At 45.4% G+C, this 114,920-nt stretch overlaps 7 protein-coding genes, 2 long non-coding RNA genes, 4 other non-coding genes and 1 pseudogene across 16 annotated transcripts; 10 read left to right on the top strand and 4 right to left on the bottom strand.

Annotated features, from left to right (window-relative positions):
• The first annotated feature begins 1,882 nt into the window (after nt 1-1,882).
• On the top strand, nt 1,883-1,955 carry TRNAA-AGC (transfer RNA alanine (anticodon AGC)). Its single transcript has one exon. It is a non-coding gene; the product is annotated as a tRNA-Ala (tRNA).
• A 15,643-nt stretch (nt 1,956-17,598) lies between these two features.
• Nucleotides 17,599-20,055, top strand: LOC136537932 (reticulon-like protein B8). The gene is made up of 6 exons (XM_066529910.1): nt 17,599-17,813; nt 18,652-18,853; nt 18,939-19,119; nt 19,192-19,333; nt 19,479-19,548; nt 19,700-20,055. The coding sequence occupies exons 2-6, from the start codon at nt 18,673-18,675 to the stop codon at nt 19,867-19,869; spliced, it is 744 nt and encodes a 247-aa protein (XP_066386007.1). The 5' UTR covers nt 17,599-17,813; nt 18,652-18,672; the 3' UTR covers nt 19,870-20,055.
• Nucleotides 20,056-21,937: 1,882 nt separating this feature from the next.
• Nucleotides 21,938-23,217, top strand: LOC136537931 (uncharacterized). The gene is made up of 2 exons (XR_010779160.1): nt 21,938-22,093; nt 22,939-23,217. It is a non-coding gene; the product is annotated as an uncharacterized lncRNA (long non-coding RNA).
• On the top strand, nt 22,251-22,338 carry LOC136541131 (small nucleolar RNA SNOR75). Its single transcript, XR_010780227.1, has one exon. It is a non-coding gene; the product is annotated as a small nucleolar RNA SNOR75 (small nucleolar RNA).
• Nucleotides 22,421-22,492, top strand: LOC136541038 (small nucleolar RNA Z105). Its single transcript, XR_010780145.1, has one exon. It is a non-coding gene; the product is annotated as a small nucleolar RNA Z105 (small nucleolar RNA).
• On the top strand, nt 22,732-22,804 carry LOC136541142 (small nucleolar RNA SNORD18). Its single transcript, XR_010780237.1, has one exon. It is a non-coding gene; the product is annotated as a small nucleolar RNA SNORD18 (small nucleolar RNA).
• Nucleotides 23,218-40,276: 17,059 nt separating the features above from the next.
• LOC136516969 (probable ribose-5-phosphate isomerase 4, chloroplastic) lies at nt 40,277-42,407 on the top strand (annotated as a pseudogene).
• Nucleotides 42,408-59,996: 17,589 nt separating this feature from the next.
• Nucleotides 59,997-64,133, bottom strand: LOC136516958 (pentatricopeptide repeat-containing protein At4g21300). Of its 2 annotated transcripts, XM_066510476.1 has the most exons (4): nt 61,518-64,133; nt 60,664-60,813; nt 60,390-60,570; nt 59,997-60,119 (listed from the first exon to the last, which is right to left on the bottom strand). In XM_066510476.1, exons 1-2 carry the CDS (start codon nt 64,038-64,040, stop codon nt 60,799-60,801), a joined length of 2,538 nt encoding a protein of 845 aa, XP_066366573.1. In that variant the 5' UTR covers nt 64,041-64,133; the 3' UTR covers nt 59,997-60,119; nt 60,390-60,570; nt 60,664-60,798. The 2 variants fall into 2 exon arrangements, with proteins under 2 accessions (XP_066366573.1, XP_066366565.1); XM_066510468.1 differs by lacking the exon at nt 59,997-60,119 and having other exon boundaries at nt 60,146-60,570.
• A 1,419-nt stretch (nt 64,134-65,552) lies between these two features.
• Nucleotides 65,553-67,928, bottom strand: LOC136537930 (probable transcription factor At4g00390). 2 transcript variants are annotated; one of them, XR_010779159.1, is made up of 2 exons: nt 67,052-67,928; nt 65,553-66,025 (listed from the first exon to the last, which is right to left on the bottom strand). XR_010779159.1 is itself a non-coding variant. In XM_066529909.1 (2 exons), the coding sequence occupies exon 1, from the start codon at nt 67,873-67,875 to the stop codon at nt 67,108-67,110; it is 768 nt and encodes a 255-aa protein (XP_066386006.1). In that variant the 5' UTR covers nt 67,876-67,928; the 3' UTR covers nt 65,555-66,025; nt 67,105-67,107. The 2 variants fall into 2 exon arrangements, 1 of the variants encoding a protein (XP_066386006.1); XM_066529909.1 differs by having other exon boundaries at nt 65,555-66,025; nt 67,105-67,928.
• A 4,766-nt stretch (nt 67,929-72,694) lies between these two features.
• LOC136537929 (uncharacterized) lies at nt 72,695-76,035 on the top strand. The gene is made up of 11 exons (XM_066529908.1): nt 72,695-73,050; nt 73,449-73,637; nt 73,759-73,812; nt 74,200-74,310; nt 74,414-74,476; nt 74,547-74,801; nt 74,938-75,084; nt 75,165-75,192; nt 75,279-75,349; nt 75,532-75,591; nt 75,696-76,035. Exons 1-11 carry the CDS (start codon nt 72,799-72,801, stop codon nt 75,762-75,764), a joined length of 1,299 nt encoding a protein of 432 aa, XP_066386005.1. The 5' UTR covers nt 72,695-72,798; the 3' UTR covers nt 75,765-76,035.
• A 1,502-nt stretch (nt 76,036-77,537) lies between these two features.
• On the top strand, nt 77,538-83,443 carry LOC136537928 (alpha N-terminal protein methyltransferase 1-like). Its single transcript, XM_066529907.1, has 8 exons — nt 77,538-77,854; nt 77,969-78,107; nt 78,286-78,344; nt 78,580-78,699; nt 78,792-78,893; nt 82,631-82,685; nt 82,853-82,950; nt 83,032-83,443. The coding sequence occupies exons 1-8, from the start codon at nt 77,642-77,644 to the stop codon at nt 83,158-83,160; spliced, it is 915 nt and encodes a 304-aa protein (XP_066386004.1). The 5' UTR covers nt 77,538-77,641; the 3' UTR covers nt 83,161-83,443.
• Nucleotides 83,444-84,211: 768 nt separating this feature from the next.
• On the bottom strand, nt 84,212-86,882 carry LOC136537927 (dihydroceramide fatty acyl 2-hydroxylase FAH1-like). Of its 2 annotated transcripts, none has more exons than XM_066529905.1 (7): nt 86,604-86,882; nt 85,814-85,885; nt 85,357-85,449; nt 85,089-85,285; nt 84,898-85,003; nt 84,614-84,760; nt 84,212-84,511 (listed from the first exon to the last, which is right to left on the bottom strand). In XM_066529905.1, the coding sequence occupies exons 2-7, from the start codon at nt 85,862-85,864 to the stop codon at nt 84,395-84,397; spliced, it is 711 nt and encodes a 236-aa protein (XP_066386002.1). In that variant the 5' UTR covers nt 85,865-85,885; nt 86,604-86,882; the 3' UTR covers nt 84,212-84,394. The 2 variants fall into 2 exon arrangements, with proteins under 2 accessions (XP_066386002.1, XP_066386003.1); XM_066529906.1 differs by lacking the exon at nt 86,604-86,882 and adding an exon at nt 85,961-86,076.
• An 846-nt stretch (nt 86,883-87,728) lies between these two features.
• On the bottom strand, nt 87,729-90,938 carry LOC136516949 (tubulin beta-7 chain-like). Its single transcript, XM_066510457.1, has 3 exons — nt 90,429-90,938; nt 88,837-89,106; nt 87,729-88,739 (listed from the first exon to the last, which is right to left on the bottom strand). Exons 1-3 carry the CDS (start codon nt 90,820-90,822, stop codon nt 88,066-88,068), a joined length of 1,338 nt encoding a protein of 445 aa, XP_066366554.1. The 5' UTR covers nt 90,823-90,938; the 3' UTR covers nt 87,729-88,065.
• A 2,512-nt stretch (nt 90,939-93,450) lies between these two features.
• Nucleotides 93,451-98,146, top strand: LOC136537926 (uncharacterized). Its single transcript, XR_010779157.1, has 3 exons — nt 93,451-93,597; nt 95,774-95,819; nt 97,881-98,146. It is a non-coding gene; the product is annotated as an uncharacterized lncRNA (long non-coding RNA).
• The last annotated feature ends 16,774 nt before the right edge of the window (nt 98,147-114,920 follow it).

Below are 114,920 nucleotides of genomic sequence, written 5' to 3'. Positions count from 1 at the left end.
CGGCTACGGCCAGAGAGGGTATAGCCGCGCGCAGGGCACAGCGCGCGTCCATGTCCATCCGTCTGGGACGACGGGGTGGTATGTACGTGGCGCCGGGGCTGTCAGTGCCCTCTGTGGCTCTGTCTCTGTGAGGCCGGGTGGTCGTGCCCGTGGATGGAGATCGAATTCGAATGGCCATTGCCCATTGCATTGGGGACTCCAGCCTTGTCCTGTGCGGCCTCCGTGAAGATTTCCTTGGGCCACGTCACAGTGTGTTGGGTTGCCTTTGCATGCTGGTCCGGAATGAGTACCGAGCGTGTGTTTGGTTGGGTGGCCAGCCTTCTATCCAGGATTTAGTTTAGGAATTGGTCTTTTTGTTGTTTGTCCTTATCGTAACCAGATCTAACTAATGCAACGATCACGTCTTGATCTGGCTTTCTGAAAACACTAGCTAGGCGAGCTTATTCTTCGCAAGCCTGGTTTGACTAGAGAGCATGGTACACACTCCTGTCACCTCTAGGTGCTCTTGTCGGTGGCCCGACGCTTTGGAGTAGTAGACGGGGGACGGTCCTTGGGCGGCTCGGCAATGTCGGTCATCCACCCCACCGGTCTTGAGGAACTTATTTGACCACCGTCGGACGCACAACACGAGGAATCGATCACGCTTCAAGCCACCGTTGGATCGGTGCGAATCCGATCGGAAACATGTCATTGCATCTCTAGGTAGTAGTGTGGTGGCGAAGGCGGGTGCTCGGTCCTCAGCGCCTTGCTCCCCCCTCTTCCCACGACGTTGTCACCGCCATGCTTGTCGTGCCGTTGTTGCACCCATGCTACACCATCCCCGTGCTCAAATGATTCCTCTAGCTTTGGTGTGGATGTAGACGTGGCGGAGGTGCGCGCCAACAAGGAGACAGAGGAGCATGTTGGTTCGACAGAATCAGCCAGTTCGCTGGTTGATTTCTGGGCTGATAAGCTCGGCTGGTGCTGATTTATTGTGAGAGAAAAATACTGTATCATGACTGATAAGCTCTGGCTGAAACCAACAAGCGAACAGGCCGAATGTCTCAAAAGGCAAACTTATCATATAAAGATGAGGTGATTCTATATTATCAAGACAAAGTAGGTAAACAAACATGCCATATCCACTGGCGGAGCCAAGGGGGGCCTGGCAGGGGCCATGCCCCCCCCCCCCCCCCCCAATATTTCACAATAAAAAAATTTAGTAGTATGACTTAATATTTTTTATTTATATTAAGAGAGAGATTATATAAAATTCTTGTCATATATACCTATTAATATCTTCTAGATAATATAATCATACAAAACACAACTAGATAATAAAATTATCGCAATAAAAAAGACCGAGTCGGTACTTAAGATTTACAAAGTCATCCTATACGTCTTGCTGTTAACGGGCATATCACTTACCACTGAAAAAATAACGTCTTAGATCCTAGAATACATATAAGAAATTGCGAGCACCCGTTCAAGTCAGTGAATTAATTCCGATAGTCATCACAAGGAAGCTAACGAGTTGAGTTACACTTAGTTTTTACATGTTGGCTCTTTTGGCCGGCCCTCCCTAAGTATAATTCCTGGCGGCCGGCCCCCCTAAGGATAATTCCTGGCTCCGCCACTGGCCATATCTAACATAGGTTACAAATAAGTGCATATTGCATTACACAAGTCAGACATTAGCTACACGGTTTTGTTGGCTAGTGAAGTCCGATCATTCAAACCGCAAACTAAACACACCCTATATGGCGCTTCGAGCGCATCGACTCGTGCCAATCCTTCGGCTGCGTGGGTGCACTCGTGCAGGTTGCAGCGCTTTGAAAGTGCCGCATTTGTACAACTTTAATGTATATATCAAATATAGTAAAAAGGAATAAATTAAAATAAAGGGGATGTAGCTCAGATGGTAGAGCGCTCGCTTAGCATGCGAGAGGTACGGGGATCGATACCCCGCATCTCCAGTTAGTTTTGTTAATTTATTTTGCAAGTTGTTTTGTTTGTCTGCTAATCTGTGCTAGCCCTGTGCATTCAAGCGCGTTAGTTTTTGCATATTTTTTTTACTGCTAGGCAGTGCTAGCTGTGTGCATTCATGCGCTGAATCTTTGAGTATTTTTCGCTAGCCACTAACATGGTTTGTTTTTCTAGCTCAAATAACTCGGTTTGCGGTTAAGAAAACCTTTTTGACACTTTATTACGTTTAGGTAGTAGTATATCTTTGCACAAGATTAACGGCTTTAAAAAAAACATTTGCAACACTTTATATATGTTGGAGTAACCACGACATTTATTTTCTGAGTGTCATTACAGCCACCGAGTATGAATTAAAGTATCATTAGGATCATGGCTATGCGTTGTAACAGAACAAAATAATACTTGTCCACGTCGGCACGGCTCAAGCGGCGGCCATGGCCAAGGTCAACGGACATGCGCAACTTTAATACCACCTCATTGCCATAACTAAGAAAACACAACTTAGAAATGAATCCTACTGTGCCTTCAAATTTCTTAGAGTGACTCAAAAAGACGAATACTACAACTTAAAACCTGGGCTTGTTTGATTTTGACTAAGCCTAGTCAAGCCCCCTCTTGATTGAGCCTAACCGGGCTTCCTGCCCTATTCGGCCAAAATTTTGTATTCTTATAATTAGCATTTTTGTCTGATGTATCCTCATATTCATTATTACTGGATTAATGATTTATTTTTTTTCTTAACTTATCCTTTCCTATGTAATGTTCTAAACTCACTTTAGAACCAAAACAATTAAAGATATATGAGAACACGATCACACTACAAATAAACATCTAGTCTTAGTTAGTACAATAAAATTATATTACATATAACCATTGGTCCAAGGCAAAATAGTTATTTTGATAGTTCAAGAATAAAACTAAGATCAAAATACAACGTTTGAGGACTAAAACAGTCGTTTTGATAGTCTAAAATGAAACCAAGCGCCTCACCACAAAATAAAAATTAAGAACTGAAACAACTATTTTAAAAGTTTATCAACGAAACTTAGGGATGCAAGCGGGCTTGTATAGGCACACAATGCCAATAGACATAATTTAAAACTCACAAACCTTAAGTCTATTTGTGGGCTCACAACTTGGCCCTTGCATACCTAGCAAAACTGGGCAACAGACCATAGTTAAGGGATCGGAATGACTATTTTGACTTTAACCATAATAGACTAGCCTAACCCATAAATGAAAGGATTATTTGAATTTCGAGTATTTTTAGATAAAGGATATATATTCCAACCTTTCACTTGAGATATATACAACCAACAGTTACCGTGAGCTCTTAGGCTCTAGGCCTCAAAACTGAGGCATTGTTTTGTTCTTGAGGCACTCCTAAAATTTCTATCACATCGAATGTTTGACGCATACCTATAGTATTAAATATAGACTAATTACGGAACTAATTGCACAACTTACCACTAATTTGCTAGACGAATCTTTTAAGCCTAATTAGTCCATGATTTGACAACGTGGCGCTACAATAAATATGTACTAATAATAGATTAATTAGGCTTAAAAAATCGTCTCGCAAAATAGCCTTCATCTATGTAATTGGTTTTGTAATTAATCTATATTTAATGCTCCATATTAGTATCTAATTATTCGATGTGACATAAATTTTAGGAGCGACTAAAGAACCAAACACCCCCTAACAAAAAAAAGAAAGAAAGAAAGCTTAAGGACTAAAAAAAAGCTAAAAGACTACGCTTCATAACTTATTCTTTGTCCTTACTTTCAACCTGTCTTGACCTTGTGTAGGAGCAACTCTCCACCTCATGCCTCTTCAAACGCCTACATTCTAATGAAGATAACACGCCTCTTGCTCCAACTCAGTTGCTCAACGAGGAAAAGCTGCGGCATGCACCTCAACAGACCTCCTGCCCATCTAGCGGGTAGGGATACGGAAGAGTACATCATGCCAAGTATCGCCGGCGCGTACGGGTTACCCACATGCCAGCGAACTACTACCGAGCAAAACACCAGTATCCCTCTCTCAACACGACGCCTCCAAGAAGGTATGCCACATCCTACGATGTTGTCGTCGCATGACCGAATGAATCGGCACGCAGCAAGCCGACGAAAAAGTTGAAGAACCACATAGAGCATGATCTTTTCTGAAAAATGGTAAGGCAGCTTTCAAACAAGTTCACAGTTCATGCTTCTTATAATACAGTAGTCCGTATGAACTTTTTTATATGCAGTTTGCGAATCAACTTTGAGAGCAAGGCTAAGGCTAATAGTTACAGCCGGCTGCTGACTATAATGTTTTTGCTTTCTCTCAGCCCATCTATATAATAGTAAGGTCTTAACTATTAATATATAGCTCACATGTCTCTCTTACAAAGTTTATTATTAATTCGTGTGCCTAAGCCAGATGTTAGCTTATAACTCGCTTTTCTTCTCTCCTTCGCCTCAACATTTAGCCAACCTACCTTCTTCTCCTTATTATTATTGCTCTGAGGCGCGCAAATAACTTGGCTTGGCTGATCTGCAAATCACGAGACGCTGACAAGTGATAAAGATGGGAAATATTTCTGGTGGACCACGCTTCCCTCGTGCTTTATACGCACACTATTCTGTTCTCTCCGGATGACGTAGATACTCCATTACCAGCAGGCCCGCCACGATCATACTTCCCTGTGGACCCACCCGCAAGGAACTAGTACGCAACAACGAGCGGGTACGCATAGCAGTTCCCTTGTCCGGGGGCCCATAGTGGCAGCGGCACACCTACGGCGGCGCAACGGCCACATTGGTGGTGGCTGTAGATGTCCAACGGCCGGCCCGGCACGGCAAGCCTGGGCCCGGGTCAGGCACGGACCGATGGGAGTCGGGCTGGCACGGCACGCCGTGCCTCCCAGGTCGTGCCGAAGCGGGCTTTGTGCTTGGCCATCGGCCCAGGTACGGTCTTATGGGCCGATTTTCGTGCCGGTCCGGTCCATTGAGCACGGCGCATCCAACGTGCCGCAGCCCGTGGCCCGCCACAGAGCTAGAGAGCATAGAGAGAGGCGGGACTGCGGGAGGCGATGGCGGCGCTCGACGTTGGATCCCACGAGAAGAGAAGGAGATGGAGGGGATTCGGCGAGCCGCGGGGAAGCAGGAGCTCGAGGCGTCGGCGGCCAACGAGGCGGAGCTTGAGCACGCCGCGCTCGCACCCAAGGCGTGGCCTCGTGGAGGGACGGGAGGAGAGGAGCCCGAGTGAAAGTGCATCTAGCCCTTTTGTGGGTTTTGGATGATTGAATGACAACGTGATTAAAGAACTAACCCGTTTGCTAAGTGTGAACAGGTAATAGGTTATCTCACAGGTACTTAATGAAAGCCAAAATGATGTGTTGTTGTATAAACAATCTAGTTCAAGCACAAGACAACAATGCAAATGGAATTCATGTGAAGGCTTATTTCTTGTGGGATTTCCATGTACTATGAGAAAGCAAGTTCATGATTATTAGTTAATGAGACATGAGGGATTGCATATGGAATGGTCTCATATTTGAAGCTTGCTAAATTAAAATGAAAAAGATAACAATACATATGAATGGATGATTCAACACAAGATGTGACTTGATGGCTTGAGATGGTGAAGATAGCAAGGAAAGGCTTCGAGGTACTAAGCAAGGGTGAAGGGCAAGCGACGGCTTGGCGGCCGAAGAACCTAGCTAGGGTGAAGAAAAAAGTACTTGCATTTAGTTGAGGTACTAATCAAGCTAAGATGGTCATATTGATGTGAAGGATCAAATCTATAATGAAGTATTTGATGGAAGTGACTTGATACATTTGGGATTATTCAAACTTGATGAATGGAATCAAGTCACATGCTCAAGATGGCTATGCTCAAGTGAAAAGATCAACATCAACATTTTAGCACCCTTACTTGATGAAGATTGGAAGTGACGGCATCAATTCAAAAAGAATAACTCAAGTGGTACAAATTCATATTTCCGTTTATCTTGAGTTTAATAGGTATGCCGTACTATTAAGAGGGATGCATCATGTTGATAGATAATGTCTCATAAGTGCTCAAGCCAACCCATGTGAGTTTTGAGAATTTGAGCGACAAAAAGGGCTAACTGATTTGCTGCTGGTCTGGCAATACCGGACGTGTCCGGTATTCATACCGGACGTGTCCGGTATTTGTCCAGCAGCTGTAAAATTATTGTTCTCGGGTTGGTTAGTCGGGAGTTCCGACGTAGGTCGGGAGTTCCGACGGTCGGGAGTCCCGGCATGGGTCGGGAGTTCCGACGTGGTGCACTTCGACCGACTTGGAGGGTTCACTGTCCTGGTCATACCGGACGTGTCCGGTATTCATACCGGACGTGTCCGGTATGGATGACCAGAAGCCAGCGGCTAGTTTTCAAAAGCCGTGAGGGTCGGGAGTTCCGACGTAAGTCGGGAGTTCCGACACCTCACTAACTTTAACTCAGTTACATGTTTTTCAAAATTACTGAGGGTCGGGGGTTCCGACTTGAGTCGGGAGTTCCGACGGTCGGAAGTCCCGGCATTCTTCGGGAGTTCCGACGCCTCACAACATCACTGTAACTTAGTTACCGTTGGCGCAGTGTGAGTCATACCGGACGTGTCCGGTATGCATACCGGACGTGTCCGGTATTGCAACGGCTATAAAACGGCTAGTTTTTCAAGGGGGCTATAAATACCCCCAAGCCTCCACCTTTGGAGGCTGCTGATTCTGCTGAGATAGACACACGTTTTTGAGCCTTGCCAACTCTCCTAAACCCTCTCTTAGTGAGTGTGTGATTCAAATTACAAAATCAATTTGTGGGTTAAGAGAGAATTTGAAAAAGAGAGCAAGCCACCACTTGAGCACTTGTGCATATTGTCAATCTCGTGATTCGCATTTGTTACTCTTGGACTCTTCGGTCCTAGACGGCTAGGCGTCGCCGGAGAGCAACCAAGAGATTGTGGTTGCTTCGGAAAGTTTGTAACGGTCGATTCCGCCGCCTCGGAATCAAATTAGTGGAAGGAGGAAAAGGAGTTGGAAAAGACTCCGGCTAGAGTGACCTTCGTGGTACCCTCTAGGGCTGACCTTCGCTGGGTCGCCCGCAGCCCCCTCAACGGAGAGTAGGACTCGAACGAGTCCGAACTTCGGTAAAACAAATATCGTGTCTTAATTCGCATTTCATTTGATATTTGTGTTGCTCTAGCTGTGCTGCAGGTTCTCTGTGTATATTGTCATCTCCATTAGGTGCCTGCAGTTTGGTTTGAAGATAGAAATCGAAAGGAGCAAGTTCGGGGCTGATCTGCAGAAATCGTGTATACCGGACACGTCCGGTATTTCCTGCCTGCACTAAAAATATTTATTCTCTGTTCTAACTTGGTGTTGCAGGGTTGTAGCTTCTAGATATATTCTTTATACCTTGTTTACTTTGTGGCTAACTTGTGAGGGGTGGTAGTACTCTTGATTTGGAGTTTCCATTTTGGAAACTCCCCTTTCTAATTGTTTCCGCATTTAAAGGTGTTAATTTTCAGAAATGCCTATTCACCCCCCTCTAGGCGGCATCCTAGGTCCTTTCAATTGGTATCAGAGCGAGGTTCTCACCTAAAGCTTCACCGCCGTGAGAAAAGGATGTCGACGCCTATCAAGTCGGAGCCGGTGCTTCTCCAAAATGATGGTTCAAACTTTCTAACTTGGTCAATACATGTACTCAATGGTTTTAGAGATATTAGTCCTCTTGTTGAGCATATTGTGGATGCAAGCATACCTCTTTCTATAGTTGATTGGAGCAACTACAAAAATTTGTCAAAAGAGGAAGAGATATGCGTGCAACTCAATGCTCAAGCTATTAATATTATTTTGAGTACATTGAGTGTAGAGGTTCAAGATGAGGCAATCTTCAACGGACAACCACCTCCGGAGAGTGCTCATCTCATTTGGACTAGACTTTTTGATTTATATGGAAAATCCAAATGTGATGATGCACTTGAGGTCAAGTCAATGGAAAGTATGTCCATTGTGTCTTCATGCAGCAAAGAAGCCTCACAAGACCTCAAGAGCACCGAGCCGGAGCAAGAAGTGCAAGCAGCACATGACGTGCTGTCTGCCTGCACATACCGGACGTGTCCGGTATGCCTACCGGACGTGTCCGGTATGGCCAAGGCAGTAGACCAGCAAGCAGCTGTTTGCAGCAATGCTCAAGCCCGATGGCGACCAAGTGATGAGTCAACCTCAGTATCTCATGATACTCATCACTTGTGTCTCATGGCCAAGAAAAGCAAGAAGAAGAATAACAAGAAAGGTCAAGAAAAGGAGAAAGCACAAGTAGATGATCAAGATAAGAGTGATGTTGAAGTTGAAGACAACTACAACCTTGATCATCTCAACCATAAAGACAAGTTCATCATCATGAAGATAGTTGAAAAGAATGATGAGCTTGAAGAAGAGATTGAGAAGCAAGAGCAATCACTTCAAAATCAAGAAAAGTTTCTCATCTCCAAATTGCAAGAGCTAAAGGCAATAAATGAGAGGTATGAAAAATTATCAATTGAGCATGCTTTAGTTACTAACTCCTCTTCTAGTGTTTCACAACTAGAGAAGGAAAACTTTGAGCTCAAGGCAAGGCTAGATGAACTATCAAGCAAGTATAATGAGCTACAAGCAAATTATGTTCATCTAAAGTGCTCTCATGAGGAAGTAGTAGAATCAAGCATCATGCTTGAGGTGGCTCATGAGGTTGTGATTACATCGGTAAAATTCTCTCAACCTCTCATACATCCGCTCACTAGTACACCATCTCAATTAAATATTTCTTGTACTAATGAATGTGCTACTCAAGCAAGCCAATCTTCGATTGAGCTAAATCTTATAGAAAACATAGAGCTCAAAGAAGAAGTGCAAAGATTAAAGAAAGATGTGATTCGGTTGAAGGGTAAGGAGAAAGCACAACCTTCTCAAGATAACCGTGATAACATAGTGAAGAAGCTTGAGAAGGGTTCAAACCTTGCTTCCTCCAAAGCCCAACAAAAGAATCACATCTCAAGCAAGGCCAACACAACCAAGAGCAAGAAACATGGAAAAAGGATGTGCTATGGTTGTGGATTGTATGGACATGAGTGGGCTATGTGTCCACACAAGAGTTGGGCCGACAAAGTTGAAGCCGTCAATCAAAAGGCTTCTACCAAGAAATGCCCAATGTACAAAGAAGCAAGAAAGGAAGCCCAAGTTGCAACTAGAAGATGCTATGGGTGCAATGAGATGGGCCACAAGGTTGATGGATGTCTATACAAACAAATCAAGCATAGAGCACACAAAGGCCGCATATGCTATGCTTGTAGAAGAAAGGGGCATCTAAGCTATGAATGCCCAAATGGTAAAACTCCTAAGCCAAACACATTTGTTTATAATGATATGCTTAGGAAGACCACAAATGGAGTTAGCACTAGTAAGGTGATGTGTTCACCACAAACTAATGCTAAAGCCATTTGGGTGCCTAAGCACTTATTGACTAACTCAAAAGGACCCAACAAGAGTTGGGTACCAAAGTGTGCTTAGGTTAATGATGTAGGTACTTGGTGATGAGATGAAGGTTTCGGGGTGGTTGAGCAAGCAAATTGACAATATTCACTCAATCTATCGACCAATTCTCATCATAATCTCTTATATGGTTGACCCGAAGATAATTCAATGAACATATCATAGATTTCATCCTCACCATTGGTAACAAGTACCTAAACCTTGTAGGATAGCCACTTTGTTTGTTTCGTGTTCTATAGTTCACAAATAGGTACATTTGTGAAATAATGAAAGTGGCTAATTAATTTCACTTGAGGTTTATCATATTTGCCATATGATGCTTTTATTAGCTCTCTAGTAGAGTAATTTATTTGTTGAAGATGCAAGTATACAATAAATAAATATTACAGTTAAAACGAAGAATCATAAGCAGCAAATTAATTGGTTCTGTCTTGCACCTATTGGACGTGTCCGGTATTACTATCGGACGTGTCCGGTATGGCCAGGGACAGAAAGTCAGCGTTTCTGTTCTGTGTATTCCGGACGTGTCCGGTATACTACCGGACATGTCCGGTATTGCATGGACCAGAACACTAATTGTGTTGCAACTGAGTATTCGATCCATACATTTTTCATATATCCCTAACATACTCAGAAGCTTGTGTTTTATCAAATCTAAGTGGATTGTGAGCATCTCTTAAACTCACTTTTAAATATGGCAATCTTATTTGGTTCATGGTCAAAATGAAAATTGGCTCTCAATTTCTTATCAGAATAAAAGTGCTCGTTGAAAGTCATTCAAAATACTTGAAGCACTTATTTAGGGGGAGCTAAATTTCTATTTTGTACCATTGTGGACTAACAAATTTATCTAGCACTCTTTGTAGTCCTTTGGATGAAAAAAATTGAATTTGTATCAAGCATGATTACTTGGCAATCAAGGTCAACATAAAGATTATCATGCCATGTGTCTTCTTAGTGGTATTCTTGTGGGCTCAAGGCAAAGGTATGTTTTTACATACATGTATTGTAAGTGCATCTAAGGCCCTTTACATGTTAGAATGTGCATTTGTGTGACATAGGAGAGATGTTTTTCAAAACCCACAACTAGCATGTGTAGGTGGTGTGAATTTAAAAAACTATTTGAATCTTGGTCTTTGTGACCTAGCCTTGCCATGTGATGATTATAGCTCTCCTTGATTGTTTGATTGGCTAATCACACATGACATGGCTTTCTTAAGTCCACAATCTACTTTGTCTCACTTTATCTCTCTCAAGCAAGCAAATTATTGATTATGCCATTTATTTGGAAAAGAGAAAATAAATTGATGGCATTCGATAAGAAAAGTGATAGTACTCGGTTTGGATCAAGATCATACATCTTTTTGGACTGAGCAACAACAGAGAAAGGGTTTGGAAGAGTGAGAACACATTTTGGAATTATTTGGGCCAGCCCGCGTATACCGGACGTGTCCGGTATGAGCGGGACTATAAAAACAGAGCGTACCCCTTCGGCCCAAACAGACTTGCCTCCTCCAAACCAACCAGCCAACGCCCTTCTTCTCCCCTAGGGCGATCAAGGATTTCACCAAGGAAAAGAGAGAGAGGGAGATTGCATTGGAGAAGGCTTGGATCAAGGATTGAAAGCCCGTGGATTTGGATTTCACATCGCTCTCTCTTCTCTTCTCTTAAGGTACCCTAATCACGGACCTCGTCCGATCTACATGGTCAATGCATGATTTTAAAATTCCTTCGGTGATTATGCTACATTGGTGATGGAGAAGCAATGCCTAAAATTTGGTATTAATCCGTGTTGGTTTGAATCAAGGAACCCTGGTTAGGGTTGCTGGTCGCCCATACCGGACGTGTCCGGTATGCTACCGGACATGTCCGGTATGACACAGTAGAGCAGGCTCTCTGCTTCCTTTGATTCAATGCTATCCTAGAATTGTTTATTAGGCACAGTTTCTTCTGTATCTATGTTTTGCAAACCTTGTGACAATGGTGTGTCGAGGTGATTGTAAAACACTTGGATAAAAGAATCTATGTCTAATTACAATTCGAGAATAAGCTATGGGCAAGTATCTAAAATTCTTTGGAAATCTTTGGATATAGGACAGCAGCCATGAGTGGACGACAGGAGCCGAGGTCCAAGCACAGGCATGATCCAGCACTTGAGAAGTACAAGAAGGCGAGACAGGATATGCATCCTGGATTTCAGCCGACCAGCAGGAGGTCCACCAGGGCTGCCACTAGTGCAGCAGCTCAGTATGCAGAGGGGTCCGGGAGCTCTTCTTCTGACACAGACACTGATGAGTTCAGAGTGGAGTCTAGAGATGAAAGAAAGAGGAAGAGCACTGACAGAGGATCAGATGGTGACAGCTCAGATGAGGAGCAGGAGATTGAGGAGGAGGAGTCAGTTCCTCCAGTTCAGCACCAGCCTGGTCAGGGGATGCATTATGGTCTTCTTGAGACACGTCTGCCCAATGTGCCCTCCTATGTTCCCAGAGTTGACTACAGGGGAAAGGGTATGACCAGGAAGGCTAGAGATGAGCGAAGGGTTGATCCGAGGAGCTTACCTAAGGTTCAGTACGATCACCGCTTCTAGACAGCCTTTCACTTGGACTTCTACTCCAGTGTGATTCTTACCAGGAACCCAGTAATTGCCAGGTCTCAGTGGATTGACTGGCAATATATTAGAGAGTTGCAGAAGGCCTCAGTTGATCATGCTATTGCCATCTGCCAGAGCATCGGAGTTTATGAGATCATGGAGTTCCAGCATGACTGGAACACAGAGGTAGTAGCTCAGTTCTATGCTACTCTATTTGTTGAGGAGGATGAGCGGCGGATGCACTGGATGCTTGAGGGCCAGTGGTACAGTGTTGACTATGATGTATTTGCCGCCCACCTTGGCTTCTCTGAGGATGATCTCCAGAGGGACAGGATCCACACCGAGCAGGTGTTACCTCCTGAGCAGCTCGCCTACATGTATCCTCCTGGTGGTGAGAGAGGAGCTGTGGGAAAGGTTCTAGGTCTTCACCCTACCTACAGGTACCTAGATAGGATGTTCAGGAAGACTATTGACTGCAAGGGTGGAGACAAGGGCACCATTGCTGATTACTCCAGGAACCTACTCCACAGGATGGCACCTGATGCTCGGCCCTTCAGCGTGTTTGACTTTATTTGGTCCGAGATCAGGAGTGTTGGAGAGAGGCCCCTCAAGGGCTGTGGTTTTGCTCCTTATATCATGCATATGATTGAGCAGGTGACAGGGCACACATTTGAGTATGATAAGATTCACAAGGCCCTGAAGATTATTGTAGATTTGCCTGAGACAGGGTTACCTCCAGCAGGACCAGGAGGAGCAACAGCAGCACCAAAGGCAGATGCACCTGGGAGTGATGCACCAGCAGGAGCTTCACCTTCACCACGTGCTCCTTCACGTTCTACTTCACGCCGTGGCAGTCCTCCTTCGCCTATCCGCAGGCTTTTCAGCTCCATATTTGGGATGTGCCGTGACATCCAGACTAGGCAGCAGAAGGAGAGGGAGGCTAGGAGGAAGGACACTCGGACTTTGAAGCAAATTGCTTCTAATCTTGAGCTTGATCCTCCTAGGTCTCCTCTATCAGATGAGGCAGCTAGTGAGCCTGAGACTGAGGAGCAGCAGCAGGCTAGATATGATAGAGAGTATGTTGAGTTCATACAGCGATAGCAGCAGCAGCAGGCTCCTGAGCACCCTGACACTCTACCACTTCAGGCTCGTGTGCCTACTCACTCTCAGCCACGTCCCAGCACTGCAGACGACTATGCTATAGATTGGTGGAGTGACCTGACAGGTGGTGGTGGCTTCTACGGGTCTGGTGGCTATGATGCGTCTGGTGCGGGTGGTTCTCGTCCAGCCGGTGTTGCACGCTTAGATGATGAGGTTGCTGGTCGAGATGATGATGATGATGAGTGATCTCAGCTTTCCATGACAGCTTGTAGCCCCTTTGTCCTTAGTATGTCATTGTTGGACCTTTGTGGTGATAGATGACAAAGGGGGAGAGAGTCTGATTAAAGCTTCAGGATAGTTTCATTTGCTTATCTTTGTACCTGAAGATATGTACTGCAGGCTGTAGTTTGTTTTTGAGCTTTATTGATGTATCTTGGATTTGAGATAGATTGTATCATGTGAGAGATGAGACTTACTTATGCTTTATCTATGTATCTCTTGAGACATGATCCTTATCTATATATATCAGTGGTTTCTGGACTTGAGAAAATTTGTAATGAGTGCTATGTGTGAATTACATGTGTCATATTTATTTTCATAAGGACTATGCATGCTAGAATGAAAATATTTGATGTGATGCCTTTATATTTATTCTTGTATGATATATCATGTCATATGCATCACGGTTTCTCTTTGTCACATACACATGCACCCCACGGATGCAATGATTTAGGGGGAGTCTCCTATTTGTTTTAGTATGTGCAAATGACATTTGAGGTCATTTTGTGGATTCTAATCATAAGCACATATTAAGGGGGAGCCTCTCATAAATCATTGGACCCAAAAGTTTAAATGTTTATATCATTTTGTAAGCTTTAATCAAGTTGTCATCAATCACCAAAAAGGGGGAGATTGAAAGTGCATCTAGCCCTTTTGTGGGTTTTGGATGATTGAATGACAACGTGATTAAAGAACTAACCCGTTTGCTAAGTGTGAACAGGTAATAGGTTATCTCACAGGTACTTAATGAAAGCCAAAATGATGTGTTGTTGTATAAACAATCTAGTTCAAGCACAAGACAACAATGCAAATGGAATTCATGTGAAGGCTTATTTCTTGTGGGATTTCCATGTACTATGAGAAAGCAAGTTCATGATTATTAGTTAATGAGACATGAGGGATTGCATATGGAATGGTCTCATATTTGAAGCTTGCTAAATTAAAATAAAAAAGATAACAATACATATGAATGGATGATTCAACACAAGATGTGACTTGATGGCTTGAGATGGTGAAGATACCAAGGAAAGGCTTCGAGGTACTAAGCAAGGGTGAAGGGCAAGCGACGGCTTGGCGGCCGAAGAACCTAGCTAGGGTGAAGAAGAAAGTACTTGCATTTAGTTGAGGTACTAATCAAGCTAAGATGGTCATATTGATGTGAAGGATCAAATCTATAATGAAGTATTTGATGGAAGTGACTTGATACATTTGGGATTATTCAAACTTGATGAATGGAATCAAGTCACATGCTCAAGATGGCTATGCTCAAGTGAAAAGATCAACATCAACATTTTAGCACCCTTACTTGATGAAGATTGGAAGTGACGGCATCAATTCAAAAAGAATAACTCAAGTGGTACAAATTCATATTTCCGTTTATCTTGAGTTTAATACGTATGCCGTACTATTAAGAGGGATGCATCATGTTGATAGATAATGTCTCATAAGTGCTCAAGCCAACCCATGTGAGTTTTGAGAATTTGAGCGACAAAAAGGGCTAACTGATTTGCTGCTGGTCTGGCAATACCGGACGTGTCCGGTATTCATACCGGACGTGTCCGGTATTTGTCCAGCAGATGTAAAATTGTTGTTCTCGGGTTGGTTAGTCGGGAGTTCCGACGTAGGTCGGGAGTTCCGACGGTCGGGAGTCCCGGCATGGGTCGGGAGTTCCGACGTGGTGCACTTCGACCGACTTGGAGGGTTCACTGTCCTGGTCATACCGGACGTGTCCGGTATTCATACCGGACGTGTCCGGTATGGATGACCAGAAGCCAGCGGCTAGTTTTCAAAAGCCGTGAGGGTCGGGAGTTCCGACGTAAGTCGGGAGTTCCGACACCTCACTAACTTTAACTCAGTTACATGTTTTTCAAAATTACTGAGGGTCGGGGGTTCCGACTTGAGTCGGGAGTTCCGACGGTCGGAAGTCCCGGCATTCTTCGGGAGTTCCGACGCCTCACAACATCACTGTAACTTAGTTACCGTTGGCGCAGTGTGAGTCATACCGGACGTGTCCGGTATGCATACCGGACGTGTCCGGTATTGCAACGGCTATAAAACGGCTAGTTTTTCAAGGGGGCTATAAATACCCCCAAGCCTCCACCTTTGGAGGCTGCTGATTCTGCTGAGATAGACACACGTTTTTGAGCCTTGCCAACTCTCCTAAACCCTCTCTTAGTGAGTGTGTGATTCAAATTGCAAAATCAATTTGTGGGTTAAGAGAGAATTTGAAAAAGAGAGCAAGCCACCACTTGAGCACTTGTGCATATTGTCAATCTCGTGATTCGCATTTGTTACTCTTGGACTCTTCGGTCCTAGACGGCTAGGCGTCGCCGGAGAGCAACCAAGAGATTGTGGTTGCTTCGGAAAGTTTGTAACGGTCGATTCCGCCGCCTCGGAATCAAATTAGTGGAAGGAGGAAAAGGAGTTGGAAAAGACTCCGGCTAGAGTGACCTTCGTGGTACCCTCTAGGGCTGACCTTCGCTGGGTCGCCCGCAGCCCCCTCAACGGAGAGTAGGACTCGAACGAGTCCGAACTTCGGTAAAACAAATATCGTGTCTTAATTCGCATTTCATTTGATATTTGTGTTGCTTTAGCTGTGCTGCAGGTTCTCTGTGTATATTGTCATCTCCATTAGGTGCCTGCAGTTTGGTTTGAAGATAGAAATCGAAAGGAGCAAGTTCGGGGCTGATCTGCAGAAATCGTGTATACCGGACACGTCCGGTATTCATACCGGACACGTCCGGTATTTCCTGCCTGCACTGAAAATATTTATTCTCTGTTCTAACTTGGTGTTGCAGGGTTGTAGCTTCTAGATATATTCTTTATACCTTGTTTACTTTGTGGCTAACTTGTGAGGGGTGGTAGTACTCTTGATTTGGAGTTTCCATTTTGGAAACTCCCATTTCTAATTGTTTCCGCATTTAAAGGTGTTAATTTTCAGAAACGCCTATTCACCCCCCTCTAGGCGGCATCCTAGGTCCTTTCACCGAGGCAGGTCGCGGATGGCCGCCGTGGCGTTCTGCAGCTTGTGCGCGAGGAGGAGGTGGGTAGCTATAGGGCGGAGAAGCAGGTGAACAACGGGGAAGAAGAAGGCCGCGTCCACGCCGCGCGTGTGCATAGTCGCGTTGCGTCCGCGCGTGTGCGAGGAACAGGAGGTGGCGGCGGCTGCGTCTTTTGGATGGGAATGGGAAGGGAGTTAGGGTTATGAGGATAAGAGTATATATTTGATTGGAGAGTTAGGGTGCGGGCTGGGCTCTTAGCAGGCCGGCTGGACGGGCCGCGCTCTATGGACCAGGTCGTGCCGTGCCAGCCCACGTGCCTGAGTAGCGGCCTAGGCACGGCCTGCTCCACTAAGCCAGGCTAGCCTGGGCCCGCTGACCATCGGGCCGTGCCGTGCTTGGGTCAGGTCAAAATTATATGTTTCGTGCGGGGCCGTCGTGCCTCGGGCTACACGGACATTTACAGTGGTGGCCTGGTGGAATTGGGAACTTCAAGTAGGCATGGCAACGGGGCGGATTCGGATCGGGTGGAGTCTTTGTGCACCCGAATCCGAAACCCAAAATCGAAACCCAAAACAGCACTGAACGCCGATTCGGGTGATAATACGTCCCCAAAACCGAACACGCGGATACCCGAAACCGAATGGATACCCGAAACCCGCTTTGTATGGCAACGTAGTATAAGAAATAAGGACTTTCTATAAACATATGCATGATATATATACATATATTCAAATGTATAAACAAAAGACAACAAATAATAAATATTTTCATGAGTCAACTTAGAATAAATTTAATAATATAAGTAAATAAGTTATTATTAGCATATTATAAAACATGAGTTTTAATTCCAAATGATTTATTTCGGATATCCACGGGTGAAAAACCAAACCCGAAACCAAATCCAATTGGTTTTGGGGCCCCGAACCCGAAAACCGTGGGTGAGAAATCATCCCTGAACCTGAACCCACAAGACCCGAAATCCGCGGATATCCGACCTGAAACCGCCCCGTTGCCATCCTTGACTTCAAGGGTCGGGTCGCAGGATGGGCCCGCATGCCAGTGACGCACCAGTCGAACCGCATTCACACGACCCGCCCCGCCGCTCCGGCCCCGTCCTTCCTCCTCCCGGAGTTGTCGAGTTGAGAATCAATTGCTACTTGCTAGTACGATTTCTTCTCTCCCCAAGCGGCCAAAGCCACCAACCACAACCAGCCCCTTTTTCATTTCATCCACGCTGCTCGTGCTCGGCTGCTCGCTGCCTGCTTCTCGCGATCGTCTCGGGACTCCAGAGTGCTGGCTGGCTCTCCGCCTGTTCGTGTCGTCGCTGCTCCTTTCCCCGGTACAGTCTGTGTCTTGGTAGTTCAAGCGGCGATGTGGAATCTGAAGGGATTTTCTCTTTACATGCTTCTTTTTCCAGTGAAAGATGGAGTTGGGGGTTGGGGCCCTGACTTTGGGTTAGTTTCCTTCTGTGGAATTTTTGCATCTCCTTGTTTTTCTTTGGGAGGCATTTAGGTGGTTTTGGGCATGGTGCGATGAATCTTGGGGTTTTATTTATGAAGCAAAGAGATGGAGAGCTCACCGAGGAGTTCTCGGCCTGATTCTCTCCTGGCTGGAGAAATACATTATCTTGCCTGTTTTCTTTGGTGAGGAACCGCCAAATCGGTCAGTGTTGGTCTTTAAGTGCTCTGATGATTGAAGGGCGCTGTTTCGGTTAATGCTTATCTACTGGAAATGTTACTGTCGTCCTGTCCAAGATTCTTTTTTTTTCCTTGTTGGAGATTGGATTTGAAACTGTAACTGGCTTGTAGCATATTTTAAACGTATATTGCAGCAACTGAATTCAACAGAAAGTTTTGCTAAATTATGTGCTTCACAGCTTCACTAGATAATCCAGGTGTATTATGTTATTGTCAAGATTCAGGAAGGTGTACAACTATTTCAGTCAATCGATTTTAGGAACTGGGGCTACTAGTAGAAAATGTCTGAATATCTAGTTCCATTTAATTCTTTCTGTTGGTCTAGCATTTTCTTAAATTCATATGTTTGATCCTGTTCCACTGGCCTTTCTTCTCATGTGCCCCTAAACTCCTTATGGCTGTATTCTGTTTGTTCTCTCTGTTTTTCCATGTTTTGGATATGATGGACCATATTGTCTGACTTACCTTCATACTTTCCAGTGAGCTTAAAATATACACAGGATGTCGGAACGTTCTGAGAGTGCAACTGAAAAGATTATGAGCAGCATCATGGATACCATTGCTGACAACCTTCCTAAGCAGAAGTCTGGGCATTTTGATCCAGGTTCAGTCTCTGACAAAGTGAAGAACAAGCTGTTTGGTCGTCAGAAGACCTTGCATGGAGTTCTGGGTGGTGGAAAACGTATGTGGTCTGCTTATTGGTATATAAGGAGTATGTTGAAATTTGCTTGGTGGGCATTACTGATGTGTTCTATCTGTGATTGTAGCTGCTGATGTGCTGTTATGGAGGAACAAGAAGATATCATCGAGTGTTCTGGCTCTTGCAACAGCTATTTGGGTTTTCTTTGAGTGGCTTGACTACCACTTTCTGACAATTGTTTCGTTTGCCCTTGTTCTTGGAATGGTTGTCCAGTTTGTCTGGTCCAACTTCTCAAACATGCTAAGCGGGTATGGAATATGTAAAGCATTTGAGCAGTATCTCCGCTGACACAATAATTTGAAATCTTTTTCTACGTCTAGATCTCCTTCTCAGGTGCCCCGAGTTGAATTGCCTGATGAGTTATTTGTGAACATTGCCGTTGCAATCGGTGCCCAAGTAAACAAGTTCCTGTGCTTCCTTCAGGATGTGTCTTGTGAAAGAAACTTGAAGCATTTTGCAGTGGTAAGTGAAACTTTTCTATGTTAATCTATTTAAATAGATATGATTGACACATTTCTGATTTTGTTGAATGTCATTTATAAGCATTCCTATTCTATCTGTCTGTCTTAGACAGACATTTTAATTGTGGTGCTATGTTTTCTTTCAGGCGATTGTCGGACTGTGGGCTGCTGCAGTGATTGGAAGTTGGTGCAATTTCCTGACAGTCATATATATCGGTAAGAGGCCTGTAATTTCCATTCTTGTCAGCCACGATTTCACATTTTCGGCAATTGCCACAGAGAAACAATACCCTATTCCTATTTAATGAAAGCACACATTTCAGCATATGCGGTAGTACTGACAAAGTTGTTGGATTACTTGGAACAGGGTTTGTTTGTGTTCACACACTTCCTGTGCTCTATGAGAAGTACGAAGACCAAGTCGATGATTTCCTCTACAGCCTTCTTGGTCTGTTGCGAGATCAGTATCAGAAGCTTGACCAAGGCGTCTTGAGCAAGATTCCCAAGGGGAACATGAAGGCTAAGAAGAACGAGTAATTTAGCAGCTGGTTTCTCATGAATGAATTGAATGGGTTGGTGAACTGATGTTGTGCCCTCTTGTGCATCGCAGACTTGCGTCAATTGTTACTTAAGCTGTGTGCCATTCTGAACATGGGTGCTAGTTCATTGCCCACCGGGTTTAAAGCTATTAAGCTGCAATGCATGTTGTCCACTATTCAAGTTCTTCGACTCTTAAATTTCTGATCCTATCACTTGTGGCCTTGTGGGATATTGACACCGCACTGCTCAAGTAATGAAGTGTGCCCATAATTCATTTCTGAAAACTGAAAGTTTCGGAGAGCCTACTTTTCCTCTGTTTCTAAAGAGTCTGCCATTTCAAGCTCAATCTGCAAGGATAAGTTCTGGCATATGTATTATATGACTCATATTCATTGTTTTGCAATTCAATAAATTTACACTTTCACAGAGTTAAAACCTTGCTGCTGTGACCTTCAACAACTACATGATGACTGTACAAACTGAACTGCCACGTTGTCTGAAAAATGGAAATACCCAGTAGAGGAAATTGTGAATTAAGATGCATTGACAGGTTGGGATGACAGAAGACATTAAACATGAGCGAATTTTAATCTCCGGACTCCACAGAGTTGATCTGCGTTGATTATGAATTCTAAGTGCTAAACCAAGTAGTTTAAACTTAGGTGATATAGATGTTGCACGCGTCCGGCGTGCAGGAGCAGTCAAAACTACGAGATCATTCAGTAAATCGGAATGCAGGTCACCACGATCCAACCAAACTGCTCTCCAGCCATGCTATAAAAACTCGCATTGCTCGCTCATGCGTCTCATCACCAGCCATTTCACCGGCGCAAGCAAAGAAAGCCATCAAGAAGCAGCCATGGAGCAGAAGCCGTCGTCCCTCCGACTCGTCGGCCTCCTCGCCATCGCCACGCTCTGCGCCAGCCCGGGCCACGGCATGCGCCTTCTGAACGACGCCAACGGGGGCCTGGAGTTCTCCTTCGGCTCCAAGGCGGCCGCGGCGGGGGCCGAGACCGAGCCGCTGGACCCATCCCTGGGCGATGACTACGAGAGCGAGAACGAGATCAACCACGTGGAGTTCGAGCCGGAGCTCGGCAGCGCGGCGCCGTACCCGTACGCCGCGGCCGCGGCGCCAGACCCCGCCGCCGCCGCTGCGGGGCCCGCCACGGAGCCTGTGACTGTGAGGGCCCGGAACGCCGCGACCGCCGCCGGCAGCCGCAGCATGAAGTGGTGGCTGCCGCCGTCGACCATGCCGTCGTTCCCGCTGTTCCCGAACCCCGGCGGCATGCCCGCCATCCCGGGGCTCCCGCTGCCCGGCATGCCGTTCCACCCCATCGGCAGCTGGGCCGCGCCCGCGCCTCCCGCCCCGTCGCAGCCGGCGCCTCCTGCCGCAGAGGGCGCGAGCACGAACGCCAACAACGACCCCAACGCGAGCGGAGGTGGCGTCAACTGACCAAGGCTTGCTGCTTGCTTACGCTGCGACGCTGCTACTAGAGCTCACCATTCCGTCTTCAGTTTTTATTACTACTACTCGTAATCGTGATTGATATCATGTACGTAGTTTGAAGCATGAACTCGTAATCGTATGTGTTTGTTGCTCAAACACATGGGAAATGCGCACAAGCTTTTACGTTTGGTATATTGTTTTGTTTGAATTGAATTGAAGAGAACCGCACCTGCCATGCTTCTCTACCGCTACAAATAGTTACTGTGCTGTTACAGTCAACATACATATACGGATCTTGTATGTTCCAAGATGGTACATAAGTTAATCACTGATCAATGAAATTTGCGAAGCTCTCAGTCTCAGCAGTGTTCTTTCTCTTCTGTTTTTTGAAACTTCAGCAGTGGATTTTGTGGCTGGGAAACAAATAAAAAAAGAAAGGCAAACGGCACGTATTGCATCATATTGAGCCCTGACTCAGATAAGGCCCATTTGGCCCGATACTCCGGCCTATTCGGATACGGAGCCCACGAACGAAGCCCTAATCCTCCGTTCCAAACTCCACGCACCGGCAGATCTCAGCCGTCCACGAGGGCATCAAGGCTAGGGTTTTCGCTTCCACCCAGGACCCCTGTCTCTATAAATCGGAAGCGAGAGGAGCCGCCGCCACCGATCCTGGTCCGTCCCCAACTCGCCAGTTCCCCAGCCCGCCGCAAGCAGAGACAGAGGGAGCTCGTGCGCGCGCTCCGCCCCCCTGCCGACGCGATGAGGGCCAAGGTTTGTCTTCACTTCACTCTCCTTCGTTGCGATGTTCATTCCATACTGATGAGATGAAATCCGTGTCCTAGGTAGTTTTGCAGAGCTAGTAATGTTTAGGGTTTGGCTGTGTGCTGTGGCATTCGTGCTTGCTAGAGTCTTGGTGACGCTATGATGTTCTCTATGATGACCAAACACAGATGACGAGTCCGATCTAATCCATTCCATCAAACCATGGGGACAGTCGAGGCATTTGTCTGAGAGAACACTAGTCTGTTGAAAATTTTCGTTTTCGCTGCTGCTCTGTTACAGGTTTTAGATTATTTTTTAGCGGTTCTTTCTGCAGTACTGGCATAATGAGGAAAAACTAACTAGATTTGTCTGATCTAATTGATGAGAAATACCTCCTACTCATTCTGAATGCCATTTCACTGCATGTTACTAATATTATCCTACTGTTTATTTGCTGGTTACACAAAGTCTTGGTTGTATAAGACAGACTGAGATTTCCCTAAAAAAGGACTGAGATTATGTGCTGATTACATACTATTTCTGGTTGAATGGTTCTTGCAAATTCATTCGTTCAAGAGGCATAGACTAGTTCATGTGATGATTAACACTCTATTGCTGCAAGTTAACTGTTTGGTCTTTACGATGTTGGGATGTGATGAAGAACCATTGGTCCGTGTTTCTGATCATCAGTGATGAGTAACACTCCATAATTCTGATCCCTGACAAATTGCATAGTCTTTAGTCTGGTCTTGTTCAGTTTAATATTTTTATTTCAGATGAGACTGTTTCATGTTAAAATATAAGCATTTTACAATGTGGGTGAACTGATTCATCGTGTCCCATTTGATGTGCAGTGGAAGAAGAAGAGAATGAGGAGGCTCAAGAGGAAGCGCCGAAAGATGAGGCAGAGATCAAAGTAGGCGCATCTTGGGGCTGAGGAAGGGGAGCTTCACCTGCGCCATGGTTGTTTTGCTGTAGATGTAGGCGATGTAAACCATCCTTGGTCTTGGTTAGCTCGTTTAAGAGTCTGTCCTTGGTCTGAGACTGGGTTTATTGTAATGTGAGGATAATCATATGTTGCTCTGTGACTGATGTTAATGCAGTTAATGAAATCCCTGGCACTCGAATATTGAGATTCCTGGCACTCATATATTAGCGTAGCCCTGTTGCTCAAGTCTTGTGGATTGAAAGCTTTTCACATGTGCAGAGATCTTTCCTCCTGTGCATTGCTCTTTTGCCGGTTATTGAATAGTGTAGTGTTGTAGTGTTTGGTAAAATTTATTAGTGTTGTAGTGTTTGGTAAAATTTATTTATTTGGATGCTGTTCTGCTGATGGTTTTTTGTGACTGATAAGCTGGCTGATGCTGTTTTGTTGTGAGAGAAAAACACTATACCATGGCTGACAAGTAAGCGCACAGGACGCAACGTCTTTGTAGTAAACGAACTTGTGATGTTTTCTTTTTGTGTTGTCAGCATTTGTGATTTTTGAAATTGCCATTTGTGTCTTTGAAGCGATTGAAACGGAGAAATTGACAGTTTAGTGGCGGTGGCTCTTGAAATCATTGAAGCCTTCAGTGAACCTGTAGCGGTGACTTGTGAGTTACAAAACGGTGCCTGCCAACAGACACCAATTCATCGATGATCTCATCCAATTAGATGTGCAATTAGGATTAGGATTAGCATAGCAGTTAATCTTATCACCAAGGGGCCTGTCCTTTGATGAACGGTTGTCTCTTGGAGACACCCCCTCAAATGTATATAATCCCCTTTACATATCAATGAAAAAGCAATTGTTCCTAAATCATTGTTCATTTTCATTCACTTTTAACACGTTATCAACACTTTTGCTCTTCTGGACAAGCGAAAGAGAACGATGATGACACCCGTGAACGCCCATCGGTAAGCATGGCAAGGATCGACTTACTGTCACATGTTGTTCGTCAACTGTTCTTCGCCCTTCGCCACATCGGTAGAGTTCGCCGTGGCCCGATCCGCCACCACAGCCACCATGGACAACGCCGCAGCGTCTTCGAGCGCCTTGGGCCTCGTGTTCGTCGCAACATTGCCCATGGTCATGGCCATGGTCCTTTCGGCTGCCTCTTCGACTCCGCTGTTCGTGGCTTCCGTTCCAATGCAGTTCCTCGCCGCCGATGGACTCCTGTTCGTGGCCACCATGCTTCTCCGTGCGATCTTCGTCTGCAGAGCCAGCCACCATCTCCTTGCCTTGGCTTGGACGGTGCTGGCCCCAGCAACGCTGCGCCTCTAGCGGTTGAAGCCCCGGTGCCACCAGTCATGGAAGCCCTGGCGCCGCCCGTTGATGAAGTGGTTGCCGAGCCCGTCGCTATACCCGCGTATGTCCCCATGGAGCCGATGTTGCCGGCACCGTCACCGCCTCGCTTCTGGTGAGACTTCTGCAAGGAGTTCACCTCGACCCCGCACACGCTCGAGTACTCATACTCGCTGCCGACGCCCACACCAGCCTCTCTGACTCCAGTGGCGACAGGCAACGGCGTCCCCCCGCTCGATCCATGGTTTCTGAACACGTGGGCTGCTCCCACGCTTGACGCCGTGAAGATTGAGGAAGAGGAGGATGTGGTGACCGGCCTCGACATCGGCAACATCTTCAACAGCGCGCGCGAGGTCTGGTGTCTCGCCATACTTCTTCCTCGACAGGGCCAGACCCTCGGCTCCTCCTCCAGCGGCGACCCCGCCAACGGCACCTCCTCCGCCCGCGACACACACGAAGGCTGCGGCCCGCATGAAGGAGAAGGCCCTCCCGGCGATGACTCCATCTCAGGCAGAGGGCACCGCGACCACCCCACCAACGCTCCGACGCCTCTTCGGCCGTAGGGTGGCGGCGGTTGACCGGCGCCCCGGCATCCGCACAGGCTCCTGGAACCCGGCGGCCCTTGGTCTCCCGAGCGCGGAGGTCCTCAATATGGTGCTGGGTGGCGGCGGCTTCTACTCCCCCGATGAGGGGGAGTTCTCCTCGAACTAAAGACCAACAGCAACGGTGGCATAGTGGAGTGCGATGGCAAGGTGGTTTGCGGCGGCGGCTGCTTTTTACAAGGCAGCGGCGGCGAGCAATTAGGGTTGAAAACCCTAACTGCCACCCGACCCCCCCCTTTTTATGGGCTACGCGCGCGTCAATGGACCGGCCCAAGGCCAGTGCCCTGCCCTCCTCCACTCCCTACGCCTGCCCGAATGGGCCAAGCTGGGCCCAAAATCGAAAATGGGTTCAATCCCATTTCAATGGCCTGGCTGGCTCCTTATCTTATTTTTATTTAATTTCAGCATTAATTCGTCAATGACTATGTTAGTCTCTTATAATTATGTGTTGTAAAATTAAGTACTCTTATGTTTAGTCGCTGACTTTAAATATAGTTGTACTTGTGATATTTTATCATTGTAAAATATCCATTTATGATATTATTCAAAGTATTTGTCCCTGTATGTATGGCAAATCCAATAAAATAATATCCTTGTTATTACGACCATGATCTTGCAAATTATTTATTCATTAATCATTTTTGCAATCAATCATTTTATTTAAGCCCCTTTTATGCTTTTTGACTTTAAAGCACTACGCGCTTAAATAATGGATGCGACATTTTATGTATATTTTCTCATCAATTGTATAACGCGCATGTTCCCTATTTGTTTGTTGGCCATACACAAGGTAGCACCATTGTTGCTACTGCGGGATCTACACTAAGTAAACACTTAGTGACTATCCTCAACGTGCGTACCCAACATCACAAATGAGAACATTTGGTCTACATTTTTTCACAAAGATGACTACCGTTAATTCACATTCCTATTGGCCATACACAAGGTAGCACCATAGTTGCTATTGTGGGATCTACACTAAGTCTACAACTTAGTGACTATCCTCAACGTACGTACCCAATTCGTTTACGAATTGACTAAGGTCTACATCATTCTTGATGACTACCTTAAGACGTGTTTATACAACTTGCATAATTACTTAGCATCTACTGTTAATACAGACTATGCCCAATTTGAGGTCTACACTTTTATGGTGACTACCTCCATTATTTCATTATGCACATGAGATCTTTACAACATTAATAATACAAGATTTATCTTGTCTCTATTTTGCATCCCATAATTACAACACACCACAACATTTTAATAACTTAAAATGTTTTGATGGTTTACCTCATGTAGGATCAATGACCGTCAAAGAGTTTGATTTGCTTGCTCTAGACGGCCACAATTATCCCACATGGGCTGTGGACGTAAAGGTTAGTCTTGCGTCCCGTAGACTTCATCGAGCTGTGTTACCACCCGAAGAGGGTGTTGCACCACTTGAAGATCAACATGTATACACGGCCCTATATCTCATTAGGAGCCATATTCATCCTGACCTGAAGGCTGAATACTTGTTGAAAGAGAACCCACAAAATCTATGGAATTCTCTTAAGCAACGCTATGAACAACAAAAGGCACTTGTCCTACCTGCGGCCAACTATAAGTGGACGCAACTTCGCTTACAGGATTTCAAAACTGTGAGTGATTACAACCATGCTGTTCATAGGATTTGCTCAAAGTTGCAATTCTGCGAGAAAGAACCTACAGATGCGGATAAAATAGAAAAGACTCTGTCTACTATGCTTCCCTCTGAAAGGATTCTTCAACAACAATACCGTGAAAGGCGTTTCTAGGTTTATTCTGAGCTTATACGAATTTTACTTGAGGCCGAAAAACATTATGAACTTATGGTTTGGAATAATCAGCAACGCCCTGTAGGGTCTGCTCCATTGCGTGAAGTACATGCCTACACTCAGAATAAACCCAAATTTGATGGTGGATTTTCTAAGACCCATCCTCTGGGAAATTCTAAGAAAGGTAAAAAACAACGCAGAGCGCAATAAGAAATCCCAAACTCGTGTTTCCAACAAGGATAAGAACATTCCCAAACATAGGAATGACAAACCTATATGTCAGAAGTGTGGTTGTTATAACCATATTACAAAGAAATATCGTACCCCAAGTCATCTTGTTGATCTCTACTTAAAGTCTGTGGGTCGCGGACGTGCTGCACCAGGACAGAAGTATGGAGCCCACTTCAACATTCGACCTGACACCACCAGGAATGAGGCTGATTGTTCACAGCAAGTTCCAATGGAACCAAGCAGCAACAACATACGAGGCGGCGATGATCTTGCTGATACGGGGAATATGATCGTGGAATATGCATCCAACGACATATTTGGAGACTTTGAATAGACTCTCAATCCCTTAGATTCCTATGTCTTTATGTCCTAGTGATTATAATAGTTAAAATAATTTATGTCCTATATGTTGTAAATATTTAATAATGTCATCACTATTTAGTTTGAATATCCAATAAATGTATTGTACACATTTGATATTCAATAAATAAAGTATGTATTCTATATATCATCAAAGAGATTTATATCAAATTCTTTATTTATATATAGTCTCTACGGGGGTCAATCTGATGGAGGAGGAATTATGCCTAGTGGACAGTGGTACCACTAATTCTATACTTAGAGAAACAAAATATTTCCAAACTCTTACAAAAAGACAAGGAAATGTTTTGACAATCGCCGGGCGCGATGCTACAATAGTTGACTCTGGTTGTGCTACTATTGTACTCCCCATGGGTACCCAAATTACAATTGAGGATGCATTATTGTATCCCGATTCAAAGCGCACCTTGTTAAGTTAGAGAGATATCCGTCAAAATGGTTTCCATATAGAAACCCGTGATGACAACAATGAGGAAATTCTCCTTGTTACTAAAAATAGCAGATATGGCAAACGAATTATTGAGAAAATTCCCTCTTTTCCGTCCGGGTTGTACTACACATACATCAAACCCGTACCGCATATTGCGTACAAGGTAATTTTTTAGAATGTTGACACATTCAAAATTTGGCATGAACGCCTTGGCCATCCTGGTATAGGGATGATGCGAAAAATTATCAGCAATTCTAAAGGCCATAAGTTAAATACTGCTAAATTACCAAAATCTTTAGATTTTATGTGCACTTCATGCGCTACAGGGAAATTGATCGTACGACCATAGCCCGTTAAGATCCAAAATGAGCCACTAAAATTTTTTGAACGCATTCAAGGAGATATTTGTGGCCCCATACAACCAACATCTGGACCATTTAGGTACTTCATGGTTCTAATAGATGCATCTACCGGATGGTCTCATGTGTGTCTTTTGTCCACACGTAACCATACATTTGCAAAAATTATTGCTCAAGTTATTAGACTTAGAGCACATCATCCTGAACATCAAATTCAATCAATTCGAATGGACAATGCTACTGAATTTTCCTCAAAGGCTTTCAATGATTATTGTATGGCTTTGGGAATTCAAGTTCAGCACTCTGTCCCATATGTTCATACACAAAATGGTTTAGCAGAATCTCTTATTAAGAGAATTAAACTCATTGCAAGACCATTATTACAAAATTGCAACCTCCCAACTTTATGTTGGGGTCATGCAGTCTTACACGCTGCTGACTTAATTCAATTGCGACCAACTGCATATCATGTTGTCTCCCCATTGCAATTAGTACGTGGGAATATGCCAAATATTTCCCATCTGCGAAAATTCGGTTGCGCTGTATACGTACCGATCTCACTGCCTAAGCGTACTTCTATGGGCCCACATAGGAAACTTGGTATCTATGTGGGATATCAATCTCCATCAATTATCAACTACCTCGAGCCTCTTACAGGGGACTTATTCATGGCCTGATACGCTGACTGCATATTTAATGGGGACCATTTCCAGCATTAGGGGGAGATTTCAAGTACCAAAACAAATGCTAGGAAATCATCTGGAATGCCCAAGGCATTCCCCCCTCAGATCCACGTACTCTAGAGACTGAACAACAAGTTTAGAAAATCATAAACTTGCAACATATTGCAAATAATCTGCCAGAAACATTTACTGATTATAAGGGTGTTACTAAATCCTCTTATCATGCTCGCAATACGCCTAAAAGAGTGAAGGTACCAATAAAAACCATTCAACTCCCACTTCCAAAGAAGAGGGGAGAAGTACGGCCGCTCCTAAGGATAATGCTACAAGTAAGCGTCTGAAGATATCAAGGGCTAAATCCTCCAAATCAGTAAATCCAAGCCAACCTCAAGTTGGTAGACACCCAATAGTGGACAAAAATCCAACATCAGGACTAAATCCACAACCCGGATCAACGGTGCATCCAAATTCTGATCCTGGGATATCAGAACACCCTGACTCCATAATTTTGGGAAATGTTGAGTCAAATAATGGGGTGAAAGAAATTTCCATCAATTACATAGATTCTGGAGAATCATATGATCATAAGACTACTATTGTCGACATATACTTCTCCACAACAATTGCAAAAATATTTCTCAATGATCCAGATCCCAAGACCATGGCAGAGTGCAAAAAGCGCTCGAACTGGGCTCAATGGAAAGAAGCAATTTAAGCTGAGATAGCTTCGCTCACTAGAAGAGGGGTATTCACATCTGCAATACCTACACCTTCTAAAGTCTTTCCTGTAGGCTTTAAATGGGTTTTCATCTGGAAACAGAATGAGAACAATGAGGTGGTGAGATATAAAGCGAGGCTAGTAGCACAAGGGTTCACGCAGAGACCCGACATTGATTACAATAAAACCTATTCTCTAGTAATGAGTGGAATTACTTTCCAATACTTAATATCATTGGCAGTTCAAAATCATCTATCTATGTAGTTGATGGATGTGGTGACAGCATATCTATATGTGTCACTTGATTCGGACATATACATGAAGGTTCCCGATAGAATCCAAATTCTGAATCCAAACGCAAATCGCAACATGTATTGTGTAAAACTACAAAGTCATTATATGGCTTGAAGTAGTCGGGACGAATGTGGTACAACCGACTGATGGAATTCCTTCTAAAGAAAGGATACACTAACAATGATGATTGCCCATGTGTTTTCATTAAGAAATCTCGAACGAGATTTTGTATTATATCCGTGTATGTTGATGATTTAAATACCATTGGTAGCCCAAAGGATATAGAAGAAGCACGCAAACATCTAAAGACGGAATTCGAGATGAAGGATTTGAGTAAGACCAAGTATTGCCTAGGCTTACAACTTAAGCACCGTTGAAGGGGAACGTGACGCCTAAGAGGGGGGTGAATTAGGCAACTTAAAATTCTAACTCTAAACTATGACATCTTTTTTCTAACCTTAGCAAAACCTATACAAAAGACAAACTATCTAAGTGTGTAACTACGGTTTTACTAATGTGTTGCTATCTCTACCACAAAAGGAGTAATGCAATCAATGTAAATACAGAAGCTAAAGAGCAAGGTAGAGATATGCAAACTCCCGTCGATGACTTTGGTATTTTTATTGAGGTATCAAAAAGCGTGCAAGCTTTCTCCTAGTCCTCATTAGAGCCCCTCGTAAGGAATCCCTCACAAGGGCCAAGCTCCTAGTCGAGTAACTCCGTGGATAGCCTTGGGCCTTCCCCACACGCAAGTGGGTCTCTGACGTGCCTTCAGGCAAGCCTCTCCCAGGATGCTCCCCGCCATCTTCACTATCAAGCTTCTGGCCGAAATGCCGCGGGCCTTGTTCCCTCCGGTACACTGGTGGCGGCCACACCATAAACGCGATTGGTGTGATCTCGCAAGACTACAATCCCCTCCAATATACAACAATGGTGCGCGCAAGCACCGAGTGGTAAGAGATATGCAAACCTCACTAAATACTAGGCCTAAACCTAGAGCAAGCGCATAAGCAGTGGTCTAATCAACCTAAGCACTTCACAAAGCACCTATGCTAATCACCTAATAAAACACTAAGCACTATACAAGTGGAGATCACTAAAATGGTGTATCAACACCCTTGGTATGTTTCTTCAGCTCCACACACCTCATTTGGCTGATTGGGGGTTGTATTTATAAGCCCCACTGAGAAAGTAGTCCGTTGGAGACGAAGTCCCGCTTTTCTGCTACTGACCGGACGCCAAAGTCGTCTTGATCGGACGCGTCCGGTCATCCCGACCATTGGAGCCGTGATCAACTGATCGGACGCTGCCAGCGTCCGGTCACTTGCCACCAAACAAGTTCGGTCGTAGTTTCATCGCTCTGGAACCTCTCTGTACTCGATCGGACTCTGCTATCCTATGTCCGGTCGATTTGCCGCCAGCGTCCGGTCCAGTGTACGGTCGCTGCTGATGATGCCTGTTGCCGAGCCTCTTGATCGGAGGATCCGGTTGCTTTCCTCCAGCGACCGGTCCAGCGTCCGGTCACTTCTGTGAGCTCGTTTCTTTTCGATCTTGCGTATGGCTTGGTTCCTATCTTGGTGCTTAGACTTTGCTTGATATCTTAGGTCTTCTCTTGTGCTCCTAGGGTCTTGCTTATGGTGTTGATCATCGGATCATCATGTTGCCTTCGTCCAAGTCACGTCTTGCACCCTATTGAACTACAAAACAAACACTTGCGAATTCTTTAGTCCAATTTGGTTGTGTTGGTCATCAAACACCAAAATCCAAAGTAAATGAGACTAGGGTCCATTTTCCTTACAATCTCCCCATTTTTTGTGATTGATGACAACACGACCAAAGCAAGCAAATAATAGAATTTTGAAAATTGAAAACTACCTACTTGCTAGGATGCAATGCAAGGGGATGATGCTAAAAGATACTACTTGTAAGATTTAAAAGATACTACATAAAAACTTATCTTGCCCTAGCAAAATGTCCCCATGTGGCATTATGAATTTAAGCCTTGCTTCCTACAAACTCTCCCCATTACATAGGCAATCCATAATCCACTATCGTCCCTTTCTTAGACCATTAGCACTTGTAAATTATTAATGCTTACTTTTGGTCCTCTAAATTCTCTCCCTTTAGAATTAAACACAAAAAAGGAAGACATTAGTAGCATAAGGAAGGGTCAAACTTTGTGATCCTTTGTAAGTAGAGTGGAATAGGTCACAAAATTTGACTCTCACATTATATAGATTAAGCTCCCCCTAAATATATGCACATTGTTCGCCTAAACGGTCGTTTCGCCCATTTAAACACTGTGTAAACGCTACATAGTGGTGCGCCGTTTCCGTTTAATCACCCGTTTACCCTGTTTAATTGGTCGTTTAGCCCGTTTAATGGGATGTTTTGCCCGAATAATGGCTAAACGGTAGGTGACCGACTGTTTACCGTTTAGCGTTTAGGAAAACACTGTATATGCATACATATGATAGAAAGCAAGGCATATGCATATTTGGCAAATTATTGCTCAAGGGAATTTAGTCTATATAATGCATAGAGAAATCATATAAATATCAAAATAAAATCAACATGAGGATATCGGTTTAGAAATACCACATGTGGAAATCAATTTGATTTCTACCACTTGCAATAGGTGGTGGATGTTTGAAGTATGATGCTTAACTCCGGGGACTCCATTTTCCTTGCAATGAGACTACTACACATATGATAAGTTTGAAAATGTGTTAGTCTCAAAACATCAAACTCGTAGATTAACCTCTCCCTAAATTTATGCACACAAGTGTGGGATACTTGTAGAAGTCATGCACATTGATTTGAGAATCAATAGTACTAATTGAAAGATGACTTCTCATGAATGTGAGAGTCATTTTCGAAGGCGATATTCGGGAGAAATTATCTACAATTTGGACTTTGGCACATATTAGATGAACAATTGAAGGACAAGCTATGTGCCGTGCTCCTAAATAATTTTAAACCATATAGGATTGCTCCAAGGAATAAGAATGAAACCGAGCAAGCCTACCATATGAAATACCTAGTGTATGCATGACAAAATATATAAGAATGCAAATGCAAACCTAGGCATGAAGAGTAACTAGATGCTAAAAGATACCAAATGTAGGAAAATTCAAATCTAATATCAGTTGAAATAAATTGAATCTAGTTACCTAACATGGGAAGGGGAATTTGGGTTCATAGTATTCACTAACCCACTTAGCAATGTCTTTGCCCATCATGATGCACCCCATGAAATGCATCCACACTTAGCTAAGTCTCCAAATTCCCGAAGTCCATAGGACATCTTACTTTCCTTTCAGGATCTAAACCTTCTTGGTGCTTTTCATATTGGAAATGATTTCCTTTGGCACCCAAAAGCGTTTGGCCCCATTGTTGGCTTGCTTATTCACCTTGATGGCCACCACCTTGTCATTTTTCTTCTTCTTCAAGAGATAAGGTGTGGAAGCCTTCTTGTCCACCTTGTTGGTGTAGGTGTTGGAGAGCTTGCTTGTTTGCTTCTTCTCTTTCTTCTTTGCTCCTCCCCCATTCTTCACCTTGCACTCATAGGACTTGTGACCTTTCTTGTGGCATACTGAAAGGATCTAACAATGCCTAGAGGGGGGGTGAATAGGCGTATCTTAAAAATTTACTACAAATGCTAAGTTCAAATCTGTCAGCCACTGCCGGAAGTCCCGACGTTTGGGTCGGAACTCCCGACGTTGTCAGAAGTTCTGACGCAAACGTCAGCAGTTCCGACGCCTACGTGAACTAGAAAAGCAGTGCCAAATTTAACTTTGCGGATAAATAATCTTACAACCTCACTTCCTTGTGGTTTGGTGAAGATGTTGGGTCACTCCCTTGACGCCATAAAGCCTCCAAACAGTAGATCGAGACCAAACCCTGAAATGGGGATTTTGGAGACAAAGAGACAAACACATACAAGTAATCTCAAGTAATCACAACAATAACAACAACAAGCACGTGGGACACAAGGATTTATCTCGAGGTTCGGCAACCCCACAAAGGAGCTCCTACGTCCTCGTTGTTGAGGTGACCACTAAGGTCGGAGTCTTTTCCACCTCCTTGCCTCTCTCAAAGCGACCACAAAGGTCACTTGAGCTTTCCACTAAGAAATCAAAGGGTGATACAAACTTCCCAAGGCTCTTCCATAAGATGGAAGCTCTAGGGCAATGCCTAGCCAGCTAGGGGCAAAGCCCCAAGAGTAATAGACGCAAAATCAACCGGCTTGATGAAGAAATCAAGTGCTCAAGCTTTCCAAAGTGATGCTCTCACTTAATCCACTCTCCTTTCACTCAAAACCTAAGGGAATCGAAGATTAGAGCAGGGAAGGAAGGAGAGGGGTGCTTTTGTTGCTTGGGAGTTGTTCAGCACGAAGTGAGTCAACTGTGAAATGAGTCTGTAATGGTTAGAAGTGAAGAGAGGAGTATTTATACTCCAAGTGAAAATCCAACCGTTCAGATCTACGTCGGAAGTCCCGACGCAGATCCCGGGAGTTCCGACTACAACAGAAAACACTGTTCACAACGAGTCAGAAGTCCACGGGTGAAAGTCAGTGTCGGAACTCCCGGCAAACGTCGGGACTTCCGACGGTCGGAACTCCCGACGTTCGTCGGGACTTCCGACGTGCTCAGTTAAACAAACAAACAGCCAACACCACTGATGCCGGGACTCCCGGCTAGGGTCAGGTCAGTGTCGGAACTCCCGGCGAACGTCGGGACTTCCGACGGTCGGAACTCCCGATGTTCGTCGGGACTTCCGACGAGCATAGACAGCGAGCAGTCAGAAGCACAGGTGTCGGGACTCCTGGCTTAGGTCGGGAGTTCCGACTTACGTCGGGACTTTTGACACCAAAAGTCACAGAAAATTATTCTAAGTGCGCGTGAAGTGCTAGAGTGACTCTCTTTTGATTTTATTTAAATGCTTGAGCACTCTATCTTCCTCAGACCAACTAAACTTGCATCCCTCTTTATAGTGCGATGGATCCTAAACTCAAAAACAAAATTAAAACCTTTGGAGATAGTTTTGAGTTCGTCCGCCTTTACAACTTCAAGAATTGAGGGATACCATTTCATCTTTATCAACTCTTTGAATCTTTCATGGGACTAATAGCTGCAACATATCTCATTAAGATCACATTAGTCCCTAATTTGGATGTCATCAATACACCAAAACCCACATAGGGGGCAAATGCACTTTCACATACATAGCAAACCATGGTTTGTCCTTCATCAAGCTTCACTCCCTTGATGGTGTTATCTTGATGAAGTTGGGCTTGCTTCACCTTGCCTTTCACTTGAGTCAAGTCCTTGGTGAGGCGAGCTACTTCTTGCTTGAGTTGCTCATTCTCCTTTACAACCTCTTGTGTGCATGTATCTACAACAACTTTCTCAACACAAACTTGGTTGCACAAAGGTGAGTCTAAACATAAATCATTACCAGAAGTAGAGGCATCCTTTTTAGACATGTTAGAACTTTTCCTTTTAGATGCCTTAGTGGGAGTTGTACTAATGGCTTCAAGATTAGCAACTTTATTAGTTAGCTCATCACAATGTTTGCACATGGTTTCCATTTTAGCAAGCAAACTTTTATATGCATCTTGTGAGCTAGCTAACTTTTCTTTTCATTTTTCATTTTTCTTTACAAGTTGCTCATCATTGATTGTGCATGTATTTGTTGTTGCACTAGCCTCAAGTTGCTCAATTTTAGTAGATAGTTGAACATTAAGATTAGCAAAATTCTCATATTGTTCAAGCAAAATTTTGTATGCTTCTTATGAACTATCTAGCTTTTCTTTTATTTTTCCGAGCTTCTTTTGTTGACTAGTGCAAACTTTAGCATAATTAAGGTTTTGTTGCACAATTTCTTCATAAGAAGGCATACCATCATCACTATCACTCTTACTAGAGAATGAGCTTTCGTTACCTCGTGCCATAAGGCACACACGAGAAGAGCTTGATGATGAGTGCTTGCGCCCTCGCCTCTTGTGATGGTGTTTTTCTTCACTTGAAGAATCATCCCATGTCCTTATTGATGTGAGGGCTTGTTTCTTGCATGCTTTCTTCTTTTTCTTGGGTGTGGGCTTATTTGGACAAGCTTCCACAAAGTGCCCCAACTCGTCGTATCCATAGCATCCTCTCTTTCTTTGCTCATTTCTTTGATTTGTGAAAATGAGATCTTGGATTTGGATGGGCACACCCTTGACATTGAGCTTTTGGATCATCTTCTCCACCTTGTTGATTAGTTTGATTGATTCTTCATTAAGGTCGGAGGTGGAGGAGGAAGATTGATCATCATCACTTGAGTCATCATCATCATCATCATCCTTATCTTCTTCTTCATCTTCACTTGAGGAGCTTGAGCTTGAGCTTGTCTCAACTTGCTTTCCCTTCATCTTCTTTTTCTCGCCACATGTGAGAGATTTGCCTTTGCTTGATGAAGAGGCTTCTTCTTGACCCATCTTACGTGACATTTCAAATGTCATTATCTTGCCAATGACTATGGCCGAGGTCATGGTGCTCAAGTTCTCCATATTGTGAAGGATGGTGATGATGCTTACATATTTCTTTTATGGTAGCACAGGAGATGATCTTCCTTACAATGTCTGCATCATCTAGCTTTGTTAGTCCTATTGAATGGAGCTCATTGATAATTAGATTCAAATGAGAATACATATCACGAACAAGCTCATCATCATTTATTGTAAAGGAATCATAATTTTGTTTAGCTAGACAATGTTTTTCCTCACGAACATTAGATGTGCCGTCATGGAGCTCTTGAAGTTTTAACCAAATTTCATGTGCTGTATTTAAAGTGAACACTTGGTTAAACACATCCATACTAAAAGATTCAAACAAGCAATTTTCAGCTCTAGCATTGAAGTGTATTTCTTTTTCATCACTCTTTGTGGGTTTTTCGGGATTCTTAATGGGTTTCATCCCGTCACGAGTGACTCTCCAAACACCTAAATCAACCGCCTCAAGGTAGCAAGCCATTCTAGCTTTATAATAGGGAAAGTTAGTGCCATCAAAGTGCGGAGGCCTAGAGGTATCCATCCCAACCACTCTAAATAGCGTCGGCTTAACGACGGTTAAGCCAAAGGTCAAAATTGAGCCAACCGGCTCTGATACTAATTGAAGGGGACCGTGACGTCTAAGAGGGGGGGGGGGGGTGAATTAGGCAACTTAAAATTCTAACTCTAAACTATGGCATCTTTTTCTAACCTTAGCAAAACCTATACAAAAGACAAACTATCTAAGTGTGCAACTACGGTTTTGCTAATGTGTTGCTATCTCTACCGCAAAAGGAGTAATGCAATCAATGTAAATACGGAAGCTAAAGAGCAAGGTAGATATATGCAAACTCTCGTCGATGACTTCGGTATTTTTATCGAGGTATCGAGAAGCGCGCAAGCTTCTCTTTAGTCCTCGTTGGAGCCCCTCGCAAGGAATCCCTCGCAAGGGCCAAGCTCCCGGTTGGGTAACTCCATGGATAGCCTCGGGCCTTTCCCACACGTAAGTGGGTCTCCGACATGCCTTCCGACAAGCCTCTCCTAGATGCTCCCCGCCGTCTTCACTATCAAGCTTCTGCCCAAAACGTCGCGGGCCTTGTTCCCTCCGGTACACGGTGGCGGCCACACCACAAACGCGGTTGGTGTGATCTCACAAGACTACAAGCCCCTTCAATGTACAACAATGGTGCGCGCAAGCACCGACTGGTAAGGGGTATGCAAACCTCACTAAACACTAGGCCTAAACCTAGAGCAAGCGCATAAGCGGTGGTCTAATCAACCTAAGCACTTCGCAAAAGCACCTACGCTAATCACCTAATAAAACACTAAGCACTATGCAAGTGGAGATCACTAAAATGGTGTATCAACACTCTTGGTATGTTTCTTCAGCTTCACACACCTCATTTGGCCGGTTGGGGTTGTATTTATAAGCCCCACTGAGAAAGTAGCCGTTGGAGATGAAGTCTCGCTTTTCTGCTACTGACCAGACGCTGAAGTCGTCCTGATCGGACGTGTCCGGTCGTCTCGACCGTTGGAGCCGTGATCAACTGATCGGACGCTGCCAGCGTCCGGTCACCTACCACCGGACGCGTCCGGTCGCAGTTTCGCCGCTCTGGAACCTCTCTGTACTCGACCGGACTTTGCTGTCCTGCATCCGGTCGATTTGCCGCTAGCGTCCGGTCCAGTGTTCGGTCGCTGCTGCTGACGCCTGTTGCCGAGCCTCTTGATCGGAGCGTCCGATTGCTTTCCTCCAACGTCCGGTCCAGCGTCCGGTCACTTCTGTGAGCTCGTTTCTTTACGATCTTGCGTATGGCTTGGTTCCTATCTTCGTGCTTGGACTTTGCTTGATATCTTGGGTCTTCTCTCGTGCTCCTAGGGTCTTGCTTATGGTGTTGATCATCGGATCATCACGTCGCCTTCGTCCAAGTCACGTCTTGCGTCCTATTGAACTATAAAACAAACACTTACAAATTCTTTAGTCCAATTTGGTTGTGTTGGTCATCAAACACCAAAATCCAAAGTAAATGAGACTAGGGTCCATTTTCCTTACAACCGTCCTTCAGGGATTTTAGTGCATCAATCAGCCTATATCCAGAAAATATTGGAGAAATTTAATATAGATAAATCATACCCTAATAAACTCCGATGGTTGTTCGTTCCTTAGAAATAGGGAAAATCCATTTAGACCACGGGATATTGAGGAATAGATGTTGGGACCAGAGATCCCATATCTTAGTGTCATTGGCGCACTTATGTATCTTGCAAATTGCACCAGGCCTGATATCGCATTTGTAGTGAACTTACTAGCTAGGCATAGTGCGGACCCAACTCGCCGTCATTGGACGGGAGCGAAATGTATCCTCAGATACCTTAATGGCACAAAGGATCTTGGTTTATTCTTTAAGAAAAATGATGGTCCCAGTATGATTGGTTATACTGATGCAAGTTACTTATCTGATCCTCATAACGGAAAATCTCAAACGGGATTTGTATTCCTACATGGAGGTACAACTATTTCATGGAAGTCTTCTAAGCAGACTTTGACAGTGACCTCTATTAATCATTCTGAAATTATTGCTCTATATGAGGCATCACGAGAATGTGTATGACTTCACAGAATGATTAACCACATACAACAGTCATGTGGTATTGGTTCAATTGAATCACCTATAATTATCTATGAAGATAATTCTGCTTGTGTTACACAGATGTAATCAGGTTACATAAAGAGCAATATCACTAAGCATATTGTTCCTAAACTATTTTATCCCCATGAATTACAAGAAAACGGGGAAATAAACATCTTGCAAATCAAGTCATGTGATAATCTCGCTGACCTATTTACTAAGTCCTTATCAACTTCTGTGTTTCAAAAATTGGTACATGGAATTGGTATGCGGCGACTTCGAGATTTGCCAGAATCAGAGAGAGACATCTCCTAAATGTTGACCTGTACCAGCATCATATTATACTCTTTTCTTTCACAAGTTTTACTTACAAGGTTTCTTGTTAAAGTTTTTAATGAGGTAATATTAACATAAGTATGTGTCATATTTCCAATTTTCTCCACCGGGGTTTTTGTGGGAAATATCAAAGACACATATTGTCCTCACAACTCATCCATGGGTTTTCCCTAAAAAAGGTTTTTTTTCATGTGAGTTATCTAAGAGGCAATACCAATAATATGTCGTCATATTTTTTCCTAATTTTTCAACTGGGTTTTTACAGGAGTTTTAGCGACATATCACTTTATATTGCTCCTCATATTTTTCCTGAAATGGTTTTTGGGGGAGTAATCTATATGTCGTATCTCCTATATTTTTTCCCCACTGGGGTTTTTAATGGGATACCAATGACATAATGATTTATTTAAATCACACTTATATATACTATTTTCTCCTTATTTTCCTATAAGGTTTAAAGGGGTTTTATAGTATATCTATACATACATATTTCTCAGATTTTTTCCACTGGATTTTTCGAGGAATTTAAGCATATAGCTACATTGATCTCAAAGAAGATTCGATCAGGGGCAGTGTTACGAAACGGTGCCTGCCAACAACGCCAATTCATCGATGATCTCATCCAATTAGATGTGCAGTTAGGATTAGAATTAACATAGCAGTTAATCTCATCACCAAGGGGCCTGTCCTTTGGTGAACGGTTGTCCCTTGGAGACACCCCTCAAACTGTATATAATCTCCTTTACAGATCAATGAAAAAGCAGTTGTTCCTAAATCATTGTTCATTTTCATTCACTTTTAACATTGTGAAGTTAAGCACCTTCAGTGAACCAGTGGCGGTGACTGGTAAAGTGAAGCAGATGAGGTGCAACCTCTGGAGGCAGGGCTAGCCTTCACCTGCACCACTCCCTTATCCCCGCTGGGGCCCTACCATGTCTTTGTTCCTAGCCGTGCCGATGACCGCCCTGCAGGACAGCCGAACTTCTCGATTCCTTCATCCATGGAGGCCATGGCCAGGCCAAGTGTAGCTCCCTCGTTGCAGCTCCGCCCGTGCCCGAGGCAGCGCCGCAACCGCTGCCCACCGTCCGTCCGACGGCGAGTTGCTTGCTCGTCCTCGGCGGCCGACGCCGACGTGGTCGACCTCTTCGACGCCGCTAAGCTCACGGTAAGCGGGACCCCACCGCACCGCACCGCTCGTTAGTAGCCGTAGCCGCCGTGCCTGTGTATGTTTCCTAACGAGTTTCTTCTTCTCTCCAGGTGGACAAGTTCGTGGCGAGCGGCATGGTGGTCGGGCTAGGCTCCGGCCCGGCGTCCGCCCTGGCCATCCATTACCTCGGCACGCGCCTTCGCCGGGGATCTCTCACCGGCATCACCGCAGTCACCTCGTGAGTCCTGGTTGCTCGTGAGGCCTCGTTGCTACACCTACGGCATCGAATCAGTGCAGTGAGTGTAATCTGTTCTAATCATCTTCCTGGATTGACCAGCCAGGTCCGTGCTCAGTGAGAGCGAGGCAGAAAAGGCAGGAATACGGGCTAACAGCTACCAAGAAGGCACCCAGGTTAGTAGTATGTATGCGCGGTGCTGACACTGTAACCGTCAATTATGAACAAACATCCTGTTAGTTCTTGCTACTCAAGAAGAACAACCTCTGAAACGGTGCTCACTGACCTATATTAGATTGATTTTGCTTTCACTGATGCTGAAGCAATCGAAGAGGGCACCCTGGCTGCAGTCATTGGACGGCTAAAGACCTGAGAGCGGAGAGCCCTCTTTCATGTTGGAGAAGGTAAGCAGATCAGAACAGATCCCTTTAATGACAGACACAAGTAAGCACATGAGTGAATCTTACGCACTTAGCCAGCCGCAATGACTGGGCACTTTCTTTCTCATTAAGCATGATATACATACATACATACTCTGTGCAATCATCTCTGAACTACCTTGATGCAATCCTGTTTTCCTCGCCTATGTAATATATACAGGCAATGGCTAAGTCAGCTGACAAGCTTGCCTTCATCACTGGAAATGACAAATATGTGACGAGCGTCGAGGGTTCCATCCCGGTTCCTGGTTAAAAGTGTAAGCAGTCATCCGTTGCTTCAGCACATGTTGTTTCATTCAATGTTCTGTTCATAAAGAGAGGAGCAGGTCATTTCAGGGAAACTGGATAGACACCGCCGAAGAGATCGACGATTTGTTTCTAGGAGATGCAGAGGTGTGCGGCCCATCGAAGCTAATACTATACACCCTGTTGGAAATTTCAGAAGTGGAGAAGTTGCTGGATTTATGAACCTGAATTATGCATCTGTTCTGATCACAAGTGCAATGTGTTTTTCTTATGATGAAGGTTTGGAGGAGGCCGTCGTTTGGAACTGCCGGTCCACTAGGGGGTGACCACCCATTGGTTACCAAGGAGGGCCATCACGTACTCGATGTTATCTTCACAACTCCAATCCCAGATCTTGGTATGCTGTATGTGGATGGAAGATCTTCCATCCTCGCAACTGCAGATCTAAACTCAGCTTCAATCCGTTAACCACGGTTACTCTGCCATCTTGCTTACAGGTCAGGTAGCAGAGAAGTTGGACAAAATTGATGGTGTTGTGGATCATGGGATCATTTGCAGCAACCAGTAAATCTCTGACTCTGAGCACACATAACCTCTAGGAAAAAAGTTTCAGTTGTTTTTACACTGCAACCTGCTGCCCTGCAGATCATATGCCGTCATTGCATCGAAGGGGGAAGTGCAGGTCCTGGACGTGAAATCTTCCGTGATACAGTAGCGGCGAAACCTTTTGAGTTGCTCTGCAGATTGATGTGCTTTCCTCCATGCTTCGGAACAAGAGTCTACTACCAGTTGGCTGCAAAATGCCATGAGTTAATCATGTACAATTAGTATTTTTGTTCACCACCTGACAATTCTGTCGACAACAGTTGAAGTCCATATCTCGGCATAATCTTTTGCACTAGTATTCAGTTCACCAGACTCGATGAATGTGAGGCAGAACTACAGCTACAACTGCTCTACTAGGGTTTCAGGAGTTCATCTCTTTGAGAACATATTACATACCAAGCCACTGGCTTAAATACATGGCACTGAAGGTATTTATGTTTTTCCTTTGGATTTCCATTGTACTTTTGTGTCTAAATGTTTTCTTGACCTTACAAAATGACAAATTTTCTTTCTACTCTCTGCAACAATTTTTTTATATTTATCCGTTTTTGTATTATTGTCAGTGGCACGAGATACAACACCAATACATTTCTTTTCATATATTGCCAATTTATGTTTGGTTGCTTGGCCAAGAAACTGAACATAAACAATATGAGTTTCTAAACAAAAAGTGATGAGAACTATTTTGTTATTCTTTATTTCCACAATTCTCACCTCAGTACATGTGCATAGTAAATGAATTTAGTGGTTATGCTTGTAGCCTGCCATAAGCAACTCTAAAAAAGCAGTAATCATCATAAGTCCAACTTCAAGCACAAAGCAAAATGTTTTTTATCAACTATTATTGGTACTGGATCTGGGGTCTAAGGAGATACAATAGAAAGAATCAAGCAACTACGAAATATTGTCTTCTCAAGAAAATGAAGTGTACATAATCCACGAATCTGACTAACTGAGATACCTACAACAACCTTTTGTATCAGGCATTTCACCAGCTTGACCTGACATGAAGACTTGTCATTGGGAAAAGAACAGTAACTGCCTTGCTTTTTCACAAACTAACTATATGTAAAGGAAAACATCCATCATTTGATAGCAACAAACAAGTTGGTCCCCAATTTATAAGTGAAGCACCTTCATAGTTCTCAAGTATCATGTTGCTGAACACATACAATGCTACTTTTTCAGTTGTACACAATCTAGTTGTATAAGTACCTAGCTCAACCACATCTTGATATAAGAAAACAATTGTATATGGCTAAGTAGTATCATACTGTCATTTCTTTTCTGGACGATCATGCTCTGCAACACTGCTAATAGTAGAATCTTGGGCAGAGCAGAGCTGATTGTAAAAGCTAGATACTTGCATACAATTGATTTTTATTCCCAATTTGTCGTTGAGCTAGGTGCTTCTACTATTGGATTCTATACAACTAAAAATGCTATACAACTAAAAATGTAGCATTGTCTATGCTCAACAGTATGATACTTGAGAACTTTGAAGGTGCTTCACTTGAAAATCGTGAACCAACTTATTTGTTGCTATACCTGGTAAAAAAAACTTGTTTGTTGCTATGAGATCCAAACGATAAATGTTTTCCTTTAGATATAATTAGTTTGTACTATAACCTTATTAGGCAATTGGGATACCAAAAAAAATGGAATGCTGGGTAGTTACAATTGTTTTCCCAATAATAAATCTTCCCAATGGCAGGTCAAGCTGGGAAATGTTTGGTGAAACATTGTTGTAGATATCTCTGTAGCTCAGATTGGTAAACTCTATGCACTTTGTTTTCTTGAGAAAATATTTCAAAATTGCTTGGTTCTTTATGTTGTCTTTCGTTAAACCTCAGATCTCGTACTCGTAATAGTTAAGAACATGAAAGCATTACCTTTTATTCCTTCATTAAGGTTGAACTTACCAGGATTACTGACTTTTGGGGGTTGCTCATGGTAGGTTGTAGTGTTAAGCATTACCACTAAATTATTTACTATGCACATGTGATGTGGGAATTATGGAAATGAAGTATAGTAAAATAGTTCACATCGATTTTTGTTTAGAAACTCTTTTTGTTTATAGTCAATTCCTCAGCCAAGCGACCAGACATAAATTGGCAATATATGACAAGAAATGTACTGGTATCGTAGAGCTAATAAGAAAAAAACAATGCTAAGTATTGAATCGATAGTCTCTGCTAATGATATATCTAGGAGTTTCCATGAACAAAAGCAATGCCATTGTATCTCCTACCAATAGATTTGTCATTTTGTAAGGTCAAGAAAATAAATTTGTTATTTTGTAAGGTCAAGAAAATATTTGTGCACAAAACTACAATGAAAATGTAGCCCACCCTAAATAAGAAATGATCCTGCCAGCGGAAAAAAACATAAATACGTTTAACAAGTTCAACAAGGGGTAGCCCATTTCTTATGGCCCCACAAACCTAGTACCAAATCAACAACAGCTACCACATTTTGAGTGCTAGAATGCACATGGGTACCATCAATTGAACCCACACAGTCCTTCATGATGCCCATATGATGAACATTAACATTTTATGGCCCATAGCATGCACACAAATCTATCTATTTGACTTAAGTACAGCTGATCTACACCTTAATGAATACCATCTAGATCTGGTATTGATCTTAAATGATGTCTCATTTGATGGTGCTTTTACCATCTCCTGTCTAAGTTCACCAATAGCAAACAATACCTCCTTGAAGTATCTACTCATTGTCTCTATGGATCTCACAAAGGATTGGTTGATCACCCTAAACCACTAGGTATGCCCCACCACATGTAGAAACATATATTGCAAAATTATTGCCCCTCAACAAAGCTATGTATGCTACAAGTTCCCGCCCCTTAACAAATTGCATAGCTCAAAAAAGGGCTCTCCTCATACGTAACATATTGACACACATTCTACATCATTGTAGTTGTAGATTTTGTCCATGTATGTTTGGTGTTCTACATCCCTGCTCATAGGGGCACAGGTGGTACAAGGACATTTGTTATTAACCAATCTAATTTTACTAAAGAAGAATGCATACATAGCCACGACCATAGTAGTTGCATGCAAAGTAAGTGCACTCCTACTGTTTCCTGAAACCATCTAAACACATCAAGAAAAAAAATACATGAACTACTTAGAGACTAGATTATTAGCAAATATTTGGCAAAAGTATATGCTCAAACAATGTAATGACATTACAGGCAGTGGCATGCGCTCAGCTGTTACCATCACAGGCGGTGGAAAGTGCTCAACTATAAACGTAATGACATAAATAAAGGCAGAGGTACTTGTCCAGTTATAATGAATAATAACATAATCATCAGCAGAGACACTTTGCAATCCACATAGAACTAACTATTGTGGATGAGAGCGTAAACCGTATTGTCAATCACCATACGAAGAAGAATCACACAAAGAAAAAGACCAGACAAGAGGACCACATAACGAGAGGGAGGTTATTTGGGGTTACCGTAGCAGCATAGCAATAAGCACGAAGAGGAACAACTAGAGGAGATCTTGGATGTAAGCCTAAAATGGAACAAGTAACTAATCCAAGTTACAAATTGGTACATCCACCATGGATCTGAAGACACTACACGAAAATGGACATCAAGGATTGGATTAGAGTTTACAAGGAGTGAATAGAAGGAAAGGGGAACAGTGGGAAATACTTGCCTTTTGCAAAACACAACACGAATCAAAGAACCCTACAAGGTGTGAACCAAACTCATTAGATTTACATCCCTATCTACCAAAACCAAAGAAAGGGATGGGGATTGGAGATGGACAACTTGCATTTGTTGCGCATGACACCAATTGTACTTCAACGGCAAGAACACCGCAAAGGTGAGGCATGAGAGGGATGCACCATGGATGAGAGTTGAGATGCTAGAGAAGGGAGAGGAGAGGCAAGAAGCAAATAGGAGAGGGTTTGATTTACCTCGGGGCAAGACACGAGCGAATGAGACTGGGAGGGGAAGTAGGAGCTTGTGAAAGGGTGGTAACCCTAGTGGTTTTTGGCGTGTGGATATGGAGGGCCACAAGTAGGTGGGTGGGGATGCTTTTGTATGACTAGAGCCTAGCTCAACCCTTAGCCCCGCCAACCAAACACCCACAAGGTACATCCATGGAACTAAGTTAGGCCACCCTAATTGGTGTTGCTATAGATGATAGATCTAAATAGAAACGCGGGCGTGGCTTTGCCGCGCCTTCCCTTTCGATTAGACCAGTGGCAATAAGAATATAGGTGTAGTGATGAGAAACTCAGCAATTTTTTGTCCATTTTATGAATTTTATGTATTTTCGAGACTATCATCATGAAGGTATAATTTTATTTGCCCCTTAAAAGCATAGGTAAAAGTTTATATGAAAAAATCCTTACTAAAACATGTGATATTATGGATGCACTGCATAGTTCTACTCGTTAGGATTTCAGATCAACTTGATTTTCTAATTTACAATTTTTCTGTGATTTACTATGCAATTTTAAAGTTTCAGCTAATTTATTTTTTGAAAAAAAAAGATATAATCAAAGGTGGCTTGTATTTTGATTTGAGAAAAATCTGAGGAGGTTTTCGTAAAAATTGCTGAGAGTGTCTCTGGAGCGCGGGTTGATTTTCGATAAAGTGAAGGTCTTTTTTGCAAAAAACCCGGAGCCCATCCGTTCTGGACTGCGGATTGATTTGGAAATAATCTGAGGTGTTTTGTGCAAAATATTCTGAGAGGGCCTCTGGAGCGTGGGTTGATTTCTGAAAAATAGAAGGGTTTTTTTCGTAAAATGACCGCGGATCACCCGATCTGGGCCGTCCGCGCGCCCGATCGAATGGCCGCGAAAAGCCCGTGACGTGGCACGCTGGCTGACCGTGGTTTGGATGCAGGTTTCATATGTAAAAGATGTCACTATGTTCTCCTTGCACATCCTCTCCATCTGTGGGCCCCTTCACCTCCACCTTTTCCCCTGTTGCTGCTCTATTGCGTCCCTCAAAGCCCCAACTGTCCAGCCACCTTCCACTCAAATCATCATGCTTAATTCCATCAATCGCTCGGCTTCAGCCTGCCACTCATCGACTTGTTTTGTCTTTTTTCTTTTTTCACTAACAAAAGTATACTTTCTTCATTGATGACATGTTAGCACTGAAGTTTAGAGATACAGTTAGTACTCCTTCGAAAGTTGCTTTGCTTCTCTCGGTTTTTTTCTCCTATTTTTTATGCCATATTTGTTTCCCATATTTTTCGATTTTTATTTTCAAAATAGGAAGTTTGAGACCCTCTATTCTAAAACGAGTAAGTCAATCCATTTATAATTTGAGCAATTTTTCACAATAAATAATCATACGGATCGCTAGCTACGAGTCGACCAAACGTCAGCGAGTCATTCCTCCACGCAAAGGGACACGTACGTTCAGGCAGAAAAAAGAAACCTTCTAGAATACAAGTCTCTGTACGGTGCGTGCTGCGGTCGATTCAAATGTCAAATTCAACTCTGTACGACGAGGCCGGTCCAGTCCAATTGTCCAAACGGCCGAAAGCCGGGAGACGAGGTCGCCGATGCTTCCCATGACCGACTCGGCTTCGTGCCGTCCGCGCCTACGCGATGCTTCGCGTACTCCCTCAGCATATCTGCTGCTGCTGCAGGCAGCTGAGCAGCCTCTGAGCAGTGTTTCTTGCTCGGGAGGATGCAGTCTGCCGGCCGTCTTTCCGGCGCCCACCGTGGCCCGCGGCTGCTCCGATGTCCTCTTCCACCGGCGGGGGATCGATCGGTCTGCAGCAACGCGTACGGGCGGGAAATCAAGACAGACACCAGGATCACGGTTCGTTCCCTTTCCTGCCGTTTCAAGTTCAGTTCTAGAACCATAGAGTTAAATACCTTTGAAGAATAAATGAGTCCAGATAATTCATGCTTGGTTTCTGCTAATAAAGCTTCTCTGATGCCCACTGCTTGCAAAGAACGTGCAGGAACATGAGCCGCATCTCTACAGATTTTCAGACCCCCAGGTTGCTCATGAGCACCAACAGTTCGGTCAGTTCCTCGACAGGATGCTGGACGCGATAAGGATGTTGAGCAACAGTGTACCTCTTAAACAGAGATCAGGGGGTAAACATCTTACTTAGATGTAGAAATTGGTTCCTCTACTTTGTCCTGACGCAGTTGTGCCGCAGCCGCGTGGACGCTGGCGAAGTCAGTGGGTCTTCCCGTCACTGGCAGCACTCTCTTTAGATCGGGTTAGGTTTAGCTGTAGGTGCGTCACGGCGGCTCCGGTCAACCTCGTAGTTAGAGCCCTGACCCTCACCTCTCACCTCTCTTTATAGTGCTGTGCGACAGGGGCCCACCAACCATATTAGGGTTGGACGCCCCGATCAGGGCACGGATCTAAGGGTCTATGGGCCTATTGGTGGAGATCAACTAATATTCTCCCCTTTAATCTCACTACCATCTTTCAATTTCGTATCATTTACTTTTGTTCATTCCATTACAAATTAGCGCATAGAGCATGTTTCATCGTCACGGTCAATTGTCGATAGATTTAACAGCTACAATACACCACTCTGTTCTGAAATAGATACTTAACTTTGAGCCTTCTTTTGTTCAGGAATTTTAGACTTTCCCTTAAATCCATGCTAGCTACATGTTCTTTGAACATGTTGGGTGGTAGCCTTTTGTAAGCGGATCTGCGAGTATCTTTTCGGTACTTATATGCTCAAGACTTATGACATGATCTCGGACTTTATCTTTCACAACATAATACTTTATGTCAGTGTGTTTGACAGCACCACTTGACTTATTGTTGTGAGCATACTGTACTGCCGGATTATTATCGCAGTATAACTTAAGTGGTCTATAGATGTTGTCAACCACCTTCAAACCGGGTATGAACTCCTTTAGCCAGTTCACCTACCCCGTTGCCTCATAACATGCTACAAACTCGGCATGCATTGTGGACGATGTAATGACGGTTTGCTTTGAGCTTTTCCATGAAATAGCTTCCCCTGCGAGAGTGAATACATATCCAGACATGGGTTTTCTATCATCTCCCGCATAGTCAGAATAAGAATATTCCACTATATGGAGTGAATCTGATCTTCTATACGTCATCATGAGGCTTTTCGTTTCTTGTAAATAGCGCTACACTTTCTTTATCAATTTCCAGCGTTTTGTTCCAGGATTGCTCTGAAATCTGTCAAGTAACCTGGTAACAAATGTCAAGTCAGGGCATGTACATACTTGAGCATATTGCAAGCTTTCGACAGCTGAAGCATATGGAACCGTTTTCATTTGATCGATCTCATACTGGTTCTTGAGGCATTGAAAATCTCCATATCTATCGCCCTTAACTATAGGAGCAGGTGAGGAACTATATTTGTGCATACTGAATTTCTTTAAGATATTTTCTATGTATGTCTTTTGTGACAGTCCTAATACCCCTTTACTTCTATCTCGGTGAATCTTGATCCCTACAACGAACGAAGCTTCACCAAGATCTTTCATATCAAATTTTAAGGACAAAAACTTCTTTGTCTCCAGTAGTAGACTGACATCACTATTAGCAAGTAAGATATCATCCACATACAGGACAAGGAAGATAAATTCTCCATTCTTAAACTTTGCATAGACACAATTGTCCTCTACATTCTCTTTAAACTCAAAATTCCTTATTCTCTGATCAAACTTCAAGTACCACTGTCTTGAAGCTTGTTTTAATCCATAAATGGATTTTTTAGGCGGCATCCCATTTGTTCTTTTCCTTTCATGATAAAACCTTTTGGTTGTGCTATGTAAACATTTTTCTCTAAGTCCCCGTTGACAAATACCGTCTTTACATCCATCTGATGTAATTCTAAATCGTAATGTGCCACTAATGCTATTATGATTCTGAAGGAATCATTACCTGAGACTGGAGAAAAGGTCTCATTGTAATCAATGCCTTCTCTTTGCGTAAAGCCTTTTATCACAAGTCACGCTTTATATCTCTCTATATTTCTTTGAGAGTCAAGTTTTGTTTTGTAGACCCATTTACAGCCTACTGTTTTGACTCCTTTAGGAATTATTTCCAAGTCTCAAACTCTATTAGCATTTATAGATTTCATTTCATCTTCTATGGCCTCAAGCCACTTTGATAAATGATCACTTCTCATGGCCTCTTCAAATGAGGTGGGATCATCCTTCATTTGAAATTTCTTAGTATTGTATACTTCATAGTCAGCAGGAATAACTGATTTTCTAACTCTTTGAGACTTTCTAGGGGCCTCCACATTTGGCACATCTTCTGTTTGAGGCTGTTGTTGCTCCCCCTCATGTGTGGCAATAGGTTCTATAGGATCCTGAAGAAAAGGTTCCTCATCGTCATTCATTGTTGCCACAGGCGGAATAACAACAGCTGTTGGCACCACAGTATCTTGCACTGTCGGTGCAGCGACAGCAGGTAGTGAGAAAAATGACTCATGAATCATCAGAGTGGGCGCATACACCCGCTTCTCTTTAAGATCAATTTCTCGAGCTACCATGCTCCCCCTCATCATTTTATCCTCTAGGAAGACATCGTGTCTCGTTTCCACAAACTTTGTATGTCTCTCTAGACAGTAGAATCGAAAACATTTTGACTTTTCTGGGTAGCCAATGAAATGGCAACTTACTGTTTTGGGATCTAGCTTCCCAAAGTTTGGGTTAAACACTTTAGCCTCAGCAGGACTCCCCCCCACACGTAAGTGATTTAGTAAGGGTACTCTTACTGTCCATAACTCATACGGTGTTTTGGGCACCGACTTACTTGGTACTCTATTGAGAATATGAATGACGGTTTTTAACGTCTCCATCCACAGGCTCAACGATAAGGTGAAGTAACTTATCATACTGCGCACCATATCCATCAGGGTACGATTGCGTCTTTCAGCTACTCCATTCTGCTGAGGTTTGCCCGGTGTAGAATACTGGGCTACTATGCCATTCTCCTGTAAGAACCTTGCAAAAGGTCCATGAACTTGGCCATATGGGGTATGCCGATCGTAGTACTCCCCCCCACGGTCGGACCTGACTATCTTAATCTTTAAATTGTGTTGGTTTTCAACTTCTGCCTTAAATATCTTAAATTTATCCAATGCTTCTGTTCTTTCTTTGATTGGATAAATGTAGCCACAACAGGAGTAATCATCTGTGAATGTTATGAACGAATCATAACCATCCACACTCTTTACAGGAAACGGACCACAGATGTCTGTGTGAATAATATATAAAATTCCTGCGTTTCGTTTGACATCTTTCTTAATTTTCTTTACATACTTTCCTTTTATGCATTCTCTGCATTGTTCTAAATCTGAGAACTCTAATAGAGGAAGAATATCATTATTAACTAGTCTTTCTATTCCCCCCTCGAAATATGGCCTAAACGACAGTGCCATAATTTCAACGACGCATCGTGAGCTCTCTTTTATTTTCTATTTACATCCACAGACGATGATATATTTTCATTGTCGCACGCAACATTCTCATCATCGCATACAACATTCACATCATCACGTAGCAATAACAAATAGTATGTGCTCTCTTATGCCACTATTTTCAGAGTACCTCTCTGTCACCAGCTGCTTTATCGGCTGGATAACATATGTCTTTAAAGAGCCAGTGAACTAACTCTTTATTCTATCAAGGTACTCGATAACCGTGTCACACTCTGGAATTGAGCCCACAATTGCAGGCTCAATCGTTTTCTTTATCACAGCCAAACATTTCTTGTTGGCAGTGACCCACTTTCTATGCTCAAGGTCATAGGACATCTTTTGGGATTCAAAATCCCTCTCTTTAGTTGCCCAAGCGGCATCAGCCTCGTTTGTCTCCCTCACCGGTGCCACAGGCTCAGTGAAACATGGTGAGGTGATTACACAGTCCACCTCAGCCAAGATGAAGGCCAGGTCAATATTTTTCTTAACATAAAAAATAACAACAATTGCGTGCCTTGATTTCAACGTTGGTCAAAATTAAAACATACAACTGTTCTTATACACTAATCCTACATCACCATTGGGCAGAAATAGAATTAATGCATAAAATCATTAAAATTACGATATTGTTATTAACGTTGGTCAGAAAATAACAATATCATAATCATGTCAAAATATCTTTTTCTCCAATTAAATATCACGTTGGTTCAAAATAACTGAAGAATATACAATTTCTTTAGCAGCGGAAAACGTATACTCAATTTCTTGAATTTTACCCATAGGGAAAAATTACTTTTCCTATTTTCTTTGAGCTATTTTTTCATTTTCCAGAAATAAGCACTTACTGGAAAATAAACAAAATAAAAAACTGATCTTGGGCCGGAACTCGCACAGTGGCCCAGCCCAGCTCTGCCCTTTCAATCGCGCGCACGTGCATTGCGCTAACCCAGGCCGCAACCTGGGCCAGAGTGATGGATAAGTCTCATGTGTGGCTGGTCTTTGTGGGGCTATGATGCTCACATGGTCATGGTCCTTGTGGCTGTTTTTCTGTTTTTAGGACAGCATCTTAGACTAGAGGACAGCATCTTAGAGGACAGCATCTTAGACTAGAGGACAGCATCTTAGCATCTTAGACTAGCATCTTAGACTAGCATCTTGGCATATGCTTGGCTGGCTAGCAGCCTATAAATATGTAACCCCAACCCCTTGGGTTGGTATGGCATTTGTGTGAGCTTGTGTGAGAAATAGACAAGAAAATTGCCCCAACTCCTAGTGTCATCCTCTCTCGATGAGAGTAAGAATTCTCCTACTACCAAGAGTGAGAATTCAGCGACTAACAACTGGTATCAAAGCCGTATTATCCTGTAGCCTGAGCATCTCTTGCTCATCTTCTCTCCCAGCCCCACAACAGCCCCAGCTGTTGGCAGCAGCAGCTCCTCCGGCCGCTCCTGTTCACTCCTCTCCCAGCTCGTCTGAAGCAGCCCTCTCCCCACGCAGCAGCCCCCCGGTAGCGCATCATGTCCGCAGGGCAGTCTCAGCGCTCGGTCGCCTCGAGCACGCGGCGTCGGCAGGAGGCCGAACTTGCCGCGGCAGAGGAACGCGAGCGAGCGGCGGCAGAGACCGCTGCGGCGGCGGCAAGGGCGTCGAGGCTAGCAGCGGCGGAGCTGGCAGCAGCCAGAGCGGAGGCGGAAGCAGCGGCGGCGGCGAATGCAGCGCGTGCGGCGGCGGCGGAGGTCGAGGCTCTGCGCGGCAGCATCGGCAGCTCCATTTCCGCTGACGACACCGCCGACGCGGACCTCGAGCTGCTAGAGAGGGAGGCAGCGCGAGCGCGGGCGGCGCAGTGGACAGCGGCGCACGTCCACGAGCGTGGCGGCAGTCCAGATAGGCGCGGACGCGCTGGCGGCGCTCCTGAAGGAGGTGCGCACGGCGGTGGCGCTCCTGGGGCAGCCGCGCACGCCCACGAGCGCGGCGGCAGCCCAGACAGGCGCGGACGCGCTGGTGGCGCTCCTGGAGGAGGCGTGCACGGCGGCGGCGCTCCTGGAGGAGGCGCGCACGGCAACGGTGGCGGACGGGTCGATGGAGAGCGCGGCCTTCACAGGCAGCGTGGCTCTCTCTCCCCGGATCGGTACCGACGGGTCGATGGAGAGCGCGGCCTTCACAGGCAGCGTGGCTCTCTCTCCCCGGATCGGTACCGTGGTTACCACGGGCTCCAGGCTGTTGTCAGGGACGTCGGTCCCGGCGGTGGGTGGCCTACCCTCACCAAGACCAACTACGTCGAGTGGGCTGCGGTGATGAGGGTAAAGCTCCAAGTGCGGCACATGTGGGAGGCAGTCCGGTATGGCGACGTCGACTACGACCTAGATCGACGGGCGCTGGATGCTCTCATCGCTGCAGTCCCGCCCGAGATGCAGTTCTCGCTTACCAGCAAGCGGACTGCCAAGGAGGCTTAGGACGCCATCGCTGCGGCACGCATCGGCAGCGACCGCGCCCGCAAGTCCACACTGCAGGCACTTCGCAAGGAGTGGGAGAACCTGGCCTTCAAGCCAGGTGAGGACGTTGATGACTTTGCTCTCCGTCTCAACACTCTGTTGCAGAAGATGGTGCAGTTCGGCGACGACACCTACGGCGAGGAGAGAGCTGTCGAAAAGCTCTTCCGCTGCGTCCTCGAGAAGTACAAGCAGATGGCTCGCTCGATCGAGTCCCTGCTGGATCTCTCCACGATGTCGATCGAGGAGGCGATAGGTCGGCTCAAGGTCGTCGACAGCGATGAGCCACAGTCTCTCTCGGGGCCCATCACCACTGGCGGGAAGCTCCTCCTCACTCGGGAGCAGTGGCTTGCCAGCCAAGGTGACCGGAGGAAGGGGGAGCCTTCTTCCGCGACAGGCGGCCGCAAGCGTGGCAAGCCACGCAAGGCGAGCAGAGACGCCCAGGCCGGGGCGCGAGGACGTGCCGAGGGTGATGCCCGCGGAGGCGCCCAGGGCGGCGCCGCCGGCAGGCACAAGCCGGCACGAGACGACGCCTGCCGCAACTGCGGCCAGCTTGGCCATTGGGCCAAGGACTGTCGACAGCCACGACGCGGCCAGGCCCACGTCGCACAGGCGGAGGAGGAGCCGGCTCTGTTCATGGCACATGCCAGCATCGAGCTACCTCCAGCAGCACCGGCCGCAGCGGCTCTCCTCCACCTTGATGAGCCAAAAGCACACGCCCTCCTCGGCGACAGCTCCGGCAACGACAAGACTGACGGGTGGTGCCTCGACACCGGCGCCACCCATCACATGACCGGTCGACGGGAGTTCTTCACCGAGCTTGACTCTAGCGTCCGAGGCTCCGTCAAGTTTGGGGATGCCTCCGGCGTGGAGATCAAGGGCGTCGGCTCCATCATCTTCACCGCCGTGTCTGGTGAGCACAGGCTGCTCACCGGAGTCTACTACATCCCCGCGTTGAGGAACTCCATCATCAGCTTGGGACAGCTGGATGAGAACGGTTCGCGCGTGGTGGTTGAGGACGGAGTCATGAGGATTTGGGATCGTCGTCGTCGCCTTCTTGCCAAGGTATCCAGAAGCGCAAATCGACTCTACGTCCTTAACGTGCAGGTGGCACAACCCCTCTGTCTCGCTGCTCGTCGGGACGACGAGGCGTGGCAGTGGCACGAGCGTTTCGGGCACCTTCACTTTGAGGCCCTGAAGCGGCTCAGTGCCACGGAGATGGTGCGAGGCCTGCCGTGCCTCGACCATGTGGAGCAGCTCTGCGACGTCTGCGTGTTGACGAAGCAGAGGCGACTCCCTTTTCCCCAGCGGGCGAGCTTTCGAGCCAAGGAGAGGCTCGAGCTCGTGCACGGGGACTTGTGTGGCCCGGTGACACCGGCCACACCAGGAGGACGACGCTACTTCCTGCTGCTCGTCGACGACCTCTCCCGCTACATGTGGGTGATGGTCCTCGGCAGCAAGGGAGAGGCTGCGGACGCCATCAGACGCGCGCAGGCTGCTGCGGAGGCGGAGTGCGGCCGCAAGCTGCGCGTGCTGCGCACCGACAACGGCGGCGAATTCACGGCGGCTGAATTCGCGTCGTACTGCGCTGACGAGGGCATTCAGCGCCACTACTCCGCGCCGTACAGCCCGCAGCAGAACGGCGTCGTCGAGCGGCGCAACCAGACGGTTGTGGGGATGGCTCGGGCCCTCCTCAAGCAGAGGGGGATGCCGGCTGTCTTCTGGGGAGAGGCGGTGGTGACGGCCGTCTACATCCTCAACCGCTCACCTACCAAGGCGCTCGACGGCAGGACGCCGTACGAGGCTTGGCATGGGCGCAAGCCGGCGGTCTCCCACTTGCGGGTCTTCGGCTGCCTCGCGTTCGCCAAGGAGCTTGGCCACATCAGCAAGCTCGACGACAGGAGCACTCCGGGAGTGTTCATCGGCTACGCGGAGGGCTCGAAGGCCTACCGCATCCTCGACCCGAAGACACAGCGTGTGCGCACGGCGCGCGACGTTGTGTTCGACGAAGGGCGAGGATGGGCGTGGGACAAGGCGGTGGACGATGGCTCGGCTCCGACGTACGACGACTTCACTGTCGAGTACGTCCACTTCGAGGGAGCTGGGGGAGTAGGCAGCTCTTCTTCGGCGAGCGCGTCTACCCCAGTCTCCGAGCCTCCACCGACCCCGGCACCTGCTACTCCGACAGCACCACGCTCTCCAGCCAGGACCTCGGCTGCGATGAGCTCTTCGCCGGCTCCACCACAGCCGGCAACGCCACGCACTCCAGCACCGACAGGCACCACTCCGGGCACGTCTACTCCACCACCAGCTCGTGTCGAGCACGGCCCGGTTGAGCTCACTACTCCGCTCTCTCACGACGAGGAGCGCGTCGACGCGTACCACGACGGCGAGCCGTTGCGGTACCGTACGGTGGAGAACCTTCTCGGCGACCAGCCGGTGCCGGGACCGGTGCCTCACGACCTGGAGGCGCAGTTGCACCTTGCGTGTGACGACGGCGAGCCTCGGTCGTTTGCAGAGGCCGAGAGACACGCGGCATGGCGCGCCGCGATGCAGTTGGAGATGGATGCGGTTGAGAAGAACCGCACCTGGGAGCTTGCTGACCTTCCTCGTGGTCACCGCGCGATCACCCTTAAGTGGGTGTACAAGTTGAAGAGGGATGAAGCCGGCGCCATCGTCAAGCACAAGGCTCGCTTGGTGGCACGAGGTTTCGTGCAGCAGGAGGGGGTCGACTTCGACGACGCCTTTGCTCCCGTGGCACGGATGGAGTCCGTGCGACTCCTCCTTGCGCTAGCTGCCCAGGAGGGCTGGCGTGTTCATCACATGGACGTCAAGTCGGCGTTCCTTAACGGCGACTTGAAGGAGGAGGTCTACGTGCACCAGCCGCCGGGATTTGCGATCCCCGGCAAGGAGGGCAAGGTGCTCCGCCTGCGCAAGGCCCTCTATGGCTTGCGGCAGGCACCGAGGGCGTGGAATGCCAAGCTGGATTCCACGCTAAAGGGGATGGGCTTCGAGCAAAGCCCGCACGAGGCGGCCATCTACCGACGGGGCAATGGAGGTAATGCCCTGCTGGTGGGTGTCTACGTCGACGACTTGGTGATCACCGGCACCAAGGATGCGGAGGTGGCGGCATTCAAGGAAGAGATGAAGGCCACCTTCCAGATGAGTGACCTGGGGCCTCTCTCCTTCTACCTGGGAATCGAGGTACACCAGGATGACTCTGGGATCACGCTTCGACAGACCGCCTACGCCAAGCGCGTCGTTGAGCTAGCTGGGCTCACCGACTGCAACCCAGCTCTCACTCCGATGGAGGAGAGGCTGAAGCTGAGCCGCGACAGCACGACGGAGGAGGTGGACGCTACGCAGTACCGGCGTCTTGTGGGGAGCCTTCGCTACCTCGCCCACACACGGCCGGACTTGGCATTCTCCGTCGGCTACGTTAGTCGGTTCATGCAGCGACCGACGACAGAGCACCAGCAGGCTGTGAAGAGGATCATCCGCTACGTTGCGGGGACTCTCGACCACGGCCTCTACTACCCGAGGTGCCCTGGGGCGGCACACTTCGTCGGGTACAGCGACAGCGACCACGCCGGCGACATCGACACCAGCAAGAGCACGAGCGGGATCCTCTTCTTCCTCGGCAAGTGCCTCGTTAGCTGGCAGTCGGTCAAGCAGCAGGTGGTGGCCCTGTCCAGCTGCGAGGCCGAGTACATAGCGGCCTCCACCGCTTCGACTCAGGCGCTCTGGCTCGCTCGACTGCTTGGTGATCTCCTCGGCAGAGACACTAGAGCGGTGGAGCTCAAGGTGGACAGCAAGTCCGCTCTGGCCCTGGCAAAGAACCCCGTGTTCCACGAACGCAGCAAGCACATCCGGGTGAGGTACCACTTCATCCGAGGCTGTTTGGAGGAAGGGAGCATCAAGGCGAGCTACATCAACACCAAGGACCAGCTTGCGGACCTGCTCACCAAGCCTCTTGGGAGGATCAAGTTCCTTGAGCTCTGCTCCAGGACCGGGATGGTTCAACTCTCCCACAAGACGACGCACAAGACTTAGGGGGAGAATGATGGATAAGTCTCATGTGTGGCTGGTCTTTGTGGGGCTATGATGCTCACATGGTCATGGTCCTTGTGGCTGTTTTTCTGTTTTTAGGACAGCATCTTAGACTAGAGGACAGCATCTTAGAGGACAGCATCTTAGACTAGAGGACAGCATCTTAGCTAGGACAGCATATTAGCATCTTAGACTAGCATCTTAGACTAGCATCTTGGCATATGCTTGGCTGGCTAGCAGCCTATAAATATGTAACCCCAACCCCTTGGGTTGGTATGGCATTTGTGTGAGCTTGTGTGAGAAATAGACAAGAAAATTGCCCCAACTCCTAGTGTCATCCTCTCTCGATGAGAGTAAGAATTCTCCTACTACCAAGAGTGAGAATTCAGCGACTAACACAGAGCCGACAAAGTAGCCCGGCGCGCTCGCCTGCCTAGGCCGAGAGCGGCCCGTTGAAACCTTGAGCGCAGGCTTCGTAGGATCAAAACCCGCTCGGCCGCGTCGGGCGAAAACCCTAGCCCCATTCCTTTCTTTCTCCTCTGCCTTTCTCTCTCAACCGCGTGGCGCACCGAGCGAGCAAAGCGGTGGAGCGGGCAACCATGCCCCCCTCGCTGGCGTGCGCGCTCCCCAGCGGATGAGCGCGCCGCCGTCGAGCGGCCTGGCCGCGGCGCCCCCTTGGACGAGTCCGGGCGAAACAGCTCCCCCGACTCGGCCTTCTTCTCCCGCGCCGACGAAGGGTCAGCCCGGCGCACGGCGAGGTAGGTCCCTTTCCTCTTCTTCCACATCCCCTTCTTCTTTTGGATTTGGATTCTACTTCTCTTATCCGAACCGGTGTTGGGGATTAGGGTTTAGATCTAGGGTTAGGGTTCGAAATCCGACCCACTGTTCTTCTTCCCCAGAGGGTCTTCACGGGTTTAGGGTTCGGCTTTGATTCTCTTCTAGGCCGAATCCCTCTTCTTTTGTTTTTTCCTTCACCCAGTTAGGGTTAGGGTTAGGGAATCGTTAAGGTTAGGATTAACCCGATTTGGTTTTTCTTTCGGTTTTGATTCGAGATCGGTGAGATAAGCCCCTTCCCCTCTTCCCCTTCTTCTCTTTTGGATCTTCTTTCTTTTCTTTTCAGAGTTGAACCGATTTGGGGTTGGGGTTGGGGTTAGGGTTAGGGTTACTGTTCTTCTTCCCCAACGGGTTAGGGTTCGGTTGAACTATGTGCATCTCGATTTCTTTCCCGATTAGGGTTAGGGTTTGACTCACTGGAGTCACTATTCATCTTCCCCAGCGAGTGCTTCATGGGTTAGGGTTCGGCTTCGCGTGCTGAGACCCCTTTTTCTTCTCTCCTCAGATCCGAACGGGCTCTGTTCTTTTCTTGCCGCGCACCGACAAAGACGACGGTGCGACACCTTTCCCTGCACGGTGACGGTGGTGACCGGCAGTTGAGTGATGCCCACCACCCTCCCGGTCTCTTTTTTATTTTCTTTTACCCGGTTAGGGTTAGGGTTTGAATCCGAAACGGGTCAAACCCTTGTTCTTTCTTTGATTTCTTTTCAATTCTCTACCCCATACTAGATCTACACACTCTTACCCTGGCTCTGGTACGATTGTTGAGCAACAGTGTACCTCTTAAACGTAGATCAAAGGATAAACATCTTACTTAGATGTAGAAATTGGTTCTTCTACTTCGCCCTGGCGCAGTTGCGCCGCAGCCGCGTGGACGCCGGTGTCGTGAGAGCTCGGCGCGGTGGAGTCCAGCGTAGCGGTGGCGATGCAGAGGTGACGACGGCGAAATCAGTGGGTCTTCCCGTCGTTGGCAGCACTCTCTTTAGATCGGGTTAGGTTTAGCTGTAGGTGGGTCACGACAGCTCTGGTCAACCTCGTAGTTAGAGCCTTGATCCCTACCTCTCTTTATAGTGCTGTGCGACAGGGGCCCACCAACCATCTTAGGGTTGGGTGCCCCCGATCAGGGCGCAGATACAAGGGCCCAATAGGCTGGTGGAGATCAACTAACAAAGGAATCCCCAAAGTCTTGCACAGATGCAACACCGGAGGCTTGCCAGTGGGCTGAAAGTTTTGGATGATGACATATGAGTCAAATTCTCTCTGTGGAAATACAAGAGTTAGAAGAAACGTCAACAGTTTGTGTTGTATAAAGTGACCCTGCTGTGTCTTGTAAATAACAATGCGCAACTTCAGTGTGTGAGACTGCTATTGTTCAGGTTCATTCAGATTATGGATCAGAACATCGGCTTAAATATTGGATATATATGTACTCGAAGCAATTTCATTTCGTTGTAGTGGATTTGCGTACCAAAACCAATCATCTAACACAGTATTACAAATTCAATAATAATGTGCATGCTTACAGCTTACCTTTGTTTCGACGTTACCAGTTCATTCTTGTAACTTTCCAACTGAAGCAGCAACACCATAATTGCAGCCTCACAGGAAGACATCTGAATATGTCAAGCTTCTCCCTAAAAATGTCGATATCTTTACACAGATTTTCCCTTGGTCTTCCGTGTGTTTCTCATGCTTGAGAATAGGCATATCCCTACAGGACGCAGTATACATGTTGCTTAATCAGATAACATAAATGAGTTGGGGAAAAAAGTGTGATTACGAAGTTGCAAACAAGTATACTCACCACTTTTTTTCTCATGTAAATGTCGAACTGCATACACAATTACACATACTGCTTTTCAACAGGCAGTGGTCTGTATAACAATGTGTTCTTCCTCGAATTTCCATCAGAAGGGCATATCAGTGCCACTGGGACAAATCATATTGCCATAACCTTCAACAAGATAATTATACAAGGATTAAACGTAATGTCACAATGGAGACGACAGCTGCAGTTATACATAGATATGTCTTACAAATATATCTAACCTACAGAGTAGTATTCTAGAGTCTAGACTACACAAAAGCATAACAAAGTAGACTAACTAAAATGGCTTTGCTGTTCCACGACAGAAAACACATACTACAAGTGGAGACGTGCCATATCTACTAGAATGACACTCCCCTTTAGCTAGTTTTTATACTACTTGAAGGGAAAACATAAGATGCTTCCACTCTGATCATTTGCTATAACAAATTACTTGAAGGGAAAGCATATGCTGCCATTTTGTATATTTACTATAACAGCTACCTACAGTCAGTAGCTCAGTGGCATGTATGATTCCTATGTTGAAGGGAAAACATAAGATGCTTCCACTCTGATCATTTGCTATAACAAATTACTTGAAGGGAAAACATATGCTGCCATTTTGTATATTTACTATAACAACTACCTACAGTCAGTGGCTCAATGGCATGTATGATTCCCATGTCTGATTAAATTTAAGTTTGCGCATGGATCAGCAGCAAGGCAGGAACAGGATCTTTTAGATTAGTAAAATAGTATCACTTCATTCAAAGAAGTTTATATCATTAGGTTCAACAAATAATTAAGGTGCATAGAACATCAAACAATCTTTTGTACTTTTTAAATCCCACCTGTGTGTTGTTATCTGGGTGCATGGGGTGACATAGATCTGGTCTGGGAACATAGCCTTCCTCTCTTAGTTCTTGAAGCAGGGCCTTCAAGGACGTGTAGATATCTTCAGACTCAGGGTGGCTTTTATCTGATGCAACAAATAAATGGCTGCTGTTATTAACATCTACCCAGCTGTACCCAGGTATCTTCAGGATCTTATTATCCTTCATCAATCTTCTAACTTTTGATACACCATCCCATCGCCCAGCAACTGCATTGATATTGGACATGAGGACATAATAACCAGAATTACCAGGGTCCAACTTGAACAGTTCTTGGGAAGCGACGTCCGCAAGTTCAACATTGCGATGCACACGGCAAGCATGGAGAAGAGCACCCCAAATGCCAGCATCTGGCTTGAAAGGCATATCAGCAATAAATTGTATAGCTTTATCTAACCTCCCAGAACGACTGTATAGGTCGACCATGCAAGCAAAATGCTCCATTTGTGGTGCAATCAGATATTCCTTAGTCATGCATTGAAAAAGTTTGAGTCCTTCTTCAACCAGCCCTGCATGAGCACAAGCAGATATCAAAGCAAGGAATGTTACATGATCTGGCTTGTATCCTTCCTCCTGCATACGATGTAAGAAGCTCAGTGACTCTTTAACAAGACCATGAGCCCCATAGGCAGAAATTATACTATTCCATGATACTTCATTCTTATCAGGCATGAATTCAAAAACACGAAGAGCCAACTCCATGTTCCCACATTTCGCATACATGTCTATCAGAGCACTCTCAGCAAATATGTCAGCCTTTATAGGACCCTTTATGATAACACCATGAATCTCCTTCCCATAATATATAGCTGGCAAACTTGCACATGCTGATAGGGCAGAAGATATGGTTACATTATTGTACTTTATTCCTTCCATACACATCTGACGGAAAAGGTCTAGAGCTTCTTGTGGTTCTCCATTCTGTGAAAAGCTTGAAATCATTGAGTTCCATGTCACCTCATCCTTCAAAGACATTTTGGAGAAGATATAATGGCTCAGGTCAAGTCTGCCACACTTTGCGTACATGTCCATCAGTGCACTCTCCACATAACATTTTCCTTCATATGCATTTCTTAGAACATAACCATGGATCTCCTGACCAAGAGGCAAAGCAGCCATACCAGCACACGCTGGCAAGACGCTAGCTACAGTAACAGCATTTGGTTCAATGCACTGTTCTAACAAGTACCGGAACATTTGCAGTGCCTCTTCACTCATCCCATTCAGAACATAACCTGATATCATCGTACTGCCAATAACCACATCGATAGCCCTAGCCGCATCATACACATTCTGTGCCATCCTCACATCCTTGCACTTGAAATAGATGTCCACCAAAGCACTGACCAAAAAGGCATCCATGTGCACACAATTCTTGATAATATAACCATGTACCTCCTTACCCTGCTTGAGACCATTCAAGTCGGTCAAAGCCGGTAGCAAACTCACTAGCGTAACTGAATCTGGTCGAGCAGCACTCCTCTGCATATCGCAGAACAATCCCAATGCTTCATCAAGAAGCCCATTTTGAACACATCCTGAGATCATTCCGTTCCAGGTTACCAAGTCATCCCGTGGCAACAGTTCAAACAATCTCCATGCATCATCCAAGCACCGGCATTTGGCATACATCGATAGCAATGTGTTAGCCACTGCGACCTCCTGCTCTAAACCACATTTCACCGCCAGAGAGTGAAGCTGCACCCCAGACAGCAAGTCAGCCTCAGCAGCACACACAGAGAGAAAGCACGCCAGAGTCGCAAAATTGGGCTCGCAACCGGACGCCCTCATGTTCCGGAATAAATGCACAGACCCACCCACGTCTCCAGCCTTTATGTACCCGTCCATCATCACGTTCCACAGGACGCAATCCCGCCATGGCATTCCGTCGAACGCGTCGCGGGCGTCCCTGAGGAGGCCAGCGTCAGAGTACATCTTGATGAGCGCGCTCCCAACGTAGACATCGCTGGCGATCCCGATCGCCCGCGCTGTGCGGTGGACCAGGCGGCCGAGGGACACCGCTCCGAGCGCGGCACAGGACTTGACGACGTAAGGGAGGGTGTGCGCATCGGGGCGCGGCGCGGCGGGGTGGGTCCACATCTTGACGTAGAAGAGGACGGCGAAGCGGTGGTGCCCCGCCGCGGTGAACCCACGGATGAGCCAGTTCCACGGCAGCGACGATGCGATGGCGGCGCGCGGGAGCGCGGAGAACACCGATACGGCGTCGCGGAACCGGCGCGCGAGGACGTACATGCCGAGGAGCCGGGTGTGGAGCGCCGGGTGGCTGGAGAGAGCGCCGGACACGACGGCGCGAGCGTGGATTTGGAGGCCCAGCGAGAGGTGCGGCGCGGAGACGCAGCCGCGCAGGAGCGCCAGCAAGCGGTCCGCGGAGGAGACATCCGTGACAGCTTCCGTAGCGGAGAATGTGGTAGAGCAGCATGGCCGCGGCGGCAGCTTGAGGACGGGGTGAGCGAGGCGCATGGCGAATTGGCGACCGACGGCGACGAGGCCGTCGAGGACTGAGAGAAGCCGAGGCGGCCGACTGCCCAAGCGTGGCTGCTACGTGCGATGGTGGTCGGGGACGGGGATGGATTTTCCGTCCCCCGCGTCATCAAAGGACATGAAAAAAAACACACATGGCCTCCTCAACTTTTACGACTTTTCCCAACCTAAACTTTAAAATCAGCTAAACCACCTCCCTGAATTTTTAAAACAGTTCGTTTTACCTCCTATCCGGTTATAAGCGGTTTTCAAAGATGATTTTGTATTTTTCTTTTTTATTTATTTCGGCTGATTTTTAAAAAAATCATAGTAAACCATAGAATAAAAAATTCAATTTTGTTAGACTCCATATAAGCAGGTCTACACAGTGAACATATAATATGATATGCTTCAGTACATATTTTTTTGCTGTAGCTTTAAATCTATGCTTTTCTATAATTAATTTATAGTTGTAGTTTCTATGGTTCAATTATGGTAAAAATTTTATAGTGGGCTAATTGTTGTATGCTTGAATTGTAGTAAAAATTTTATACTCATTAGATCATGTACAACTTAGTTATAGATTTATCCCACCATAAAAAATTCACCACAATTAGACCATAGAAACTACAACTATGAATTAATTACAGAAAAACATATATCTAAAGCTATAGCAAAAAAATTATACTAAAACATACCATATTATATATTCACTATGTAGACATGTGGAGTCCAACAAAATTAGATTTTCTATTTTATGATTTTTCTGTGATTTACTATGATTTTTTAAATATTCAGTCAAAATAAATAAATAAACAAAATTGTCTTTGAAAACCGCTTATTACCACGAGGTAAAACGGGTTAGACCTTTTCCCAGGACCTGGACGTGGAACAAATCTCGTGGCCCGTGAGGAACAATGCAGCCCAACAGCGCAGTAGCCCGCTGAAAGGGGCTTGTCCAGGAGTTCACAGTTCATCTCAACAAGCCTCTTGTTTTCCAGATATGATTCACTCTTTGCAATGATTGGTGTGATCGTTTGTCTTGTGTCTTTTCTCAGGTAACTTGTTGAATTGTCTTGGCAACAATTCTGAAAGACAAGGGCTGCAGCATCACCTCATCGCTTGGGGCGCAGGACGCTGTCTTTGGGACATTGCCAATTTGCCATGGGTTCATATGTGCATTCAGTTCAAAGTTCATGTGGTATACTGATGTCTGTTGATCCTCAAACAATCTCTCAAAATCAGAGCATCAGAAAATTGCAGATGCAAAGATTCTCTCTAAATCTGACAGCAAAGAGCATTACAGTTTGAAGAATTGGTATACCTGATGCATATTCTGTGTTTAGGGTTAACAGAATCTGGAGAGCGCCGCAAACTTTTTTTGCGTTTCAGAAAGGTATGAGCAGCAATGGCAAAAGCTAAACGCCATGTTTCTGTTAACTCAATTACATTCGACAAGTGTTTCCGCACTGTCACGTAAAGATCAAGTTCGAATGCTCATTAACTAGCACATTTGCAATCAACCACTATTTTCTTTAGAAAAAAAAAGGTTTTCACTGATTTTATAGAAGGCCATAAAATGAGCTCTTACAACTATATTGCTGGGATTCCAACTTAGGGCTTGTTTGGATAAACTCAATCCCTCCCTATCCATATAGATTAGTGTGGAAAATGAACTTATTTTCCACCACGACCCCTTCCAGTGTGTATGGATTGAAGGGGATTGCTATGTTTCCAAACAAGCCCTTAAAGGGAAGCACAACACAGGCAAGACAGCTAGAGGCAAACATCCAAACAGCAAACGAAAGGAACAGTCACTAGCAGAACTGCAATTCTAAGAACTAAGCAACCAGAACATCAGAGCAAGTCCTCCATGTTATGTAGCTTACACTCCTTGACAAAATATTAAAGCCACTTTCACTTGGGGCGTGTAATAATCCTCCAGACATCCATGGATCAGCTTCCTTCAACAAAATCCACCACTTCTGCAAGCCAAAAGTAGTTTTGTGGAGAACTTCAGTACGGAATTTGGGGAATTATTGCTCAATAAACATTTTATTATGAGTTGTCCACAACACCCAGGCTAAAATTGCAAAGAGTTTGAAATCGTATAACTGCAACCCTGGAGGTAACCAAGTTTCATAAATTTTTTGAGTACTACAAGAGGACTCTACAATGAAACTACTACTACAACTACTACTAAAAAAAAGGGCGTACCCAGTGCAAAGAGCTCCCGCTCTGTGCGGGGTTTGGGGAAGGGTGTCAGTGGCAAGCCTTGCCCTCGCCTGTGCAATGCGAGAAGACCGCGACTCAAACCCGGGACCTTCCGGTCACAAGCAGTAAGACTCTACCGCTTGCACCAAGCCCGCCCTTCCTACAACTACTACTACTACGCTACTAATCATGCTACTTTGAGCTATACCTATAATGACAATCAAAAGGGCATGGGAAAATAAAATGCAAGAAGATCAGCATTCTGAATCATAAAGAATTCAGAGAATCACATAGTCATAGTCACAATCACAGTTCACAGGGTAGTGTTTGGAATGCGCTCCAACTCCAGTTGCTCTGGATGATAATCTGGGAGCAGAAGCCCTTCCGAACACTGCCCTAACTTTATACAATGATCAAAATTGCCCATCGATGCAAAACACAACATTATTCTTGAAATATCATCACTCTTTCCATTTCTTCCATTTGCATTAGATGGGCTTCATGAAATGTTTTGCCCATAAATTGTGTGTCATGCTGCAACTACCATTTGCATTAGATTGTGAGTGCTAGCGGCTTCAAACCAACAAACCAACTTCTTGTTTTGTTGCCGAGGGGAAATTTATTTTCTTTCTGAAAACCGGTTCGTAGCTCAGACAATGGTAGTGCAAAACAAACTCAATGCCAACCATTCACGGCATGACATTTCAGATTGTTTGCAGTTGATGGTGTCCTCAAACTTGCCACAAAGAATCTGATAACATGTCAATCATGAAACCATGCCAAGGAGCCAATCTTACTGTGTCTTTCTACGGCAATCCATGTACGAACAGAAAGAAGATGAAGAGATCACCATTCACTTGATAAATCCCTGAAGCGCCTTGGCAACGTTCGTCCTCAGCTTGTCAAGCTTTGCGCTCGCCCTGGCCTCGGCCACCCGCTGCCTCTTCAGCTTCGCCTCCAGCCGCGCCGCCGTGTCGTCACCGATGCGCCCGAACGCCCTCTTCAGCGACCCGTAGCCGCAAATCGCATCAATCGCCTCCGCCTCCGCGGAGAGGCAAGGGTACAGCTCGGTCAGCTCGTCAAACCCCCTTGGGTCCTCGCGCGCGTCGGCCGCACGGGTCTTCTTCTCCCTCTTCCCCGTGCGCGTGTCCGCCCAGATGAGCTTGGAGAGCTTGTAGATGGTGACGTCGCCTTCCTTAGGCGGGATTATGCCGCGTTTGAGGCGGATGGCGGCGTTGTCGTACCGGGAGCGGAGCGCGCGCAGCCGCTTGGCGACCTGCTCGGCGCTGAGGCGGTCCTCCGCGCGGAGGCGACCCCGCAGCGCGGCGACGAGGTCGTCGGGCGACGGAAGCCGCCCGTGCTTCTGCCGGTGCGACGCGACGGCCTCGAGGAGCGCGATCTCGTCGGAGTCCGGCCACGAGCGCTGTGGCGGGCGGGGCTTTCTGGAAACGACGGGCTCGGGATCGGGCCCTGAAGAGCCGTCCGAGAGCAGCGAGGACGCGGCGGAGACATCGGATTCGGGAGCAGAGTCGAAGGTTGTGGAAGGTGATGACGGGGGACTCAGATGTTCGTCCGAGACGGTGGTGGTGGTGTCGTCCGAGGGGCGCTCCTCAGATGCCATCTGCAGCGGCGGCGGCGGCGGCGACGACGAGGTTTTATGAAGTTGTGGTTCCAGGTTTTGTTTGGGGTTCAACGGTGGATCTTGCAACCAATCAGTTCTCCTCACCGGGATATTTAACTTTTGCCCTTTTAGGTATGGCTTTCTTTTTCTGGCAAATTATAGAATTTTCTTTTACTACTTATTTTATTTTAGACATAGCGTATATCTAATCACATAGCAAAAATTGTGTATCTAAAAAAAATCAAACATCTTTTACAAATTTTACTGAAGGAGCAAGACATTTCATCCTGCCACCGTCGCATGGCATACCTCGGTTGCCCCTTGCACGCACCGTCGCCACATCGCCTCCTCACCGCCACAAGTTCGTTCTATGCCACCGATGGTGTACTTGCCTTTGCAAGTGCCACCGATGGCGGTTCGTTCTATGCCACCGATGGTGTACTTGCCTTTGCAAGTGCCACCAAGCAAACAATACTGAATCCCACCACGTGTGCTTCGACGCTAAGTCTACTCCGTCCTAAGTTAGCGTCACCAATAGCTATGTCACCTTCAATATGTTCGTGCCATGTTAGATTTGCAGACTTTTGCTTGATGTGAAGCAAATAAAGTAATTGAAACATTGGAGAGGTGCCCATGCATTAAGCCAGAAAGTAGAGGGATATTTTGGAGTTTGGCTTCTCCATTCTCACCGGTGATATATATGTAGATGTCATCCTTACACAATGATTTTATGGCACCATATGGAGTATTAGCTTCACCAAAGATGTTGGTTCCATATAGATCTCACAATGCAAGCTACATTTATACTTATCTAGATCCCACCACTATCCTTCTCTTTCCTAAAACGTCACTTTCCCCTTTACAATTTAGGAGGGAAGACGCAGACACATCGATGGTCCTTAGGGCATGTACAGCGCGTCTCTTCCCCTCGTCTCCGTGTTGCTGTTTTTGCGAAAACACCCTCATTTGGCTTGGAGACGGTCGCGCCGTCACCTCGCGAGGCGACGATGAGGGTCCGTGCTCCGAGGCCCAGTCGCCGGCTGGAGCAGCGCTGTACGAGTCGTCTTCTCGACTCGGCGATGCACATGGATCCCACGCGGGTGCACGCGTAGCTTGGTATTGGCGCGCACGGGAGCACGTTGCGCGCCCTGGCCGCCGCGAGCTGCACGGTGGAGCTCCGCCGCACTGTGGGCTGCGCACGGGCGAGGTAGAAGTTGCGCGCCAGATTCGATCCCCGCCTCGCCGTCGTCGGAACCTAGGCCGCCAGGCTCAGAGGTCTCGTCAACGAGGGAGGTGGAGGATGCAGCTGCAGATCTCGCCTGTCCGTGCCGCGTGCTGCTGGCGGCGATAATCCAAGCTAAGCCACGGAAGGGATCACCGGCACCCCAAGCCGAAGGGGATGACGACCACAACATCCCAGCCATTTACACCACCATTTACAGCCTCGGCAGCACCCATCACCACCACCTCCAATATCAGACTCGACGCCGACGTCCATAGCGCACAGGAGGTGTTTGCCGGAATGTCCATGAGGTAAGCAACGCATCCTTTGGACTCCATGTGTATGCCATGAATCGCTAGTGATTTGCGCATGGAATCTGAATCCTGTGAATGGCCTCGCCTGTATAGAATGTGTCTCTATATACATGGGAGCAGGTACGATTCTGCACACAAATATGGTCAGTCTATACGTGCTTAACTATGCTTGATTCCATAAGCTCAGTATGGAGTTCAAATGTTAGCACAGTTGTAAAATCCAAAAATGGCCTGTCCTGGTGACACGAAATTTTACCATGTATAATTTCAGCATACAGATTTATGTTTCAGTATGGAGCTTCAGCAAAAGTGCGTTGTGCTAAAATTCTGTCTTTTGTTAGTTTGCCTGTCCTGCTGTTTTTCATCATAAGGATATCTCTTGACACCATGATGTATGGTTATTGCCGTTCTGTTTCAGTTCTGAAAATAGATGTTTCAGTTCTGGAAAGAGATTATTTTTTGTTCTGAAAATAACTTATTTCTGTTTAAGCTTGTTACCAACTTACCATGCTGTATGGTGATTGCACTTATGTTTGAGTTCAGAAATTATCTGCTGTGAAGATCACAGCGATGTTTAAGTTTCTGAATTTTCAGTTAGTGTGACATGGACATTTTGATGGCAATTGTATGAACCTTGAGCAGTCTAGCATGTGAACTCATATATGTTAAGTTTCTGAATTTTCAAGTATATGTGAACTTTCAGTTAAGTGGAAAGAGCTATCTATTAAGTTTCTGTACTGTTAAGTGGAAACGGCAATACAATGGTATACAAATTGATATTTATAATTGATCTTGCCTACATGAAAAAAATTAAACTACTTAAAGATGACGTCTGTGGATTGTACGATCTGTCTTTTTAATTATCTGTATATTAGATTACAGTCTCTTACAGACGACCCCATATCTGTGCGCTGTAGGTGCCCTTAGGCGTCCCCAGCGGTACGGGCGACGTCGCGCGGCTGACGTAGCAGTGTAAACGAATATAAAAATGAAAGCCTGAACTCACGTATGAGAAAGATGAACGGACCCCACAACTGCAGAGACTGATGATTTTTTTTGAACCTGTGCGAGACCAGTGACGAAACAATCGCTAGCTATTTGTTTTTCCAGACTTCTCTCTCCACCACGTGAGTACATTCAGCAATCAAATAGCTAGCTCAAATGGCCTCCAACGCACGCTTAGTCAAATTAAACCAACGCTGCTTCCACAAGACTTTCTGACAATTTTTTTAAAAAAAATAGGGATTTTCATTACTCAGACAAAGCTGAATCATCAGCCAGTACAGATTGAATATGGACCGGAATGGAGATGAAAGAATGTTCCACCTCCAGGTCGCATAGACTACCTAAAACAACCAACTCATGGGCTACCCTGTTACGTAAACGCGGACGTTGTTGGATCTTCCAAGAGATGAAATTCAGAGCTAACAGGCTTCGCGACTCAGATATGAGATTGGTCATAGCACTGAAACCATAGGAGCTTGCCACGGACGTTGCATCAGTTTCAACAACAACATGACCCACGCCGATTTCAATTGCTGCCTGGACTCCCTGTTTGCAAGCAACGAGTTCACCATGCATTGGGTCCATGAGAGCTTCCACTCTTCCACGTTTTACCGTGATCATATCATCACTTGCCGAATCGCGGAGAATGCAGCTCCAGCCACCTGAGCCTGTGTTTTGATCAAAAGCCGCATCACAACCCGCCGTGACGCGAATACACAACGCTGACATAGAAATTAAGGCTGCATTGGGAAGCCCTAATGGCTGGTTCGGTTGAAGGGGAATGGCTCCCTGGAAATAATTCAGACTGGTTTTGTATTTTAATTTAAATAGGCTTCGTCATTTGAAATTATTCCTAGCTAGGTTTTAGCTTAACCGAACGTGGGAGCATCGTTCCAAACGGTGGGTAAATAAAAAGTTAAAGGGGAAATTAGCTTCATATCATTTAAAGATCACGAGATTTGGAAAATACCACTCAAATATCACGGCCACGCGAAATACCACCAAAAGAACAATCTATTACCTGAAACTACCATTCTGTCACGGTTTGGCCCAACGACGTGAGTCCACCGTTGCTTCTCACTTCTTTCCACGTGAGCACCAGTGGAAGTCCCATCCTCTTCGTCTTTCTCGACTCCGGCGTAAGTCTCGATCCATTATAGGATGGAGTCCGGGCAGATCAGCACAACCTCTGGTGGTGGGGGGGAGGGCTTCAATGTCTTGTAGCTTAGGTGGTAGAGCTGACGTGCCTTGGCTATGGACTCGCTGCAGCCTCATCGGCGGGCACCCGCGCCTCTTCCCGCACCCAGCATCAAGGCCACGGACCCTGCAACGTCCTCCTAGCCGTACCCCGGGTGGCAAGCCGAGAGCGCGGACTCGATGGGAAGGATCTGCGCCAACGGGCTCGATGGGAAGGATCTCATCCTTCTCAGTAGGACTAGTACACATGCATCTAGGCACATCTAGCTCTTTTCTTGCATGCATGGAACTATGGAAGGTAGCTAGCTGATCTGACCCACGGGGCCACGAGCGGACACGATTATGCAGCTGCGCACATGGTTGGGCCGGCGGTGTGCATCTTAGCCTTCTTCCTCCAGGAACAGCTCTACAACTTCCCGCGGCACCGTGCGAGCTCTGCAAAGGCGGTGGTGGCACGCGGGCAAACTTGACCAGCCGGGAGGCGACGGTGGCGCATGCGCAAACTCTGCCAGGGAGGCGGTGGCCCACTGGGGAGCTCAGCCGGGGCGGCGAAGTCACGCGTGCGAGCTCTGCAAAGGCGGCGGCAGCACGTGCGCAAACTTGACCAGCCTGGAGGCAACAGTGGCGCACACGCAAACTCTGCCAGGGAGGTGGTGGCGCATGAAGGAGTTCGGCCGGGGCGGGGGAGGCACACGTGCGAGCTCTGATGTGGCGGTGGTGGCACACATGTGAGCTAAGCTGAAGAGGATGAGGCGCTCGCGTGTGAGCTCTGTCCATGTCCGGCTCGGGTAGATGGGAGTTGGATTTTTTCTATGGCTCGGGTAGGTGGGAGTTGGATTTTTTTTGGTGCCTTTAGAAGTTTGGACAGGAATCGATGGTGTTGACACTGTTACCTTCAAATACGACGGCACGCTACTTTTAGATAACAGTTTCATCTTTTAGTGATATTTTACGTAACGGAGTTCTTTCAGTGGTATTTTTTGGATCTCATGATCTTTCGATGCTACGAAACTAATTTTCCCAAAGTTAAAACTCCCTTCCTCGCCGACTCGCACGTGCGTTTTGAAAGCCATCACGCGCTGCTCACGTGCCATCCATCTATCCATCTCGCACCTCTCTCGTCCCTGACAACCGTACGCCCCACCGTGTTCCCGCGCCGCCCACGAACTCCTCCCGGCGCTGCCCATGACGACGGTGTCGCGCGCGCTCGGCTCCGCGTTCGCGGGCTTCACGCGGGCACCCGCGGCGGCGCAGACCGCGACGACCCTGCCCTCCCCGTGCGGCTCGTCGGCACTACTCCAGCACTGGTGGCGCTGGAGCCGGGCCAGCCGCGCCCGGCGGTTCTCGTCTGGCCGCGCGGCACGGATTAGCATGAGCCTCCGCGCCGGCATCGTCGGGCTTCCCAACGTCGGCAAGTCGACTCTCTTCAACGCCATTGTGAGTAATTAAGCTTGCTTATTTCGTTGCTTCCTGTTCCTGTGAGGAATTCGTGTTGTCAAGAACTCGTAATAACCGGGGAGTCTAGATGGGAGAGAAATGTGTAGGTTCTTTTCTTCTCTATACATATTCTTCTGGATTCGTTCATTAGGTCGGTATAGGGTGGAATTGTAGCGTGTATGTTGGTGGATGTCCGTGGACGCCAACTGTTCGACGTTTTGTCACATAAGACATTCTTGTGGAACGGCTGACACTGTAGGTTTGTATAATTTGTAAGAGTTGCCTTCTGGACTTGTTGCAGTAAAATGTTTCAAATGGAGAAATGTATGCGATATACATAGGACAGGTTCTTCCAAGGAATAATTTAATGTTAATCTGTTCTCAATTTTTTTTTTCAGGTTGAAAACGGGAAGGCACAAGCTGCAAACTTTCCCTTTTGCACCATCAACCCAAACGTTGGTGTGGTGGCTATCCCTGATCCTCGTTTGCAGGTGCTCTCAAAATTAAGCAAGTCGCAGCAGATGGTCCCAACATCCATTGAGCTTGTGGACATTGCAGGTCTCGTCAAGGGAGCAAGCAAAGGAGAGGTAGAAGTTTTGTCATTGTCTTCAATCTACCTGCAGGATAGCTCCAACTCTGCTGAGCAAAGTTTAGATGGTTTCAGATTAGTTTATACATAGTGGTGTTATTGTTGACAATTGACAACAGGGACTAGGAAATCAATTCCTTTCAAACATCCGTGAAGTGGATTCTATACTTCAGGTTGGTATCTTGTACTTGTATGCTTAAGCTCTGATATATTTGCCCAAGTTCTAGTGGCTGTGTGCGGCATCCTGCTGGCATCTTTATACTTTACAGGCTATAATAATTCAATTCTCCATCAGATATCCCTTGTTTCTCCAATTTTACTGATATGTGATATGTGAAGTAAAATTGGAGCCACTCTGTTATCCTTATCCAGCACTGCAACTCACTGCTGGTGCTTCATTATCATTTCTTTCTTTTCTTTTTTCTTTTCTTTTTTTGCGAAGATCATTTCTTATTTGTTGGAGATAGCAAAATATTATTGGATGAGCCTCTTATAAGATATTAGCTGTGTCGAGGCTCTAGGAGTAACTAATAATCTGTTCTTTTTTACTGGATTCTCAGGTTGTGCGATGCTTTGAGGATGACGATATAGTCCATGTCAATGGCAAGGTCGATCCTAGATCAGACATCGATGTCATTAACCTAGAGCTCATATTTTCGGATCTTGAACAGGTAATTTGGTGAGGGAACTTCCATTCGTCTTGTTATCACGTATTTCAAAAGAAACTTCTATTACTATCTATGATCCTCTCCAATTGCTGTGTACTAACTGTAGATAGAGAAGAGGCTAGATAAGCTTAACAAGAGCAAAACTAAAGATGTGCAAGTAAAAGTGAAGGTAAGACATACGAATTCTTTCATTCTGATGACCTTTTTTTTTCTATGTTCTAACTGTTGTAACTACTTAGGAACAAGCAGAGAAATCAGGATTGGAAAAAATTCAGCAGGCGCTTATGGAAGGAAAGCCTGCAAGATCGGTCGATTTAGCTGAGCATGAGAAAGAAGCTATACAACATCTTTGTCTGCTAACTATGAAACCTGTCATTTATGTTGCTAATGTAACAGAATCTGATCTTGCTGAACCTGATAACAATCCTCATGTCAAAGAGGTGGCTAAAGCAGCATCAGACTTGCAGTCTGGCATGGTTACAATATCAGCTCAGGTTTGTTGTATGCATCTAAACTACTGTAAGCTTTTGAAGAAATTTCTGTGAAATAATTTCATATTTTTGCCTGAGTGATGTTGCCTATCCATATGTGCTCCATCTATGCTAACAAAATCATGGAATGCACAAACAGGTTGAAGCTGAACTCGCTGAGCTACCTTTGGAAGAGAGAGTAGAATATTTAAAATCTCTTGGTGTTGCTGAAAGTGGACTAGGAAATTTGGTAAAAGCAACATATAATCTATTGGGATTAAGAACTTATTTCACAACTGGAGACAAGGTGCATCTTTTGTGCTGTTAAAGGTTTTTTCCCCCCAGCAGTTAACACAAACTGACAGACCTTTGACTGTGTCCTTTTAGGAAACAAAAGCTTGGACTATTCTTGCAGGTTTCCTTCTTCCTCACAATTATTTTTATTGTAATATTTGAAGAAGTTTTTGTAATCATTATAACTGCATGTAATTCTATATGTAGGCATGACTGCGCCACAAGCAGCTGGAGTTATTCATAGTGACTTTCAGAGAGGATTCATCAGAGCTGAAACTGTAAGCTGTGTACAAAATGATGAGAATTTAGTGACCAAATTTCATATTTCAGTTTACATGTTATGATATATCGCAGTTACAAATGCCGATACATCACCTCTATGGAATTTGGATATATCGATTTACCTGCTTTTTTTTGTTTCATATTTACTAATTGTACAATGATTACTACCATACCTCAGGTATCCTACGATGATTTTGTTGCAGCTGGTTCTCTTGGAGTAGCAAGGGAGAAAGGGCTGGTAAAGATATTTGCGTTGCTACACCTTACATTCAGTGATTTGAAACATGTAGTTAAAAATATGCTTTCTTTGCTTGTTTATTTAATCTGTTACTTTGACTGCAGTTGAGGTTGGAAGGAAAGGATTATGTTGTGCAGGAAGGAGATGTCATGCTTTTCAGATTCAACGTGTGACAACAATAGTAGCAAAAAGCTTCAAAACACCGGAATTTGTACTAGGCAGAATATAGTTTGCCCATACTGTGACATTTTTTTTGGCCTCTTGACCACCGACTATAGATCTACCAGCATTGTTTCTTTTCTTATGAGGAAAAATACAATGGTTCACTCTGTACGAGTATCATATGTTAAAGAAAGGCACCCTGCAATAGTTATTCAGTGTAGCTTCTGTTCTAACACCAGTGGTGGCCTTATGGGTCACTCGAGATACGTTGCCAAATCTGCTTGAAGTTTTGCGATGACTTTATAATGTTACATTACAAGAGATTAGTTAGGGCTAATATGTTTGTGGAGATGAAATGTTAATTTCCAATGTATCTCAATCTTCTAGTATTTCTTTCAGAAAAGCAAAGTCGAAAAAAACCACCCAATATGTCACTATGGTTTTGCAACGAAAAGAATGTTGTACACTTGTACTCATTCTTCCGAATACATTCTGTTGCAAAGACCCCCAACATGTTTTATTGCAAAAATCACCCCTCCCCTCACGCAGCCTGCCACCACGAGTCCACCAAAATGTGGCGCTGCAAAGTTGGATATACTTAGGGCTCCTGCAAAGTTAGGACAAGACCAACGCTATTAGCTTCACCTAAAAGTAGTACTCTAGTGTCACTCTTACATAGTCTAAGATGATCTAGTGTTACTGTTCTCTCAATGTAGGCTATTGTTTATCGTCCCACGAGTCTCTACTGAACGGTAGCTACTTTTCAAGCTCTTGAGTCTTGAATGGACGTTGGAGGAGGTGACATGACAATAGAGTGTCTCTTCGCCACAACGCTTGCTCTAATAAGTGCCTTAGCCTTTTGTCAGATGGGGATATGATTTAGGGGAAGGTGACATCACAATAGAGTGTCTCTTCAGTCTTCACCACAACGCGCGCTCCAGTTAGTGCTTTAGCCTTTTGTCAAATGGGGATATCCTAGCTTCTACAAGCATATCTGCCAATCTCCGAGGCTATCGATGCATGTTTCGTGGATTGTTGGCTCAGAACATAGCCATTGGGCAGCATTTTCAGCATGGTGTGTTGGGCAGAAGGGAGAGAGTGCATGGCTAGAGGTGTAAATCATGTTCCTACATCGACCCCCCCCCACCCCATGTCACTTGCCTTTGTGTTGACATGAAACAAAAACATGCAAGTTGATCCCTTCTTCGGTTACACAACATGCAAGCTAGTTGCTTAGGTCACTACATGCAATGGTGTCATATTTATTGTTGCTGGAAGCCTAGAACTTGATACGACTTGCGTCTTGTTAGAGTCGCAACACCTTTAAAACTTGCCTAAATGAAAAAATGGAGAATGTCTAAGAAGCTATCCGTAGAGAGTATTTTTTCTCAAGGTGTATACATTAATATAGTTTAGAGCTTCGACTAAAAGGATCATCGACGATTGCCATGGTGTTTTTGGTATTTGCACAATTTCTTTATTGCAACATCATGAATAAGCATAATCCAAGCAATGGGACCCATCATGGTGTCTAATAGCTCTACATGGGTGAAAATGGGTGGAATTAGTCAAACACCTCGGGGTGTTTTGTCAACTATTGTACAAGTGAATTATCTAAAAAATCAACTGAAAGAAAAGGATTTCTTGACTTTTAGTCGCTGCAACAATGTGCTAATGTCATATATGTCCATTTTTGTCTATAAAGAACCTCATGGATAGGCGATTTCGCGAAAAGTGGACACCATCATCGCGGCACCGCGAGTTCACATATGCTAATCGGCCCCTGTAAAAACTGAAACAGCACATTTGAACCCCTCTCCCCTTCGCCTCGAGGACGCGCGCAAGCAGAAGCAGCCATCACTCAGCCGCCGCCGCCGCCGCCGGAGTAATGGATTCCCGCGGATTCGATTCCGCCGGCCGCATCTTCTCCAACGCCACCGAGATGTGGGCAGAAGAGATCGGCTCCACCGCAGCGGAAGCCGAAGCCGCCACGGCGCCCCCCACCCCCACTGCCACCGAAGGCAGCGGTGACGCCAGCGAGGAAGGGGCCGGAGACGGGAAGCGCAAGGAGTGGTACTCCAAGGCTATCGCCTACTGGCAAGTAAAGCACCCACTCTTCCTCCTCTTCGAGGCCGCCCTGAACCCTAAACCCCAATCCAAATACTTATTCATGCCTACAAATTTAGCTTAGAATTTGGTCGAATTGGTGCCGTAGGGCGTGGAGGCGTCGACCGAGGGGGTCCTGGGAGGTTATGGGTGTGTGAACGACGTGGATGTCAAGGGCAGTGACGCCTTCATCCGCCCTCTCCTCGCAGACCGGTTCGGCACCGCGAAGCGTCATCTGGTTGCGCTTGGTGAGTTTATTTATTACTGCAAGGAAGTTTTGGCTAGTGCCATTAGAGCTTGTTTATGTGCGAGTTTTGTTCTAGTGATTTCACTCTGTGAAAGTTACTGTGTAATAATGTTCATTTTATGGAATCCTTGTGTGCAATCTGCGATGCTCTTATGTGTCATTTTTTCACACTGTGTCAGATTGTGGCTCGGGTATTGGACGTGTCACAAAGAATTTTCTTCTTAGGCATTTCAACGAGGTATGGAACTTGTCTTCTCTGGTTATGCTCCTTTAATCCTGGAGATAGATGCATACTCAGAAACTGCAGCGTCTTGTACATGTATGCGTACAGCATATACCATGATAATTGCAGCAAACGACCTATTTCCATTATTCTGATGTATACACATTTAAATTGTTATTTTATGTTTGATCTGTGGTATTTTTGTTGTGTCTTCTTTTGTTTTGATCCTTTTTGAAAAATTGGAATTCAGGTAGATCTTTTGGAGCCAGTATCTCATTTTCTTGAAGCAGCACGGGAAAATCTTACTGGATATATGGATCAAGGAGAAGACTCACACAAGGCTGCCAACTTTTACTGTGTGCCTCTTCAGGTGGTACCGTAGGTCATTATCTCTCTTTAGGTATTCTTTGAAAAATTATTCTCCCCTTCTCTGTGTATAATCTAGTTTACTTCTTTCTTCAGGACTTCACTCCTGAGGAAGGAAGATATGATGTGATTTGGATTCAGTGGTGCATAGGACAACTTCCTGATGATGATTTCATTTCATTTTTTAATCGTGCAAAGGTGACTTGACTATGACTTCATTAATTTATTTTCAACCGTACGCTGCTTTTTTTGTTGGATTGTATTGAAACATTTAGTTGGACTTAAAGTGCAAATTTGACACTTGTATTGGCAAATAAGTGCTATAATACAATTTTAGGTTTCATGGAATTCTTTTCCATTGAAATAATGGCTTGCAAACTCCACCTATGTTGTCTCAACATAGCAGGTCCCAAGCTCTGGTAAAGGAGGAGGTTTGTGTTAGGCATGGTGAGCCAACGTTAAATCTAGCCATTCTAATGGAGATGAAACCCGAAAGAAAATTGTTGGGGCGTAACCCTCTTAACGACGCGCCATATCGGAACCCGGGTATGGTGTTAAATGAGCAAGGGCCGGGTCGTCACCCCCGTGACGCGTCGTGTCGCGATCTGGGCACGGTGTCAAGTGATCAAGGATCGGGTCGTCGCATCCTTAGTGGCGCGCTACATTGGCGTCTGGGTGAGGGTCTTCACATCTGATTCGACGGGTGCGAAGGGATAAGGAAGCTAGTCGAACCAACTAGGATCCGTTTAGGCAGTTGGAATGTAGGGTCGCTTACAGGTAAGTTAAGAGAATTAGTTGATACCGTGACTAGGAGGCGTGTAAATATATTATGCGTTCAAGAGACTAAATGGATGGGTCAGAAGGCGAAGGAGGTGGACAATACAGGTTTCAAGCTTTGGTACACAGGGACAGTTGCGAATAGAAATGGAGTAGGAGTTTTGATTGATAAGAGCCTCAAGAATAGTGTGGTGGGAGTGAGAAGGCAAGGAGATAGGATTATCTTAGTCAAGCTTGTCATTGGTGATATGGTCTTGAACGTAATTAGTGCGTATGCCCCCCAAGTAGGCCTCGACGAGAGTGTTAAGAGACAGTTCTGGGAAGACTTAGATAGCCTGATTAGAGTTGTACCCAGTAGTGAGAAGCTTTTTATAAGAGGAGATCTTAATGGGCATGTAGGTACTACAAGCGCAGGTTTCGAGGCAGTTCATGGAGGTTTTGGGTATAGTAGTAGAAATCAGGAGGGGAGATGAAGTTCTAGACTTCGTGGTAGCTTTTGACCTGATGATAGCCAACACTTTCTTTAGAAAGAGAGAATCTTATCTAGTGACCTTCAGTAGCGGACAACACTCTAGCCAGATTAACTTTGTCCTCACAAGAAGAAAGGACAAACGAGCATGCTTGGGTTGCAAGGTGATACCAGGGGAGTGTGTTGTTTCTCAACATAAGCTTTTGGTGGCAGACTTTCGTTTTCAGATACGTGCCCGTAGGGATAAATAAGCTAAGATTGAAAGAACAAAGTGGTGGAAACTGAAAGGGGAGACGTCAGAGGTATTCAGGGAATGGGTTATCAAAGAGGGCTCTTGAAGGAAGAAGATGACATAAACAACATGTGGGAGAAGATGGCAACCAACATTCGGAAGGTGGCCTCAGAGGTGTGTGGAGTAACCAAAGGAAGTGGAGGCGAGGCTAAAGATACTTGATGGTGGAACGAGGAAGTCCAAAGGGCTATTAAGGAGAAGAAAGAGTGCTATAGACGCTTGTACCATGACAGGAGTATGGACAACATAGAGAAGTACAAGGTGGCAAAGAAGACTGCAATGCGAGCTGTAAGTGTGGCAAAGGGTAGAGCGTACGAGGATCTTTACCAACGCTTGAGTACGAAGGAAGGAGAGAAGGACATTTATAGGATGGCTAGGGTTCGTGAGAGAAATACAAGGGACTTCAACCAAGTTAAGTGCATTAAGGATGAAAGGGAGCATCTCTTGGTGAAGGAGGATGAGATCCGACATCGATGGCAAGAGTATTTTGACAAATTGTTCAATGGTGAGAATACGGACACAACCTTTCAGTTGGATGACTCTTTTGATGACACCAATAGGCGCTTTGTGCGAGAATCCAAGAATCTGAGGTCAGAGAGGCGTTGAAAAGGATAAAAGGAGGTAAGGCGATGGGACCGGATGGTATCCCAATCGAGGTATGGAGATGCCTCGGGGACATAGCTATAGTATGGCTAACCAAGCTGTTCAACCATATTTTTCGATCGAACAAGATGCCTGATGAGTGGAGAGAAGTATATTGGTACTGATCTACAAGAATAAAGGGGATATTCAAAGTTGTACTAATTATCGGGGAATTAAGTTGATGAGTCATACTATGAAGCTATAGGAGAGAGTTATCGAACATCGCTTGAGAGCAATAACGCGGGTCTCTATGAATCAATTTGGTTTCATGCCCGGAAGGTCAACCATGGAAGCCATTTTCTTAATAAGACAAGTTATGGAGCGGTATAGGGAGAAGAAGAAGGACCTACACATGGTTTTTATAGACTTAGAGAAGGCTTATGATAAAATACCAAGGAATATTATGTGGTGGGCTTTGGACAAACATAAAGTCCCAACGAAGTACGTCGGGCTCATTAAGGACATGTACAACAATGTTGTGACTAGAGTTCAAACAAGTAATGGAGACACGGATGACTTCCCGATTAGGATAGGACTACATCAAGGGTCAGCTTTGAGCCCTTATTTGTTTGCCTTAGTGATGGATGAGGTCACAAGGGACATACAAGGGGACATCCCTTGGTGTATGCTTTTTCGCGGACGATGTAGTGCTAGTTGATGAAAGCCGAACAGGAGTGAATCAGAAACTGGAGTTATGACGGGAGACTTTGGAGTCCAAAGGTTTTAGACTCAGTAGAACTAAAACTGAGTATATGAGATGTGACTTCGGCACTACTATTCGGGAGGAGTAAGATATTAGTTTGGAAGGTCAAGTAGTGCCTAGGAAGGATACCTTTCGATATTTAGGATCAATGCTACAGAGAGACGGGGATATTGATGAAGATGTTAGCTATATAATCAAAGCAGGGTGGATGAAGTGGCGGCAAGCATCTGGTGTCCTATGTGACAAAAGGGTACCACAGAAGTTAAAAGGTAAGTTTTATAGGACGGCGATTAGACCTGCTATGTTGTATGGTGCAGAATGTTGGCCTACGAAAAGACGACATGTTCAACAGATAAGTGTCGCGGAAATGCGTATGTTGCGTTGGATTTGCGGTCATACAAGAAGGGATCGAGTTCGGAACGATGATATACGTGATAGATTAGGGGTAGCACCAATTGAAGAAAAGCTTGTCCAACACCGGTTGAGATGGTTTGGACATGTCCAACGGAGACCTCCAGAGGCACCGGTGCTTAGTGGAATTCTAAGCCAGGATAGTAACGTGAAGAGAGGCAGAGGAAGACCGAAGTTGACTTGGGTAGAGGCAATAAAAGGAGACTTGAAAGGATGGAATATACCCAAAGACTTAGCCTTAGATATGAGTGCTCGGAAGACAGCTATTCACGTGCCTGAACCTTGATTGCTGCTGCTGGGTTTCAACTCTAGCCTACCCTAACTTGTTTGGGACTTAAAGGCTTTGTTGTTGTTGTTGAAATAATGGCTTGCAGATGAACTTCTTGGTGCACTGGTAGAAAGATTTTCTATATATATTACCTGGACAAATGTTATATTTCTGGTTGTATATCAATCTTTTGTTCTAAGGAAATGCCAGTTCACCTATATAAGCCACACTATTTGTAATCATACTACTTTTTCCTTAGATATGCAATTGAACGAACCCTTCCAACTGATCTTGTTTGTGCACCTATTATTAGCGCCATATTATCAAATTATAATGGATTCTAATCAGGCATATACTTTAATTTTCTTTCCAGGTTGGGCTCAAACCTGATGGTTTCTTTGTTCTGAAAGAGAACATTGCAAGAAATGGTGAGTTTGTTGTACCATATATTTTGTTTATCTACCACAACATCTTTTCTAGCGAAAAGTGGTGTTGTACTCAACTGAAATTGCTACAATGCATTGTTTCTAATGTTTTACTTCAAGAAGATCATATGCTTGATGTTGCTCTGAGAACACAATGTATGTTTTTTCAGGTTTTGTGTTAGACAAGGTGGATAACAGTGTCACTAGATCGGACCCATACTTTAGGGAGCTATTTAAAAGGTGTGGATTATATATCCTCAGTGTTAAGGTAAGCATTCAAAAGTGCTGATGTTATTTAGTTTATTCTTCATCTTTCTCATCATCCCATCTCATTCTGCAAATGAAACAGGACCAAAAGGAGCTCCCGGAGGAACTATTTGCTGTCAAAATGTATGCACTGGTGACCAGTCAACCGAAAATCCAGAAAAGTGGAAAGAGAAGGCGGCCTAAAAATTCACCTCGTATGATCCGCTCTTGAAGAATGCTGGTACTAGGTGGGCAGTGAGCTGCTGGGCCTGTCTGGTCATGTATTGCCACTGGCTTGTGCTAAACTTTCTAGGACATTAGCTTTTGCAGTGTTAGTTTTGTTTCTATACATTTTATTTCTTTACAAGCTCAAATTTCTTTGAGATCAGCTTCATTTGTCAACAACTAATGTTGTATCACCTGGTTACTGTTGAAATATTCAAATATATGATCTCTGTTGTGTGTGCACGATCACATTATTCTGAGAGGAATATGCTGAAGTTCTGAATCAGAATGATTGACATGTGCTTTCCTGTCCCATCTCATAACATGTCTAAATGTAATGAAATATCGCAGAACCGCGCTTATATCGTGAGAAATAAACACCTTGGTAGATAGGCCTCTATAATTTTATTGGGTTTTCCAGTGCCATCTGCAACTGCAATAAGTGTCTTCTCCAGCCATAACAAACTCTAATGGTTTGAATTCTTTACTTCACAATGCTGCTCTTATTGCCTCCTTTTTCATATTTCCTTTTAATTAACATGACAAGTAGCAAGTGAGCATAACTATACTAGTTGGGTGAAAAGTGTGGTCATGTACCCAACCACCCAGATTTAATTCCTCCCTCACCTTGAATTTAGATGACTATTTTCTTCTTAATGAAAAACAGTCTAGTTCTTCCTAGGTTGGTCACATTTTCTTTATTATCATTACAGACTGAGTTAACATAAACATGACATTTGGTACACAGCAATTATTGTTTTCTTGTGTGGTCTTAGCTGTTGTCTAAGCTGTTCATACCTTTCTCAAACGCACAAAATTTGCGGCACTCTCCTGAATCTGTAAACTCAAGCACAGAATATCCATCAGATATACCCAGTCTTCCAACTGTGATGCTCCTGGCTGTCAGACTGAGACAGCTCATGATGGGGACCCAGAGGAGGAAACAAACGAGTGAGAGAGAATCTTGCATTTGCAAGTGTCTGATGCCCTGATTTTGAGAACTAGACGGAAAGAGTTAACATGCGATTTTTTGATACAGCTGGCAATGCACACAATGCTGAGGCAGCGAAATACTATCTTCACATTCAGAATAGATCAACAGACATCAGTACACCACATGAACTTTGAACTGAATGGACATGTCAACCCATCGCACGAAGACAGATCCAGGATCGTCCCTGGCTTGAATATATATTACAGATCCCCTAGATTTTTTCATGCCAAGAATTGTGTTATGTGCGTCAGTTCTTCCCAGGTGTCATGGATGGAGGCAATGTCCCAAAGACAGCGTCCCAAAGCGATGAGGTAATGCCGAAGCCCATGTCTTGGATTCTGAAGTGATGGCTGAGGTGATACCTCTGCATATCAGGCAAAGTTTCAAGGAATCAAAACCTTGTGGACATTTCCATGGAGCAGCTGGCTAATTCATGACTTTTTTATAAGAGGCATTAGGTCCTCACCTTGAGATGTTTTGCTGGGTCTGTGGATGGTTGTCCATGGTGCAGGTAGTAGTGAGTGCAATCATACATCACATATCCCAACAGACCACCTCCAAATAATGCAGGTGTGGTTGATGGAGTTGCGAAGAATGCGACCAGGTTCCAGAACTGAAATCAAAACATTGGAGGGTTCAGTTGAATCGGCCATATTTCTTCTGAATGGCCAAAAGTTCCAGTTCGGCCAATCCAGTTTGAAGCATAGTGTTAGTACTTTTGTTGCGTGTATAACAGTTTCAGGGCTATACCGGGAAACACAAAATTGCTGTTGCAGTAGGAGGAAAAACAAGCCTGAGCGAGTCCATAGGGTGCTTATGGTGGCATCCATGAAGAAGGTAATGTGCGGTGTTCCACCTGCAACATTGCATCGACAGCAATTTGAAGAGCAGAAGGAAGGCATAATGAGACATTGCCAACTTGAAGGTTGAAGTATTCTTACCAGTAGGTTTTGGTCTCAATGTGGAATAGGAAGCGGTGCAAACTATATTCAATCAGCGTCCAAATAAACATTCCTAATAGAGCCATCAGAACTACGTCCTGGACGGTATTACCCATCAAAATAGATTTCACGAATATGAAGCAAACAACAGGCAGCCATATAGTTGGCACAGCCCACCACTTTGTGCGAGTCAAGAACTGGACATCCAAAAAAGTTTGTTAGTACGTACCAAAACCCCATGGGATATAAATATGATGGAATGCGTTACCTCCAAGACATCATTTCCAAAAAAGCGTGGACCCTCCTTGCTGACGATAGGCTGGTGAACCCATTCCTGGTAACGTTCCTCAAGATGGCCAACCTTCATCCACAAAATTAATAGGCAGCCAGAAGACGATTATGTGTTTATTTAAAAAAATAAAAGAAGACGGTTATGTCAACTGTGAAGCAACTGGACATCGATTCAGAAACTCAGAATTTCACAACTACATGAGATTCCTCTTTCATAATAAACATCAGCAGTATGTCTGCCACAATTATTGCTGAGGAAAAGGCAGAGTCTATACCATTAGACCTGGTTTTGAAAAAACCCAAAGTTGCACTAAACAAGCTCAAAAGCAATGAGAACTGTAAAGTGCTGAAAGACAATCCCATAAGCTACTTCAAAAAAGCTAAGATTCACAACAATCATCGCAAAGAAGCAACTAATTAAGAGTGAAGCATACCTGGAAAACAAGGGGCTTGTTGAGATCAACTGTGAACTCCTGGACAACCATCTTCCCCAGTCAGCGCTGCACCTGCACCACAGAATCTCACATCACATACCACACTCAACAGTGAGGAAGCAAAGACAGATTCAGAAAACTACAGACTTCAACAGCGCAGGGAGCAACTCGTAGTTGGCGAAATGAGGAAAACCAACTGACAATGGTGAGGAGAGCCGCGCCGAACCAGCGAGCGTGAGGCCTAGACAGTGGACACACACCAGTGAGGATATCATGATTACCACCTCCCCCCCCCCCCCGCCCGCCCACGGATCGGGCAATGATCGCCTCATCGGCATGTGGCTCCGGCACACAACAGGCAATATTTATCTCCTTACTCGACCGCCCACAGCGTATGGTAGCACGAATTTGGTAACCAGTACTTGTAGTGTCACAAGAGCATACCTGCCTCTAGTATCTACACGATTTTTTTTAAAAAAAAAACTCTTTTGCAGTCAAATGACCCCACGAATCTGAACAGACTTGGTACAACACCGTGGCAACAAATGCGGGCAGAGCAATCTCGGTGTAGACTAGATCCAAGGCATGGGGGTACTGAAACCACCACCGCCGCCGCCCAAGCGCCGAAAAAAAATATATCTCCGACGTCGTACATCTACGAGACTACGAAACTAGACCGGGCGAGCGACATTGTGCAATGCGGCCGGCCACGGGGTCTAGCCTAGCGGAGCAGCACGATGCGATCGAGAGAGGGGAGGGAGTGGGATCAGAGGGGGACAGGGCAACTCACCAGCGGCAGCAATGGCGAGCTCTTCCCCGGGAGCGAGCGGCGGACGGAGCCCTCCTTCTCCCCCGGGCGGCGAGACAGAGAGAGAGGAGGGGCGAACGGAGAAGAGCAGCGGATGGCAAGAGCGGGCGCGGGGCGAATAAGAGAGCAAACGCGAGGGGCTATCTGCCAAAAAATAAACAAATGCCTCCTCCCGTCTCCGGTTCCAGTCTGCCGCCAGACCAGCAGATCCCCCGCCTCTGCGCCGAGCTGCGTGCGCGTTTGCAATTAGCGGGGTTTTGCAAGGGCGCGTCTGTAAACGGTGATCCGCCAAGGGCTCTCGCTCTCTCAAATAGCGCGGCCTCTGCGACTGCGATGGGGGTACCGGGGTGGGCCCCGCACGCCAGCTTGGCATTAGGCTGTGCCCTGCTGTGCGTGAACTCGCGATGGGGACACCGCATGCTGAGCTACACTCCGGTGTAACAAAGTTCCTGTTCGGCTATTGTTGTCTTGTTGTTTTTTTTTTGGCAAGGCTGGTGCACAGCAAGCAAAGCTCACTAGGTGGTGAATGCGCCAAAGGTTATTTACTGACCTTAACCATTTGTATGACTTATGAGCACGTCTGGAGCTAAGGGAATCTCCAAGAAATCCATGGGTTCAAGATGATTTCTGTGAAATCTTTTGTAGCCAGGTGTGAAATTCATGCGTGGTAAGTATAGTAGAATGGTAGACAGCAACTCCAGCTTGAGATCTTTGCGGATCTTTCGGAGCCACTTTGCCACCGATGAGGGGCACGTGCGGCACTTGTGGGCGCAGCACGTGAACCGTTCAGAGACGGACAGAGAGCAAGCAAATGCAAATCCTCTCTCGGAAACGGTTCCATCGCCCCAAATCTGCTGGCCGTCGTCACTCGTCAGCTACCCAACGAAACGCCTCAGGCATGGCTGTTTGCTGCTGGGTCCGACCACCGCATCCGCATGTGCGATCGATCGACCGCCGGATGGTTACTGGTTCAGAGAGACCCGATCAAGTCTCGCCCGTTTCTAGGCAACCATCCTAGCAGCCTGACTGACCCAACTCCTGATAGAGCTTTAACTAAGCCTTCAATAACTGAATGATCGGCTTCTCTCGTGCACACAGGAACAAGGCTGATGCAGAATTGCAGATTGACAGGCTTTCATAAAAAAGATGAAAAATCACTCACTACCAATACTCGTCAGTAATTACAGGCGACCAGCTCAAGGAGAGCACTATCAGTGCAAAGCCGTAAGCTACTTTGACCCAAAGGATGCGAAACACAAACGGACGGCGACCTATTACAGTAGGTATACATTACAGTGGCCGCAGCCGAAGCACAGACGCAGCCTCAACGGCAACCAATTACCAATCAATCATGCAAGCCACTGAGAAGCACAGAAAAAGAAAACAAAAACTCATTCACAGAGACACAGCCTGTCGGTGCGGCAGCCGGCACCGGAGTTCATCGCTATTCGGCCACGGCCTCCTCTTCCTCCTCTTCCTCGTACTCCTCGTCGGCGGTGGCGTCCTGGTACTGCTGGTACTCGGCGACCAGGTCGTTCATGTTGCTCTCGGCCTCGGTGAACTCCATCTCGTCCATGCCCTCGCCCGTGTACCAGTGCAGGAAGGCCTTGCGCCTGAACATGGCGGTGAACTGCTCGCTCACCCGGCGGAACATCTCCTGGATAGAGGTGGAGTTCCCCACGAAGGTGCCCGCCATCTTCAGGCCCTTGGGCGGGATGTCGCACACGCTCGACTTGACGTTGTTGGGGATCCACTCCACGAAGTAGGACGAGTTCTTGTTCTGCACGTTCAGCATCTGCTCGTCCACCTCCTTGGTGCTCATCTTCCCGCGGAACATGGCCGAGGCCGTCAGGTACCGGCCGTGGCGCGGGTCCGCCGCGCACATCATGTTCTTGGAGTCCCACATCTGCTGGGTCAGCTCGGGGACCGTGAGGGCACGGTACTGCTGCGATCCGCGAGAGGTCAGCGGGACGAAGCCGACCATGAAGAAGTGGAGACGAGGGAACGGGATCAGGTTCACGGCAAGCTTGCGCAGATCAGAGTTGAGCTGACCAGGGAACCTCAGGCAGCATGTCACGCCACTCATGGTAGCAGAGATAAGATGGTTCAGGTCACCAACTGCATCGTTAGAACCCACCATCAGTACCAACCTTTTTCAGTAGAATTCAAACTACAGGACATCAAATTTCTAAAGAATTAGTGAGGATTAACTTACAGGTAGGGGTGGCGAGCTTTAGTGTGCGGAAGCATATGTCATACAGAGCCTCGTTGTCAAGCACCATACATTCATCAGCATTCTCAATGAGTTGATGAACGGAAAGTGTAGCATTGTAAGGCTCCACAACAGTATCAGAAACCTTTGGCGATGGGAATACAGAGAAGGTCAGCATCATTCTGTCAGGGTACTCCTCCCTGATCTTGGAAATAAGAAGGGTGCCCATGCCAGATCCAGTGCCTCCTCCCAAGGAATGGCAAACTTGAAAACCTGTAAGGTAAATAAAACGAGTCATTCAATTATCCACAAGCACAAACAGTATTCCCAGCATGAAAAATGTACTCGGACTACATGGGCTGGAAAGATACAGCAACACTAGGTCTCAAGATATCAGAATGTGATGCATTCTATGTGACTAGAGTTTGTTAACAATAATCAATCATGTATTCATGTTACCACGGTTAAGTGATATTTTGAATTCAGTCAATTTCACAACATACTACCACCATGCTCTGGTAGCCCATGAACTGATCTTGACATGCTACCAAATACTTCACTTGGGCACACCATCACTTGAACTTATCAGTCCGTACCGTTTCAGCAAAATAACAGTGTTTTTCTCTCACAACAAATCAGCATCAGCCGTTTTTCCAGCCAGCCGAACAGGGCATATATTAACACACAACAACCATATATGAATTAAATTTCAAGAGACATGAAGTTTCATCACTGCTATATTCACCAAGACATGGAATTCATTTTGTCTGGTGTTGGCCAAATAATTCACTCCAGCTACGAACGCAATATTTAATTTGGCTTTTTAATGGGAGTTGGCCATTAGAAGTTGTAGGCTGCCAGAGTGGAATTCCAAGCTAACACACCCTAACACTCATGTTACATTAATAAAATATCCATCCTATCCGACAGCTGATGTCGGTCCAGCTACTTAGCCCAGAGAAAAGGTACAAGTTCAACATGAATCAACAAGAGTATACATGAAGAGTTGAAGACAGACAAATTGACTAGAGAACCTCAACAGAGTTCCATTGACTAGCAAACCTCTAGAGAGTTCCATCATGAAAGCGCCAATATAACCACAAAAAAATAGACCAAACACGATAGTTACTATAGCTATGATGTTTTCTGTTCAAATCATCCGACGCAGACTGTACGAATGCTTACCCAATAACGGAAATTACCAATCATCACTACATCATGCTAGGTAGAAAAAATAGCTGAATCCACAGCTACAAGCAATATTTTCAATGCATGCAGTGCCATAACAATTAACAGCCTACCTAGAGGCATAGCCGCATAGGCTAATGCTTAACAATAACACGGGCCACTTGACTAATTCATCAGCACACAAGACAAATTACTAGTAAATGCGACTGTCGATGAAAAAAACACCTCGCTGAAATGCCAATTGGAGGTCATTTTAATGCCATTCACATCCCCACTGGACTCAGATCTGGCCCCCCCCCCCCCCAACCAAACCGGATGTAACCCTAACAATTAATCGGAAAAGCTACGGCATATCGGAGCGCGCGAGACATGTGGAATTGGGCGGAATAATAAATAATAATAAATACCTTGGAGGCAGTCGCAGTTCTCGGCCTCCTTGCGGACGACGTCGAGGACGGAGTCGATGAGCTCGGCGCCCTCGGTGTAGTGTCCCTTGGCCCAGTTGTTTCCGGCGCCGGACTGGCCGAAGACGAAGTTGTCGGGGCGGAAGATCTGGCCGAAGGGCCCCGAGCGCAAGGAGTCCATGGTCCCCGGTTCGAGGTCCATGAGGACGGCGCGCGGGACGAAGCGGCCGCCGCTGGCCTCGTTGTAGTAGACGTTGATGCGCTCGAGCTGGAGGTCCGAGTCCCCCGCGTAGCGGCCCGTGGCGTCGATCCCGTGCTCGTCGCAGATCACCTCCCAGAACTTGGCCCCGATCTGGTTCCCGCACTGCCCGCCCTGGATGTGCAGGATCTCCCTCATAGCTGACGCCTGCCTGCTCGCTGCTGCTGCCTCGCCGGGGCCGGGGTCGGACGCGGGCGGGGAAAAGGAAGGCGAGGCGGGGAGGGAGGGAGGGAGCGGCCGCACGGGTCTCGGGTGCTGTGTAGTCTAGGTGAGGACGGATTTGAAATGCTGCTTTATGCTGTTGCCGTGGGCCTTCCACCGAGCCTTGGAGCTGGAGTGGGTTGTGGACCTTGTGCTGTGTCGGCCCGTGCCCGGTGGGTGGAGACTGGAGAGAGGCCCGGCCGCGGTGGGGGCCCAGTCGCAGACGAGTGGTGGCGATGGGGCTGGTCCATCTCCACCGTCTGTTTGTTTATCGGACGGCTACAGGGCCCGTTTCCTGTATTTTTTTAAGAGCGAGTATAACAAGGGGTTATAAGTAGGCTATACGTTGACGTGGAGGAGATAGAGAAGAAAAGCGGACTGTAAGCTTACAGCTGACTTAGACACGAGAACTAGGTAATTCTGTAAGGTGATAGATTAGCTGTAAGTTTTCCTATATCTAGCTGCGGGCTGTATTAATAGCCTCGCTCTCAAGGGAGTTTCTAGACGTCGTTACAGTAGACTCCGATTTACGCCATGTTCGTTTGGGCTTGTTTGACTGATAAGTCATGGCTGAAAGTATTATTGGCTGATTTAGTGTGAGAGAAAAATATTGTTCATTGACTGAAAGAGTACGGTTTATAAGCCAAATAAGTCCGAGTGAACGGGTGGCGTTGGTTGGGCCTCTTTCTGTTGGTGTTGGCGTGGGCGACTTTTGGTCCGGGCTGGGCGTGGGCCCACGTGGCAGGCTGTCGTAACCGAACCGGCGGGGCCAAAAAGACAAGCTTCCGAGCTGTACACTGTATAGCTGTGGTGTCTCTTCTCGTCTTGAGCAGCAGCAATGCTTACGAGACAGGCAATGATTAGATGTGTGATTATGGCGGCTATTTCGACAGCGGATAGCGACGTTTGGCCGGTAATGCAAGCAAGTAACGCCTGGACCCTACGTGTCAACAGACGTAGCTGTTGCTTAGTCAGAGGAATGACAAGGACCAGTTACCAGCATGTTGCTGCTGATCAGCTCACGTTGCTGGGGGGCCTCAGCCCTCAGGTAGGGAACATACACAGAGAGAGGGTGGCAGTGGCACCAACTAATGCATGGCTGGCTGGGGACGAACTAGCTGAAAGTACAAGCCAAACACGTACTAAAACTCTATCATGACGAGAGGAAAGAACCGCTGTTTTCTGCTTGCCACGGCAAGCGGGGGAGGAAAGCTAAGGACATAGTACCCGTTTAGATAGCCAAGTGATCCCAACAGGCCTAGCGATACATCGATCCATTCCAATCATGGTTAACAAAACAGCGGGGTCTTATTTATTATTAACTGCTTCGATGCTACATCATGCACTGTTATCACGCTATATATGGGTACACTAGCTTCCCCTACCTCTTCGAGTGCTGCCAGGTAGGATAGTCTAACAGCAAAGCTAACCACTCTTGTCCTCGCCCCGATTCTTCGTTGATTGGTCAGGGGAAGAAATGCTAGTATCGTACATGACTTGGGCAGCGCCGCCGGTTCTGAATGGAGTAACACACAGCGATCGGTCGACGGTACTGCTCACTGCTTACGTGGCTAAACTGCCACCGAGGACCCGTGGGAGCTGAGGCGTGAGCGCGACAGGCGAGATAGCACAAACAAAAAACAAAAGCAAACAAAAAAAACTGCTAGAATTCAAAAAAGAAACAACAAAAATCTGCTCTTTTACATGAGTTATATGGCAATGATGACACAGAAAAAGACTGATGACGATAATCTCTTCTCTACACCTAAAACATTTATAGGGGAATCGTCGATCCGGCGTGCGAAAAAAACGCTCGCAGATTCGCTTGCCACCGACGTGCGAAAAATCGCTCGCGGCTTCGCTTGCCCGGCGTGCCTACGCTCGCCCGCTGGTGCAGTGGACCCGGCGAACGATCACCGATTCAATCTCCAATATCCTACCCAGGCAGCAAATTGGATCGTTCAATCACCTGCACAATTACCGCAGCCCCCGGAGGAAAAGGAAATCACCCGCGCCTGCCCTTCATTGCGCTCGCTTTGATCTTTCCGCACCCTTAGGCCTACTTTGGAAGCAGCTTTCCCCGCGGGGTCCCGTCGTTTTCCTGGGGCTGGAAACCCACACGGTAATTTCCCACGCGTCGCGGCTTGAGCCCATTTGGAAGCTCTCCGCACGGGTGTTTCGGCCCCGCGGGAGCCGGGTTTTGACGGGGAAACCTGCCTGGCCTCCAGACACGGGGCGTCGTTCCCTTCCCTTTCCCTCTCGCGACCCTTCGCCTCGACTCGACTCTCCGTCGTTGCCTCGGCTCCTCCGGCCTCGCCTCGACTCTCCGTCGTCGCCTCGGCTCCTCCGGCCTCGACTTCTCCTCCATCGCCATCACCTTGCGGCACCAGCATCTACGTCTCCGCAGGTGAGCTCGCTTCCACTTGCATCTCCCTGCACCGCATCTAGGGTTCCTGATTCTATCCTCACACGTTTCCTGTGGATCTTGGGACTGTGGATGGCCGCATCTTCCTCCCCACTCTGCCCTATGCATCCGCTCGCGAATCGCATCCGCTCGCACAGCTCTTCATCCGCCGCCCGCCGACCCAACCACGACGGCTCCACCACTACTCCGTGACTGACCGGCCTCGTCGCAAGATCTGGTGAGCCATTGTGTCGTCCGCGAGCAACACCGACGTCGCCAGCAACACGACACAACCTCTGCCTCTACAAGTTAGTCTTCTGTCCGCATCTCACACCCCTTCTTGTAGATCTGGCCAAAACAGCTACTAGGAAGATCCACCGTGCTGTACCAAGGTTATTTCAGATCCAATTGCTTCATGTAGCTTAAAGAACTCAACTATTGAACTACTTTACTATTCATTAGCAGAGTGATTCTATGGTTTCTTGTTTGTGATGTGAAAATAGATGTAGCTTAAAGAACTCAACTGTTGAACTACTTTACTATTCATTAGCAGAGTGATTCTATGGTTTCTTGTTTGTGATTCTATGGTTTCTTGTTTGTGATGTGAAAATAGAACTCAATTGCTTCATGTAGCTTAAAGATCCAACTGGTGAGCTGGTTTATGTGTTCAGAACACCATTGCAATAGAATAGGATGGCATGTCGTGATGGATTTTTTTCTAGCATTGCACAACAACTATATGCATGCTTATAACGGTCCAGACATACACTGGTTGGGACGTTTGGTAGTCTTGCTATTTTCTAGCATGCAGACTAGTATAGTAATCGATCACTGCAGTAGCAATTTTCTACATGGTGACTGATGCATTTCTTTTATCCCATTGCAGCAGAGAAAATAGAATGCAATTTATTTAGGAGCTGAGCACCTAGTTTTTCAAGTTTATGGGGGCTTAGCTGTGGCAATCATGCAAGTTTAGAGGAGCAAACCCAGGAGTCACAACTAACTGGGGACACATCCCAACCCAAACAATCTCTCAGGAAAGTCCAGGGAACACAGCTATGGGGCATCGGAATAGGATATGGTCAGAAGTTTCCAATTTGCCGCACATGAAACATTCTTCGGGCCCTGTCCACTTTTTCTTCTTCAGTTGAACTCCACATTGTATACGGTCATGTACTGCCATCCACAGAAAGATCTTCACCTTCAAAGGAATATTGCATTGCCATACTATCATCATACAACGGTCCACAGCGCCTCCATATGTCATTAATCTATACAACGATCTAGAAGTATATTTCTTGGTTCTTTCTAAGCACCAGAAAACCTCATCTTTGCCTTCATACAGTTGAATATCATTCAAGAGATCTAGAAGGGAACCCATTCCTCAACCAAGATGTCATTCAGCTGTCACCTGAACTCTATATGCCACTGACCATTCACACAAGCCTTGGCCACCTCTAAATCTGGATGTGACGCAATTCTAAAAAGATTAGGAAAAGGTCTGGTCAAGAACTCATTGTTAGTTTCCTGGATCTGCTGGCTGGTGGGCCATAAATTTGCATCTAGATGCATATCTGCCACCTCAACACTTCCAAACAACATTTTATAATAATCTGTGATGTGGGTTCTCAGACACTGGGGATCCACTGTTTCCTGCCCATCCACTTCCAGCATAGTAATCTGCATCTTCCTTCTTCTGCCATTCGCACATTTGTGAAAGTAACTGAAGTTAGAGTCCCCTGCCAGAATCCATTTCTCACCTCCCCTTCTTTGCCACTGTATCTCCTCATCAGCCAAGATTTGTTGTAATGATTTCTCTAATTCATACCTCTCAGTCCATTCTATTCGTGCCAAAGTTCTTGAGTTACTCTATTCATCTAATGTAGTTATTCTCTTCATAATATCTTTCTTGAGTTTCTTTTGATAACTGTCATAGTTCTGCCCCCAACCCTTGATAGCTCTTCTAAGTTTGCTTGAGGTAGGTTGCTATAATGTCGTTCTATCCAGCAAAATGATCTAACCATCAGATTTCATTTTATAACACAATTGGTATAATAGATATGTGTCCCTATCTAGATATGATAAACTTATCAATTACATATCTATATATTTTTCTATTCACATCACATATAGTTTTGTTCTTTGCATGGCATCTCTGTGATTCTTCATTATGCATTTAGTTGAAACCTTGGCTTAAACTATAGTAGCTCTTCTTGCAGCCATATCTTATGACACAATGAATCTAAGTTCTGACTTTGATATTTTAATTTTACTGGTTGCTATAATTTTATCCCTAAGTTAAATTGAAAATCTTGTGCTTACTATATCTCAACTCATGCAAAATCTCTTGCAAAATCACCACACCTTCTAAGATGTTCCTTCCTGGTATAAATGCTGTTTGGAAAGGACTAATCACTTTGCCAATTACAACAGTCAACCTTAGGGTCAGAGTCTTCGACTAATGAGGGCATGATGCTTTTGCAGGAGTGATTTTCTGCTGCGTCTTAGGACGGGGTGACACTGGTGTCAGGTTAGTTCCCCCCACTGTTGTTTTTTCCTAATTTGGCTGTCGTTTTTGTTGTCAGTCATGTTCCAAAAAAAATTGAATGCATGCATGCCTGGATGAGTAGGTGCTGCCTGGATGAGTAGGTGCTGCTGGATGATTAGATGTTTTCTCCACTTTTTTAGACTTGTAATACTTCTTGATGCTACTATGTGAGTTGTTGGTGATTTTGTACAGAGAACTTTGTGGTATGGATGAGATGATGCATGTGGCCTTGTGATTAGTTATCCAAAGGTACAGTAATTAGCAGCTACTGGGCAAAGTTAGTTAGGGTCCATGTAGACTAGAGATGCTGCATGTAGCCTTGTAAATGTTTTTCGCCCACTAGTTAATCATGGAGCTGCTAAAGGGACTAGCTTCTGGTTCTGGGTTTCAGACTTGAGCAGCTCGTCACTCAGTTGGGGCAGTGATAGTTGAAGTTTATTTTCTGTGATGTGCTTGAGTTTATTACATATGACACTTGTGACTTGCTGTGCTTGAGTATTGGCCTTGTGCCTTTTATTTTATATATATGTAATAATATAATTTCATATATGTAACACTAGATGGCTTCTTGGGAAGAGCTTACTAGAATTTTTTTGTTGGAAGAGGAAGAAGAAGATGAGGAGCTATTCTTTATTCTTCTCCCTGCTGTAATGCCCTTTCTCGACGAAGAGAAAACACCTGAGCATACCTCTTCTCTTCCTGGTGCTAAAAAGGTTAAAGAGATTCTCAAAGGACACGAGAATTGGTGCAAGGAAGAATTTAGGATGGAGGCTGAAATATTTAGAGCTATAGCAAACTTTCTCAGGGCCAAGAACTTGCTACGTGACACACATGGTATGAAGATTGAGGAGCAACTTGGTCTTTTTATGTTCATGCTCTCTCATAGTGCAAGCACAGAGAGGCTAAAGGAGTTTCAACATAGTGGTGAGACAGTGCATAGGAAAATATATGATGTCTTCAATATCATTCCAACATTAATCCAAAAATTCATCAGACTTCTGAATCCAAGCCACACACACATGAAGATTACATGTGACCCTAGATTTATGCCATTCTTTCAGGTCGGTTAATACATACAGTACACTTTCCTTAATACCATTCCTAAATACAATCCAAATTTTTAGTAAATTTTCTTACCTGTAGAACTGCATCGGCGTTATCGATGGTATGCATGTCCCAATCACAATTGGACAAGACAAGGCCAGTCCCTATAGAAATAGGAAGGGGACACTATCGCAAAATGTTATGTTTGCCTGTGACTTCGACTTGAAGTTCACTTTCATCTCATCTGGTTGGGAAGGATCCGCATCTAATGCAGGAGTGTTGCGGTCTGCTCTTGGCAAGGGATTTACTATGCCAGCAGGCAAATTCTATCTTGTAGATGGTGGATATGCAAACACACCATCATTCCTTGCTCCCTACCAAGGAGTTAAGTATCATCTCAGTGAGTTCAGGAGACGTGGCCAGAGGGGAAATGCATATGCCAACTACAAGGAATTGTTCAATCATCGGCATGCGATTCTTTGAAATCACATTGAGAGGGCCTTTGGGGTTCTCAAAAAGCAGTTTCCAATTCTGAAAGTGGGGACACATTACCCAATTGAATCTCAAGTTATGATTCCAACAGCTGCTGCTGTGTTTCACAATATCATTAGAGGGTTGAATGGTAGTGAAGAGTGGCTAGACATCCTACCTGATAATATCAACCCATCAAATTATGTCGACATGCCAGAGGGAGACACTAACTACCCAAGTGAGATGGAATCAAACCATGGAAATACCCTACGAGACTAGATAGCCCATCAGATGTGGGCTACCTACGATGTGTAGGATAGTAGTGTTTGGAATGTAATTTATGAGTTATGAGTTATGTATTTCTGTAATACATTATGTGATGCAACATTCTGTAATAAATTCTCCAATACATTCTATAATATGTTATGAGTTATGCATTTTCTATGTGATGCAACATTCTGTAATAAATTCTCCAATACATTCTATAATATTTTATGAGCTATGTATTTCTGTAATTATTTCTTGCAGCAATGTCGAAGGCAAGGGCTACATGGAACTCTAGATATGAGAAAGGGCTTGTTGACATTATGAGGGACCATGTGAACATCCCCTTGTTCAGGGGTCAGAATGGATGGAGTGGAGAGGGTTGGAGAAGTATCTCAGAGAAGTTTACCCAAATGTATCCTTTAGCATGCTTCACAAAGCAGCAGCTACAAGAGAAGGAAAAGGAGCTAAAGGGCAGCTGGAAGGCGATACATGTAGCGTTAAAGGATAGTGGTGTTGGTTGGAATGACTCATTGCGGAACCGGAAAAATGGAAGAAACTGATCAATGTAAGATTTTTTCACTGAACCAAAAAATTGTTGCCATATTCTGGTTGTAAGTACTAACTATGCTGTTGTCTTGGTATTAAATAGGATAATGGAAAAATGGCTAGGTTCCAGAAGAAGTCGTTTCCTTTATATGAAGACTGTACGTCATTGTATGCTGGTATGTTATTTGAAACTTCTCTCTAAGGTTATGTAGCCTTATTGTTCTACTTGAGAGTAAAGCACCATCTAACTTGATAGTATGACTGTGCACTGCTTTCGGTTTAAGTTATAGTATGTCTGCACTTGAACAGGAAGAGTTAGTTTCTATTAGTCACTCTCACAGCCTCACTCGCCCACTCTCTAAACACAGTGAGCGATCTCTCTCTGCTTTTTTTTTCTCGCCTTTGCTTTGCTTTCCTATATGCTACAAAGGCGCACCGTTAAAAAAAGGAAGAAAGAAATAAGGAGATCTATAGTTCACATCAACTGAGCACTATAGTGTTAGATCAGCATTTGCATAACCAGTATATCTATAGCGTCTCTTGGTTGGCCGCTCTATAGTTCCCTCACCATCATTGTCAGTCCCTCCAGTTGAAGGCAGTGCCAGCCTCTGCTCTTGATTCTTTATCTTAGGACAAGAGCCCAAGGTGCTGTGCCTCTTGCAATGACTAGTCCTAGCAATCTTTGAACCAGAGCTATAAGCAAAGGTTTGCTTGCAGACCTTGCAGCAAGCCCTTGTGGTCCTACCCACGATGGCTTCAATAGTGAAGTGCTCCCATACCAAGGACTTCTTTCTCCTTCGTCTGGTTCCAGTAGTAGGAGGGGTTGTTACCTCAGAAACAACCAACTCATTTCCTTGAACCAAATCATCACCTTGGGAATGGTAAAATTAGAACATTGTCGAAGTGCAAAAATGGTAGGGGTTCGATTCTTGAGCATAACAGAACCGACAAATACATCATAATTTCACGATAGAAAGTCCTAGTAATCAAAGGAACTAGAGCACAACTCCAAAAATAAGTTGTATTAACAACTACACACTAAGTTCCTTCCTCAACAGCTCAGATTCTTGCACAGGCTCATACAAATCAACAAATCCTATACTTTATTTTTCTTGTTTAGACAAGATTTAAACCATAGGAAGTGTTCCTATTTTCGCCCACCCATCAGTTTCTAGTAAAAGTAGTAACTCTTCCTATTTTTTGCATAGGAAGTGTTGCTACAGGAGATCTAAACTTCACATCAACTGGGCACATTGCAGCCTGCTCCTCTTGTTCCTATTGCTGCTCCGGTTGCTCTGGCTGCTCCAGCAGCTCCAGTTGCTCCTGTTGCAGTGTCTGATAGCACAAGTCCAGGTGCTACTTTTGATGGGCTAGACGTCTTAAGTGCACGCAATGAAGCTCAGTCTGCACCTTCCAATCAAGATTCTGTGCAAGGAACGAGTGGTGGGAGAAAGCGTAAGCAAAGTCACATTGGTGCTGCTATTGATGGTTTTGTGCAGTTTAAGAAGATGCAAACAAGTAAAACAATGGAAGCACTCAATGAAAAGAAGAAACAAGACGAAGCATTTTCAGTCGACAAGTGTCTCGATGAAGTTGATGCAATGGAACTTACTGATGTGGAGAAGGCGTATGCTATGAATATCTTCAAATCTGAGATAGATAGGGAGGTATTCATGAAAATGAAAAACAAAAATGTTCGCTTGATTTGGCTCAAATAGCAGATTAGGTAATAATGCTTAGCTACCACTGGATTAGTTTACTTTGGTATGTCTTAGCTGCTAATACTTTTCCTTGCGCTTACTTGCAGTGCTATCTATAGAGGCAATGTTGGTGGAGGCAATGTTTGAATTGAGAAGAAAAATGCAGCTGCAGTCATTGTATGTAGGTATTTCCATCGTTGTGAGCACAGTATATTGCACTGGTTAGGTCAAATTTTTTTATTAGTGTGAGCCTAGAATTTGTCATTTGTCCTTGCTTATGTTCTCTATAGAACTTGGATTGCTGTTGTCAGGTTAGCTATGTGTTGCTAAATTGAGATTCTATTTTCCTGCTATGAAAGCATAGCTCAGTCCTTGTCAGGTTGTCATGATGATAGCTTTCCTGAGACCTTTCCTACAGGGAGGGTTGAGCACACATTGGTAGATTGGTCAGTGTCTGAGTTGTGTTTTCGATCTTATTTGCAAGTAGCCTCTTTTGTTTATAAAAATAATGCTATAAATATAAGATGCCCAAACCACTTCTTCCCTTGGGCTTGCAGATCATTGGCCAGCAACCATTTGATTAGGCAACGACCACCGCTAACCTTATCAGGCTCCTCTCCTTTCAAGAGGATTGCATGTCTGATCCCCTATCTTGAGGGATCTTAAAAATTCACAAGGCATGACTCATATTACACTTTTCGGATGTCATGTACATAAAATTTGTTCATAGGGATAGATAACCTTAAGCCATATGAAACTGATGACTACACAATTGTACAACAGCTTGCACTTGCCAATGCTGCATGCCATCAGTACTCTTTGTTGCTGGTATTAGGGAATGGTTTTGGTGTGGTTATCTTTCTACACTTTGTACAAAAAAAATTCTTAGCCTGAACTAACAGCTAGCTGTAAACATGGTGATAACATGCTTCTTTTACCTATATGCTCTGTATTTTGACCTTATACTGTAGGGCCTCACAAGAGTTCATTTTTTTGTGTGTTAATTGCAGAGAGTTTGGTGGAGGCAATGCATGATTTGAGACAAGAGAAGTGTGGTCAATTTTGGTAGTGCATGTTGGACATTTCAGGCTTCTATGTATTGGATCAGTTTGGTAGTGGGTTGAATTTGGCACTTGAATTAAATTTTCTATCTATTGGACTGTCAAATAATTTTGGTCTTGTGATTTTCCATGCATTATGATCATGAAAATGATGTGGTTTGTATTGATCTTTGGTGATTTCATTATATTATTTAAGAAATTCAGATTTTTCTTGATTTTTCAAGACACTGTTTTCAATTTTGTTGCTATACTTTGGCAGAAGTACTAGTACTTTGGTAGAAGTGCTGCTGTACTTTGGCTGCAAGACAGCAGGTTCGTGTTTTCTCTGCGATAGACATCCTGTTGCTGAAGTTGTGTATTATCAGTTCAGTTCGGTTCAGTAGGCCTGTTGCCAACCAGCACATCGGCATGTGGACGTTCAGTTCGGCACCAACATGTCGGCACGTTGGTAGGATGGTTCAATTGTCTAGTACTCCTGCGATAATGCTATTCTTGTTTCCCCTGTGCCGTCAACCTATTGCCAAAGGAAGACGTGGAAAGTTCCCCCACTGTGGTTACCAGCCCTGGGAAGAGGCGGGAAGAAGAAGTCCCAAAAAAATCCACGTCAGGGGTAATCATCCCTGGGCTAATTGCCCCCTGCTGCCAAAGTAAGCCTTAACGGGATCAGCACTCAGCAAGGCAAGCCCGTGCTGCGTTTCCCTCAGCCCATCGGAACTAGGAAGCTTTGAGGGCTCACGGACCTAGTGGCGCGTAGGTTTTCTAGAAGACAACCCACGCCACCGCCTTCTGCCCACTTCTGGCACCGGGCCAGCGAGACTTGGAGGTGTCGCTACCACTGGTTTTTGTAGAAGACAACCCACGCCAGTGCCTTCTACCCACTTCTAGCGCCGGGCTAGCGAGATGTGGAGGTGTCACTGCCGTCTTGCAACCATCATCCGTGCCTGCACCAGCATCTCACCCCACCCCTGCCCTGCTCCGAACCCGTCGAGCACCCGTTGCAGATCCGCGACGGCGAGCAGCCCCGCCCGTCGCTCCTTCAACCTCCGAACATCGCCGTGCCTCGTCTTCGCCGGACACCGCCACGCCGAGGTCGCATACCTCAGTGACAACCGCAGTTGACGCTATCTTCGACGCGCTCAAACACGGCTGAGGGAGATGCCATAGCTGGTTCCTCCCTAACGTTCGCCTGCTCCTCTTCATCGATGGGTGCACCACGCCCAAGTCCACAGTCCACACCACCGCCTGTAAGAACGGCAGACAACCGGTCGATCTCCCCACGTCGGTAAGTCGCTTGGCATTGGATTTCTGATCTATTCTTTTCAATGCAGTTGCTTGACAACCAGTCGATCTCCCCACGCCGGTAAGCTGGTAAGCTGTAGTTTTCAAATGCTGCTGTGTTTTTCTGAATGGTTTAGTTCAGTACAACTGTTGGAGGACTAGACGCTTGCCTAGCCAAACTAGCCGATCTGTGCTAGACCAGTGCACTACGAGTCCTCTTTTTTTCCCCCGAAAGATCCATGGGGGAACTTGACTGGAATTGCTCATCTTTACAGTAGTACTGATTATTCAGTAATTTATTTAGCAAAAAATAATAGTCAGATATTATTAAAATAAGTTCTTTCTCACCCTGTGCTAATTAATAAGAGTATACATTCCATTGCGTGGATCAGTTCTCACATTTTGGGTTTTGAGATTTCACTCCTACTGCACAAATGGTTAGAGTGAGATGATTCACTACAGGCTTTGGACAATGCTAACTAGGTAGCAAATAGTAATAGGGCAATACTAGAACACATTTAAGCTTAAAAGGCTATGATCGAATATAAGTGTTCATTAATGTTGTACATATGAGATGCAATTTTGACCATAGAATGCATTTATAGTAGCCTAGAGGATGCTGACGAATGATTGCATTTAAATATGCCATATCTTTATTGCTTTGTCAATTTTCAGTAAATCTGGCCTAAATCTTGTTAAGCGGAAAGTCCTTTATACTAGATTATGCAATGCGCTTATGTCTGTGCAGGCGCACCTCTATCGCTCGCCGCCATTGTGCAGCACACGTCGCCCGTAGCACTAAAGGCTAGCTTAAGGTAAGTCCAGGTGTTTGTGATTTGTGAGTGCCATACTATCTGTAAGGAAAATAGACCCTAGACCCATTTACTTTGGATTTTGGTGTTTGATGTCCAACACAACCAAATTGGACTAATGAATTTGCAAGTGTTTGTTTTGTAGTTCAATAGGATGCAAGACGTAACTTGGACGAAGGCGATATGATGATCCAATGATCAACACCTCAAGGAAGACCTTAGGAGCACAAGAGAAGACCCAAGAGATCAAGCAAAATCCAAGCATGAAGATTGGAACCAAGCTGTACGCAAGATCGTGAAGAAACCAGGTGACTAGACGATGGACCGGATGCTGGACAAGCGACCGGATGCTGGGCAGAGGACTCGGCAGACAGGCGACCGGACGCTGGCGGCAACCAACCGGACGCAGGACAGCAGCATCCGATCGAGTACAGTAGGTTCCAGAGCGGCAAATCTATGACTGGACGCGTCCGGTGGCAGGCGACCGGACGCTAGCCAGCGTTCGATTAGTATATTGCCGGCTCAACGGTCGGGACGACCGGACGTGTTCGGTCAGGACGATTCAGCGTCCGGTCAGTAGCAGTTTCACAGGAATTTGACCCCAACGGCTACTTTCTCAGTGGGGCTTATAAATACAACCCCCAACCGGCCATTTGAAGTGTGTGGAGCTGAGGAAACATACCAAGGGTGTTGATACACCATTTTAGTGATCTCCACTTGTATAGTGCTTAGTGATTCATCAGGTGATTAGCATAGGTGCTTTGCGAAGTGCTTAGATTGATTAGACCACTGCTTATGCGCTTGCTCTAGGTTTAGGCCTAGTGTTTAGTGAGGTTTGCATACCTCTTACCACTCGGTGCTTGCGAGCACCATTGTTGTACATCAGAGGGGCTTGAAGTCTTACGAGATCACACCAACCGTGTTTGTGGTGTGGCCGCCACCGTGTACTGGAGGGAACAAGGGCCACGGTGTTTCAGCTAGAAGCTTGATAGTGAAGACGGCGGGGAGCATCCAGGAGAGGCTTGCCGGAAGGCACGTCGGAGACCCACTTGCGCGTGGAGAGGGCCTGAGGCTATCCACGGAGTTACCCAACCGAGAGCTTGGCCCTTGCGAGGGATTCCTTGCGAGGGGCTCCAACAAGGACTAGGGGGAAGCTTGCGCGCTTCTCGATACCTCAGCAAAAATACTAGAGTCGTCGACGGGAGTTTGCATATCTTTACCTTGCTCTTTAGCTTCCGCATTTACATTGATTACTTTACTACGTTTACGGTAGAGATAGCAACACACTAGCAAAACCGTAGTTGCACATCTAGATAGTTTATCTATTGCATAGGTATTGCTAGGGTTAGAAAAAGAGGCTATAGTTTAGAGTTAGAATTTTTAAGTTGCCTAATTCACCCCCCCCTCTTAGGCGTCATGGTCCCTTCAATTGGTATCAGAGCCAGGTTGGCTCAATTTGGACCTTTGGCTTAACCGCCGTTGAGCCGACGCTATTTAGAGTGGTTGGGATGGATACCGCTGGGCCTCCACACTTTGACGGCACTAACTTCCTATACTATAAAGCTAGAATGGCTTGCCACCTTGAGGCGGTTGATTTGGGTGTATGGAGAGTCACTCGTGATGGGATGAAACCCATCAAGAATCCCGAAAAACCCACAAAAAGTGATGAAAAAGAAATGCACTTCAATGCTAGAGCTAAAAATTGCTTGTTTGAATCACTTAGTATGGATGTTTTTAACCAAGTATTCACTTTAAATACGGCACATGAAATTTGGTTAAAACTCCAAGAGCTCCATGACGGCACAAGCAATGTCCGTGAGCAAAAACATTGTCTAGCAAAGCAAAACTATGATTCCTTTACTATGAATGATGATGAGCTTATTCGTGATATGTATTCTCGCTTGAATCTAATTATCAATGAGCTCCATTCTATAGGATTATTAAAGCTAGATGATGCGGACATCGTAAGGAAGATCATCTCCGTGCTACCACAAAAGAAATATGCAAGCATCATCACCATCCTTCACAACATGGAGGTCTTGAGCAACATGACCCCGGGCATAGTCATTGGCAAGTTAGTGACATTTGAAATGTCACATAAGATGGGTCAAGAAGAAGCTTCTTCATCAAGCAAAGGCAAAGCTCTCGCTTGTAGCGAGAAAAAGAAGATGAAGGGCAAGCAAGTTGAGACAAGCTCAAGCTCAAGTTCCTTAGTGAAGATGAAGAAGAAGATGAGGACAATGATGATCATGATGAAGATTCAAGTGATGATCAATCATCCTCCTCCACCTCTGATCTTGATGAAGAATCAATCAAAGTGATCAACAAGGTGGAGAAGATGATCCAAAGGCTCAATGTCAAGGGTGTGCCCATCTAAATTCAAGATTTCATTTTCTCAAATCAAAGAAATGAACAAAGAAAGAGAGGATGCTATGGATGCGGCGAGTTGGGGCACTTTATGGAAGTTTGTCCAAATAAGCCCACACCCAAGACAAAGAAGAAGGCGTGCAAGAACCAAGCCCTCACGTCGATAAGATCATGGGATGATTTTTCAAGTGAAGAAGAACCTTATCACAAGAGGCGAGGCCGCAAGCACTCATCATCAAGCTCTTCTCGTGTGTGCCTTATGGCACGAGGTAACAAAATCTCTTCCTCTTGTGAGAGTGATAGTGATGATGATATGCCTTCTTATCATGAACTTGTGCAAGAAAATCTTAAATTTGCTAAAGCCTGCACTAGTCAACAAAAGAAGCTCAAAAGCTTAAAAGAAAAGCTAGATAGTTCACAAAAAGCATACAAAACCTTGCTTGAACAATATGAGAACTTTGCTAATCTCAATGTTGAACTATCTACTAAAATTGAGAAACTTGAGGCTAGTGCAACAACAAATGCATGCACAATCAATGATGAGCGACTTGAAAAGAAAAATAAAAAATTAAAAGAAAAGTTAGTTAGCTCACAAGAAGCATATAATAGTTTGCTTGCTAAAATGGAAACCATGTACAAACATTGTGATGAGCTAACTAATAAAGTTGCTAATCTTGAAGCCGTTAGCACAACCCCCACCAAGGCATCTAAAAAGAAAAGTTCTATCTTTAACATGACTAAAAAGGATGCCTCTACTTCTTGCAATGATTTATGTTTAGACTCACCTTTGTGCAACCAAGTTTGTGTTGAGAAAGTTGTTGTAGATACATGCACATAAGAGGTTGCAAAGGAGAATGAGCAACTCAAGCAAGAAGTAGCTCGCCTCACCAAGGACTTGACTCAAGTGAAAGGCAAGGCAAAGCAAACCCAACTTCATCAAGATAACACCGTCAAGGGAGGGAAGAAGCTTGATGAAGGACAAACCGTGGTTTGTTACATGTGCCACAAGGAAGGTCACAAGTCCTATGATTGCAAGGTGAAGAATGGGGGAGGAGCAAAGAAGAAGGAGAAAAAGCAAACAAGCAAGCTCTCCAACACCTACACCAACAAGGTGGACAAGAAGGCCTCCACACCTTATCTCTTGAAGAAGAAGAAAAATGACAAGGTTGTGGCCATCAAGGTGAACAAGTAAGCCAACAATAGGGTCAAACGCTTTTGGGTGCCAAAGGAAATCATTTCCAACATGAAGAGCACCAAGAAGGTTTGGATCCCGAAAGAGAAGTGAGAAGTCCGTCGGACTTTGGAGAATTTGGAGACTTGGCAAAGTTTGGGTGCATTTCATGGGATGCATCATGATGGACAAAATCATTGCCAAGTGGGTTAGTGAATACTATGGACCCAAATTCCCCTTCCCATGTTAGATAACTAGATGTCATTACTTTCAATTAGTATTCATTTCAATTGGTATTATTTTTCAATTGATATATTCTTAAAGCATCTAGTTATCTTTCATGCCTATGTTTGCATTTACATGCTTAAATCTTTTGTCATGCATTCAATAGGTATATCATATGGTAGGCTTGCTCGGTTTCATTATCAACCCTTGGAGCAAACCTACATGGTTTAAAATTGTTTAGAAGCACGACACATAGCTTGTTTTACAATTATTTATCTAATATGTGCCAAAGTCCAAATTATAGATAATCTCTCCCAAATATCATCTTTCAAGTGGTATTTTGATACTTAAATCAATGTGCACAAATTTTACAAGTATTCAACACTTGTGTGCACAAATTTAGGGGGAGCTTAATCTACAAGTTGGATGCTTTGAGACTAACACTGTTTCATATGGTATCAATTTATCACATGTGTAGTAGTCTCATTGTAAGGAAATTGGAGTCCCCGGAGTTAGGCATCATTCTTCAATTGGCATCATCATGTTGATTTCATTTCATATTTATATGCTTTTTCCATGCATTATATAGATTAAACTCTCTTGTACAATAAATTGCTAATTATGCATATGCTTTGCCTTCTACCATATGTATGCATATATTTAGGGTGAGCTTGGTCTATATAATGTGAGAGTCAAATTTTGTGATCCATTTCACTCTATACACAAAGGATCACAAAATTTGACCCTCCCTTGTGCTACTAATGTCTTCCTTTTCAGTGTTTGATGCCAAAGGGGGAGAATTTGAAGGACCAAAGGCAAGCATCAAGTTGATGTCTACAAGTGGTAATGGTCCGAGAAAGGGAGGAAAGTGAATTATGGGTTAGTCTAAGTATTGGGAGATTTTTTTAGAAAGCTAGGCTTTAATCCATAATATCACATGGGGACATTTGCAAGGGCAAGATAAGCTTTTAAGTAAAGTTTTAATTGGTATCTATCAATTAGTATCATATAACCTTGCCCTTTGCATTGCATCCTAGCAAGTAGGTAGTTTTTAACTTCTAAATTCCTATTATTTGCTTGCTTTGGTCGTGTTGGCATCAGTCACCAAAAAGGGAGAAATTGTAAGGAAAATGGACCCTAGGCCCATTTACTTTGGATTTTGGTGTTTGACGTCCAACACAACCAAATTGGACTAATAAATTTGCAAGTGTTTGTTTTGTAGTTCAATAGGATGCAAGACGTAACTTGGACGAAGGCAACGTGATGATCCGATGATCAACACCTCAAGCAAGACCTTAGGAGCACAAGAGAAGACCCAAGAGATCAAGCAAAGTCCAAGCATGAAGATTGGAACCAAGCCGTACGCAAGATCGTGAAGAAACCAGGTGACCGGACGATAGACCGGACGCTGGACAAGCGACCGGACGCTGGGCAGAGGACTCGACAGACAGGCAACCGGACGCTGGCGGCAACCGACCGGACGCAGGACAGCAGCGTCCGATCGAGTACAGTAAGGTTCTAGAGCAGCAAATTTGCGACCGGACGCGTCCGGTGGCAGGCGACCGGACGCTGGCTAGCGTCCGATCAGTATATTGCCGGCTCAACGGTCGGGACGACCGGATGTGTCCGGTCAGGACGATTCAGCGTACGGTCAGTAGCAGTTTCGTGGAATTCGACCCCAACGACTACTTTTTCAGCGGGGCTTATAAATACAACCCCCAACCGGCCATTTGAAGTGTGTGGAGCTGAGGAAACATACCAAGGGTGTTGATACACCATTTTAGTGATCTCCACTTGTATAGTGCTTAGTGATTCATCAGGTGATTAGCATAGGTGCTTTGCGAAGTGCTTAGGTTGATTAGACCACCGCTTATGCGCTTGCTCTAGGTTTAGGCCTAGTGTTTATTGAGGTTTGCATACCTCTTACTACTCGGTGCTTGCGAGCACCATTGTTGTACATCGGAGGGGCTTGAAGTCTTGTGAGATCACACCAACCGTGTTTGTGGTGTGGCCACCACTGTGTACCGGAGGGAACAAGGCCCGCGGCGTTTTGGCCGGAAGCTTGATAATGAAGACGGCGGGGAGCATCCAGGAGAGGCTTGCTAGAAGGCATGTTAGAGACCCACTTGCGCGTGGGGAAGGCCCGAGGCTATCCACAGAGTTACCCAACCAGGAGCTTGGCCCTTGCGAGGGATTCCTTGTGAGGGGCTCCAATGAGGACTAGGGGGAAGCTTGCGCACTTCTCGATACCTCGGTAAAAATACCGGAGTCATCGACGGGAGTTTGCATATCTCTACCTTGCTCTTTAGCTTCCGCATTTACATTGATTACTTTACTACGTTTGCGGTATAGATAGCAACACACTAGCAAAACCATAGTTGCACATCTAGATAATTTATCTATTGCATAGGTTTTGTTATGGTTAGAAAAAGAGGCCATAGTTTAGAGTTAGAATTTTTAAGTTACCTAATTCACCCCCCCCCTCTTAGACGTCACGGTCCCTTCACTATCCATGATCCGACAGCAATACAAAGGCTCTGACCTTAGCTGCTACCTTCCCTATACTATTTCATCATACTGCAGGAATATGGTGAGAATTTTTTTGGCTTTTGTTTCCCCTCTCCACTGCATGCAACCTGTTAGGTATAATGCTAGATCGGAGTAGTTGACTTGCTGGACAGTATAGAACTTGGATATTCAGAGTTCACCTATTCTGAATTGCTGCTACCAACTGATGGTGCCAGTTTTTCCCATTTATCCATAAAGATAACACTGTTAGAGTTTGCATTTGATCTACTTCAGACTTTCACAGCCATTCTCAAACTGAATACCTAAAAGATGGAGCATTTGTCAGGTTGTAAGCATTTGTCAGAATAGGTAACACTAACCTATAGAAGTTCTCTAACCCTCCAATTGCTACCAGACAGTAAGCATTCGTCAGCTTGTAGAAAATGCCTCCTTCACAGTCATTCTAAAACTGAATACCTGAGAGTTTCAATGCCACAAGTTGCATGAGCAGCAGGGTGAACGATTAAGTATCCATATCTTTTTTTCTTGATGAAACACCGGACGAGAACAAAGCAAGTACATGTTCATGAACAAAACAGAACTGTACTTGAAATATAAATACTAATTCTACAAACTATAAGCTAGCCTTTAGCGCTTTTTCTTTTTTATTTGTTCCTGTTCTTCTTCATAAGCCTTTAGCTCATCACCCACCAAAGGAATGCGCTTGCTCATAGTGACCTTTACAGCTTTAGGGGGTGGGTCCACTTGGAGCATTCGAGCCAGTGTCCCAAACTGGACAACACATGTTCACTTGATTTCAATACTGATTTTCATTATAGCCTTTAAGTGCTAATTGCATTATTCTATTATAGATTCATACAATGGATCAAAATTCCCATGCACCATTGGGAGACAAGACTAACACCTCCAAAGAAGGTAATATAACATCGTATCAAATATTACATGGCATGTACTATGTGTATGTGAACTTATATTAATTCAAAATGCACTGCAGTCGATGTTAAAGAACTTAAGAGGGAAAGGGATAGAGCTCGATGGCAACAACAAAAGGATGCTATTAATAAGAGGCGTTGTGAAGCCTATCATCAAAGAAAAAAGCAACATGTTATTGGAACTACCAATTGTAATGCATCCTAACATATTAACATTGTCATGTAGTGATGAATTGACATTTATTTTTTCTTATTACACATATATGTATTGTGTAAAATTTTGTAGATGATGACGCTGCATCAAATAAGGAAAACATTGGTCCTGTTGAAACAAATGATTGGCTCCATAGGAATGATTCCTATTAGACCAACACTATTGTTGATGAGAACATTCCACACGATTATCATGTAATTGAAGATGCTGAAATATTTTAGGTCTTTCAAAATGATATTGTAATAATATGACCCAATAAAGCTAATGAATGTATTTATATGATTACATTGATAGATGAACTAGAAAAGGAGACTATAGAGAAGGAGAGCACTATTGGTTTCACCAGTACCTCTATTTCCGATGCTAATGAAACATGTGTGCAAAGTACATCAAAAGGTAACTACAAGAGTGAATGGTACAAAAACATGACACCTGAACAGAGGGAAGCAAGGCGTGAGCGCCAAAGGCTGCACAATAGGGAACCCAAGCGTAAAGAGGCATTAAAATTGTATAAGAAAAAAAATTCAAAGAGGTACGGAAGCACACCCTGCACCCGGACTGACTCTGTCGCAATGGAGAACCCGTTATTTATTCCTGAGCTTGCGTGGCCTGCTGTGGGCCAATCTAGAGCTCATGGATCCACGGTGAAATCCAGTGATTGAGTTATCCCAAAGTCCAGTGCAACACCTATTTATATTCCTCCACCTCATGAGGAGGCCGATGATGAAGGATGCGATGAGTTACTGCCTGGCCATATGACACAGAGATCACATGTTCCATCAGGACAAAGGCGTGCGTTGTTGACGTGTCGTAACACGATGTTTGAGCATCGCATTGGTTCAAACACAAGGGCACCTAATAAAGATGGTGATTGCATGGTTGAAGACCGAGTGGATGCTAACACACCCTTGCCTCAATCAGCCGTGACCAATAACGGTAAATACTGGTGCCTCATTATCCCATCTAGGTGACCTATATACCATATTATATCTCACCAATCCATGGTCATTCTATGATTAACAGAAAATGCAGCACCGTGCATTCAGGCTACATCAGGCACACCGATGGCACCACTGTTTGATAATTATGAATGCATGGCTGAAGAACACCTAAATGATAACACACCCTTGCCTCAATCAGTACTGACCAACAACGATAAATATTGATGCCTCATGATCTCATTTAGGTGACTTATATTATATATCATATTATACCTAACTCAACAATGGTCATTACATGATTTTCAGAAAGGACAGGACCTAGCCTTCAGCCTACATCAACCGCATCGATGGCACCACTATTTGATGACAGTGGTAATTTACATTATTTTCTAACATTCTATAAACTATTTGAACTCCTTTGTTTATATTTACCCATAGTTCTACTAACTCACATATGTTTGATGGCCATAGATGATGATGAGGGAGATATATTTGAAGAGGATGAGGGATACCTATTTGTTGGGCAAGGTATTTGTGCGAAAGACCAAAAAGAAATCAAATCTTCAACTGCTTTATCTAAACTATTGTGGCTTAAATGTCATTTTAGATGATGACGATGTCCAAGACAAGGACCTTGAGGAAGACATAACTTCTGTCCCTGAAGTACCTGACCAATACGAAAAGGTGTATAGTAACATACCTATAGATACCCATATGCTAAAACATGTCGCAAATTGTGAGCACTGCGATGCAAAAAGGTTTGAACATAAACCACATGGGTTCTATTGTCGCAACGAAAAGATTGAACTCAATGAACCAAACGTACCTGATGAGCTTATGAGGCTTTGGTCAAGTAATGGTGTAGATGCTAGGCACTTTTGTAACAACATTAGGTTTTTCAATGGCCATTTCTCTTTCACTTCTCTATATTGTTGCCTCAATAGCGCTACTGCAAACATGAAAAACTATGGCATATACACCTTCCGTGAACATGGCTAGATCTATCATAACATAAGGTCATTTGGCAAAGAAGATAGTAAGGAGCCAAGACATCTTGAGCTTTACTTCTACGATGATGACCCAAGAATTGAGCACCACTATCGATGATGTCGTGAAGAGAAGTGCCAAAAAGACAAGGAAGTCATTGAGAGGCTTGTGGCCATCCTTTGTGACAACCCATACTCACAACAACTTAGGAGTTTGGGCTAGGCTAACCACCTCGAGGACTATCGTGTCACACTAAACCTTGACCAGAGGCTGGACCAGAGAACATACAATGTGCCGTCAGCTTCAGAGGTGGCTATTGTTTGGATCAAGGGAAGCAAACTCCTTGGTCAGTTCTAGAATAGTGTTGTCCTACATGGGAAAGATAGAAGCAGACACGGCATCCGCTCATATCATGGATGTTACGATGCTCTTTCATACCCTCTATTCTTCCCTAAGGGCGAGCTTGGGTGGCACATGGATATTCCAAAGAAAGGAGTTAGTATGGAAGAAGTCATCGGGTATCATGCCCTACAGAAGGCTCGTAGTGGGTCAGAAGAAGAAATAGGTTTGTTATTCTTCTTATTTAAATACTTCGCATACATGTAACTCAGTGGTTATTCTACAAATAACTCTAATTCATGGCTATTTTTATAGACTCCCCTAGTAGACTATGTGTGTCTGTGCGTGACTACTACTGCTACAAGTTTCAGATGCGCCTAGGAATATTTAACCCCATACTGTACAACAAGCGTCTATTCCAGTAGTTTGCAGTTGACACGTACATCAAGATTGAGAGTTCTCGAGTAGATTATATACGCAACCATCAAGATGATATTAGGGTCGACCTCTACCAAGGATTGGTTGATAGCCTACATGCCGATGAAGATAGAGCAGATGCTGTTGGAAAACGGACAGTGATGCCTTCATCATTTATTGGAGGCCCCCGTGACATGAGGCGTCGGTACATGGACGCCATGGCTCTAGTATGGAGGTTTGGTAAACCAGACATCTTCTTGACTATGACATGTAACCCAAACTAGGATGAGATCAAGCGTGAACTCTTGAAAGCTCTAGTTTGGTTTTGGTTAATTGATGAAACCCTAAGTGCTAACCTAGTTTATCTAAGTGATTATGAGATAGGTAGCACTACTCTAAGTGATGAAGCAATGGCAAAGATCATGACAATGGTGATGGCATAGTGATGATCAAATGCTTGAACTTGAAAAGAAGAAAGAGAAAAACAAAAGGCTCAAGGCAAAGGTATAAATAGGAGGAGCCATTTTGTTTCGGTGATTAAGACACTTAGCGAGTGTGATCACATTTAGGTTAGATAGCCGTACTATTAAGAGAGGTGAAACTCATATTGAAATGCGGTTATCAAAGTGCCACTAGATGCTCTAACTCAATGCATATGCATTTAGGATCTAGTGGAGTGCTAACACCCTTGAAAGTATTTGTGAAAGTATGCTAACACATGTGCACAGGTGATACACTTGGTGATTGGCACATTTGAGCAAGGGTTAGAAACTTCACCAGTGGAGTGTCCACCCATAGAGTGCGGACAGTACGACGATGCCACCGATGCCCTATACAGAAAAGATAGGGGTTCACAGAGTGACCGGATGCTGGTGGCGCAGTGACCGGACGCTGGGGTGCTGAGTCCGGTCAGTAGCAGCAGTGAGCACGTGTCTCGGTCTTGTGACCGGACGCTGGCGCGAAGAGTAACCGGACGTTGATAGGGTGCGTCCGGTCAGTGCTGACGTACGCTGATGTGAGGTGCACAGAGGAAACATTGAGTGACCGGACGCTGGGTGTGTCCGGTCGAGTATGACCGGACGCGTCAATTTTGTGTTTGGAACCTTACTAGAAACGATCGAACGCTAGGGTCCTACGTCCGGTCACTTCGTAGCAGCGCGTCCGATCATCACTTAACCGTTGGGATCGGGCACTCAGTATTTGAAGAGAGGGGACATGTGGCGTGCATCGCGTGACCGGACACTGAGGTCCAGCGTCTGATCAATCTGACCAGAGCGTCTGGTCGGCCCATGTTCAGTGCAGTGAGGAGCCCAACGACTCTGTTTCGTGGGGGCTTCTATTTAAGCCCTATGGCCAGCTCAAGCTCACTCTCTTGGCCATTTTGCATTGACATAGCAACCTTGTAAGCTTAGCCAAAGCCCTGCCACTCATCTCCATCATTGTTTCATCATCATTGTGAGATTGGGAGAGAATCCAAGTGCATTGCTTGAGTGATTACATCTAGTGGCACTTGGCATTCGTGTTTTGCTGTGGGATTCACTTGTTACTCTTGGTGGTTGCCGCCACCTAGATGGCTTGGAGCAGCGAGGATTGTTGAGCGGAGGTTGGTGATTGTCTCCGGCTCTGATCATGGTGATTGTGAGGGGTCTTGTGCCTTCCCCAGCGGAGAGTCGAAAGGTAACTCTAGTGGATTGCTCATGCCATTGAGTTACCTCACTTGCGGGTAGGTTCTTACGGTGTCTAATTGTGTGGACGAGGTTCGTGCAACACCTCTTAGCCGCC

Source organism: Miscanthus floridulus, chromosome 2 (genome assembly GCF_019320115.1).
Source record: "Miscanthus floridulus cultivar M001 chromosome 2, ASM1932011v1, whole genome shotgun sequence".
NCBI classification, from domain to species: Eukaryota; Viridiplantae; Streptophyta; class Magnoliopsida; order Poales; family Poaceae; genus Miscanthus; species Miscanthus floridulus.
Note: the sequence above shows the minus strand (reverse complement) of the source record. Positions and strands in the feature narration are given on the sequence as shown.

What these genes read in the sequence shown, in the direction of transcription:
- LOC136537932 (XM_066529910.1), top strand. Translation starts at nt 18,673, where the DNA reads ATGTCGGAACGTTCTGAGAGTGCAACTGAAAAGATTATGAGCAGCATC. An exon ending in AGTTCTGGGTGGTGGAAAAC is followed by an intron (nt 18,854 to 18,938) that starts GTATGTGGTCTG and finishes CTGTGATTGTAG; the next exon opens with CTGCTGATGTGCTGTTATGG. An exon ending in ACTTGAAGCATTTTGCAGTG is followed by an intron (nt 19,334 to 19,478) that starts GTAAGTGAAACT and finishes GTTTTCTTTCAG; the next exon opens with GCGATTGTCGGACTGTGGGC.
- LOC136516958 (XM_066510476.1), bottom strand. Translation starts at nt 64,040, where the DNA reads ATGCGCCTCGCTCACCCCGTCCTCAAGCTGCCGCCGCGGCCATGCTGC.
- LOC136537930 (XM_066529909.1), bottom strand. Translation starts at nt 67,875, where the DNA reads ATGGCATCTGAGGAGCGCCCCTCGGACGACACCACCACCACCGTCTCG.
- LOC136537929 (XM_066529908.1), top strand. Translation starts at nt 72,799, where the DNA reads ATGACGACGGTGTCGCGCGCGCTCGGCTCCGCGTTCGCGGGCTTCACG. An exon ending in CGACTCTCTTCAACGCCATT is followed by an intron (nt 73,051 to 73,448) that starts GTGAGTAATTAA and finishes TTTTTTTTTCAG; the next exon opens with GTTGAAAACGGGAAGGCACA. An exon ending in AGCTTGGACTATTCTTGCAG is followed by an intron (nt 75,193 to 75,278) that starts GTTTCCTTCTTC and finishes TTCTATATGTAG; the next exon opens with GCATGACTGCGCCACAAGCA.
- LOC136537928 (XM_066529907.1), top strand. Translation starts at nt 77,642, where the DNA reads ATGGATTCCCGCGGATTCGATTCCGCCGGCCGCATCTTCTCCAACGCC. An exon ending in TTTACTGTGTGCCTCTTCAG is followed by an intron (nt 78,700 to 78,791) that starts GTGGTACCGTAG and finishes TTCTTTCTTCAG; the next exon opens with GACTTCACTCCTGAGGAAGG. An exon ending in AGAGAACATTGCAAGAAATG is followed by an intron (nt 82,686 to 82,852) that starts GTGAGTTTGTTG and finishes ATGTTTTTTCAG; the next exon opens with GTTTTGTGTTAGACAAGGTG.
- LOC136537927 (XM_066529905.1), bottom strand. Translation starts at nt 85,864, where the DNA reads ATGGTTGTCCAGGAGTTCACAGTTGATCTCAACAAGCCCCTTGTTTTC. An exon ending in ACAAGCCCCTTGTTTTCCAG is followed by an intron (nt 85,450 to 85,813) that starts GTATGCTTCACT and finishes TTGTGGATGAAG; the next exon opens with GTTGGCCATCTTGAGGAACG. An exon ending in ATTGAGACCAAAACCTACTG is followed by an intron (nt 85,004 to 85,088) that starts GTAAGAATACTT and finishes GCAATGTTGCAG; the next exon opens with GTGGAACACCGCACATTACC.
- LOC136516949 (XM_066510457.1), bottom strand. Translation starts at nt 90,822, where the DNA reads ATGAGGGAGATCCTGCACATCCAGGGCGGGCAGTGCGGGAACCAGATC. An exon ending in GAACTGCGACTGCCTCCAAG is followed by an intron (nt 89,107 to 90,428) that starts GTATTTATTATT and finishes TTTACCTTACAG; the next exon opens with GTTTTCAAGTTTGCCATTCC. An exon ending in AAAGCTCGCCACCCCTACCT is followed by an intron (nt 88,740 to 88,836) that starts GTAAGTTAATCC and finishes CTAACGATGCAG; the next exon opens with TTGGTGACCTGAACCATCTT.